Below are 143,640 nucleotides of genomic sequence, written 5' to 3'. Positions count from 1 at the left end.
TCCTGGATTTCTTTCCTTTTCGATGGTAAGCTTTCATCCCCAGGAGAGTCCCCCGGGCATAGTCCTCCCTGCTTTAAGCTGCTCAGCACAGACCCATGGTGGCTCCTACAAGACCACAGGAGCTCCTTGCCCACTGCCCCCTCCCCCCAGCCCCCTGTTGCTCCTTCACGTCACGTGTGCATCCAGGCCTCAGTCCTTGCTGCTCCCTGTCCCTGGACGTCCCCACCCAGGGATCTGCATGGCTGTCACCTCACTTCATTCAGGTCTTGTCCCAATTTCGTCTATCAGAGAGGCCATCCTGGACCGCCCTGTATGGAACAGAAGTTCCAGAGGCCGGGGACTTTGCATAGTTTGCTCTTTTCTGTAACCCCAGTGTCTCATGAGTGGCACACTGAAGGCGCTTAATAATTGCTTGCTGAATAAAAGGACAGACTTGGAAGGAAGACAAGACGGTACTATTACCTGCATTTTACAGACACAAAAAACGAGACACAGCAAGGTTAGGTTGCTCGTCCAGGGCCACTAGCTTGTGACATGCCGGGGCCAGGTGGAGGGTGCACGGGTGTCTAAGGGTGCACACGCCTGGGTGAGAAAGGGGCCCCTCCAAGGCTGCGGGCTCACTGGAGCGTTAGGTGAGGACGGAGGGACAATAGACAAGGTGGAAACCTGGCAAGGCCGCGTAATTTGGACTTTTCAAACAAACCAGGGAACCCGACAGCTACAAGGATTCAAGCAAGTAGGTGAATGTTCATATTCACAACTTTTATAATTGAAAGAGACAGACTGGGGAGTTATTGACAGAGTGTTTTGAAACTAGGAGGAAATGTAAGGAGCAAATTTGCTACATTTCCTCATCGAGGTTTCTCAAGTTTTAACCCAACACCGGCAATCCACTCTTCTATGACAGATGCATAAATTCTTTTTTAAAACTCTTGCTAAGCAAAGTTATACTGATGGTAAATAAATGAAAAGCAATAGGATAGATTGGAGCATATGAGGAAGCCATTTGGTGTAAAACTAATTTGGCCTGACCTTGTTTTTCCAAAAGGGCCTCATGTGGCCTGTTGAGCATGCAGTGTACATCTGCTTTAAACATTTACAGTGTCCCAAAGCCAAGAGTGATGCCCTTAAAAGTAAGGACGTATCTTTCCCTGTATCAACATTTCTTTAAGGGTAAGCATCTTTTCCTAAAAACTAAGGATTAATTACCCACCTGCTGTGCTCGCCTTGTGACTGCTCACCCTCTACGCCAGCAGAGCAATCTCGTGACTACTGTAAAAGGGACATTCCTGTCAAAGATGATGTATGCTCTTTGTGCCAAGATAGTATAGAATCACTCTGTGCACCCCACTTGTTTGATGCCCTTCCCTCCTTGGGGAAGGAAGGCCCTGGGCTATAGTCCTCAATCCTGGCTCGTAATAAACTCACCCCAATTTTAATTTATAGACTGATTATGGATTATTTGCATCAACACTGACTTCTGGGTTTGATCTGCCACAGACTCAGCAGCTTAAAGCAACACACGTTTATTGTCTTGTAGTTGCTGTGAGTGACGGTTGGCGGGGCTCCCTGCTCAGGTCTCCGGGGGCTGGGCTCAGGGTGCGGCTGTAGATGCTGCAGTTTCCTGTCAAAGGCTGGGGGTCCTCTTCCAGCTTCACCGAGTTGTCGGCAGAATCCAGGACCAGGTGGCTGTTGGTCATCCTGAGGCCCCCATCTTCTTCCTGGCTGTCAGTTGGGGGTCACTCTTAGCTCCAAGAGGCCTCCCTCGGGTCCTACCACGTGGCCCCCTTAAGACAGATGTGGTAGCTCAGCTCACAGCCGTCTGCTTCCTCAAGGCCAGTTAGCTGTGACAGAGTTCTGGAGTCCTGGAGAATGTGACATCATTTTGTCACATAATGTCAGCTCATCCAAGGGCAAATATCCCTGCCATTCTCCGTCTCCACACCATCACCAGGAGAGGATTACACATGGGGTCTACACCCCGGGGCTGGAATCTTGGGGCCACCTTAGAATTCTGCTACCACGTGACCTGTGGTGCACCCCTCTTTTCCCATGACATCTCATTGGGATTCTTTTTAGTTCAATTCTTATGTGATTTCTGAGAAAAACTCCGGCACGCAAGTGTGTGAAGGGCTCCAAGCTGGCCCCCAGCTGTTTCACAATCCCTCATGTGGACAGCACGCAGACCCCTCTCTGAACCTGGTTTTACTGAATATATTTACTCTCCACCAGAAACGGTATGTTTGGAATGTGATTTTGTTTCCTATCATCCACATCCCCGGCTGCCAGCCCTGGCGGGGATGCCTCTCGAGGCTGCTCAAAGCTCATATTTTCAAAAACCCTTGTCTACCACATTTGCCTGAGCCGCTGTCCCCAAAATCTCTGATTTGTCCTCCCTGCTTGAGTTGGGGGGGGGCCCTCCCCATGGCTGACCTTTAACCTCCTTCCCTGGTGGATGTCCTGAGGGGGGAGGAAGATGGCTAGAATCAAAGAGCTTCTGGAAAGTTCTTTGTCCACTTTGATGTTTTGGAAATTCCGTGATGAAAGAACACAAAGGTCTTTTTGTTTCTAGAGCGTTTAATTAATGAAGAATCCCCAGGAGGCAGAACTGTGGGGTTAAATCAAAAAATCTCAAATCTAGGAAGCAGATGCAGAAGCCATCTAATTATTTATTCAGCGTGTGTGGCGTTTGGGACTCGGTTCCATGAACGCTCTCATAAGAGGGGAAATCCTTCTGCGAGACATTTTCATGCACGAGAAGGAAAGAAAAGACTACTTTCCTGTTCCCTGGCTTCACGGGCGTTGCTTTGATGCTGATGGCCTGGCTCGAGGCTCCGCAGGTCTCTTGCCCCTCGTGAGGCCAACTGACCTTCAGCTCATGAGCCAACTTGTCACAGCACATTTCTCAAAGAATAACTCAGTTACAAATGACTATAATCTGCTTATGTTTGTGTCCGTCTCTCAGAAGAAACAGTATTTCTCCATTAAAGAAAAATGGCCTCGTGCTAAAGGTGATTCTACCATACACCGTCTCCAGATAAATTATCTTATTAGAATAATAAGTAAGGATTTTAGAAAGTTGAAGGGATGGTGGGGCACAACTACTATAAATCCATAAGAGAATGATTTTTTTACTTGCATAGATCTGGGTTTATAATAAAATAAAACTCTGATTCTCAGAATGTCTGGGCATTTGATGCTCTGGTTAATTTCATTTTCTGGTTACGTGGAAGCCTGTCTGAATGTTTGTTTCAGCTCCTGTGCTTGAAAATCTTTCCAAACTGTGATGGTTGGAAAACATAGAGACTTCTCTTTTGAAAAAGAGAATGTGGTTAATTCCAGGGCTGGAATAAGTTCACTAGGCTGAATAGATGGTGATTTAAGGATGTGCGTGACAGAAACAGTTTGGGATGTCTGCCCAGCTCAGAATGACCCCTTTAGACCGTCACACTCTGCTGAGCTCTGGCCGTGCTTCTGTAAAATGACCCTGCCCTCTGGCCACGGTGGAGAGGGCACCTGGTCCCAAGAGACCCAATCAAAACCTTTTCTCTGGGAATTTGAGACGGGGATGAATAGCAAGGGGTCAGTTTCTCCCAGTGGCTGGAGTTACAACATGTGACCTTGGGAGCTGGGGGCAGCCATTTTGGATACACCTTGTGGACTAAGGAAGAGAGAAAGCCAGGCTGCTAAGGGAAAAGATTGAAACAAAGGTGAAAGATGGCAGGTGTGTTCATGCTCCTCAGGAAGAGGCCCAATTGCATTTCTACCTTTACCTTCAATGGGTCTCCCTTCCAGCCTTAGAGGAGACTGCCCGCTTCTGCCTTAGCTGGCTCCAGCTGCCTGATGTCTCTTGCATCCCAAAGAAACACATGCTTCCGGTCCCTGAAGCCATCATACTGAGCACTAGACCCCTGGTCTGGACCTTTCCTGTCCTCTACTTTGCTCTGGTTCCACCATCTCCCAGCATCCACCTTCAACGTCTCCCTCTGCCCCACAACCAATCAGATGCCAGGACCCATGGATTTCCCCCTCCCTCAGTCTCTCCCTGTACCAACTTTTCCTTTTTTTTTTTACTTTTTAATTTGCCATAACTATATATTCATACACAGTTGTAAGAGATAAAAATCTCATAGACCTTTCATCTAGTTTCCCCAAAGGAGGCATCTTGCATAACCAGAGTACACTATGACAACCAGGAAATGACACTGATCCACACAGAGACAAGGAGGCAGAGGTCAGAGTGAGGCTGCCACAAGCCAAGGAAGGCTGGAGTCACCGGGAGCTGGACGAGGCCAGGATTCTCCTCTCGAGCTTCCAGAAGCATGGCCCTGCGGACACCTTGATTTCAGACTTTTCCCCTCCAGAACTGTGAGAGAACAAATGTCTGCTCTTTAAATCACCTCGTTTGTGGTAATTTGTTACAGCAGTCCTAGGAAACTACCACCAACCTTACTAACATTTGTGGAGCACACGTATCTGTGTGTGTGTTTGGTTTTACACGATTTTATCACATGTGTAGATTCATGTGACCATCACCACAGTCAAGATGCAGAAAAATTCCATGACAAGGATCCCTCATGCTACCCTTTGTATAAAGCCACAGCCACTTCCCATCCTTCACCTGCCTTCATCCCTGGCGACACCAATCTGTTCTCCATCTCTCTCATATTGCAACGTGAAGAATGCAGTGTCAATGGGACCCTACCTTATATAACCTTTTGAAATTGGCTTTCTCCACTCAGCATGATTCTCTTGGTGTTGTGAGTATCAATGGTTTGTTCCTTTTTATTGCTGAGTAAGATTCCACGATATGAATGTGCCACAATTTTTCAACCATTCACCTGCGAGGGTCTCCAGTTTTTTTCCATTACAAATAAATCCACAATGAACATTTATGTAGTTTTTTGTGTGAAAAGAAGTTTTCATTTCTCTGGGATAAATGCCCAAGAGCACACTTGCTGGGTCATACGGGAAGCGCATGGTTAGTTTGTAAGAAACCGCCCCCACTCCTTTCCAGAGTATCTGCACCATTCTACATTCTCACCAGCAACATATGAGTGACCCAGTTTCTTCTCATCCGCATCAGCCTTTGGTGTTATCCTTATTTTTTTTTTAGCCCTTCTGATAGGTGTGCCGCCTCCTGTCTCATTGTGGTTTTGAGTGGCATGTTTCTGGCTGAGGGTGTTGAGCATCTGTACTTGTGAAATGTCTCTTCACGGCTTTCACCCATTTTCTAATCAGATTGTTTATTTTTTTGACTAATGGGTCTTGAGAGTTCTTCATATATTCCAGATGCAAGTCCTTTGTCAGATAGGGGATTTGCAAATACTTTCTCCCAGTCTATAGCTTGTCTTTTCAATCTCTTAGCAGGATCTTTCGCAGAGCAAAAGTTTCCAATTTTGATGCTATCCAGTTTATCAATCTTTCTTTATGGACCATGCTTTTGGTGCTAAGTTTAAGAAGTCTTTGTCTAGAACTAGATCCCAAAGATTTTCTCCTAAGTTTTTTCTAAAAACTGTATAGTTTGACCTTTTACATTTTAGTCCATAATCATTTTGAATTAATTATAGTAGGTGTGAGGTTTAGGTCAAGGATTTTTTTTTTCTTGGTGTGTGTGTGTCTGTGGATGTCCACAGTAGCCCTGTGCTAACTTTTAATAATTGGTCCCCATCCTGCTAATGTTCCTTTTCTATTTTGCTCCCATAGGAGCCCCTTGCTGTGTGTGCGTGTAGGGGGGAGGAGGAGGGGAAAGCAGACGTGATTGACAGGTCAAGGTTAAGGCATTCTCAGATCAAATAACACAACATTTTAACCCTAATTTCTGCCAGCAAGTGCCCTGCGCCCTTACAGTGTCATGTGAGGACAAAGTGAAGGTGTGTAGAAGAAATTCATAACCATCAAGCCCTCGGCAGGTCTGGAGCATTGTTCAATGCTAGCCCCGGGTGTGGCAATGTCATAATGGGATCCCACTGCGTCATTGACAGTCCTCTTGTATTTATAAAGCGTATTTCTCCCAAAGTGCTTTCACATACAGTCTGCTTTGCTCTCATAGGTATTTATTCATTTTCAGTCAGAAATATTGAGGCTATTATTCACCCATCCATTTATTAAATAAATCAGCATCAGCATTTATTGAATATTTTATTTGTGCTTATAGTGAAAATAAAAGGGAAAATAGACACATGAAGCAAAGTCAAAGGACACATATTAACAAAAAGAATCAGACATGCGACCTGTTATTCTTTAACAATGATTCTTCAGTATCCACAGACCTGAGATTCAGGGGCAAATGAGCTGGCCTCAGGTGCACCTGAGCTGGCCACCCAAGCAGGCTCTTGTGAGGGGCCCTGACCTGAGTGAATTCTCTGCAGCTCATTCTGGTTTCCAGAATTCTGATTTTGTTATTACCCTGGGAGTGGTTCTGTCTCACAAGGACAGACGCAAGTTAACTAGACTCACAGTGCCTGATGTATAAACCTGATGCTGATTTGTCCATCAATAATGAGAGATGTGATTGTTGAAGGGATGGGATGGCGTGACTCAGCTGGAGGGGCTCATTCTCTTTCCACAGGCTGGTCGCCAGGGCAGCCATGTGACAGATGCTTCTTGATGCACAAAGGACTGGAACAAGGCTGGTCTCTCGGCTTGGGTACCTAGAAACACTCTCACCCACTCCTGGGGCAGCATATGAAGGATGCTGGACTGCACGAACCTCTGAGAGCTGACACGGCCCTGCCCATGTTTGCATCTAGATTTCCATGTCTCACCACCACCCTTCCTGCTCCGACAAAGCTCAAGACAATTGATCAGGTTTCTGTTGCTTCATTGAAAATCCCTTCTGCCTTGTTTCCTCCATGTCACTTCCAGCTGGCATTTGACACGTCCCCAAGCTCCTCATCCACTCATTTTGGGGGGACCCTCCAAGTTTGCACCCTCGCTGGCTGGTGATGTGCAGTGTCCAGCTGGACTCCAGGTTTTTGGGGAACCATGACCGTGCGGCCCCCAGTTCTGGCTACACGTTGACATCCTGGCTTTCTACTGACGTTGGCATAGGCTTTCTCAAACGAAAAGCTGAGACTTTGGAGGGAGAAAGCTGGGGTTTTTATGACTACTTTCTCTTCCTTTTTTTTTACTGCCGTGTGTGGACCACTGATTCATCCCAATGCCTCGGTCCAAAGCTGCAGCCCGTCAGCAGGAGCAAATATACGGGCTGAGAAGGAATGAGCACCAGGAGGCCAGACAGAGTCGGGAGGGCCAGCCTGCTGGGGAGGCGCCCTATGTCACCTGGAGAACACTTTTCCTTGTTTCTGTCAACTCACCCTGGTGGCTTGAAGGATGACAGCTGAACAATACCTGCTATTATCCCCGAGTCCCTAAGATAGTTCTGAGGAAGTCTCCAGCCTACAAGGACACTCACATCTGCTCAACCGTCCCTCTCTGCCAGGGGTAGCCATTCGTGCCCACCTGGCTGCCATCCCACAGGCAGAGAAGAAAGCAGTTTCAAGCGCTCTTTCACAAGCTTATGATTTCAGTTAGCGCTCAGATTCCCCACAAAGAGCAGATAACAGAGTCCCTCTCAGCTGAGAAAGTCAGGCACCAGTGATTAAATCAAAGATCGCCCAAGGTCACTCTGGAACAGAGACCAGAACCTGAGCTTCTGTCTCTGGGGCCCTCGCTCCTTGTGGTGTCTTGGCGGTCTCCGCATGTCCACGCTGCCTGCTGACCTTGACGCACAGGGACAGCATCAGTAGCGAACATGGCTACTGCTCTCTCTCCTGTTGGTTGGGAAATACTGGCTGGGGTTCCTGGCTGGGGCTCCTGGCTTTGTGAGGAGGAGAAAGGAACATGCGAGTGAGTAGGAGCTGGGGACAGGGTGGGTGTTCGTGGACAGCAAAAAAATCTGTATATTTTTGCAAGATCATTGAACTTGTGAAATTTGCATGGCCTTCAGCAAGTGTATGTTGAGATGTGGCCCCTCTTCTGCCAACACAGAGTCGTAAAAAAAACTTTAAAAATGGGGATGGGGCTTCTAAACAGGCCTAGAGAATGTCTGTGGAGGATCCTCAGCGTGGACTTTTACATCCTGGTCTTCTTGGGCAAATGGGCGGGGGGCTCTGTGGTTGCTCCCTCACTCTCCCTCGCTCCCTGAGTGGAAGTTTAGAGTTGACTAGAGGCTGGGGATTTGCTCTGGAGAGGCCCTCAAGTGGCGCCCCCTGCAGACCACTGGTTCCATGAATTCGAGGGCCGTGCTTCTTGGCCACACGGGTTTCCTGGTGGTGTGTGTGCAAGGAAGGCTGCCGTCTGCCCTGGTCCCCGCCTGCCAGCCAAATACCGGCTAACAGGGGACGTATTTGTTCCAGAAGTCATAATATGACACCAACCCAACAACCTGGTCACTGACCCCACCACACTGTCGAGTTGGGGTGTCAGGAAACGATTCTGAAAACTAATCATTCTACAATTTGGCCCTTACGGCTACAGGTTTGAGGCGTTATGTGTCGAAAAAAATTCCCCCTTTCAGAGCCTCTCAGGATGGGGAAAAGCTGAGATTGTTCTTTCTCACAACAGAGAAATCAGCTATGTCATCCTCCTAACCCTTACCCACACCCCTTCCATCCCCATCCATCCCTTTGAAGTCTTGTGCTTTCTGTGGACCCCCAACTGAACCTTTGCACCTGCGAAGCTCTATAGTGCTCAACAAATCGCACATGTGGGAGGCCATCAGGGTGGCGCCAGGAGGTGTGGGAGGCAGGTTCAGTCCACATCTAGAAACTTCTCTCTGGGCCTTGCAGCCTTTGTCCTTATTCAGCTAGCCTGAGGGGAGGGTGCTAGCCGGCTGCAAATCCGAACCACAGAGAAAGCGCCTCCTCTTGGAACTGTAGGAGGCCGCACCAGGGATAAGAAAGACAAAACAGTTTCAACATTTCCCCAGATTTTTATATTGAAAATTTTCAAACTTACAGCAAAGTTGAAAGAAGAATCTACACGTTGATTCATCAATTAACATTTTCCCCCACTTGTTCTCTCTATATCTGTATGTGTGTATATATAAATACCATACTCATATGTTATATATCTCTGTATGTATATGTATAGTCACACGTGGCATAACAACGTTTCAGTCAACAATGGACCACATATATGATGGTGGTCCCATAAGATTAGTACCATAGAGGCTAGGTGTGTAGCAGGCTGTACCATCTAGGTTTGTGTAAGTGCGCTCTGTGATGTTCGCACGACGATGAAATGACCTAATGACACATTTCTTAGAACGTATCCCCATCATTAACAGACGCATGACTGTAGATACACATACATATGTATATCTCTCTATCTCCCTCGAACTATTTGACTATTTGGGAGGTGAGGGTGTCTGATGCTTCACTCTTAAATACTAAGAATAAGGACATTGTCTTGTATAACCATCCATGCAACTATCACACCCAAGAAATCTAACTTTAATATAATAATATGATGTAATATTCAATCGTTATTCAAATTTTTCCAATTACATCCTTCATAGATTGTTTTAAAATCCAAGATTCAATGAAGAGTCACGAATTGTTTTGGTTGCCATGACTCTTTCATCTTCTCTGCTCTAAAGCAGCCCATCCTTTTATTGTCTTTCACGATCAATATTTTTGAAGAGTCAGGCTGGGCTCTTTTTTTTTTTAATGTCCCATAATTTGGATTGGATTCATCTCGTTGTTTTCTCATGATAGAATTGAAGATAGAGATTTTCGGCAGGATTATCACATGAATAATGTTGTGTGCGGATCAGCACATCCCCTCAGACAACATACATGACAAACATGAGTTTGTCCATTTTTGGTGATGTCATCATTTTTAAATATTCATTTCCTCTTTGTCAACAATCTGTGGAATGATATTTGAGATCATGTGAGTGCCCTGTTCGTCAAAAGCCTTCTACCCAATGGCTTAAGCACCGACTTGATCCTCCCCTGGGTTACGTAATAGATTATCACATCAGCGGCTGCAAAATAGTGATTTTTCTCCTTCTATCACTTCTTCTCCATTGATCAGCTGGCATCTTCTATAAAGAAGACTTGTCCCCTCACCACTTTTTTGAAGTATTATTTTGGATTCAGGAGTACTTTTCTAGAAAATTTAATGTGTTATAATCAATTTTTTAATGCTCAAATCATTTCAAATTTTCCAGTGGGAGGCCCCTCCAGGCAGCTATTTTCACAGGCCCCCACTAGTCCCTGGGCACTTCCTTCTCTCTGACACTGATATTCCGGACTGACCTTGTGCTTTCCCTGCTCAAGGCCTGGAGTCAGTCATTTCTTCCCTTGGGTGGAGAATGGTGCTTAGAAACCAACATCTGGGGACTAGGTGAGCTCATGCCAGCTGAGTGTCCTTATTTCTATATCTCGTCAGTGGAGAGAGATTCATAATGTGTTTTTTTTTGAAGTCATGATTTCTTACTGATGAGGTCTTTACCTCCAGCCCAACATCAGAGGCTTCTTGCTCACATTCCCACACCTCGTATTAGTTCCTCTCCTACAGCAAGAATCCTTGTTTCTACTCTTTATATATTGGCTCATTTGCTCAATCCTAGAACCCGTGAAATAGTTTTGAAATCACTTCACCAATATCACTACTGAAAACAAAGTTATTAAGGAAAGCTCAACATTTCTTTGTGGCTCTTTTGCCCTTAAAATATATCTTCCTGGACGGTGTGCAGTCAGAGTAAACTTTTCAAAGGTTACTTGAATTAACTGCTATTTTTCTACATAGTGGTGATATCAACTATATACATAGTTAGATTCATCTGTTTCTGCTTGTAGTCAATTGTATTTGATCCCAATAACAAAGCCAAGGAAAACAGAAAGATTCGCTTTATACGAGACATGGATAGAGTGCCATGACAATGAAAAATACGACTCAGGAAATTGAAATGCAAGTTTTAATTTCAATTAAGCAGAAGATCTTTCTCGAGAGATGTGGTGATATAAGATTGACTGGACTTAGAGGATGCTGGTGCTTTTCCATCACCGTTCCTTGGAGCCATTTTCAGAGAACTAGGGAGACATCCTCAATCGTCACACAATGAATGAGGACAAAGGAGAAATTGAGAGGTGGGAGATCCTGAGAGATGAGCACAGGCCAAGAAAAGAAAAGTGTCGCCTGCTGAAGAAACGCAAAAGCATCTAGTCATCTCAATGGATGCAAAAACTAAAAAATTAAGAGCCAATATCCATTGGAGAGTCAGACCTGCCAGACATTTTTTGACTGGTAAATAGGGCGGGAGTGACTAGCAAGGGAGAGTCACAGCGAGGACGGTCTGGTGTGAAACATCAAGGGTTTGGGTCATTTTTCACTGAGCCAATTTGTCACTGCACCATTTCTCCTGGGGACACGGCTGCCACTTGATCTACAAACTGTTCTGACCCAAATTTGGCAGCTGAGTTGCTGCTTTAAATCCTTATTTCCCCAAACGTTAAGACATAATATTAATTAAAATTTTGATTCTCCTGGGATTGACAAATTCCGTAATTTTAAAATTTTCTGTAATTTCTTAAATTACGAACCAAATAATATAGACCTCCCCAAGGAGTGAATGTAGAAAGACTGAACTGGCGGTAAAATTAAAATGCCAGATGTGAGTGAAATATACTCTTCTGCCTTAATAAATAGCCGAATACATGCATACTGTGAATTCAAATACGTTTGCCCGTGCCTCTTCTTAAAGTTACCTAGCAAGGCCTCCATTCATCATCCTGGGTTTCCCTGGAAACCATTGATAAGATTTCAAAACACTTCAAAACAATATAACCGCTCTCTTGAGATGTTTCCGCGGTTGCTGAGGAAACCTGTCTCTTATTTTGGCTCAGGAGTGGAAGGAGTGGAGATTCCTCTCCTAGGAGAAAATGGTATCTGAAAATTCTTGAAAGGAGGATGGGCCCTGAATGTGAGAGTTCCCAGATGTTTCCCACCCTCCACCCAGTGGATTTGGTTCACCGCCCTCCTGTTAGGGGTCCTCGCGCCCCAGGATGAGAGGGCTATGAGAAATCTCTGCTCTGAAGGCCACAGCCCTCATTCCTCAACTTCCTCAGGCACAGCTGGAGATGGAAACTTTGGGAAATGTACAGGCAATGTAGTGTGTAGTATTGTGGGTCCCTCACCTCGGATTCTTGCTGACAGCCAGATAATGGACAGAAGCCAAGTGTGCAAAACCAGGGCCCGCCCTGTCCTTTGGCTCCAGCCCACCTCCCTTGTTGTGGGAAAGGGTCTGGGGTGGGAGGCAGGGGGTGGTCAAGGCCGCAGGGAGGAAATGAAAGCTGGCCAGGAGAGGGGAGAAATCAACGAGAGCCTCTCCTAGCCCCTCCAGCCAGGGATGGGTTCCTGCCCCCAGCTCCCCAAGAAGCAGAAGGGAGCGCAACTCCCCGGGTCAGCCTCTTCCTCCAGTCTGGCCAGATGGTGCAGCAGGGCTGCAAGGAACTGGAGGGGCGGAGCAAGTGTACTATGGGAACAGGGACGAGGGGGCAGTAGAGGAAATAGTGTGGCGAACCCCTGGCCATGAGCATCCAGGAGTGGGCATGACGGGGCTGGGGCAGGATGAGACCCGAGGTCAAGTTCTCCACCAGCCCCGCTGGCGGGAGTCTCCACGGGGGACGGAGGAGGGAAGAGGTGCTGGGGAGGGCGGTCCCAGGATGAACCTGGGAGGAACGTTCCAGAAGGAGTTGGAGGTATCCGTTTCCAGCCACAGGGTGAAGAGCCTGCTCACAAAGGAGAAGTCTGCTTTTTAGAGAAAGCACAAGGATTTTCCGGAAAGTAAAACTATGGGTCGCTCAGGCTCAGTTTTGACTGATGGGTTGGTCTTAGGGTTTGGCATGATTCCTGGCTCCCCATCCCCTCTCTAGTGGGGAGTCAGGACCCTCATGCCTGGGAGGGGAGAAGAGGGCTTGGGGAGCATGGCTGTCATGGGGCGCACAAGATGACCGGGACACAACGAGTCCTTGGGAGATGCGGGTGGCAGGGGAGAGGCGGGCAGGCTGGACAGGAGGCTGGAGATGCTTCATGTGGGGAGCAGCATGTGAATAGAGCCTGGAATAACATCTTACAGACCTTCTGGGAGCAGCATGATGGGGAAGTCGAATGCCCAGCTGCCTGGAGCTCAGGGTTTGTGAACTGGGAAGGTGTGGGTGGGTCTGGGCAGAAACAGGGAGCCTCAGGGTCCCTCTGTGGACAAGCAGGGGAGCCCCCAAACCAAGCTGTGGTTAAACAGCTGCTAAATGAGCCCCCTTGGAAAAGTGGGGACTCCTCCTTCTCCCAGGAGAGTCGGGACAGAAGTAGGATTTGGGGGAACTGGGAGCAGGTGGAAGGGGATAGCGGGGGTCTGTGGCTTTTCAAATCCCTGCCAATGAGAAGATGCCTCTTGTGTCAACGTAGGTTGGTTTGTATGCTGAGCTGCGTGGATAGGGGTAGAAGTCTTAGTTAAGACCTGGCACCACGCTCCTGTTGTTGGAGAGGAGATCTTGTCAGGTGGCAATAAGCTCCTTTGCAGATGCATTGGGAAGAAGAAAAATTTGCTCCCAAGGGAGAAACTCGTCTGGCACTGGGTCACCTTCCGTCTTGCCTCCTCAAGGATGTCCGTCCTGAATCTCCTTCTCTCCTGCATCATTAGTCTTTCCGGCTACTGGATCATTGCCGTTAGCAAATAAGCTAACACACACCCACACAAACCACCTTGAGACCTTATCGATGCCCCTGGCTACCGTCCTCCTCTTCTTCTTGAACGAGCATCTCCACCCGCTTTCCACACCTTCTCTCCTCCCATATTCGTGGTCTCTGTCTCTTTACTCTGTTGGGCCTCACGTACCTGGAAGTGAATAAATGGCAATCCTTGCTTCCTGACACGCCCTCGTCATGGATCCATGGGTGACCCACATTTGTTTATTTACTTATTTAGTTGTTTTTAAGCACCTGACAACTCACCACCCAAAACAAAAGCTGGCACTTTGACAATGACCTACATGCAGCCATGTGGTTTCTTCCCCTTCGCATCCTCCTGCCTTCTTCCACGTGAGGCTAACCATCACCCGGAACCCTGGGTCCGGCATTCCCTCACTTTGCTTTCTGTACCGTTTTGTGACATCGCTATGTAATAATGAAGAGTTCATTTGTCTACGCATCCTCTGGCTGGCATGAGGTTGCTTCCACGTCTCTGCTGAGGTCCCAGGGCTGCAGTGAACATTCTTGTACACGTTTCCTGTCCTATGTGAGCACTGTCTCCTGGGGTTGTCTCTCTTCTTTTTAAATTGCTTTATCCAGAACTATTTTCAGTGCACACAAGTCTGTTTTCCTCAGGAAACACATACTACAGTCTCTACTGTTCCCACTGGCATCATTTTGTGTGGTTGCAAACTTATCACACGGACATCGCCATTTACCTGACAGCTTCCTTCTTGCACGACTCACAGCTGATGGGAACTCTTCCACCGAGAGTGCCCTGATGGCGTAACTTCCCTTGTGTTCAGATTCATTTCCCCTTTCCCTCTACATCCTCACAGATCATTGAAAATCAGGGTCAGTGGCGCAAATGGCTAAACGTGGACCTGCCACCCACCTCAGCTGTGTGTGCCTCTGTGGCTTCTCTCTTTGACATATTTCTATAGATCTGTAAAAGAGTGACGAATTATTGTTAATAAACAATTGAAAGATGTTCCTTTGGCTTCTCTAGAAGGGACTGGAAGAGTTCAGGATTTCTCCAGATGTAATAGATGCTGGGTGAAAGAGAAGGAAGACATAAAGAGAAGATAAAAGAGGAAGACTTCCCACACGTGTGTGAAGACCAAGGGGCAGAGCTATCAAGCGGTGCCCAAGTCATTGGTTGCCTCAGAACAAAACTCCCCATACGTCGAGGTGGAAAAGCAGCCACTCTGTTATGCTCATGGATTTTGTGGGTCAGGAACTCAGGTGGGGCTCAGTGGCAATGGTTTCTCTCTGTTCCACTAAGTGAAAGACTGAGTGACTGGAAGCTTCTGGAAGCTTCTTCACTCACCTGTATGGTGCCTGGGCTGGAGTGATTTGAAGCCTGGGCTCAGTTGGGACTGTTGATCAGAGCCCTTCCTCATGGCCTCTGGCCTGGCTTGGGCTTCCTCCGAGCATGGTGGCCTCCAAGTGATTGGACTTCTTACCTGACAGTCAGGACTTCAGGTGCAAACGTACCAGTGAACGAGGCAGAAACTACGTGGTCTCTTTTGTCCTGGCTTCAGACATCACACAGCCTCCCTTTTGCTGTCCTCTACTAGTTAAAGTTAGTCCTTCCAGCTTCCAGAGGAAGTTGCAGAGAATGTGCATCTGAATGGGAGGAGGGTTAAGCGCCATTTTACAAACTACACATAGCAAGAGAAGGAGCCTGAGTCTGAAAGAAAGTGTAGTTCTGCCATTCTGGCAGTCCCAGGAGAGAGCACCGGTGGGATGGAGGTGCGGGTAGTGGTAGCCAATCCTGAGGAATTCTGAAGACTTGGCACCCACAGTCTCGTTCTCCCGGAACTTGACAACTGGGAGGCTGCACAGTGCCCCAGTCCAGCCACATATGGAGAAAGGTCGCTTGTCCAGACACAAAATTGCTAAGTTATCCATGGCTCATACTCTTTAAACATCCCATTGACTGTCATTTGGGCTTGATGGCTCCTCCCTGGGTAAGATGAAACGAGTTGGGATTCAACTGGAATAAATCCATTCTAAGGTGAAAGAAGAGAATCTTTGCCAACTATAGTAAAATAGTGTTAAGAATCTGTTGGCTTTTCAGCTGGAGAGAAGGAAACAGCCCAGGAGCTGGCAGAGGGTAAGTCAGACTGAGGAAGGAGGCGTGCAATGGCCTTGATGAAGCCGTGGGGCCAGGAACATGGCGGGAACTGATGGTTTCTTAATTGTGAAATGGGAGTGAACACCTCGACAATGCTATTCCAAAGAGAAAATAAAAGTGTTATGTGAATGATTAGTGAGAGAATCCTATGTTCTTTATTTTGCTGGCTTTTGAGGTGTGAATGTTTTCCCTTGGGGACCTCTTTGAGAAAGGGATCTGGGATAAAGGGCTGGTGTCAGGGACAACATTCTGCCCTAACAGCATTCTGAACTCATCATTATCCACCCCTGTGCTCCGTGAATGTTTAAAGGTCACTGCTATGGTGGTTGTGGCATCTACCTTGGGTCCATCCCATTCCAACGGTGACTCTGCATTGAAAGTGCCTCAAATCAGTGGGTGACAAAACACTGGTCAAAAAATACAACAAACTCAAAATGTGTCCTTGATCAGGTCCTGTGGCTCGAGGGAGCTTCCCAAGGGAGAGAAACAGAAAAGACTGCCTTGTAAGTGACCTACACAGAGCCCACCCTGGGGGCTGGCTGGGCGACAGTCAAAACAGGGCTTCTTGAGTCTTTTTTTCTTGCAGAATTCTTAGGGGTATTATCAACATTTTTCACAAAGATGCTTGGATTACTAGAAAGATTTTTTTTTACATTGTTTTTCCTTTGGAAAAGCATTCTTTTGGCAGCACACTGCACTCTCTGATGGTACCGACCTCATTGCTCTGTGTTACTGTTTATTTAGGGGCAGGGCTCCCATGGGCCAGACTAACCTGTGTTCATCCTAGGATTCTGACAGGCATGTCTCTGTGGCCTGGGTATATGGCTGACCCCATCAAGGATACATTTGCTGAAATCTTTGGAACTTCCTGGGAAATAACTCATTTTAGGAGGAAAGGGAGTGGAAAAGCACAGAGTGGCCAAAGCCAATGACCCAACTTTGGAAGAAAAGGGCCATTTTGATTCAGGACAGTGTCTGTCCCACAAAGTGTTCTGTGGCCCAGCCCACACAGACTCATGCCGGTGTCTTAGGAAGAGGATCCGCCAATTAAAAAGTGGGCGAGAACGGACAGACTCACTGTTTCACTCAACTTCTCCCATTCTGCAGTGCTGACCACGGTAGGGAAAGGATGTGGGATTGGTGGCTTTGCAGCCTGTCCACAGAGCTTTCGTGGTGACCTCAGCAGCTCTCTTGCCCCACTGGTGGCTTCAAAGACATTGTTGACTTTGACTTGCACAGCAGATGTCCCAGCTCCTGGCCTCTTGTACCTACCTTTGGCCTGGCACGTGGAGACAATTCATAGGAGCTGAGCACAGAGTGCCTTCTGCATCGAGCAATCCAAAAGGCTTGATGAGACGGGTGAGGCAAGGAGTAAACCGGAGATGATGGAGACCCAGGGAGGAGGCCTGGCGAGGAAGAAGGGAGGGAGACGAATCGTGGAGGAATTCCCTGAGCTGAAGAACAAGCAATGCATCAACATTGACCAACTCAGACAGATAGGTCCAATTTCTCGGCTATCAAATTGGCAAAGATATTTTAAAATTATAATTCCAAGGGAATTAGGTGAAAGTCGATGGGAAACTCTCTAATGGATGGATCAGGCCGACAACAGCTGATCCCTCTCATCCATCTTAATGTCGCCAAAGGTGGGACAGCCAGGAATTAGGTGCCTCCTGAAGCTCTGCCATAGGAGGTTCATAGCTCCACCTGTGAAGTATTATTGTCTACAAATTGAACCTGAACCTAATCGAGGGTCTAGATCTAGCCACCCATTTACAGGAAATATGAGGTTTAGGGGAAATTTAAATCACGTCCTAATGATTCAGTCAGCCAAATCCAGAAGTGAGACATTCTGGCGGGCAAATGACCTGGAAAATGATCAGCTTGTTTCCAGCAAATAACTGGCGTGGAAAATCCAGAGGAGGAGGTGAAACTGTTAAGATTACAAAACAATCAAGAGTCCTATCACCTCAAAACACGAATAGAGCAAATGAACCCTAAGGCTAATTCTAATTTCCTGAGACAATCAGGAAAAATCAAAGATAGACTGGTTACTAAGTAACACGAGGGAATTATTGCCAATCTTTTGGGTGTGATCATGGTATTGTGTGTGTGCATTTAAGCTTTGATCACTTAGGGGTTAGAAATAAACACTGGAATATTTCTGAGTGAAATGACACGATATCTGGAATTTGTTTTAATTGCTTCAGGAAAAAAACGTCTTGGGAGGACAAATGAAACACAAAGAATAGAATGTGGATAATTGTTGAAATGGGTGATGGGGGCTGGGAGTTCCTTATACTCTTCTCTAAACTTTTGCGTATGTTTTGAAATTTTTTCATATGAAAAGATTAAAAAAAACCCAGTAATTCCCCCAGATTGGCAAAAATGTGGAGAATTTTTCATTTCGGATATTGTATTATCCAGCTTAGCAGTTTCTGTTAACTGTATCTTCTATTTCCCTCCTCCTTATGCTCTTATTTTCCTTAAAGTTCTCAAGTATATTTGTAGCAGCTGTTTTAAAGTCCGACTCTGCTAGTCCGTGACTTCTCCATCATCTCTATCGTTTCTGGGTCTGTCTCTATGGCTGGTTTTTATCCTGGCTATGTCCCACATTTTCTCCACACCTTCAGATGTCTAGGAAATTTTGATTGGATACTGGACATTGTGAATATTACTTTATTGAGTGTCCAGATTTTCTTGTCTTCCTTTAAATAGTATTGCAGGGCTTTGTCGGCAGGTGGTTAAATTATTTTTGAATCGGATTGGTCTTTTTGAGTCTTGTTTTTATTGTTTTTATGACAGGTTTCCAAGAGCCTTTGCCCTTGGGCTGCTTTGTCTTTGACTAAAGCGTGACCTTTCCGAGTTCTTTTCTGAACGCCCTGCATATTCAATGAGGTCTCTCCACTTGACTGGTTGGAACTATGTGAGCTCTAGAAATTGTTAAGCTTACAAGCCCCCAATAGCTGCTCTTTCCCTGACCTTGGAGAGTTGGTCCTATGTGTGCACAGTATAGTTTTCAGCCAAAGATTCAAGGAGACTGAAGGAGAACTCTCAAAGAACAATTTTTCTGTGTAGCTCATGTCACTCCACTCCTCTGTTCTGCAAATTCTGGCCTCTTTGACCTCCCTGAAGTCCAACCCCTGATGCTCAACGCTATGAGGCCTCTCTGATCTGCTCAGCTTCCCTCTCCCTGTGCTGTGGTCCAGAGGGTGCCTCCCGGTGGACACCTGGGGCAACGATGGGGTCACTTCATTTGCTTTCCTTCTCTCACTGACTTTGGTCTAATGTCTAAAAACTGTTGTTTCCTATATTTTGTCCAGTTTTCTAGTTGTTTCCAGTAGGTGGGCAAGGCCAGTACTGGTTACACCTCATGGCTAGAAGCAAGAGTCCAACTTTACCAATTCTTTAAAAAAAAAAATCATTTAGGGGCCGGCCTGGTGGCGCAGCGGTTAAGTGTACACGTCCCACTTCCACAGCCCGGGGTTCGCCGGTTCAGATCCCGTGTGCCGACATGGCACCGTTTGGCACACCATGCTGTGGTAGGCGTCCCACATAGAAAGTAGAGGAAGATGGGCATGGATGTTAGCTCAGGACCAGTCTTCCTCAGCAAAAAGAGGAGGATTGGCAGCACATGTTAGCTCAGGACTAATCTTCCTCAAAATAAATAAATAAAAATAAAGTCTTAAAAAAAATCATTTAACCAATCTGGAAGCTTCTTCTAGTAAATGAACCACAGCAGAAATGAGGTCTAGACAAAACTCTGATCAGTGTTTCATGGCCAGCATGAGGGACACGGATGGAGGAAGTGAGGCACAGCTCATTATGTTGTGTCATTCCTTCCTTTGTTATCTTTGCAGGAAGAAAAAAAAATGGGTAAATAGAAAAAACAAAATAGCAATAAACCAAAATAGGAAAGAGAATCAGTCCCCATATGCCTGAAAGACTTTGAAAGGAAACTCGATCCTTAGAATGAATAATGAACAAGATAACGGGTAAAAAAATAATGGAAGGATCCTTGTGGCCCCAGCCACTTACCAACAGTAAGCCCAGAGGACATGGTCTGCTTTCCTCATAGAACAGCATCTGGATTCAACACACTGTAAACGTGAGTTGATCCCCAGAGATCCACAGAGGGCTTTGAATTTCCACCGACAGTACTTGAGTGGATAGGTGTTGGTAGAAAAGTACTTTTACCAACAGTGTACATTCAAAACAAATGAGCCTGTTCAAGAGCCGCGAACAAGGGCAGAGAGGAGGGGCAGTAAATCCCATACACTTTCCTTTTAGGAAACTGTTCTCCCTATTTTCTCAGGCCCTCAGGTCCAGGGCAGAGCAGGCTTCCGTATGTGCTGGGGGAGGGGCTGGCCTGGTGGAGATCACATTCGATCTTCCGGGAGGAGGAGGGTATCCTAGAATGCAACTCAGGCCACTCCCGAGAGGATGCCGGCCAGCGGCAGCCACTCACATTCACAGACGCAGCTGTACCGCTAACGTTCTGAGCCAGCCTCCTCCTTCATTTCCACGCGCAACACAGAGGCTCAAATATTTCCCTTTACGTGAGGTTCCGGTGGACTTCGCAGAGGCGAGACATTGTTTGGTCTTTCTCCATTTAGCTCTGCATGTGTATGTATAACTCAGGAAGAAAAAGACGCGATGGAAAATATTTGGTGCAGAACAAAAGGCAGTAAGTGCAGTTAAAGGCCGTAGGCTTTCCCAGAAGACTGAAAGGGACTTCAGCCGAGCTCCTGGCGGTCTACAGCCGCCCTTCATTTTGACAAAGTCGAGCTATAAAGCCGCAGGTAATGATATTAGAGCCGGCCGCCTGCAGGCCATTTCCAGGAACCCACCATACATTTGGATCTCTGGGTATGAATTGGGTTTATAAAATATGATGGCGGTTTTGTTCCTTTGTGCGACTCAAAGCACAACAGAAGATCCTGCTTAAAAGCAGCATTACGAACGGTGAACGAGCAGCAAGGAGTTTGGCCGAGTTCCCCAAACGAAAGAAATTCTCCATCTAGGACTGGCAGTGCCTGGCTGTTTGCATTTGGATGCAATCAAGATACCCAGCAAAATAAACACTGTGCTCAGCGCCCGTTTTGAGCTTAGGGTTGTCAGACCAGACCGTCCATGTAAGAATTTGAGTGACTCAGCAACGTGACCCTCTCGTCCCCATCCTCTCCCCTTCCCTTCCTACCACACATGTTTAATGTGCTGCCCCCGATGCTGCCCACCAGGGATGCGAGATAAGCAGAGCCAGACAAGGCACCAGCCCAGAGTCTCCTGGGAGAGGCAGATGTCAGGGAAATAATCATTCTAAAGATGGTATAATTACAAAGTGAGATTAAACGCTCCGGAGGAAAGGGCCATGGATCTAGTGTTTAACAAAGGAAACCGACCAAGGCCAGGGATTGGAGGGCATCCCTAGGAAGTTCTGGAGAAAAACTTACCCAGGGGAGGGCCAGGAAATCGTGTGACGGAGGGAGCCACCTCCAAGGAGGGGACCCCACTTACGCCACGGAGGAGTCAGAGAACCAAGAGCAGCTCCTGAATGTGATTATTTCAGGTCCCAAATAGGATCCTTCCATTCATCTTGTCCATAAAGAGATCTCTGCTAAGGTAGAGTCTTATCCAGGCTGACAAGATGTTATTTTGGTCCTCCCACGTCTCTCCAGATAAGAGAATTCTGGCTACCTCTTATCAGAGTGCCTGGAGCACCTCAGAGAGGGCTGTGCCAGACACCCAGTAAATGTTTGTGGCCTGACTTCAACAGCCGTGCTTAAAGCTCCCTACATTTTTTATAGGATATCTCTTTAAGTTTTTATACTGCTCCCACAGGGACATTTTAAAGATTCACAAGCTGTCACAGAATGCCTCAAAATACTCTAAAGAATGAGACTACACAAAACCTCTCTCTTTAAAATCTGTTAGAGCTGTGATAAACAAAGGATATTTACGTTCAAGAAACGTGCATTTAAATTTATCCTCAGAAACTGAATGAAAGGACTGATATTTCCCCAAAATTAAAGCTTTTGAATCACCTTGCAGTTATCCCTTTGGGTGTACAGAAAACATAAATCAAAGGTACTTTGGATGATTTTAAAAATACCATCATGTGTAACCAGGAAAAAGAAGCTAGGATCCGAATTCATTCCCTAACAATTTCTCTCAAAGGCTGAGCAAGTATCCACGTATTTTGAGTTTTCCTTTTGGGAAACTAAGAAAATCTTATTCTTTTTCTTAAACGGTGGGACATTTCTGCAAGGATATACGCAATAATGTTTCCTTACGTATTAAATTCTGATTCAGAGAAATCCACCATGTTTAGAACAGCCATTATATTATAATAAACAAGAAGGAAAATTAGAAGACTACAATTTGCAGTAGCATCGCTTTAAAATACAAGGTTTTCAAATCAAAACTTCAGAGTTCATGTAGAGAAAATGGAATTTCCAAAGGAGAGACTGCTTTCAAGTTTATGCGCATACTTAGCTTCTGGTGAAATGTTACTGTCACTTACTGGGTTCTTGGCCTTTGGGAAAATACCACATTACAAAAATTTCTTGGCAAAATGTCCCCCAAACATTCTGCAGAGGGAAGGCAGCTCAACCCAGAAGGTCTCTGGCGGTTTCATGGGTGAGCTTGGACTGTGGGCTGTCCCGGTCGTGTGTGACAGAGATGGGCAGTGGTAGGGGTCATCCCAGGAGCCTGGTTGGCATCCTACATGGAGGATGCTTTTAGTCAAAATTCAAGACAACATCACAGTGATAATAAGTCACTATGACTTCATTAGGCTCATTCTATGCAAATGGGAACCCCTTGCTTCAATGGACGGTCTCTGTGCATTTAAACACCTGTTTGGTCATTTGGTTCGAGACTCTACACCTCGTTCCCTCCAGCTCTCGCTTTCTTCCATCAAACCACTCCACTGGTGAGCAGACTCATTCTCAGGCCCAGGCTTGGAGTCCTTAGTTAGGAGAGATTCATCCATCCTCTTCCGGCATCTGGCGGCGTCTAGGAAAAGAGCTCAGATGAAAGGCATCCTTGTTTTTTTCACATGAAGAATGTGAGCAGAACCTGCATATGCGCGAGGCTCGTGGAATGTTTTGCTGATGATGGAGGTACACTGGGAGATTCTGCTCAGAATCAGGGCTTCGGCTGTGTCTCCAAGTTGCTTGTTTCACATTTTTCTTTTCTTGTATGTCAGTTTTACTTGAATGCATTTTGCATTAAACTTACAAATGTTAACTCATTAAACTCATAAACCTTAAACTCAAACAGTGCTGTATGTCAATAAGATCTCAATAAAATGAAAAAAAAAAAAAAAGGACTTTGCTTTCCTTAGGAATCCTTTACGACGCCCAGCTGTGTCGTGCACTTTTATCGGAATTAAATTTGAATAGTTAAAAATCATGTAATTATAGTCATCTTTGATTCCAGTGACATGAATGGACGCAGGTCTATAAATTATAAGCCCTGGCTGCACTTTCACAATAAGAGTGTCAGGCCAGTTTTTAGGGCCAATTGACTGACTAATCCAAGCTTGCCAGCTTGTGGCGGAAAAATAGATCCAAACACACATGCTCCCACATTTATGTGATGACTTTACTCGGGGCCCACACCATCGCCCTCTGGCCCCTATTCCTCCATCCTGATGAGATTTCTGGTTGGTTTATGGTTACATTGCAACCAACCAGTGTACATAACGCCTCCCACCCCCAGACCCCCTTAGCTGGGAGACCCCATGCCCTTTGCCCTCTCCCTTCTTGCTGCCTGGAAGATGGACCTGGTGCCTAGAGACACGGCAGCTGTCTTGACCATGGGACACAGCCACGCCCTGAGGATGGCCGTGCAGGGAGACAGAGGAGGCTGGTTCCTGAATGAGCGCATCAACCCCAGACCACTCGTCCACCCTGGACAACTTGTCAGGTGAGAAAAATAAACCCTCTTCTCGATGCAGCCGTTCTGGGTCAGGTTTCTGCTGCATTCAGCCAAATGCAGTCCTGGCAGATGGGTAGAAGGATGTACGTCATAGATGTGCTATGCACGATGTGTAGTTGCTGAAAACACCCGGGCGGGCTGTGTTCTGGACACAGGGAGGCTGGCATCTCATCAGGGCCGTGTGTTGGCCCCTCCCACCTCATATTTGTTTAGTGATAAGCCCAGTAAACACTCTTATTCTCATTAACACTCTGAATACTGTAGTCTTTGATATGAACATCATCTCTTTTCACACCTTCTAGGCTAGCAATTGTTAAACTTCTGTGGATCATGAACCTGATGGGAACCTATTGAAAACTCCAGATCTTTTTAGAAGCTGCACAGACTAAAATATACAAAAAAATTAGCGTACCATTTGAGGGTTTTATCGACCCCCCTTCTAAAATCCACCTGTGGCCCTGGCTGAAAACATCCTGTTCTAGGCATACAAATCAGTTTTGATGATCTACCTATATATGCCCAGTTTGCTGATTAACAATATGCAAATTAGGTACTTGTTTGATTTTTAATTTTGCAAATTGGGGTATTCGTTCTGTTCCTTGGATCCTCACAGCCAATGCTAAATTACTCTCATTTCATAAATTATCTGTAGCCAAAAAATATATAGAATAATGAAAACGTCACTGGCACAGACTGAGAAATCAAACAGCACAAAAAGATACACGACAGACACTGAGTCCTTCACCAAATGCAGATCCCCAGGCCCAGCAACCCCGTGACCGAGTTTCTTGGGCGTCATTCCAGAAATGTTTCAGGTATGGCCCTACTTTTTTCTTTTAACATAATTGAGAGAGTTTATACTCACTGTTCTGTCTTTTTTTTTTCCAGTTATTATATCTTGGAGATCCTTTCACACCAATAATTGTAGATCTGCCTATTCTTTCTTTTTTTTTTGAGGAAGATTAACCCTGAGCTAACATCTGCCGCCAATCCTCCTTTTTTTGCTGATGAAGCCTGGCCATGAGCCAACATCTGTGCCCATCTTCCTCTACTTTATATGTGGGACGCCTACCATAGCATGGCTTGATAAGCAGTGCCATGTCCGCACCCAGGATCCGAACCTTTGAACCCTGGGCCGAAGAAGTGGAACGTGTGCCCCCAACCGCTGTGCCACCAGGCCAGCCCCTCTGCCTATTCCTTTTAATGGCTGAACAGTATTCCATTGTGTGAATATAGTGCAATTAATTTAATCACCCCATTGTTGATGGACATTTATGCTGCGGGGGATTTTAAAATCATTCTTGGGTCAGCTGGCCTCTGTGCTGTTTCTGTGTCAGCCATTGAAGTCTGCAGAGAAAATACAAACTAATTATATCTGCTGGACCGAGGGAAATTAAAAATGAAAAGCCAATTGCAAACTCTTCTCACTTTTCAGCATCTCCACGTAAAACATTCCGAAGTCAGAAATACAATTTTTGCTCTACACCACTTTCAATTATGCGAGTCACAGTTTCCTTCTCTTGCTGGGGTTTTTGACTCACAGAAGAACATCCCCCGGGTATGGCAGGAACGGGAAACAGCACAGACCTTAGGCTGCCTGGGTTGGAATCTCAGCTTCATGCTTCGTAGCTGTGTGGACTTGGCAAAGTTACTTAACCCCACTGTGCCTCATTTTCTCATCTGTAAAATGTGGATAATAATTGTACCCATCTTACAGGGATGAAGTGAGGATCAAATGAGTTAAAAGCTCGAGTTCTTCGGACTGTGACAGGCAGAGAAAAAGCGCTAAGTGCTGGCCGTTAATAGTCTAGGTGGCCTTGGAATCAAACCGAGGGGCCAGTTGCTTCTGCCGTGGTGGTGTTGTCCAAGGTAAGGAATGCCGGGAGACCTGTGTCAGAACCCTCCTTGATCTCTGGTGCAGACACACACATGCACACGCTCGCACACTCATGCATACGTGCACACACCCAAGAACACTCACACACACCTCCCAGGTACATCCGGGGCCTATTGAGCTTGACTGACGTTGTGGGAGGGACTTCTGCAAAGTCCTGCCTGGGGCCCCCCATGCGCCAAATGGGAGAAGTCTGCGTCTGCCGCATGGTGCCTCCCCTGGAGACAGGAAGCAGCGGTGGCCATGAGCCCCTGAATACAGAACACTGGGTGAGGCCCAAGCCTTGCCCGGCCCCTGGAGTAACTCGTCTCCAACTGGGGATAAAAATTGCTGCCTCTGACGAACGGGAAGCCTGTTGCTAAGCGCCAGCCGGCCCATTTATCCCTCTCAGCAGGGACAATCCAACAAGTCCCACTGACACAGTTTGTGTCAGAGGCGACTCCCCAGAAACAATTGCTTGGATTTTAATTAAAGTTCAGCGGGGGGTGACTGAAAGTGGGACAGCGAGTGGAAGGCAGGCAGCCCAGGACAGGAGTCTGGAGCTGTGGCTGCTGAAATATTTAGAAATCACAAAACAGAATCCATGCCCATCCCCTCCTACCCAGAAATGGATATCATGTCCGTTTCCCTTCTGTTGAGCGTTTTGCCGTAAGATTAAACATTGAGCTTGTCCTCACACCTAAGGGCACCTAAGAATCAGACAGAAAGCCTGGTAAAATGCACATTCCTGGGGCCCCCACAAGCATCTGATTCTAAAGGCATGAATCTTTTTTTTTTTTTTTTTTTTGCTGAGGAAGATTGTCCCTGAGTTAACAACTGTGCCAATCTTCCTCTATTTTGTGTATAGGTCACCACCACAGCATGGCTGATGAGTGGTGTAGGTCTGTGGCCGGGATCTGAACCTGTGAACCCTGGGCCACTGAAGCAGAATGCACCAAACTTAACCACGATGCCATGGGGCCAGCCCCGAGAATCTGCATTTTTAATGTGATGAATCTCAGTCAGGTGGTTGTGGACTATGCTTAAAAAAACAGGCAAGTGGTCATGGCAATTACATTTTTAAAAATGATCTTCAATAGCTGGATTCTTTCATTTTCTCCAGATTACCAGGCTGGTACCTACTTCACTTCCTCCCAGAGCTGTGGGTAGAAGAAATATATGGGAATCCAAAATAATGATATTTCAACTAGAGCTCTGTTGTGATCTGATACTTGCAAAATACCCTAATAAAAGCAAATATTACAGACATTTGAATAATGCAAAGTAAAGTATATTTTGAAGATGTTTTGAAAATAATGATGCTAATACGCTGCCTTGTTTGAAGTGAAGTATGAGTGCTATGCAAAGCTCTTTTGTTTAGGGAGACAATGCTGCACGATGACATCAGAGGTACCCAATAATATTTTCAGCAGAATTTTGGAATGTGTCACACGTCACAAACACAAAAGTGGAGTTGTTTTTACTTGAGTATGATGCAAAACAAATTTATTCTGGGTTTGATAGCTTGAGATGCCCTGTGTGTGGCACAGTGACACTAGCCATCAGCACATCTCTATATATTTTGCACAAATCTAATATTTGAAAAATGATCACTATCTCCCACATCCTGGGAAAAATACAGAAATCTCCAAGGTCTGCGTAAATTATTTCTAACTAGCTCAAGTGCCCTCAGTCCCTCCATTCATTTTCATCCCCTTTTCCATCTTTAGCTTCTCAACTCATCTGTCGCATGGAAAATGTGATAATTAGGAATACAAAAAGGTGTTTTGCAAAATGCCTTGGAGAACCGGAATCTGATTTTCCAATGAGATTTTTAACACGCGATTGTATTCTTTTGAATTCACCAGTTGCACAGAGAACACACATTCACACAGCACTTCCGTACACACACACACACACACGGTTGCGTTTATATATTTCAACGTTACAAGTGGTTAAGCTGACTCGTCAGTGTGGGTTTTCCTATAAATTCTTCATTCTGTTGATTCTAACCAGGCTCAGAGTCAAAAATGAAAGCGACTTGACTCTAGAGATCCTTTCTCTTCTAGACAAGAAGGATGGCCCTGCGACCCCGGAGTCGCCAGGCAACCACTGTGCCTGCTGGTCCTCCTGCCTCCTGCTTCCCCCAGGCGTCAGGGCCACGGTCCAGGGAGGCCTGTGACACCAAGACAGCTCACCTGAGGCTACAGATGTTCGCCAAATGTACCCACGTCTGCTATTCTCACCCAGGTGCCATTATCCACACCCTGGGTGTGAACTGATTTTGCTTTTGGAGTGTAGAAAAATATGTGGATGTGTGAAAAGTAAAGCAAACACTTGTTATTCCAAAGTGTGAGCTTCAGCTGAGCTAAACATATGTAAAGTTATAGTGGGAAGACCAGTGAACTAAAATGAGTAGAGATAGAACTTTCTAGAAAAAGATCCTGGATGGACTCCCTATGAAACTTATATTTGTTTGATTAAAAAAAAAAAAAACGACTGCAATTACGCACAAAGCTTTCAGGCCCTTGTACCTGGCCTCCGTTCCCCTAAATGAATTGGTTTGCAGTGATCATTGGGAAGTCGTTCATTCAACCAGCTATTCATCCAAGAATTTACTGAGTGTGAGTTTGAATTTATTGAGTGTGAGTCAGGCACTGTGGCATCCTCCTTGCTCAGTTTACAGTCTGTGGGGCACAAGCAAATGCACACTTCTAATAGAAGGATTCGGATTATACTTGTGGTAAGGGCAGAGAGCCGACAAAAACAAAGGAAGGGCCTTCAGCCCAGGTGGCACATCCAAGAAGACTTCCCAGGGCAGTCTGATTATCAGAGCAGAATCCTGAAGGGATAAAAATAGTCAGAAGTCACGGCGCTTATCTGCATGCAACAGAAATCAGCAATGGCTGATTCTCCCGAAAAGGGACTCATTAAAGGATAACTGAGTAATTCACCAGAGGGCTGGGAGAGAGGAGGAACCACGCCCAATGCTGAGTGTCCAGAAGTGGCCTGATGAGGCATGTGCCACCGCACTGGGCTCACCAACCACCGGGGGAACTGCCACGGCCCTATGTGCCCAGTGATGCCACAGCTCGCCCTGTGACCACTGCTGCCCTGAGTGCTGGCTGCTTCTGCCACCATTCTCGCCGCCTTCTGCAAGTTGCTGATGTCTGAATCAGAGAGCCACACGGTGGCAGCTAGTCACACATCTGCATTCAGCTGCAAGGGAAGTTTTGAGTTTGCTGGGCACCCAGAAAATGTAAAAAAGCCACAGACACAGTGAGGAGGGTGGCCTGGATAGAAACAGCCCCCCGTGCAAAGAGCCAGGGAAACAGTTTCATCTTCTATCTCCCTTATTCGTCCAACAACCCAAGTCTTGAGAAACGCACAGATGTTTGTCATTGGCCAACCTTTTACTTTGCCAAAAAAGGCATGAAAATGACAACTACTGCTGCAATTTATTATCATTATCAGTTGCCAAAATAAAGGATACTTAATGCCAAAAAGGGATGAAGGGCTTAATTCCAGGATCAGGAACAGTAATTTGACGTGCATGAATTAGGCTTAACGAAAACCTGCAGTGCAGTGTCCTGTATCTCTTTTTTTGTATGTACCGGTGGAAGCTTCATCGAGGCCAGCGATGCCCCATGCACTGGCATTTGGAAGTCATTCATTCATCTGCTCTAAACATGGGGACCACGGAAGGTGGGGAGTTAGGCAGAAAGAGCCATGGGTTTATATTTTAGAAAGGCCATTCTGGTGGCCGTGTGGAGGATGAGTTGAGGCGCCAAGACTGGTTCTGCAGGTACGGGGCAGAGATGATGGTGACCAGGACTAAGTTAGTGAGTAGTCCCAGGGAGAGAGGAGAAGAAATGAGCGGTGGCTGAATCAGAAGCCTTAATGGCCAATATGATGGGAGTGGGGGAGAGGGGGAAAAAGGACCAAGGATGCCGTCCAGGTTTCTACAGTATTTTCTGCCTCTACTTCTCACTGGCTTTCTTGGTCCAGAATCTTTCAGCTACGCCTAACGTCTTTCTATTTAGAGCCGAAGTCCCAGAACTGCCCACTCCCTCACCACGCTCCCTCCCACACTGTGTCTGACTCTGCTTCCCCTCCCCAACCACGCTTCTAACCATCCTCTCCCCACTTCCCGGGAAAGCCGTTCATCGACGCCTGGGCTCCCCCTCCACGTCCTGACCCAGCCGTGTTCTCAGAGGCCGCACTGTCGGCCCCACTGCCTCCTGACTCCTGCCGCATCAAATGCCACACTAAGCTGAGTCTCTTCCTCTGCCTCCCACATCCTCCTGGCCCTGATATCTGGGTCGGTCCATGGCTTTGGGACTCCAGGCTTCTCCTCAGCTAATCCTACCCAGCACTACCTGTTCGGATCTGTCACCCCCTCCAGTTCCCATCCCCCAAAGCCTTCTACCCACTCTGAGCAAACTCCAGGAGCCTTGGTCTGGCACTCAAGGCTGCTTGCCCCCGTCCCCATCTTCCCATCCCACTCTCCCTCCCCAGCCCTTCTTACAGCAGTGCACACTCCAACTTCTTTGAACTACTCATTGCTCCCACACTTCGCCTCATCAGAGAGGCCTTCCCAGAATGCCCTGCTCTATACCGATGCCCTCCCCACCAACCCAAGGTCATAGTACATCACTTATTTTTCTTCATAGCACTTACGTGACCTTTCACTAAATATTGATCTAGTCTATCGTCTGTTTCCCAGTGGCACGTGGACTCCATGGGGACAGGGATTACCCCCCTGGGTCTAGAACAGCCCTGGGCATATAGAAGGTGCTCAATCAATATCTATGAATGAACACCTCCCCCTGCCCTTTCAGTATCCTCCTGGATTTCCCCTGGAAAATACCTTGGGTGTCTCTTCTCATAGCCTCCGAAGACTCAACCACGCTCTCACTGGAAACCCCAGCACCCAACAGGCTCCCCTCTTTCTCAAATCCTTCCTTGGTCCACTCTGACCACAGTGCTCGTCTCCCTGAGTTTCAGGTATCTGCTCCTGGGTCTGGACCTTCCTTGTCGGAATACAAACTCCTGCAGGGCCAGAAGCTGGCTCTTCTCTCCCTTGACGGGTCTCCCTTCACCCTCTGTGCGCAGGACCGGCAACCAGACAACAGGCACGGGATGAGCAGCTCATCGGCCCTTCCGCCAAGCTGCCCGCACGCATTTCACGGAAGTTGATGCTGACCCAGTTTGGGTAACTTTTGCTGCCCCCTCAAGGTGACAATTACCCTGAATGTACAGTAGATATTCTTTTCAAAAGTAAACCAATTGAAATGGAAAATTAAGAAAAATGACTTTAGATATTTCAAAAGTCATAGACAAAACCAATTAATCTCTTCACGTTTCCTTCTCTTCCACTAAGAACATTGGGTCAGAGAAGCAAAGCTTTAAAAATACCATTCTTGCCAACCTGAACTTGGAGCAGAAAGTAATAATATGAGCAATTCAGAACAACAGGTATAGCAAATCTGGGTGATTCAGTTTCCTTAGGATGAGCGCTTTTTTTTTTTTAAGGGAAAAAATTTACATCCTTATTTTCATTAACCTCTAAGCGAACATTAGCATTTCCTCCAAGGATGTGTACAGGCAAGGAACCTCTGTAATAATAGAAATCCCTCTGATTTTGTCAACAGTTTCTAAATCTCAGATTATTTTTCTATCTGTTAACATTTCTGTAGCCAAGGCAATGCTCGCCACTGTGTTGAGCTTATGATGGGTAGACAGACATCGACCGTTCGATCGTCTTATTTAACACATATAGAAGCATACCTACTACCACGCCACGATTTTTAAAAATCGTTTGGCAACTGTATGTAAATATAATTGCTTTCACTTGTGATCTCAGATTACTTTATTCATTTATGTAATTCTGAGGCATCTACAGGCTCCATCAAACTGCCAGCGGGGTCCAGGCATGAGCAGAATTAAGACTTGAACTTCACTTCGTATCTGACTCCATTCCCTATTTTTCCCTTTTTTTTTTTTGAGGAAGACTAGCCCTGAGCTAACTGCTGCCAATCCTCCTCTTTTTGCTGAGGAAGACTGGCCCTTACCTAACATCCGTGGCCATCTTCCTCTACTTTATATGTTTACATGTCAATTGTCCCTCAATAAAGTGGAAATTAAGGAAAAAAAAGGAAAACTGGTTAAGTGAAAATATTTTAAATATTTAGGATTTTAGGGAAAGGGGTACAAAATAGTAATGCCTATCCTGCACATACGTTCCAGAAGAGATCTGTGAGGGCAGGGGTGGGGGGATAACAGCCCACCTCCCCTGGTCCCAAAGCACACTTGTTAATGGGACAGCCCCAGTTCTGGCTTTGGGCATTTGTTACTCGTGCAATGGCTGTCATGCTGCTTTCCGTTTCTGATGTGCCACGAAGGGGCAGCTGGGGGTGGACAGAGCTTGGGCCTGGCTACTGTGCCAGCTGGGCCTGTTGGCCCTCCCTGAGCCTCAGTTTCCTCATCTTTGAAACCAAAATCATCACAAAGGTTAAACAGGACAAACCTTGGGTAGACCACAGGTGCTTAGCAAAGCCTGGGCATCTGGCGGCACGTCCTTTCCCCCCAGAAATCAGATTACTTGACCGTTTAGGACAAGGCCACTTCAATCTATCTTACATAAAACCGAATTTTATTACAGCACAAATCATGGCCCAAACTGAGAGTTTCCCTCGTGCCGGGAAATGAATCATTAGGACACGGAATTGATTTGGTGTACACTTCATTGAGTTCCATCCCCGTGATGCGCTTCTCTTTGAACCCCTCTTAAAATCAAGCTAGTTTTGATGCCTTCCTTGCCGGACAAGTTCTCACTGATTGTTTGCATGGGTTGTGAACACAGCACGAAGCCCGTTCTCTCCACTCCAATAGCCAAGAGGTTCTCAGATGCATTTCTATCCCAGAACTACGGTTAATTCCTTCACGCAACAAACACTTAAGGTGCCCGGCTCTGCGGGTTCAAGTGATGAGTTTAGACACGCTCGCTGCCCTCAAAGAGCTCTGTGTCGCTGATGGGGAAGGAAGAGAAGGTGTTTGAGCTTGGAGGAACAGCTTGGACAAAGACAGGGAAGTTTGCAAAGGGGAGGTGGTCAAGGGAGTTGAGTTGGTGTGTGACAGGCACAGCCAAGGGTGTGGGTAGCCCAGAGCTGACCACATGGCAGGAAGGAGGCGGTCTCTGGGTCTCCCTCTTGTATCCCATGGATGTGGGAGCAGAAGCACAGTGGGGAAGTGGACCAGGTGGGAGGATGTCCGAGTAGTTTGGCCAAAAAAAGGAGTGGGAGCAAAGGGACAAGGAAAAGATCCTAAGTCCAGTCACGGCAGTAGGAGACCTATGGGCCACTGGGATCTGGTGACTGCTGGTGGGGAAGGTGACAGGACTAAGGTGGGCTTGGCTGCTGCAGCCAGGTCCATGAGAACTTGGAGGTGGTGGGGGCTGGGTGATCGATCACCACGTAAATGATTTGGTGCATGCCCCATTTGGTATGACCGCACCACGGTCACGTAAAGAACCAAGGCAGCAATTTACCAAGGACAAAATTGCCCTTTTATGTGAATTATTACCAATAATATTAACATCAAAATCAACATCAATAAAGGACTGGAGGTTTTAACTGAGCTTCTTGGACTGACCTGGAGAATATTCTGTAAAAAGATAAAAGCTCTTTCTATTCAGACTGGCACGGACCAATTCTGGACTTGCAGAGGCCGAGAAAAGTAGTACAAGCGAGTTCTTCTATCTTTACCTGAAATAATCCAGATGTGGCAGGGGTGTTTCCCTTTTAAGAGCAACCCCCTCTCCCCTCCAGCTTTTAGATTACAGTAATAATCTGGGTCTGCTGCCCCTGAGATTAAAGACACACTGGCTGCCATAATAGCCCTCACAGCCTCAGTGGCCTGACGTAAACTCTAGTCACAATGTGATAAAGATGTCACCAGACAGAAAGCCTTCCAGGGGTCATTCAGGGGCCTGGAATCCCGCTGTGTGACTCTTCCTCATCTTTAGGTCCCTGGGGTTCTTTCTGTTCAATGAGAGAACAGGAGTGCGCCCAGAAGGTTCTACTGGCTGGGCTCAATGGCGGCCTCTATCACTTTTGCTCACAGTTCCACTGCCCAGACACTCAGATGGCAACACCTCCTTGTAAGGGAGCTTGGGAAATAGTCCCAGTGTTTGCTTAGGAAGAAAGTAGGTTTTGCTGAATATGGCCCGTCCTGTCAGAAGTGGACCTTTTCACTTTTATTTCTTCTTTTTCTCCCCAAAGCCCCCTGGTACAAAGTGCTGTATTTTTAATTGTGGGTCCTTCTAGATGTGGCATGTGGGACGCCGCCTCAGCATGGCTTGATGAGCAGTGCCATGTCTGTGCCCAGGATTTGAACTAGTGAGGCCCTGGGCCACTGAAGCAGACGGCATGAATTTAACCACTTGGCCACAGGGCCAGCCCCAGACGTGGACCTTTTAAGAATTACCTCCTCCACCCCTCTCGCTTTTGCATTAAATTGGGCAGAGAATGCCGTGATGGATGAAGCTGGGTTCCTTCACCATTCTCCCATGCAAGCCACATTCAAAGGCTGGGTCGCTGGAGGCCGGGTTGTGGGTCCCTCAGAGGAATGTGCTGAAGTTCCAATTCAACACGCCCCCAACCTGTGAATGCAGCCTCATTTGGAAATAGGGTCTTTACAGATGTAATCAAGATAAGATGAGGTCACACTCAATTCAGGCGGGCCCTCAGCCATGACTGGTGTCCTTCTAAGGGGAGGGAGGTTTGGAGACAGACAGGGGGACGATGCCTTGATTTCAGACTTCTGGCCTTCAGAACCGTGAGAATAAATTTGTTTAAGCCACCTGGTTTGTGGCCCTTTGTGACGGTAGCCTTGGCTTAAAATCTCTGCCTCTGCTATTAGCTGTGTAAGTTATGGGACCACGTTGAACCCTTGCCTCAACTGGGTGGGTGCACTTAGCTGGCAGGACTAGAATTAACACGCACGGAGGGTACAGGACGTACACAGACGTCCTTGCTCACTGGACACGCCCCAGCCCCGTGGGAAGGGTCAGCCTCTTGTGGTCCCATGCACCCTATCAATGCTGCAGACCCTCTGTTCCCCAGGTCTGGCCTGGACTGGGGCTAGCTGGTCCCTACTCAGCCTTTGGTCCTTGGACTAAAGTCACTTCTCAAGGAGACTCTCCTTAGCCCCACTCTTCCCCACCACCTCCAGGCAGGGCTGCTGTCCACCCTATTCTCCGCCTTGACAACAGGATATTCCCAGGGCACAGTGAGGGCAGCGCCCGTGGGAGTCCTGCTTGTTGCAGCTGGCACCCAATGGACGATGGCCGACCCACAGAAATGGTTCAGTGCTAAACCGTGAGTCGGAGGATTGGATTGCCAGTTCCAGGTTCACGGGGCCAAGAAAAAGGGAAGCCATCCACTCGCATTGTTTGGGCGCTCTGGGCAACACCAGTTCCCACTGGTCAGTGATGACTGAGCCCCCTGTTCCTAGAGCAATTAAATTAATAGCAAGAAAACAGATCATCTGACGTCACACTGTCAGCCAGGGGTGACCGTTTCGGGAGGGAGCCATTGTTCTATGCACAGCTATTAACACTAGTTTTACTTTTGATTTATTTAAAGCCTGGTTGGGTATAGAAAAACAAACACACACACTCAATAGTTTAAAATATCCAAATAAAATTTACTGCAACTTTTGTAGAATTTCACTTGTGCTACAAGACACGTTGCATAGGAAACTATGTAAAGCCCCTGAGGAAAAATATCCATGGTTTTAAGGTGCAACTGGTTTTGTTTCTTCTTTGGGGAAAAGGTAGGAGATGATCTCTGGGAAGAATGAAGACGGAGGGTTGAGAAGCAGAATTTAAGGTTACTTCGTGTCGTGATGGGGAGTTGTGTGTCTTGGTTCTTGCAGCATAAAATATGTAGTGTTTTTGTTGTTTTTTTCTAGCCAGTTGGTCTCCAGTCTCTGAATCAATAGATACATTAAGAATGTTTTAGCCCCATCAGGGATTAGACATTGATTAGACTAAGTAATTAACATGTTTCAAGAAAGCAGATTTAGAGAAGATTCAGGAATCCCACATGGTCCAACATCACTCGGTACAAGCACAGCGCGTGTCCCGGCACATCCCCGGGGATCAACTCTTGACTTGCCAGATCTTTCTTCCACTCTGCCCCTCACTCCCTTCTGGGATGCCACAACTACAATGCAATCACAGTATTTAACACCGCAAGCTGACCCACAACTGTAAAGATTATTAATACAACTCTGTCAAGTCCGGCAAGTTGTGTGGGAAACATTTCATTTTCAGAAAACATTCACCCTGCTCAGATAATCTCTATATTGAAGAAAGAAAGAAAAAAAGAAAGGTTTCCCTATACTATTTATTTCCAAGGAGACATGGGTATCCCAGGAAGGGAGGGGGGTTAAATTTTGGATGGAATAGGGGCTGGCCCGGTGGCGCAGTGGTTAAGTGCGCACGTTCCGCTTCAGCGGCCCGGGGTTCACCGGTTTGGATCCCAGGTACAGACATGGCACTGCTTGGCAAGTCATGCTGTGGTAGGCATCCCACATATACAGTAGAGGAAGAGGGGCATGGATGTTAGCTCAGGACTAATCTTCCTCAAAAAAAGAAAATTTCTTTTTGGATGGAAGGAAGTGGAGAGTTTGGCAAATGGCAGCAGGCCCCTTTGCACATCAGCATGGGGTGACCCTTGCGGTGAAGATTCCTTCATGCCTATAGAGATGGGGTCAGCTCTGCAGGAAGTGCTCCCCTGCCCCGAGGGAGAAACAGGACAGTGGTCTATTGGAGATGCAGGGCCACCTCACTCCAATGGCACTGCTCTTCTGAATGACTAGCCACACACAGGCAGGGGCCATAAAGAATGCCAACGCCCAGCTGCCCTCTCCTCTCAAGGACACCTAACTGCTCCTGTTGGATTTAACTCTGCCCACAGCTGCTGTGTCTAACCATTTCCTGCAATATGGGGCAAAGGTACGGAAGAGAATAAAAATAAGAGGGGAGAGCAGGACCCAGACATCCTCAGAAAGAATGGGCGTGAACTACACTCATTTCCTGCAAAACCAAGTTTCCTATTGGATCCACTTTTTTTTTACCAAGTCTGGAGCAAAAAGGCCCAACACTTGAATAAGTGTGTTTCCTTGCTAAGTGTTGAAATGCAAAGTATGTCTGGGAATCAGAAATGCCCCCGATGACCCTTAAATACATATATACATCTGTAACATAATTTAAAAAGGTCTTTCTATCACATAAAAACCTCCACAGCATCTGCTCCTATTAAGTGGATTTTTTTTTTTTACCTTTATGGTCCATTAAAAAATTAGATACTGCTTTTCTCATAGGCCCCCTCCCCCCATAGTTTAAAAAAAGTGATTTTAAATTTAAATTTATACTTAACAAATAGAAAGCTATTTGATTGGCAACAACCTGCAGTAGAAATTCCCTTCAGGCCTCCCCTCCGCGATGGAGGAGGCAGGTGGAGCATCGTGTGTGCTTGGTCCTTGGGCGTGGGTCCAGCTGGAGGGACCCGGGGTCTGTCTAAGCAGCTGACCCTCCCTCCCTCCCCAGTTCCATGTGACTGCACGGCCAGACGAGGCCAGGCAAGGGCGCGTGCCCCAGATCCGCAGCGGAGGGGAGGGAACCCATTCAAATCACGAAGTCGTCATGGTCCGCAGGACTGAAGGCAGCCGCTCTTAGAATGTCCAGGCAGTTCACCAGGATCAGAGCCCCTGTGAGGTGCTTCCAGCGCTTGGTGATGGGGTTCTTCATCTTGTCCAGGCCTATGTGCAGCTCCTGGATGATATCCCGGTAGCTGTCCCCGATCTGGTGGCTCCAGGTTAGTAAAAAGTCATACGCGGGTTTCCACATGGCCTGGAGAGTGGAGTCGTCCAAAACCAAAGGAGGAAGAAGGGAAGAAGAGTAGGGGACAGTGAGAGTTTTGATCTCATCATCTGCTCCAGGTCCTTTGCTCATATTTATGCTACTCTTTCACCCGTGAAACAAACCCAAAGAAACAGGTGGAACCTTCTGTGCCCCGGGCCAGCACAGTTTCAGAGAGAAGAACACGTTTTGTGCCGAGAGCAGTTATATAGCAAATGGTGTCTGGACAAACCGAAAGGTGATTTCTCCCCTTACAGTCCCTGCGGCCCTATCTAGCTGTGCCATTTACTCAGAAATGCACGTGTTAATAAAGGACACCCTTATTCTTGGGACTTCCTGCTTCCTCGGTCTCCTAAGCCTGAACTGTCTTTCCAGAAGCTTAAAGTGACCTCCACAAACAAGAGAGAAATACAAACGACTCTCTGAGCAGGAATCTGACCACTGCCGGACAACGTCGCCCGACATGCCAGGTGCTCACCCAACACAGCGACAGGCAGACACCCGCCCAGCACCCATCACAAAGGGCTCCCTTCATGCATTATTCACTCTGACTGAAGGTGATTTAAGAGCAGGATTAGCAAGGGCGGGCAGGGCAGCTCCTCTGACGCTGTTCCAACTGCCCATTTCCAGGTGCAGCGGCCTGGCCACCAGCAGAGCCAGGACTCACAATGATCTAAGAAGGATGAGACCGGCCCCACCTGGAGAGAGCCCACCGTGTGCTGGGCACCCGCTCTCAAGGCGACTCGCTTTATCCCCATCCAAACGCTACCAAGTGGTACTTGTTGCGATTGCATCCTCCAGGTGGAGGGGAGGCGGCCCCGCTCACCTCGCTGTCCACGACCCCGTTCCTGTCCCGGTGTGGAGATTCGTACGCGTCCATCTGCTGCTTGGAAACCTTGGCGAGCTTCTCCGCCAGCTCCCTCCAGCGCTGCGCCACCTCGACTGCGGTAGTCAGCAGCACAAAGTCCTGGATGAGTCTGACCACCAGGCCCTGGCAGTCCAATTTCAGTAAGGCCTGAGGAGGAAGGAGCAGACCGTGAGGCAGAGCAGAGGGCAGGCTCCGGTTTCATGCAGGGTCCCAACGCTGGGGCAATGTGCTCTGTACCCGCTGAGTGCTAAGGCCTATAAAACGTCCCCTGAGCTCCAGCACCGCAGGGCCCACAGGACGGAGGAAAAGCGATGGTCTGCAGGCTGTACCGGGTTTGACAGTGTCCTCCCTCCACCTGGGACCTCAGAATGTGACCGGATTGGGAAGTAGCATCTTTGCAGATACAATTAGTTAAAATGAGGTCCCACTGGATGAGGGTGGACCCCTCATCCAATGACTAGTGTCCTTATAAGGAAAGAAACAGACATATAGAGAGAGAGGAAGGAGTCCACGCAAGGATGGAGGCAGAGATGGTGGTGATGCAGCCACAAGGATTGCCGAGCAACCAGGAGCTGGAGGAGAGGCCTGGACCACATTCCCCTCTCAGAACCTCCGGAAGCAGCCAACCCTGCAGACACCTCCAGAACTGTGGGAGAATACATTTCTGTTTGGGGCCACCCAGTTTGTGCTACTTTGTCATGGCAGCCCCAGGACATTAACACACAGGGTGAGTGGAGATGATGATGGTTTATTTATTTATTTTATTTTTGAGGAAGATTAGCCCTGAGCTAGCATCTGCTGCCAATCCTCCTCTTTTTGCTGAGGAAGACTGGCCCTGAGCTAACATCCACGCCCATCTTCCTCTACTTTATAGATGGGATACCTGCCACAGCATGGCTTGACAAGCGGTGCCATGTCTGCACCCGGGATTCGAACCAGTGAACCCTGGGCTGCCAAAGTGGAACGTGAGCACTTAACCACTGCGTCACCGGGCCAGCCTCGATGATGGTTCATCTTGTTCCCACTCCCAGTGGGGCAACTGGAGACAGAGTGGGCCCTTCGCCTAGACAGACAGCAGGGCCTGGGCCTCGGAGGAGGACCGGATGAAGAGCTGGACAGCTGAGGGTGAAGTGCTGCTGACACTGGCCAGATGGGGACTTCCAACGGGCAGAAGAGATGTGAGCGTGTGCTCAGGCTGGGGCTGGGAGCTCAGACTGAGATCTGGGACTCAGGTTTCGGAGGTAAACTGAGGCTGTATGTGGAGCAGAGGATAAAGAGAACAGAGAAGGCCAAGGATGACGCTGAGGGCAGGCCATCAAGAAACACTTTCCGGAAACAAAAGGATTGCTCCCTCGTCAATGCTGCAAGAACTTTCTAGTGTGTCTTTAGGACAGGGATTACTAACTATGGGGGGACCCAGGAGAGAAACGAATGCCTGTCACCCTGGGAAGGAAGCAATGGGACAGACAGCCGTGCCCAAGGCCCTGCTTGGCCCCGACAAGCACGTGGCCACCTTGGGACTCAATTACCCATCGCGAAAAACAGGCTGGATCAGACAGGCTTCCAACACAGGACTTAACAGCCCAAAGTATTCTGTGCGACCCCAGGCTGGGGTCACACTAACCTGCTTAAAGAAAGGAAATCAAATCAGCGGGCCCACTGCTCTGCACACGGTGAGATGTCAACGCTCGCCACCCCAGGTTACATGACTGTTCCAAGTGGGTCTGGCACGATCCTAATTACAAATGAGGTCAGCATGGTGGGCGTGTGGCTTCGAGCCGGCCAGGAGGATATCACCCAGTGGGAGCCCCAGGGAGGCGGGAGAGCGGGTGTGGTGAAAATCAGACTCTCCTGGGCCACAGAAGGCGTGTGTCACCCCCCAATCTCATCCACAAAGCCCCTGCCGTCCAGCACACTCTCCGGTTACACCCCAACCACGGGAAAAGACTCGGCTTCCCGGGAAAGGTGAGGACCCCTAGGGACAGTGTCTGAAACTCCTTTGGGCCCTGGGACAGGTGAGGATGAGACCAAAGAGATGCTAGGAGCAGAAAACGTCATCAGGCCTGGGTTCTTTCTGTCCCTTTGCCCTCTGTCCGGGTACCTGATGTTGTCACTTCAAGTGTCATTCCAAAGTGTTAAAAACAAACCAACCAAACCACCCCCAACTGAGCCAAACATGCAGCTTCTGTAAGAATCTGTCGAACACTCTGTGAAGATGGCGGGCAGCCCTGAGTCAGAGCTCGTGCAGTTACAATCTGCCACGTTGCTTATTTTAAAGGGCACAGCTATTTCAGGCTGAGGATTCTAATCTACATTTGATACTTATTTAATAAAACGAAGGAATGGTGAGTCTCTGAATGCACTTAGGCAGATGTCCCGGCAGGTCAATCTCTGCAACTTAAAACATGAGTGATGGTGACAGATCGATCAGACGCTGTCCTGGATCCGAGAGGTTGCAACCAGCTACAAACGTGGTTAGCCAGAAGGGAGTCTGAGGACCACGTGGTCCTTTCCTGTTCTGTTTGTTTGAATAAGCTACTATTACCTGGTGCTCCCTGTGAGCAGGGCCCGGGGCCCATCCACGCCTCGGAAGCCCTATGAAGCAGGTATTGAGCTCACCCCATTTTGCAGATGAAGCCCAGAGAAGGTGAAGTGAGGGGCTCCCACACCTAGCAAGTGGCGGAGCCAGCTCTGCCTCCAGGCAGCCAGCCCCCAGCTCAAAGCCACTGTGTGGGCCCCGCGGTGTCTGTTTCAAAGCGACAGTGGCGGACGCAGATCCAGATTTCTCGGCGCCCAGGCCCATGGCCTTTCCAATCCTGTGGGCACCACAGGACGCCAGGAAGTGAACCAAACAAAATACTAGTCTGGATTATGCTCAGTTCAACTTTACATATTTCAGAAAATGATCTGTTTCAATGTGCATTGTGATATATTCGAATGAAATTGTTTTAAAAAAATTAAGCGTCTACTAGATTTGTGCTTCAGAAGACATAAAGAGTGTACATGTATGTGTTTACGTGTATGGGGAGGGGCGTGTACAAAACTGGTAGAATTTCGGATTTAAATTCTTTTGGTGCGGGTGAAGCGCCAGACACACTGAGGCAGACAGGGTTCCTCCAGCCACGCCAGCTGTCCTGACAAGCGTACTGGACGACCACAGGGCTCGACAATAAGTCACTCAGTGTCCACTCAGTGTCTGCTCATGGCTTCCCAGCACACAAGGCCAACGGGTGCCTGCGTCTCAGCTGCCCAGCTCTGGAGGAGGCCTCGATTTCTCACAGAACACACCAGAGTCACCTGCTTCTGATCCAGCTCATTCCTGGCAGGAGCGATGAACATGGCTCTCTCCCCAAGGGCACTGGGCGCAGGACCCAAAGGTCCTGAGAAAAGCAAACCACTTTCTCTGGCCCTGAACTGCTAGAATGGAGAGCACAGATGGATGAGGGATGAAGGCGTCTTTCATCGACAACTTCGGCTCTGCTTACACAATTTATTGAGCCATCACTGGTTTCGTTTGTCACAAAGCTGCCCACACCGTTGCCAAGGGGCACTTTATGCATCTTTTAGGGTACATTCTGGGTGCCCACCAACTCTTAGCAGTAGAAAATTTCACAGCAGGAGGTTCTGGCTCTGGGAATGTCTTCCCCGTAGCTAGCTCCCCTTTTGATTTTTGCATGCACACAAGTACACAGAAAATACCCAACGAAATAAGGCACAATTGTGGCTGACTCTGGCTGGAATTTCACTAACTTGAATGGACTATGACTTCAGTCAGGGCGACCAAACTTGTTCTATAAAGGGCTAGACAGGAAATATTTTTGGCTTTGTGGGCCATATGGTCTCTGTGGCAACTGCCCGACTTTGCCGGTGCGGCGTGAAAACAGCACAGACAAGACAGACACCAGTGCCCACGGCTGCGTTCCAGTAAAACTTCATTTATAAAAGCAGGCGGCCCACGGGCCAGAGTCTGCCAGCCCCTGTTTTAAGAGATACTCTTAAATACAGTAAGGTATAATTCTGGTTTTGCTGTATGTTCATTCCACCCACGCTTCTGTTCCTGAGATGTTCGAACATTGGAAAGGCAAGCCTCTCATATTAGCAGCAGAGCGTCCTGCTTTGGGGCTACCTAGCAGGAACCCCCAGGAAGCTAGTTAAACGCAGAGCGTTTAGCTAACTGCCCCCTCTTTTGGGGAATAAGGTGGTTTTTCTCCTGATTCGCAGAGAATCCCTCCACACCATTCTCTCCAGCTGTCAGCTCTCCCTGATCTGCTTTCAAGGCTCTTGGTGTTTATTTCACACCCTCCCCTCCCAAAAACAACCACCCTCCCTTGATTTGCATCCTACGATAACTTTCCCTACTCAGAGAAACTTCTCCCAAGAGCCCAGAGCACTCTGGTTTCCCTCCCCCGACTACGTGACTCTAACCTGGCCACGGCCATCACCAATGACTCCTGGCCGCCAATGGCTTCGTCCTTGGTGGTGGTCCCAGGACCAGTTCTGACAGCTGGCCTCCAACCTTCAGGAAAGTCTGCCCACACCCCTGACTGCTCCTTCTCCAACTCCAGCTGACTCTGCTTCCCTCCACACCACGAGAACGAAGACTGTGCGTCTCGTTCCAGACGTAATCCCCAAAATCGGGAATAATCTCTTCCATGGAAAGCATGTTGCTGAATGAAAACAATTCCAGTTCTTAGAAAACTGGTTTTTTTGGGGTTCGGTCTGCCACCCTCCGAAGACACACACTCTCACAAGACGGTGACACTCAAATCTACACAGTTCGACAGCTTGAGCCAAATCCTTTTTCTCCCCTCGGTGTTGTCATCATTCACGGTACAAACACACACCAATCTGTTTTCGACAAAGTAGATCAGAAGAAGCATTAAAGGAGTGAAATGCCTAAAACCAAAGGAGATACTCTGTGATCTCTCTCCTTCATTAAACAAAACGAAAACCCCGACATCGAAACCCAAGGCTAGCTAACAACAGCGAGGAGGTTGGACACACACCAACGGGGGACCTTGAGTCCAGTCACCGCAGTAACAGCGTTGACACCTGCAGGACTCTGCAATGCTTCTGTCCTTCTCGGGCCTTGCTCTCCCCAAAGGGGCACTGGATACCAAGTAGCCAACAGATGGCTTCTCAAATCTCCACAGTGGGCCTACAGTTTGCAGAGGACTGTCACGGAGCAAACGTGGACAAGCAGGCAGAGACACAAGAGCAAGGAGAGCATCTGGAATGGTGAGACAGAAGCACGTTCCCACACTGCAGACCCACAGGCCTCCACGGCAGGCACAGAAAGCTCCGGACACTCACCCTCCAGTAGACAAAGCACGGGACAGCCCGTGTGGCAAAACCCCATGGAACCGAACCATAGCTGCAGCGTCTACACCCTGCACTGCTGGCAGGTTACCCCTGGGAGGTGGGGCTGGGGGCCTCTGCCTTCTGCTTTCGCTCTTCAGGATGCTCAGATACCAACGCAGAAAGCGTACGCTGTCTTTACAAATAGAAACATCAAGGAGGATGACTGTCATTCTGGAAAAAACAAAACCTGGAGAAGCCAAGGCAGATGGGACAATCCGAAGACCCCTGAAGGTCGAAACGGCAACACAGATGTGCACACGGCTAGAAAACAAACAGAGAGCCTCTGTCCAACGAGCCAGGCAACGCCTACTGCCCAGGAGTGGGGAAGAACATGCTGCCCACCAGGAACGGAAGGGCTGGCTGCAGAGTGCGCCCGGCTTCAAATCACGTGGGAGGCAAACGGCCAGAGGACCTATGCTCAAGCTTGTAGGGTGTTCCTAATCCGGCAGCCCTTCGATTTGACCTCTCACCTCTGACCTCTGCTAAAAAACGAACTGCCCACTTGTTGCCTTAACAACAGTAAATTCACGAGTGAGTATGGAAATTAGGTCGTCCATTCCCAGGGGTCCTGAGGGACGTATTCTGAGGGAACGACACTCAGGGGGGGCACTCCACTGACTGCCACCTGGTGGGTCAGAGACTGGGAGGCAGCAAGGAGCAGGGACACACCTGGACCCCCCAAGGAGCAGGGACACACCTGGATCCCCAAGGAGCAGAGACACACCTGGACCCCCAGGGAGCAGGTCACAGATGGACCCCCAGGAAGCAGGGACACACCTGGATCCACCCTGATTCCCCCTCACCCCCTATAAAACATGGACCCCCAGTGCCCATGGAACAAAGTGCAAGCATCATCTGGCCAGGGGGCTCCATGCCACTATCCCGCCACCCATGTACCGTCATCCCATATCACCAAGCCCTTGGACTCAGGCAGCCTCCAGCCTCCGGGCCTCTGGTTCTGCCCCATCCCATGCCCCTCCACACCCTCGGCCCTTGCCCACACCGTCCTTTAACCTGACAGCCCCTCTGCAGGGGGCGAGCTTCTGCACATCCCTCTGGCATCAGCCCCTATGTGCCTTTCCCTAGGGCACCCACACCCAGGAGGCCCTTCTCCTTGGGCCCATTGCAAGTCCGGCCTGCACTCCTGTGACTGTCCACGCAGAGTCTTCCTCAAGTGAAAGGCCCGTGTTCTTCGAAAGCCGGGCACCCAGCCTCGCCCCGAAGCACACAGCAGGACCGAAGAAGCGGTTAATGAGGATCGAGTACGGACACCGTTCCTGGCTGTGGCGGCGCTTCCTTGCTCTGTGTTAGAAGCTGCGGCCATGTACTTGCCATCCAGTCATCCCCATTCAAATATGTGGGGCCCATTCCATCATCTCTCCCACACACAACACCCACCAGCTCATCAGAGACCCCCAGGGGCCCTGCCCTGTCCACCCTACACTCCTCGGGGTCAGCCCAGCACCACCCCTCCCCCAACTTTCAACATGGTCCAGGGGGTGTCACTGGTGTTGGACGGCTGTCCTCCTTCACTGGAGAGCAAGGAGGCCTGGGGACAGAAGGACATTCTCTGACTGCGGTCACACACCGTGGGTGAGAAAGGGCGGGCAGAGGCCCAGGGAGCCCGTATGGTTACATAAGATGCCTCCAGGACGAGCTCTGATGCTGAAAATATGCACTCAAATGATGCAAGAGGGACTGGAGCCAAAGGACAGAAGCATGGTCTGACCACGGGGGCCTGCGTCCAGGCCAGGGTTAGCCTGCATCCATCGCTCATTCGTTCCTCAAATAGCTGAGTGTTTCCTAAGTGTCAGGGTCCTTCTGTTGTGGAGCGTGCACCATTTAGGGTAATAACAAGAAACATGAGTACAAGTAAACGAGACCATTTCGGATGCGAGAAAGCACCATGAAGACAACAGTATGCATGACGAGGTGCAGTGACCCAGAGGCACGAGGCTGCTTGATCGAGGGCTGTAGGAAAGGTCTGACAAGATGACATTGGAGCTGGTACCTGAAGGAGATGAAAAGCCAGCCAACAGAAACTGGGGAGAAGAGAGCTCCAGGCAGAGGGAACAGCACGTGCAAAGACTGGAGGCAGCGACAAGCTGGGTGTGCTCAAGACACAGAGATACGGCCGGAAGAGCTAGTGTGCAGGGAGCACATGTGGGCCCCCAGGGGTGTGAGATGGGCGGGACAGGTCTTGCAGTGCCTGTGGGGCAGAGAAAGGGGCCAGACCCCATTCTGATGGCAGTGGAGAGACAAATGACTCAGCTTTTATTCCTTGTCCATTCCCATCTCCCTGCAAATTTACTGTCCTAAACCTTCACCCCTTCTCATTCATTGAATCACTGTCTCCAAACCAAGGAAACAGAAACTTCTCTTCAAAATGAGAGGGGTGGGAAGGGCTGGTCTGGAGGTCTGGCTGTGACAGGGCTGGAGAGGGAGCGGTTAAACCAATGGGAGAGAGAGAGAGAGAGAAAACATTGCAAAAGCAGTTTCACTCTGTTACCGCAAACCAAACCCTGTCTCAGGGCAATGTTCTGCCAAGGTCAAGTTTCATTTCCTCCTCCTGGGAATCGGGGAGTCATGGGTGGGCGTGGGGCTCGCAGGGGAGGCGGGGAGAGGGTCCCAGACACAGACCCCCATTGTCACACCAACTAACCCAAGAAAGCCAACGGAAAAACGTGCTCTCAGAGGAAGCTCGCCAAGTTGAATAAAAAGAGCCATTACTTAAGTCTTCTGAAAAGAATGAGGAAGAAATGGAAATCAAAGCCACCCGCTGGGTCATTATTTTTCCACGGCTGGGAAGGAGCTGCTGTTTCATTTTTCACCTCTGCCCATTCAAGGTGAGCGTGTTTTTAGCTGTAACGGAGGAACAATCGATATCGCTTATGTTCCATAAAAAGCACTGAATTCCAAAATCGATGGAGAACCCCAGCTTGGGGGAAGCGCACCCCGTGCCCGCCGTTCGGGGTCCCTCCACGGAGCAGAGGGGGCCACCACCGCGGGCTGGACACAAGCTTCCAGGAATTGATTTTACAGGCAGGCCAGGAAGTCAAGTCCTGAAGGGAGGGACATGAGTCATCACCATGGGGGACCACACCTAAGGCCCAGGGCAGGTTCCCCGCTAGCTCCCTCGGTCTCTGCTTACCCTCTGGCCAGGACGATCCCACTTCTTCCCGCTGAAGCTGCCATCATCAATGCCCCAAAGACCTCCTGGTGGCCAAGGTCACCCCTCAACTCGCCCCTTTCAGTTCCACTCTCCCTCCTCTGGGCAATGTCAGGCTCTCACTCTGCTCCCTGCGCCTGGCACTTCATATATTATTAAGAGTCATTGTCAAGGGGTCTTTCTTCATGCTCTGCTCCCTACAGGTTGCAAAGCATGCTTCTTGCAACAGTGGACTGTGTGTCTCTTCTGTCCCCCGGCTCCAGGGAGGGGCCGAGAAGCGTGTGTGTGACGAATGAACCTCAGCTGCACACCTGTGTCAACACGTGCATCCAGACTCCCATGGATTCACACCTGGCTCCTCCGTTCCCAGAGGAGGCACACGGGACGGCAGGTGTTGGGTGGAGGGATGGGAGCAGAAGAGGCAGAAAGACCGGGGGTGCTGAGGGTCACACATCTCAAAAGTCAGCAGGTGACCAGGGCTGTCTGGAGTCAGTGGAACAAGGAAGAAAAACCTACAGCACGTCACAAAGGTTTTCCCACAGGAACAAACACTGGTGCCGTGTCCCTCTCAGGAGGACAGGAAAGGGGACTGAGCCAGCTGCTATCACAGCAACAAGTCGACGGAGGGAGTCTAGCACAGACTCAACGCGGGGTGCCAAGAGAAGGACATGAGTGAGCTTCCCCAAGGGAACCAGGACTCCAGGGTGGCTACAGAACCTAACTGATGAGGATCAAGGCTGCCCCAGGGAGAAGCCCAAGGCGTCCTGCCCCACAGACCGAGCTTCGTCATCCTCCGGGAAGCACAGGACACCCTGACCTGATTCCCATCCAAAGTTAGAGGACCACCGATAACCAGACCCCACCTGCACTGCCACCAATTTAGTGACTTTTTAACATGATCTTTCCTTTGTCTTGTAAAGAAATAACTTACAGAACTACGCCTTATAAATTTAGCCCTACCCTCAACCCATTGCAACTCTTACTGCCCATGGGTCCTGTCCCCATGCCTGCAGCTCTTACTGCCCGTGGGTCCTGTCCCCATGCCTGCAGCTCTTACTGCCCGTGGGTCCTGTCCCCATGCCTGCAGCTCTTACTGCCCGTGGGTCCTGTCCCCATGCCTGCAGCTCTTACTGCCCGTGGGTCCTGTCCCCATGCCTGCAGCTCTTACTGCCCGTGGGTCCTGTCCCCATGCCTGCAGCTCTTACTGCCCGTGGGTCCTGTCCCCATGCCTGCAGCTCTTACTGCCCGTGGGTCCTGTCCCCATGCCTGCAGCTCTTCCCTGCCCGTGGGTGCTGTCCCCATGCTATTCTCTAAATAAAAGAGCACTACTACCAGACCTTGAGAGTCCAAGAAATCTTTCTTTTGACTCCTCGGCTGGCTGAGCCCACATCATAACTAACAGGTAAAAGTGGTGTTGTCCCAGGGGCCTGTTGGAGGCCCTCAAACGGTCCAGGAAATGCTTCCTCGATGGTTTGTGGGCCAGGGTGTATCTGTGTCAGGACACCAACCCCCCCCCCCCAACCTTTAGCTTCTCAGGATTCCAATTCCCAGTTGTGCTGGCAAACAAAGGCTGTTGTCGCCCCCAAGCAAACACACCCAAGAAGGAAGAAGAGAAAACAACAGTACAGAGAGATGGCGGAACCTGCAAGCAGACACGGAGAGAGAAACCACAAAAGTAAGACAGACTTTGGGGCAGCGGTTCTTAAAACTTCTGAATCGTCCATCCCATTAGGAATCTGATGAAAGCAGGGATCTTTTCCCAAGAGATCTAAACAGAGGCGGCCGGAGCACCAGGCCCCCTTGCTCCCCCTCCCTCACTGGGCATGCAGAGATCCATTCTGAGACCTCGGAGGGACTCCTAAATTCAGAGGGAAGAGACCTGAACCATGCTCGCTCCTGATCTGTCTGGGGGGCCATCTGGGTCCCACATAAACACCAATCTCCAGGGCACCCTTAAACCCCCGCTCATGCCTTTCAGGGAGCGGAGATGAGCCTGGACACCGGTCCTAGGGCTTGCTACACCACGTGTACCCGGGAAAGGCTGGAAGACCGGATGGAGCACCAGCCCCCTGGAATCCAAAGCCCGCGGGCACTCACCATCATGAGCTCCTTCTGGAAGGACTTGCGGTCTTTGTTCTCCGTGTTGTTACAGTCCTCCTTCAGCTTTTCCAGGACGGACGCCACCCGCTCGGGCTCACTGTCCAGCTCGGCCCGGCAGAAGAAAGTGAGCGGCTGGCTGCCGTAGCCCAGGGCGTCGGCGAAGGCGCGCCAGCTGCTAATGTTCTCCATGAGCAGAGTCCTGACGGACGCATAGATGTAGGTCAGGAACTTGCAGGGCCGCAGAATCTGCTCCAGCAGCACCGAGGTGCTCAGCTCGGGCCCGGGGAGGAAGCTGGGCCTGGCCCTGCCCACCACCAGCACGTTCTTGGCGTGCACGAGGCCGACCTTGCCCTGGTGGTAGCCGATGTACCACTCCTTGGTCCACAGCTGCCCCTTCAGCCGGATCTTCTCCTCGCTGAGCAGGGCGACGGCATCGCCCTTCTTGTACTCCAGCAGGTAGTGGTTCTTGCTCTGCCGTACCACAGTCTTGAGCAACTTGCCGAACTTGAGGCTGGACACGGGGCGGTCCTGAAAAGTCGGGTACTTGGTGGTGGCCGCGAACGGGGACAGGATGATTTTCCCGACCTCGTTCTTCTTGAGAAACCGTCTCTGCCCAGACGGTTTGATGGCACTTTTGGGCGGGGGCTGAGGGGTCTGGACGCAAAACTGGGTCAGGATGGCCTCCTGGTCGTCTTTCACCTGGACCCTCAAGGTGAAGTCGGAGAGGTCGCCGGGGTTCTGGCAGGCGATGGGGAAGATGAGGCGGCTCACCTTGCCCAGCTTCATCTGGAACCCTCTTACCACCTTGGCCTGCTCACTTGCTTTGACCTCATAATTTGTCATGTTGGAAAACATGCAGACTTGGAGATCCTGGGGCCTGGACAAAACAAACTGGTGCTTACCCCAGAGCTGCAGTGCCACTGGGGCGGGGCTAGGGGCCTGGCGGGTGACCTCGCTGACCAACAGAGTCTTTGGGGCACAATCATGCCCAAAAATGGTCACCACTGTCTTGAAGGATGGGTGAATGTGTTTGGGACCATAGAGACCCACCGTGACTTTCTTATTGATGAAGTCCCATACCGTGGAAGGGTAGAGAATGTTCGGGCCATGGGCAACAATGGCCAGGTACATACAAGGCTCCAGGTTGTCCAGCTGGACCTGGACCGTGTCCCCATAGCTGTAGCTGAGTGGGATGGGGACATATGACCCTTCCTTTGAGTCACTCCTCAGGCACTGGAGGCCCACTGTGCTTTTGCTAAAAATGTCGTTTTTCACCTCGGCTGAAACTTTCATCTCTAAGATGATACAAGTTTTTACTTCCAGGGTGCTCAGCTTCACCTCCAACACGGGGCTGACAGTGCTGCACCTGTCGCTGTTGAGTTCCAACGGGGGGTCCAGCAGAGCTTTCATGGAGATCTGCTGTGTTTCCCCGGGTGCCACATGGCCTTCGGGGACGTGGATGCTGATGTTGGTGTCCGGAAGCTGCACAGCGCCCCCGGAACTATCCAGCTTGCACACGATGTTTGTCTCCACCGCTTGGGTCTGGCCCCACCCGGGGTTTTGGCCCAGCAAGTCCAGGTCATGGCAAGACCGGGCCAGCTTCCGGTGGCTCAGCCAGGCGGCTCGGAAGTCCTCCCGGCTCTGGAATTGCTCAGGGGCTGGTGATTTCAAGCCAGTGAAAAACCCCGAGGACTCGGGAGCATCGGACTTGGCTTGGAGCACGGAGAGTTCTGACAGACTGTAGGACCGTTTGCTCCTGAAGAACGGGTTGTCTCGCTTGACCACTGGCTCCGCGTGGAGCGGATTTGCGGTCGGCAGCTCCTCAAAGATGTTGCCCGTGCTGTTTGTGGTGGCCGAGCTGGACTCAGTGAAGGAAGACGTGCCTGTATCGAAGAGCAGCAGATCCACAGTACTTTTGGGAGTCAGCTCATCCAAGCTGGGCGTCACTGGCACGTTCCCATTCAAAAACGGGTTTGTTTGGACCCCATTCCAGAAAGGGTTATTGCTACCGTAGGTTTTGCTCGATCCCTTCTTGTCATCCGTCCATCCTCCGAGCAAATCTAACTCCTTGGCTACCTCATCCGGGCTGTCCGGAAGATTGTCGATCATCCCGCTGTCACTCAACGTTGAGTTCCGGTAGTTTAAGGGCTGCACGTAGGAGGAGGGAATGTAGCCCATTTCTGTGGTGTTGTGTGCATACCACCACTCCCCGCCCGACGTGTCCAAGACGTAGAGATGGTCCCCCTTGGAGAACTTCAGGGTGGTGAAGTTGGTTGGGCAGTAGTCCTTGATTGCGATCACTTCCTTTGCATTTCCGAAGGGCGTGGGATTGTCCACTAGCAAGGCACTGGGAGAAGGCACTGCGCGAGACACAGAGAAACAGAGGGTGAGGGCGAGGCCGACGGGGGACAGCAGAGCATCGTCCGAGACCGAGGAGAAGGGTATCTACTGAAACACCACCGAGGTGTGGACCACGGGCCAGCCAGGTAACTAAAAGAAACCGACCAGAGTGAAATTTGGGTGTGATTCACCTGCTGATGACCTGACTGCGAGAGCATTGTTGTTTTACCACACTCAATCCCAAGTCGGGAGAACGGCCATGAAGACAGTCTCTCCATCACCCACACACATGCGAATCAGCATAATGGAAGGGTTAACACGCCCCTGTGTTTCTAATCATCTCATTTTGACCCAAGTTTTCTTTATCTAACTAACTTACTGGATAGAAAAGATGCTGAATGTGATTTACTCAGAAAACACAGTGACATTCTGAGTTTAAGTGATCCCACTGCCCATAACCAGGGACTGGACATGAAGAGCCCCCAAAATAATCTCGGTGATTTCATGTTCTGCCTTCAACATGAAATATCTAAATGGAGAGGAGGGTTCCCTTGATGATCAGGGCTGTTTCTTACATTTCTGAGTTGACCCCAGTCTTCAAACTGTTTATGTCAAATAAGATTTTTGAGGTCAGTCTCTTTTGACCTCTTTTATTTATTTTTTTTGCTGAGGAAGATTCACCCTGAGCTAACAGCTGGTGCCAATCTTCCTCTTTTTCTGTGTGAGCTGCCACCACAGCATGGCCAACAACGAGTGGTGTAGGTCTGCACCTGGGAACTGAACCCAGGCCACCCAAGTGGAGCATGCTGAACTTAACCACTCGGCCACTGGGGCTGGCCCTTGACCTCTTTTAAACAGTCATTCAAAACAACAACATGGAGGGGCCAGCCCGGTGGTGCAGCAGTTAAGTTCGCACGTTCCACTTCTAAGTGGCCCCGGGTTTGCCAGTTCTGATCCTGGGTGCAGACATGGCACCGCTTGGCAAGCCATGCTGTGGTAGGCGTCCTATAAATAAAATAGAGGAAAATGGGCATGGATGTTAGCTCAGGGCCAGTCTTCCTCAGCAAAAAGAAGAGGATTGGCAGCAGTTAGCTCAGGGCTAATCTTCCTCAAAAAAAAAAAAGAAAACAACAACAAAAAAACAAGAACAACACGGAACTAGTTTCTCCCACAAACCTTCAAAATCAAAGGTTTACGCCTGGGCGTAGTTCACATTATTTCTGAACAACCGCTGAAGCGGTCTGAAAAGTCCCAACACTGTAAACAGTGAGTCAAGCTAATTTATGGTTCTTGGCGTTCAACTATGTGTGTTACCAAGCCAGACAGCAACTGGCACAGCAAAAATAAGTCATCTGAAGAAGTGGTTTGAAAAATGATGGATATTTAAATACCTGTGTGTCCTCTCCCTCCCATACACGACACAGTAGGTTCAGAGGCCGAAGAAAGTTGTTCCTGACGGAAATAAGCCCTTAGACCCCCCACACTGTGCCTGGTTTTACAGTTTGCCGATATTCTGCCTTCCTGTAACAAACAATTTAAAAGTAAACTTTTTTAGTTGCCTATGTAAACAAGCCAAGAAAGGACTGTATTTTTGGTTGGGTTACACCCACATCTTCTCTGATATATTAAGTCAAAAGGTATCCTATTTGATCAAATCAGCCCTCTAAAAAAATCAGCAGCCAGTTCCTCTTTCCTCTGAAAGGAAATAATGAAAATTAAATTGCATTTCCTTGGCAAAGGCAAGAAAATAGAGCAGGAAATTTCTATTAACGTGAACTGGTGACCGAGACGGGCTTGGTAGAAGGCACTACCTGGGCCTCGAAGGCCGTTACCTCCCACCCTCCATCAGGGGTGTTGGGGAGATTCTGGCTCCGGGATCACGAGATCTCGACTTTTAATCCAGGCCCTGAGAAGCTGTGTGATCTTGGGAGCCCGACACGCTTCATGATGGGGAAAAACCATCTTTCCTCACTGGGCCCTGGTGAGGATTAAACAAAATGATGCTGACAAAGTGCTCAGCATAATGATGCTCAGCCCAAGAAAACAACTCACAAAATGTGATGTTAAAATGGACATCCCCCCTCCCCTCCTCTCTTCATTTAATTTTTCTCCATAGCACTTACCATCAACCAATATATCATGGACCTGACATTATTTCTTTTGGTTTTTTTTGGGGGGGAGAGGGCTCTATGGCCCCATGAGGGTGTGACCTCCATTAGAATCGGTTCTGCTCACAGGGGTACCCCTGGAGGAGGGCCTGGCACAGGGTACGTGCTCAACAAATATTCATAGAATGAATGCTCATCTTGCACGCTTACCACAGAGAGGCCACAGCCGTGTTACTGGGACAAGGTGTTGGCCAAAGGCAAAGTGAGAAGGCCCCCTGGCTGTGCCCTGCTATAAAATCACAGCAAAGAGAAATCACTTGACGCTGAAGGGAGGGGAGTGAACAAAAACAGCCAAGTACAGTTGGCCCTCTGTATTCACCGGCTCTGTATCTGTGGATTCAGCCAAACTCGGACCAAAAGGCCTATGATGGTTGTCTCTGTACATTTTTATCTTGTCATTATTCCCTAAACACAGTATAATGACTACTTACGTTGTGTTAGGTATTGTAAGTAATCTAGAGATGATTTAAATTAGACGAGAGGATGCGCGTAGGTTATATGCAAATACTAAGCCTTTTTATCTAAGGGACTGGAGCATCCGTGGTACCCAAATCCCCCACGGATACCACCTTCGAGGGGGACAGGGGCCAGGCTGGGGTCAGGGGATAATATGAGACCTTCCCTCCCACTTTGTCGTCCAGCCACAGTCTCTAGCAACATAACCACATTTGTTTCCTTGACACATCTAATGAAAACGTCAGGTGAAAATTAAAATCAAACCAAAATTAAAGAAAGCTTGCCAGCTATTAAAATCTCGTTAGAATCCATCAAAAGTTATTATGTCACCCCAGAATAATTCCCTTCCAGTATTATTTTTTAAAATTAAAAACCAAAGCTATGAAGCAGGCTTTGTACCTAACCTAAGAAATCGCATCAACGCAAATCATCACTTTAGTCTTTCCCAGACTGAAGAATAAAAACGGTTTTACTTGAAAGTCCAAGGACTTTCCTTAGAAGGGAAGCGGTAACCGACCTCACTCAGGATCAGTCCCGTCCAGTGTGAAATGACTCTCCTTCCCACTGGCTCCCCCTGGAAGTGGACAGTGGTGTGAACTCCCTTCTAGAAGGGGCCTCCATCAGTCCAGGGCCACAGAGCGCCCGGGGACCCCAGGCTGGGGCTTCCATTCAATCCAATGCAGGAAAATCTCTACTGAATTCCATCTTAATGAATTCTGGGGAGAGTTGCCCAGAATCACAGCCACCTTGATTTTAATACAAAAAACCTCCCTAGGTGTCAGGAGGTTCAGTGCCTCAGTTCTTATGCAGGCAAAACATTAATCAGGGGCAGAGGATTTCACAGGAGATCTTCTGGCCGGAATAAATTCCCACCTTGAAGTCTGTTTACCATTGGGAAGCCTGTGACGCTGCTGGGCTGGAATGCCACCTGGGCCACATGCTGCCCCTTGAGAGCACAGTCCCGGGGTGGTCTCTGGTCACATCGTACCCCACTAAGCCAACCAGCCCCCATTACATCCCAGGATGTCTTGCGGTATTCTTCCGGGAATTACCCTCCTCGTACATCAGTATTGTTATTTTAAAAAATCTAGCTCTCTGTCACTTATCTCAAGCTCTCCACCCCAATCCACAATTTATGCTCCCATCTTCCAGCTTTAACCATGATTAGCTGGGCTACACACCAAGAAAACAAAGCCCGTTACCAGACTATGAAAAATAAATGGTTCAATTTTTTATAGCGACACCTGATAATTCTGCTGCTCTTATTAATAAAATCTCACGATTCCCTTGGCGGTCTCTTTTCTTTTGAAGAATATTTAAAGCCCTGCTCAGAGCCCAAGGGAGAAAGCACAGACAGGAAGAAGAAGAAGTTGAGGACAGAGTGGAAGGGAGAAGAGAGCAGAGAGAGACCAACATGGACATAGGATTTCCAGTACCTCAGGGTAGAGGGACAGGATTTTATCTGGGAGCTAGCAGTTTAGTTCAAGAAATATTTATTTAGGGGGCTGGCCCCGTGGCCGAGTGGTTAAGTTCACGTGCTCCACTTCAGCAGCCCGTGGTTCACCAGTTCGGATCCTGGGTGTGGACTGACACACCACTGGTCAAGCCACACTGTGGCAGTGTCCCACATAGAACTAGAATGACCTACGACTAGGATATACAACTAAGTACTGGGGTTTGGGGGAGAAAAAAAAAAGGAAGATTGGCAATAGATAGTATTAGCTCAGGGCCAATCTTCTTCACAGACAAAAAAGAAAGAAATATTTAGCACTGACTCTGTGCTAAGGATATAAAGGTAAGATAAAGCTCACACTGGTCAGCTGTTCACCCAGCAGCACAATGGGAATTTCAACAGAATATGGTAAACACTGTGAGACAGTCAGTTGATGATGAGGAGGATGATGATATGATGATGATGGGGCCCACAGCACTAGGGGAGCACCCACGAGATAAGGACCATGGCCAGGTGAGGGCAGGGTGGAGCTCCAGGAAGAAGATGACCCAGTGGTATCCACTTCAGTGTCCAAAAGATAGGTTTCCTCCAAACAGTTTATGTGGCTGTTAGACAGACCCAGAGACCAGGCCGATTACACGCTGGGAGCCACCTCTAAACCAGGTCTGCAAACTACGGCCCTTGGGCCAAATCTGCTGGCTGTTTTTGTAAATAAAGCTTTAAAATATTTCCTATCTGACCCTTCCCAGAAAAAGCTTGCTGACCCCCGTCCTAGACCACCCCCTTTCTTCACTAGTGCTTTTCACTCTTGCCTCTTACCACACTCTCCTTTCCCCTAGTTTTCTGTACTGCCAGGCTCCCTCAACGTATTCTGTATGAAGAAGTTTCATTCCTAAGGGGTTAATTCAAAACAACCTCCCAACACACCAACAAAACCAAACAAGACAAGTGGTAATGGTTCCAGGGCTGACTCTGTAATGCGACGAAGTTTGCAGAGCTCAGATTTAATTATCTGAACAGGAACTTGGCAGCCTTGAAGCAGCAAAGTCCTTGGGTCTCGGAGCCCTTGGCAAATGCCCGTCTTCTCCCTCAGCCACAGTCCTGTGCCCAGGAGCTCACCTTTGACATCATTAAAGCTCGTTTCTGAAAACCCTTCGCTGAGGTCAATCAAGGTCCCCTCGGACTTGCACCGGGGGAGGCCGCTGGAGTTGGCAGCTCGGATCCGTTGAGCTGCCATCTTGAATCTCTCTTTCTGAGTGAACTGCTAGGGTTTCATAGCTCTTCCTCCAGTTATTCCAGCAATTGCTGAAGCTTCTGTCTCAAGCAACCGCGCCACACTGCGGCGGCAACTTGGCAACGTGCTTCTTCCTGAAAGGGCGGGGGGGAGGAAAAAAGAAAAGAATTTCCTTTAAGCAAGTGAAACGTGGGTTAAACACTAATTTTACAGGAAGCGGGAATCCTTTTTCTTCCAGAGGCCATTCCGATACACACAGACCCGTGTGGTTCCTCCCGGTCCTAGAGAGTAGAGCAGGGCTCACTCCCCAGGTGCTATGGCCATCGCATCAGTTCTCTGGGTGCGCACAGCCCAAGCAGTGTTTCCCGGCCTGCTGTCTGCACTCTCTTCCTGGGGGACAGTGGGGTTCATGTAATTTGTTCTAGCACCTGGCCAGCCCATTCATTACGGTCATGAGAAGGACAAAACAGGATCTGGACAGTCCACACTGCAAGCCCCTGGGTTCAGGAAAGGGTAAATAAACCTCCGTCTGTTCAGAGAGTGGCTGGTCCCATTCTAGGAACAGCCAAGGCTGTGACTCGGGCCCCCAGGCCAGCCACACTCAACGCAGTGCTTCTCAGGGCCTCATTGCAGCGGGTTTGAGGGGATGGCTCCCTAACAACACCCTCCTTAAGCCACCCCTGAACCCCAAGTAAACAAGCAAATAAAATACACATGGCCTTCCTGTATATAAGGTATTTCTGTGTGACTTATGCAGATGAAGCCCTTGAATATCTACTGAGCTGCTGTGTTGTTAAGAAGCCAGAAGAGAAAGTTTCCGTGGGAAAGAGCACAAGAATTGCTCCCAAGGCCTCAGTTTCTTCCTGGGGAGGGGGCACGAGGCATTTGAGGGGTCCTGGAGATGGACGAGGTGACTGGCTTTGAGCAGACCTTCATCAGGGCCCGTGGACAAGAAAAGGCACAGCTAGGGGCCAACTCCAGAGCAGTGAATCTCACACACTCTCCAACAGAGACGGGCAGGCCCCGCCACAGCTGGCCCGCAGTGCTCAGAGCAGAGGGCGACCGGCGGGCAGGTGAATTTCACCCCAGTATAACTGGGTTCATGTGACCTGGCCCGAGGTCTCCTGTTGCTCAATTGCTCCATCCAAAGACAGCTGGAAATGCGGCTTTTGATCCAGGTATGTCACTTTTATTAATCAGAGGGACCCGGAGGGCCCTCTGTGGCGCATCTGCACTGGGGATGATACAGCCCGTCCACTCCCATCCTTGTCCCCAGGCTTGCGTGCAGCGTCCGTGGCTAACAGGGCCAGCCGTGCAGCGAGTAAACTGGGGTTTGCTTCTGCACTCCACCGTTCACGGGAGTGACCGTGTGTTCAACATTTAACACAAGATCAGTTTCCGTATTTGTAACGTGGGGTAATGACGGTGGTCCTGATGCGATCTGTGTGAAGAATAAATAAGGTAATAATCTAGGTGAGGGGCTTGGAACAAGGAGCAGAGGCTCAGTGACAGTTGGCCCCCATGCCTTGGCCACCATCACCACAGCCAGGACACCAGCAGCCCCAGTCCTTCCTGGCCCGGAGTGGCCCACTGGCAGTGGCTGCAGGGCGGATTCTGTTTCATCCCAAGGCCACAGGAGGCAGCATTCCCGCACCCGACGCTCTTGGAGAGAAGGCCTATGTTATGGACGGAACATATCCCCCCTCCAAACTCATACTCCTACCTGCCACGGGATGGCATTTGAAGATGGGGCCTTGGGGGCGTGGTTAGGGTTGGATAAGGTTAGACCAGATCTGGGCCCTTCCAAGAGACACCAGAAAGCTGGCTCCTCTCTCTGCTCTAGACCATGTGATGAGGACACAGTGAGAAAGCGGCTGTCTGCAAGCCAGGAATCGGGCCCTCCCCAATAGCCAAATCAGCCAGCACCTTGATCTTGGACTTCCCAGTCTCCAGAACTGCGAGAAAAAGAACTCCCACTGTGTAAGGCCCCTAGTCTGCAGCGTTTTGTCACGGCAGCCTGAGCTGACTGAGACAGTGTGTGAGAAGCAGGCAGAAAAGGGAGAGCAGGGCCCTGACGTCCTGAACGCTGGGCCAGGCTGGACGCATGTGCACAGGGAGCAGGACAGCAGCGGCTGCCCCTCTGGGGAGGGAGCAAAGCCACCATCCTGGGGGGTGACATTTCCCTTAAAAAACACCCAACCTGAGCCCAGCACCACTGTCCCTCCCAGCCTGCCTCCCACCCTGGACTCCTCCAGTCAGTCTGCAGCCCAAGCCAGAACCGTAAGGAGAGAATCGAGCCTGCACCAACACACAGTTTTATTTATGACTCATGCATCAACACTCACATGCATGTGAGTTATCTGAAGGACGGGCTGAAGCACCTGGAGGTTCCCAATCACATGAGATCACACACTGCCTCCCTTCTCTTCCTATACAGTGACAACTGGTGTGACCGTGTGCTCCTACTCCCTTTGCCTGCCCGGCTCTTCTCTGCAGAGAACTGTGCACCGGGAGATGATGCAACCTCCTTGATAAGACAGACAGCCTGGGACCAGAAAGGGCAGCACAATGAAGCCTTGCCTCCTGGTCCTGATGGAGTTACTCACGTCTCCTCCCCACCCAGAGCCCACTCTCCAGGCGGGGGACGGGGCACTTACGGGGCCTGGGACGGGGCACTTACGGGGCCTGGGACACCGCACTCCATCAGCAGCGGTGGTCGCGCAGCTCTATCTACACAGGTGGCGGAGCTGGGCACAGAGGCCTGGTGACTACGCCCCAGGTGGCTCTACCCCACCAGGCGTGTGGGTGCCCCAAGGGCACCGGGACACAGGCAAAAGCCACCTGGGGGCAGCCTGGCTTTACAAGGGAAGCACGACAATAGGCTACGCTATTGAGGTGAGAGGACGTGAAAAGCCTCTGGATCCAAAAGACTAAGTCTCGTTTACTGGAGAAAATCAACACAGGGAGAGAATGGGATGCGTCTGTGGATGGGTGGGAGGGAGAGCGGAACTTTAGGACGGTTTTGAGCCTATGACCTGTTATTGCCAGGTGGACCGTCAAATTTAATGACAGTTCCTACCTAAGACTCCCGGTCTGCCCGTGTCTTTTCGGGAGACAGCAGATGGGCACAGCAAAAGCAGTTGGGCAGCAGGGTAAAGCGAGGAGATGCCGCTTAGCTGTGAAACATGACAGGTGCACACTCTGCTCAGGCCCTGGGGGTTTCCCTACCCGGCCCAGAGCTGCTGCGAGGACTCACAAGAACACTCTTCCTTCTGCACGTACCCACGTCCCTGCAGCCCCCAACACACGCTCCTCCTTCTGGCCTTCCTCTTAAGGACACCCCGGCACCCCAGCAGAGGCGTGCTTTAGGAGGAAGGATCCCAGGAGTTTTCCCAGACAGTCCACTCCAACCACGCTTCCAGGGAGAGCCAGAGTAAAAGCGGGGGCTGCTTCTGCCAGGCCTGGCGGCCCAGTGGTCAAGATGCAGGGCTCACACCACTGCAGCCCGGGTTCATTTCCTGGTCAGGGAACCACACCGCCTGTCTGTCGGTTGTCACACAGTGGTGGCTGCATGTTGCTGTGATGCTGAAAGCTATGCCATCGATATATTCAAACACCAGCAGGGTCAGCCATGGTGGACAGGTTTCAGTGGAGCTTCCAGACTAAGACAGACTAGGAAGAAGGACCTGGCCACCCACTTTCGAAAAAACTGGCCATGAAAGCCCTATGAATCGCAGCGGGGCCCTGTCTGATACAGCGCCGGAAGGGGAGAGGACGGCTCGGAAAGACCGGGCAGGGTTCCACTCTGCTGTCCACAGGGTGGCTGGGAGTCAGAATCCCCCTGAGGGCACTAACAACAAAACTCTGCCATCCCACCTCCCTTTGTGAATGTGCACTACCTGACTTCCCACTCACAACCGGGAGAAATTATTTCATGGAGGATTTTTTTTAAAAAAAGGTCAAAAGGGGCACAATCACAAGGCCTTAGTGGAAGGAAGTGCCTTCGCTCCCATGCATCCCCACCCTCAACCCCGCCCCCCACCTGGGCACAGGCCTGCTTCTGAGGGTCCCAAGCCCTGCTGGGTGGGAGCCGGGAGCTGCAACAGCGAGGGTCCCCGAGAGCCTGACCAGCTGCCTGGCGGAGGCCCAGAAAGCTGCCTGGAGGAGGTGAAATGCCAAGTTCTAAAGTGTGACGGAGTCTCGGGACAGAGCGGGGCGGCTGTGATGGCGCACAGGACACCGGTGTGGCCAGAAGCGGAAAGACGGCTGGCAGAGTCAGTAGGAGCCAGAACACAGATGGGGAAGGGTCTTTGCCCTGAAGACCGGGGAGCCACAGAAGGTTTCTGCGGGAGAAAGATAATGATGGCTGCAGATGACAACAAAGGAAGCAGCAATGCCATTATCTCTGAAAACTACTGACTCCGTTTGGGAGAGGCTCCTGAGAGAGCTGGTGGTGGGGCGGGATGCAGGCGGATGTGGTAATGGAGAGGCGACATCAGGACAAGCCCCATGCACCTCAAAGCCCTGTGCAGACAGCCACGTCCTCGATAGACGAGCTGGGTGGAGTCCAGGAGCTGATTTGATCCAGGAGCTGATTTGATCCAGGGCTGGCAGCACAGTAGCCGACAGCTCACTGGGGCACCCACAGGACACAGAGATAGCTTTCCAGCGAGCACGAGAAGAGTCTGGAGGTCAGCAGATAAAACTGGAGATAAATATTTAAGAGTGATGGGACTTTTGCATCCCCTATCACTACCCGGAAGGCAGCCTGGGGGAGCACCAGGGTCTTGGGGGTGGCAGAGGAGACAGAACCATGGAACACCACTGGAATTGCTGGAGACGCATCATCGCTTTTGTTTATTCTTCATGGGGAATGTAGTTATGGCCCTGAGCCAGTGAGAGACAAGAAGCGTGTTAGCAGTTATATAAAGAGATCTGCAGTCCTTTTAAAAACACCAGGATGCCCTCACAGAAGTCACCATTCAAGGAACAGACGAGCCACCAACTGTGTAGTCCCCACAACCTCGCCACTTATGAGCCAGAGCGAAGTGGAGGTGCTGAAGTCCAATTCCTCGACGACCAGAAGCCTCGTGTTCACACTGAGCGCCAACACGCTCATTCACATGGTCTCGTTGCCAGGATGGGGGATGTTCTGTCCGGTGGTGCTCAATGCCCTGTGTAAAGCCCCAGAACGGCTACTTTTTCTCCTGGGGCAGAGGGAGACCTTGCATGGACAGATCCTGACACCAGCAACACATTCGCGGTCAGTGCAAACGACGACACCAACCACGGCCTCTTGGAGATGTTCCTTTATAGCAAAGAAGGTGGGCGGCCAGTCCCCGCTGGCCCAAGCCTGGAGGGCTCCCTCTTCCTGGAACCTCCCCAGATCGCAGAGCATGAGGGTGAGGGTTCGAAGGGAAGCTGTGCACCCCACGGACTCCAGAGTGGGGCACGGAGAGATCCCTGGAGCAACCCACCCAGCGTGATGCTCCTGGAGGCGGCGGCTGACAAGCCACTCTCTGCTCTATTGCCTTGCTAACCATTTCTTTCCAAACCACAGAGCTCACCAGGCATTCCCTGCCAGCGGCTGTCGCGCCCTGATTCCTCCCGACTCCCTGATGCCTCCTTGATTTCTCCACCGTCTGTGCCAAACGGGCCCTTAACTTTCTCAAAGCTGTCCTTCCCGGTCAGGTCACTCCGCCAGCTCAAGACCCTCTGGGTGCTGCCTGCTGCTTCTAAACCAGCGACATCCGACTTCCCGCCTGGCACTCAGAGCCTGGGCTCCTGAGTTTTCACCCGTCCTTCCAGGTTTATCACTTACCTCCACCCCTGCTTCTCTGTGGCGCCCAGCACTCTCCAGCTCCTGCTCCTGGAATGCGCTCCCCTCACCTGCGCCTCCAGGAAAACTCTCTCTTCTCTCTCTCCACCTTCTTTCTGGTCCACCCTCCTCCCCGCAGCCCTGCAAGCTCCCAGACTGACTCATGTGCTGTCCTCAGACCTGCAGTCAATGTCCTCCAGCCTAAAGTTCAAGTTCAAGTCCCTGAGCTCAAGGGCCACGCCCCTGGAGTCAGTCCCTGCTTTATTAGAAAAGTAATTTTGGGGTAAATGACGAGATGCTCTGATTGGCTTTGTAATGATTTCATGAAGGTTCCTGATCCTCTGTGTTACTGTATGTTACACTATTACTAGACATCAGTGTATTTACTGTACATTAGACTATTTTCCGTATTTATTCTTCGCCATTTCCCTATTTATTCTTTGCCATTTCCCTATGTATTGTTGATTTTTTATTATTATTTTTTATTGTTATATTACTTTTACTATCTTCCTATTTACGTACATGTTTCATAAGGCCTTCCATAAAACATTAAAAAAATTAGGAAAGTTGGGGGCTGGCCTGGTGACGCAGCGGTTAAGTTCGCACGTTCCGCTTCTCAGCGGCCTGGGGTTCGCCGGTTCGGATCCTGGGTGCGGACATGGCACCGCTTGGCAAAAGCCATGCTGTGGTAGGTGTCCCGCGTATAAAGGAGAGGAAGATGGGCACGGATGTTAGCTCAGGGCCAGTCTTCCTCAGCAAAAAGAGGAGGATTGGCAGATGTTAGCTCAGGGCTAATCTTCCTCAAAAAAAAAAAAAAAATTAGGAAGTAACATTCGGACTAGTGTCAGGAATGAGAGTATGAGTGAGTGAGTGTGTGTGTGTGTGTGTGTATGTGTGCGTGTGCATCTCCCTTTCACTACGAAAAACTCTAAGGAGCCATCAACTCAGATGCCCAGCAGCCTGAGCCCCTCATGGAACACGTGGACATGGCCGGGTTCCCAATGAGGTGACAACAGAGCCCTGAACCTCAGACTCAGCTCACCGAGGGCTCCCCTTCAGGGCCGGTGGGCATCTCGCCCCCTCCAGGTGCAAACCCACCTGTGGGGTTTGCCCCCACCTCCTCCCGAGCCTTCACCATCATCAGCTGCAGAGCCCGTTGTCCCTCCTCATCGGCCCCCTCCCCCCTTTCCCCCGAATCTGCTGGGCCTGCACGGGAGCGAATGTGTGCACACCCATCCGCCTCAGGCAGCTCTACCCGCAGAACACAACCTCTGTCGGACCTCTGCTCAGCAGCACTTCCACACCATCCAGCTCTGCCCTCCCACAGTCCACCCCTCAATTAGCCGCCAGGACGTTTTTAAAAGTCAGTCAGGACCCTGTTCAAAACCCTCCAAAGGCTTCTTAGCTCTTAGTGTGCTCGCCGTGCCCTCAAGGCCCTACATTATGGGTCCTTGCTAGCTCTCTGACCCCGTTTCCTGAAGTTCTCTCCCTCCCACCACAGGGCCTTTGCACATGCTGTTCCTGCAGCCTGGGAGGCCCCTGTCTAGAGAGTCAGCAGACTTGATCTCTCACTTCCTTACCAACACTAGGCAGGTCATGTGCTTTTGTTTCCAGCCTGATTTCTCCACGAGACTATAAGCACCCTGAGGCCACGGGACTCAGTCTGTTTCTGTTTCCACTCTGTTGTGATGGACCTGAACAGAGCGAATGAATGAATTCTATTTAAGCAAAGACTAAGGCCTCAGAGACATCTTGGTTGGTACCCCTGGGACAGACTCCTTTAAAGAGCCCAAACCCCCAACAAGCATCAAGTGCCGGCTCCCATGGTCGATGTGACGTCGTTACAGACACCAGCCTGAATTTAGGAATCCTAGCCCATTCTGGAAATCAAAGTTATATTTTCCTAAAACACTGAGGGGTTACCTGGATGGGCACCTCGGACATACCTGGATGGCCTGGCATACAAGGGGGGCCACCCTCCACAGGGTCTGGATTCACCCACAGGCCCTGGGGGTCGGTCACCTCTCCAGGACAGCCCGCCGCTACACACAGCCTGTCAGGGTGGCCAGCGTTGGGCCTCAGGACATCAGAGAACGGCAGGCTGAAGCAGCCATGCCAACCCGCCAGGCTCTCCAGACCACATCTGGATGGGGAGGCCAGGCCGCCCTCTGCCCCCGCCGGGGGGAGTCAGGTCTAAGAAGATGGGAAGCAGCCTGAAAGCTATTCCTCGTATCTGACTCGTAACTACTGAGTTTTTCTTTTCTTGTATAAAGGCCGATTCATTTAGAGAGAAAAGAGCCTGCTTCTACCTCCTCCCCAGAAACTGGGAGGTTGGCCTCTGAACAGACGACATCGTTGTGCCCAGACAGAATTATTTACAGATTCTGGTGGCAAACTCGGCAACCTGCACACAGCCCCTCGGCTACACTGGCTGACTTGCCACTCCTCAGATTCCAGACTCACAGAGAATTCCTGTGCGGGCCTATCTGCCAATGCTCTGCCCGAGGAACCATTAAAACACAAACCAAGAAAAACAACAGAACACGGGCATGGCTGGGGTGGAAGAGGCCCTGTGCCGGTCCACAGAGTGTGCACAGCGCCGTGCTGGGTTCTCCCGGTGGCCCTGGCCCAGGAGGGTGCCCCGGGGCCTGCACCCTGCCCGCAGGAGGGACCGGGCATCAAGCCCGCCCTTTGGTTTCCTCCCGAGCGAATTCTGCTCCTGCCTCGTCTCGGATGACTCATTCTCCACATTTGATTTTAATTTCTGGAGTGTATCGTGTTGATTTCATCAGATTTCCCCCAGGGTCAAAAAGAACGCCTGAGTTTCGACCCACTCTGAGTGATTCTAGTCACCAGGCTCTGTCAACAGAAACTCCATCAGGCCTGCCTGCCTCAGTCGCTCCCCAGACAACGGTGTGCTCTGAAGGACCAAAATCATCCTGAGACCCTTCCCCGGCAGACCTGTCTTCCTGTAAGCAAGTGCCCCAAACCCAACGCCCGGGGCTCCAACCCTTCGGGCCAGCGGCAGAGAAGGCGACACACATGCCCGGCCTGGGGACCCCTGGTTTTCAGGGAGTGACACTGAGGAGACCATAAGGAAGGCGAGTTGGTGCTGACCCAGCAAGGCAAGCATGACACTCGCTAAATACCTCTAACACACTTTTCCCCCTGATGCAAACAGCCTGGGAGGCCGATGGATTGTGCAGCCTCCAAACCAGGAGCCCAGCTCCCTTTGAGGCTTGACCCTTGACCTGACCGCCTGGGCAGTAACCCAGGTGGACAGCAAACTACACATGACTGGTGTCCCCATTCCAGGCTCTCCCTTTCCTGGCAGAGAATGCACAGGCTCCAGTTCCCAGAAGGGACCAGCCACGCACAGTGAAACTGGAACCCTCCCCGCCACCTTGGCAGGACTGCTCCTCCCAGGTACAGGGGTCTGAACTCGAGAACCTTTCTCTACCCTCCTGGAGCAGGAGAGAGAAATGCCGCACGGGCACGGGCAAGGCACCCTGGGGGACCAGCTTCATTTATGGGTATCTGCAGTGTATGCCGCTTCGGTTCAACAGCTGAGCTCAGATTGGGGGCGGCAGCAGCCATTGTTCAGGGCTCCCCACAGGCCGTCGGGGTAGAATAATGACATCATTTGTGGGCAGAATCGTGCATCCCAGTCCTCGAGTCTGAGAAAACTGGGCATCTCCCCCAAGGGTGATGGCTGGAGGGAGCCGGCACAATGACTCAGGATGTTTTCACCGGCCAGTGACAAACTTAGAAAATCTGAATCTGGGGAATCATAGTGCTGTGAGCAGGGGTCAGGGAGGGCGGAGTCCCTCTCTGTGGCCTCCGTGGCCTGAGCTTCTTGCTACTGGACCTGGCCGCCTCCCTCCAGGCACCTTGATGCCCAGCGGCGGGATGGTCCAGCGTGCTGCACTGACCCCACCATTTCCTTGGGCAAGAACGACGATCTCAAGCTCTTCAGAGGCTCCACCGTGTGCAGAAGACAATCTCAGCTTCTGGCTTGTCTTCCCAGACCCTCAATGCACTAACCCACTTTCCATCCCTGAGTCACGCCTTCCTTTGGATGCCCTGCGCTCTTGCCAAACACAGCTACTGCTTCTTTCAGTTGGCTCCAGAAGGTCTCCCAGGCATCTCCCGGACTTCTGCCTCCATCTCTCTCACTACTCTACCTGCCTGAAGACTCAACAGGGCTCCCAACTTCTACTGCATTAAAACCCATCCATTTGAGAGGGACCCCATCAAACAGTACCTTTGCAAGTGGCACTCCATCTCTTTTCTGAGCTCTCCTGGGATTCATCTGTCGCCTCTCCGGCCGTGTATGGCTTTAATCCTGATTCCTCGAGAATCGACAGATTCCTGAGCATCACAGCTGTTACTCTGCATGTGATTTTTAGTTCCCAGCAACTACACTCATTTCCTTGAAAGCTGGATACCTGGCTTCTCCATCTTTATAACTCGCTAGCACTAAACACAGTGCCTGGCCCAAGTTGGTGCCTGGTGTCATGTGTCGAATGGACACACGTTTCATTTAAACATCTATTCAGCACCACAAGACACTGGGCACCACCAAAGACACAAGCAAATGCAGGACCTGGCCCCTTCCCTCTGCTGCCTATCCTTTAGCTGGGACGACAACATACACGAAACCGACACCAAGAGGAGAGAAAGGGCTGGGGTTTCCACCATGTCTCTGGGGCATGCACGAGACTGGAGGCCCAGGGACATCCCGGTCTGTGTGTTACACCATGTGTATGATGGTGGATGCTGTGCACCTGTCCCAGCCCCCTGCTGCTGAAAACGGCAAGGAGTTCAAAGACTGAGCAACATGTGGCAGGTCAAAGTGCCCCTGGAGCTTGAGATGTGGGAGGATGCTCATCACGATGGAGGCTTGTGGTCCGCACCACCGAGTCACGCGGAAGGCCAGCCCACCCGTGTGATCGAGCTGGCGGCAGATGCCCTGTGAGGTAGGATCTTGTGATCAGCCCGGACTAGAAATACTTCGCAACTGCGGTCCCAGCCAGTGGCTAGAAAGAAAAAGCCTCATTATCTGCGAAAATGTTCTAAGGGTGATGAGAAGAGAGGCCCATTCACTTGACTCAAGGGGCGGGCCAGGGGGTAGACTCGCCCGATGCCTGACTCCCGTCTGCCATGTTAACCAAGACTGCAAAACATCAGAACTGGAAGCATTTGTGATTTCCACACGTTAGTCATTGATTGCCCGTCTTCCTTAAAAAAAAAAAAAAAAGCTATTTAATACTTCTCTTAAAATCAATCTACGTTTTAAAACTTAAGTTTATTCGAGGAAGTTATTTTAATGGCAGCTTTCTATGACTTTAAAGAGGAAGCTAGTCTATCCTTTAAAAAGAAAGGTCTTCCTTACACAGACTGATCTCTCTCTTCCTGTATACAGTAACTTAAAACACCTCTTTTGAAGTTCATCTTAGACACCACGCTGGAAAGTGGAGATCTGACCGGTGCCACCCATTTTTGCAGGTGAGGAAACTGAGGCTGGTTCGGTTTTTCTTGAAAGGGCTCTGCCCCGAGCTTTGTTTCCGAGACTCAGATTAAAATGCCAGCTGCAAACAAGCTAGACACGGCAGGTAACATCCGGGGTTGATGCTGCCACTGATTCTGTTGACAGTTCCCCTTAATGACACACACATGCCATGCCTGAGGCTCAAGTTCAAGAGAGGAATTTAACACAGTGAAGACAGGGCAGCGGCTGCCGTAACCAAATGGGGACATCCATGGGGATGAGCCAGGGCTCTTGCAAAACTCCACAGGCAGAGAGGGGAGCCAAGCCCCCCAGTGGCACAGCTGGAAATCACCAACAAACACACGTGGAGGCCTCATATGTTGATCCACGTTGATTGTCAGTGGGCCCTCAGTGCCTTGCTTAGGAGAGGAGACCCTGCAAGGACAGGATTCCTGAGGCGTCACTTGAGTTTCCCGGTTTAGCACTGCTTCTCAGCCAGACCCTCAGCCCATCAGTTTTACCCATCAGTTCACCGAGAATCTGGCATCTAGCACAGTAAGGAACCAACGAAATTCATGGAAGAAGTGAATGAACTTCTTTACTAGAGATCTACCATGTCTATGAATTACTAATCGAGATATCTAGAGCAACAAACCAATCACAAATCTCTACAGCTCATCAATATTTATCAAGGGATTGACAGAAGACAGGATCCTTTCCCCTCCTCCCATCCCTCCGCCCTTCGGATACAGCTGTCCTTAGGAAATCAAAGGGGTAGAAAAAGTGACTTGTTTACAGACATATAGAAATGGGAACACCTAATTCTCCAACACATGGGCCTGAGTTTTCTACCTCTGCGAAGGGTTATATAGCCGCTAACATTCATTTCCTAATATTTAACAGAATGGAAAGCCCATGTGACATGAATATTGAGAAAAACTAAATCCACAATTTTACAATAAAATCTCATTCCGCTTTGTTTTTAAAAACGTATACTTAATTGAAAAAAGAGTAAATTTCACATTCAACGCTGACATTGATTACGTCTAGGCGGCAAGCGGATGGGTAATTTTGTTATCGTTATCTTAATTTTACTAAGTTTTCTATTTTTTGTGAGAATAAAAAAATGCACTTTATAAAAGGAACTCCTATTCTTATTCCCAAACACCAGGCCACGATTCCAGCAAGTTCCTTCCAATCTCGCAAGGCCATTTCAATGATGGATTAATCCCAGAGGATCTGAAGCGGGTACCTGAGGGGCACTGTCGATATTAAACCAATGTGCTGTTTTCCTGTTTAAGTCGAGGGGTGCCTCCCGGGTCTCGAGGATTTATAAGCTTGTTTTGCAGAAGGAAGAGAACGTCTTTGGGGAGGCTCGAAGCCCAGAAGTCAGACTGCCCAGGGGCTTATGGGGAGTGAGCCCTTTGTTTCCCAGAGGCCCCTCCTGCCAAGCCCCTTAGCTCCATAAACCCCGCTGCTTTCTGTTCTGAGGGAGGTGGATTTGAGCAGACCCACGCTCCTGCCTTCTCCTTTTGGCCAATTCAAATAAACCCTCCTCCATCTCCAAGCAGGGATGTCTCTGTCTTTGGCTTCCTGCGCATCGGGCATGTGAACTTGAGGTTAGAGATCTTCCGTATCAGATCCAAATCCAGGAGTCCCAGTTCCAGGTCTGGGATTTTGGGAGAGTCATTTTGCCATTAAATGAAAATGGAAGGTGTTCCTATTCTGCCCGGCCTTTTGATTCTGCTAACTAGGAAACACAGGCTACTTGACTGTGATATTCTGATTTATAATGGGAAATATTTGTGGTCTTCAGGCCTATTTCTGGCACGGAGCTCCTAAAACCCTTGGAATTTCCTAAAGGAGGAGGGCAGAAAAGATGTCTTTTGTTATGTAAATGAGCGACTGCTGGCCGCACCCAAGGATGGGGGTTGGGCGAGGTGGGAGGGAAGTGAAGCTGGAGGTGAAATCAACTGCCAACAGCCAATGATTGAATGAATCATGACTATGTAATGAAACTTCCAGAAAAAACCACAAGGACGGGATCGGAGAGCTTCTGGGTTGGTGAATAGGTGGTGACTGGGGGACAGTGGCATGCTAGAAGAGAGTGCGGAAGCTCTGCACCCTTTCCCCGTACCGTGCCCTCTGAATCTCTTCCGTCTGGCTATTCCTGAGTTACATCCTTTCCTAATAAACCTGTAATCTAGCAAGTAAAACGTTTCTCTGAGTTTTTCCAGCCACCCGAGCAAATTAATCAGACTCCAGGAGGGGGTCGTGGGAATCGCCCACCTGCAGCCGGGTTCGTCAGATGCAAAGGTGACGACCTGGGCTTGCAAATGGCGTCTGAAGAGGGGTGGGGGGGCACTGGAGGGGGAATAATCTTAGAGGACTGAGCCCTCAACCTGTGGGATCTGATCCAGGCAGACAGCACCAGGATTGAATTAAATGGTAGCACGCCCATTAAACTGGTGGAGAATTGGTGGCGTGGGGGAAAACCCCACACGAATTGGAACGGGGTGCAGAACCATTACTGACAGACAGAAGATTCAAGAAGGGACAAAGTTAGCACCAAAAAAGGTTTAGAAATGAGCTGGATCTGACCAGACCAGACAACAGCAGAGGGAGAACACACCGACTCTGCTTCTCCCAGCAGGCTTCCATTTCCTGCTGCTATAAATGATAGGGTGGCGCTCATCTTTGTACCTCATCTTCCCCAGCATCTTAGACTATTTTCTTAGGACTACTTTCTAGGAGAGGACGAAGCCTTGCCAAACACTTTCCTGGAAAGTCGTAGCAATTTATACTCCCGACAGTAGTGGGTGTCCGTTTCCCGCCCTTTCGCCAGCAGTTCGAGAAGAGCTTTGCTAATCTGACAAGTGGGGAACGGAATAGCAAAGTCTAAATCCACATTCCTTTGACCACTAGTCAGAAATTTTTCAAATATCTACTACTTCTCATTTCCTGCTTCATGGCGATCATTTTGTATCCTTTCCTTAATTGTGGTCTAAAATTTCATCATGTCAGTTGCAAATATCTTTCCCACTCTGTTGCCTGCTCTCCTCCACTCCCTAACTTGATAAAATCTCAATTATGCAACCATACCCATCTTTCATGATTGCACCTCGAAGCCCAAAAAGCCGCCCCGCAATGAAAACTTTGATAAACATTCACATCTATTTTCCTTAAAAAAATGGTTTGTGTACTGACATTAACGGACAGAGAATTATTTTGCTGCTTACTGCGCAACTTCACAAAATTAATTAGGAAACAGCTGAGCAATGACTCCTGCATCGGTCCTGAACAACTTGTCCCCTCCTGACTCAGGTGATGTCATCTTGATGCGTTTCAATGCACTGGGGTTTGAAGCTGGCCTGTTCTCGGTCATCAGTGTGCCTATTTTTATAACATCAGCCCTTATGTAACCATGGTTAGTTTACCACGTTTGGCTATCTGGAAAGACTAGTTTCCAGGCATCATTCTATTTCAGTCTCCTACCAGTTATTTGAACCTATTTTTTCTTCCAAGGGAACTTGAGAATATTTAATAAAATGCCTTCCCATCTCTTCATGCCTTCAAAAAAGTAGTGCCACTGGCATTTTTTTGGCATGGCATTAGTAAGAATTGACTGCTCTATCCTATTCCATCTTTTCTCCAGAAATATGACGGGTCTGTCTTTACTTCAAAATAAGCCCCAGGGCAATGCAGAACAGGGACTGGCAAATCCTTTCTGTAAAAGGAGCAGGGAGGGAATTAAGCTTTGGGGGCTATACGTTCTCTGTCAAAACCCCTCAACTCTGCCCTCAAATCCAGTAAATGCTACCTCCAAAGTAGGTCCACCAGACGGCACCTCGCATGGTCCACTCCTAGCCAAGCACCTCATCTGTCCCCTGGATTCACCTCATCTCCTTGGTTCCACTCCCTTCACTCTCCACTCCCAAACATACACAACTAAACTATTCTTTTTGCAGCAGCCGAGGGCTCTTAACAACTTAAGTCTCTCCAGTGGCATCTCCCTGCATTCGGAATAAAATCTAACCTGTTTCCTGGGACTGCATGACTGGCCCTGTCTGGCCTTCCATGACCTTGTTTTCTTTGGCTGCATTCACATTCTGAGTTTAACCCATTTCTGCCCCAGAACCTCTGCACGGGCAGCTCCCTTTGGTTGGCAAGCTCTGCCCCCCAAAATTCACTTGGCTGACAAAACTTTCACCACTCAGGTCTCAGGTCAATGTCACTGCTTCAGAAAGGCCCCATCTGATCACTCACCAACGCGACCTCACTAATCCTGACGTCTCTGTGCCTCACTGTCCCCATCTACAAGAGGAAGGGACCACAGTGGCGAGGGCTCGAACATGAGATCATGTACACGCACTGGGGCATGATAAACGTTCCAGAGAGGATAGGATTAGGCTGTTTGCCAGGACCCAGCTCACGCACAGGCCCCGTCCTTTTCCTCACCAAGTGTTCAGATCTCTGGGAGACACGCTCCCTTTTTACACAGCCTTGTGTCCCCACTGCACCATGCGGTCTGGAATGCAGTGATATTTGCTGCCCCGTAGTGTTAAACCGAGTTGGGTTTACAGGCGCTTTATTAAACGAGGAAGTATCATTTCTTTAGAAACCACTAATCACTCCATAAATTCCGCCTCCATCGCTAGTTATTGCAAATGTGGGTTTAACAGGTTCAAGAACAGTCACGGCACCTTATTTCCCTTTGTGGGAGCTTTAAGGCCCGACCAAGGGGTCCAGGTTTCAGGCTAAAACAGCAAGGCACGCTCGTGCGAAAGCCATCTTTCGAGTAAAACCTCAATGCCACCAGGCCAGGGAGAGGACACTCCACAGGAGTCACGTACGTTCACATTTTCCTAATACCCTCTGTTACGAGTTTAGTTACTGTATCCGCCCCCCAGAAAAGATGCTGATGCCCTAATGTCTACCACCTGTGAATACGACCTTATTGGGAAACTGCGCCCTTGCAGATGTAATTAGTTAAGATGAGGTCATCCCGGAGTAGGGGCGGCCCCTCATCCAATGACTAGTGTCCTTACAAAAAGGGGAAATTTGGGCTCAGAGGGAAGACAAGTGAAGACACAGGGAGAAGACAGCTGTCCACATGCCAAGGAGAGAGGCCTGGAACAGATCCTTGCTCACAGCCTCAGAAGGACCCAGTCCTGCTGGCCCCAGAACGGAGAGAGAATGGATTTCTGTTGTTTTAAGGCGCCCTGCGCGTGGGACTCTGTTCTGGCAGCCCCAGGACGCAAATACACCCGCCCCAGAGGCTCAGCTGGAAAGGGTTTGGACACAGATGTGTCATCTCAGAACCTTGGTCTCCTCCTCTGGGCTAGAGCAGCCTCCTGCTTCCCAGCCCCCTCTCCCCGTCGCTGTCGCTCTCTCCTCCCTCCACATCGAATACAACTGGAACCCCAAGAACCACACCCAAGTCAAGCTCCCAACACAGAGGGTCACGGCCTCTAACGCAAATGTGGTCTTGCCTCCACAAGTGCCTTCTGGAACATTCTTTCCTGAGATTCCAGACGACCAGGCCATCGCCCAACTACTGCTCACCGCACATTCCTGCAAGATGAGGCTGGTGTGGGCGGGCAACGGGTAATTATACCTCTGTGTCCGGAGTGTTATTGTAAAACTCTTGCAAAGTCACCTCAAGAGCCCTGCAAAGGCATTTATTTCTTAGTGGCAACCAAATGCTGGGAGCTTTGAAACAAGCTGCTTTCACTAAGACACTGGAGCCAAGTGAACATCGTGATTCACTGAGAACACACTGGAACCATCCGAAAGTGGGAGGGGAGGTGAACAGCAGGACAAGGCAGAACGGGGCCCCCCTGGCTGCGGGCAGGACCGGAGGCTCTTGTCCCCACAGGGCTCACCCCAGAGCCCCAACATCAAGTTTCTCCTAGTGGGGCCCAGCCCCTGCAGCAGTATCTGCACCCAGTAAAAAAAATACTTAGTAATACAAAGAGACACCCTACAGAGCCACAGTGCTGAAACCTAATGCAGAGGCAAAACCCCAAATAGAAATTTCCAGCAGCTGAGTGGAAAAGCAGCTGAGGGCGAGAGATAAGACTGCGGGGCACTCGGGCTCCCCAGAGACCCAGAGATGGCCAGGCGCGGGACACAGCTCCAGACACAGGGCTCTCTCGCTGATGGCAGTGAAGATACAATGAGACCTGCTGCTGGGGAGGGAGAAAGGGGTGGACCCGCAAGAGGGATGAGCAGAGGCCTGGAGGCTGGGCAGCCCCTGCTAACCGGCATTTAGCATTTTAATGTCTTCTGGCACAAAGTGGATCTCACCTTTACTGATTCATCCAGAGATAATAATTTTAGAAAGACCACGGTGAAAAGGCTGTTCTGGAAACAAATGTTGTTATAGTGAGTCGATGCGCTTGGTCTTCTCTGCAGAGGCTGGCCCTCCCTGCAGCCTGCGAGATAACCAGGTCATTTCATCCCCGGTGCTGACGAAGGCACTGCGGGTCGGCGGCTCAGCATCCTGCCGCCGGCCCCACGGCCGAGACGGAGAGGCCCAGCTCTGCTCCCCGAGCCCCTGCTGCTCTTCTGGCATGGTCCCCGGTGTCTTCATCTGATCTTTAGTAAATTATTAAAATATCACCAGTGTCTTCCTCCTCCTCCTCCTCCTTGCCGGCAGTGGGGACTGAGTGGGGGGAGACGGCACGGCACCAAGAAGGAACATGGGTTATTTGAGTCAGAGCTGAGTCTCACCACAGCTCCAGCTGCGTGCCCTTGGACAAACTACTTAACCTCTCTGAGCCTCTGTTTCTATCATCTGCAGCAGGAGGATAATAAAATCTGCCTGCGGGGTGAGCGCATAGTAGGCACTCAATGATTATCATTCATCGTCTTCCCTGGAGAATGAAGATGACTCGGAACGGCACTGGTGTCCCCCAACAGCCAGGTGCCAGGGACTCCAAAGCACTCATGGTCTCCCACAAACCACAGATTCTCTGTAATTCCACTCGGAGGCGATGGCGTTTATTCAAAACTAAAGCCACACCCTTCACCTTTGGTGGCCTCCCCTTGGATCAACGCTGTCCCTCTCTTCCAAGCTTGAAACTTCTCAGATGTGCAAGACGCTTAACTTCTTGGTGTCTCCACTTCTCATCCATAAGATGGGGATGCTGAGACTGTCTCCCTGTTCCAGGTGTATGACAATCTGCTCGCGTACACTAGTGCTCAGGGAGGCACCAGCACACAGTCAGCTCTCCCTGAGTCAGGGCCGCCACGCGGCACCACTGACATTCTGCACGGGATCATTCTTTGTTAGGGGCCACCCTGTGCAGCGCAGGATGTTTAGGAGTGTCCCCGGCCTCTGCCCACTAGAAGCCTGGACTATTCCCTCCCCCAGACATTGCCAAATGTCCCCTGGGGGCAAAATCGCTCCTCTTGAGAACACCGGCCCTCAGTGCGAACTATTATTGATGCTGTTATTTAATCTGAGCCACTGGCTGGTGTGTGGCCCCCTGGTCTCTCCAGCTCCCCTCCCTTTCATGTCCCAGTCCAGGGCAGGCACAGGTCTCCCAGGCTCCACCCTGCTGCCATGCCCCGCAGGCTCCACCCCACTGCCACTCCCCGCACGCCTGTGCCCCAAAGGGCTCCTGTTTCTCAACCCTGGATGCTGCTGACAGCCACCTGGCGAGGCTTTTGCAATTCAGATCCTAAGGCAGACATTCATCAGGACTTTTAAAAAGCTCCCATGTCACTCTGAGGCGCAGACAGCAGAGAGAATCACTGTGCAGTCTGGACCCACCGACCCACTGAAGAATCTACAACAGTCCTTCCTTCGAGAACCCAGATCCCATTCCCTTAGCTTCAACTGCAAATGGTGGTCCGTGGTGTTCCCCCGTCTGGCCTCCTCTAGGCCCAACCAGACTCTCTCTACAGGTTAGGACTTGGCCGTGCCCCAAGGCTCCCTAAGTCCCCTACCGTCTGCATGGCCTCGTTACTTGGAAAAACTCCACTTGTTCAACCCCCAAGACACCATCTGCTTCATCCCCACCATCTCGCCCCAACCTCCCAACTTCAGAATCCTTATGATGGGCGGTGCCCGCAGTGGCCTAAGCCTGACCAGCTCCTAGGGCCCCTTCTGTCGAAAACCCTAACATGGCACGCTCAGCGGGGCATGCTGCTCACCTAGCCTGGAAGGTTCTCTCTGCCTCTTTAAGCCTGGCCAAACCCACCTATCCTTCCACCAATTCACCCTGCACTGCTCTGCTGTCCCAACCCCGACCCGGACCCCACCCCAAGGGCAGCGGCACTTTCTGGGGGTCACACACAAGCCCCAGAGTCAACGCCCCCACAGCACGAAACTCTTGCAGGCGAAGTTCTTTTGCAGACGCGTACAAGGCCCAGACAGAAGGGCTCTGGAAATGAGGAGCCCTCCAGAGGCCGCGGGTGACGCGAGCTCTACTACTCAACGGGCAGCTTCGTCCTCAAGGACATTTTGACCTTGAAGAGATCAACATGCGACTTAACAGATAAGTGACAGCCGAGCCCACATAGTGGGCCTTCTGAAGAGCAGCTCGATGCGGCCTCAGGAATTCTGGGAGCTCTGCATGGCCTGGAAGGCCTTCGACCCCAATTCCTGGTGCGCTTCCTGCTGGGTGCAGTGGAGCCCCAGCATCCTGCCTGCAGAACAGATCCAGCCAAGCTTCGCTGGGGGCGAGTCTGCACTGAACCAGACCACATAAATACACAGCCCAGCAAACACTTGGGAAAACTCTCTGTATCCTGAAAGGCCCCGGAGCATGCAATGTTTTATTTTTAGAAGCAGAACGCATTCTTCAAAGGAAGGCTTTGCAGAAACCCCGAGCAAAAACTAGGTAAATACGAAGCAGCTCTGCTTGAAGGGTAGAACGGGGAGGCAAGGAACAGGTCTGGGGGAAGAGCCAGACCCCACCCATTTGCCCATGCCTGGTGCCACCCACTGCTACCCCAGATGGAGCACCCATTTAAGATCTGCCTGACTCGAAGTATAAAGCAGAACCACCCCTTTGGAACACGTCACACGCCCCAGACGCAGCCATTCCACCCTTAGGCACACATACCCAAGAGAAAAGGAAGTGGATGCCCATAGACAGGCTGGTATACGGATGTTTGTACTGGTTTTATTCCTAATGGCTCCCAACTGGAAACGACCCCAAGCTCCACCACCAGAAGAATGAATAAACAAATGGTGGCACATTCATACGAGACCGACACGAATGAAATACTCATTCGTGCAACAACACAGGGGAATCCCATGGGCATCGTGTTGAACAAACAAGGTGAACACAAGAGAGCACGTGTCACATGAGATGTACAACAAGACAACAAACGGACCTCCAGGAAGCAGAAGATTGGTTGAGGGGAGAAGACAGGATCAGCCGGGAAGAGGCCCAGTGAGTGTTCCGGGTGATGGGAACACAGCCTCACGGGGACGTGGGTTATGCAGGCGTGAGCACGTGTCAAAACTCAGGCATTCAGACCTATGCAGGACAACAATAAGATGCCTCTCTCATAGTACAGATGAAGCAACCGGAGCAGAAATGTGGAGATTCTGCCCCAGTTCAGAGAGCTACTCAAGCAGAGCTGGGCTGAGACTCAAGGCAGATCGTCGGGTGCCAGCGCGAGGCTTTTTCAGAGGGAAATAAATCCTGCCGTGACACCTCCACGGACTGGAGGGTTTTGTCTGCACCAGATGGAACCATCTGGAATGACCTATAGCTGATGCCTCAAGCCTGGCCCCGACTGGAACACACGCACCAGGGCACTCGGTGACCGGCTTCCCTCTTGGTTAAGTTTGAGGGGAGACGACCTCTCAACCATGAAGACAAAGGCTCACTGGACCCCGCCCCCATCACCGCTCCATACCCACACCACCCCCAAGTCCCCAGGGGCCACAGGCTGTGCTGCACGGTGCCACTCCACGGGGCCCTGGCTCCCAGCTCAGCGAGGCTGGAACACAGATGGATGCATTAGCTCCCTGGGCTGCTCTAACGAATCACCACAAATGTGGCTTAAAACAAAGAGACCATTCTCTCCCAGTTCTGGACGCTAGAAGCCTGAATCCAAGGTTTCAGCAGGCCACGCGCTCTCAAAGACTCCAGGCAGGAATGCACTCCAGGCCTCCCTCAGCTTGTGGTGTCACAGGCAATCCATGTCCTTCCTTGGCTTCTAGCCGCTCTGAAATCTGCCTCTGTCTCCATGTGGCCTTCTTCCTTGTGTCTCACATGGCTGTTTTCTTAGAAGGACAACCGTCATGGGATTAGGGCCCACTCTGCTCCAGCAGGACCTCCTCTTAACCAAACCAATTACATCAGAGAGAACTTATTCGCAAATAAGGTCCTATTCTGAGGTTCTGGGTGGACGTGACTTTTGGGGGACACTACTGCACCTTGGACATCAAGGAATAAAGGAACAAGGCAGGGACAAGGGGCTGCGCACGAGAGAGGCCACGGGCTGGCTCCCGGCTGGAGCAGCCCCATGGGAACCTTGCACTGGTCATAAAAGGAAAGACCTCTTTTCCAGTGAAGTGGGTCACATGCCCCACCAGACACAAGACGTGTAAACACATTTTGGAGCTTTCCTTGTACATATATGAGAATACACTGAGGGGGAAAACTCGGCAGGGGTTCTTCCCTCAGGCCCCGTTACAAGAAGTTTCCGGCGCACATTCCTCACTACCTCCTTTCTCAACCAGCACAAACTGAGCCATTTCCTGTGACCTGCCTGTCTGGGGAAGACCCCGAACCATTCACTGTGGCTGTCCACCACTGAACTGCCCTGGAAGCAGTGGGGACCCATCAGCAGAGGCCCAGGGATTTCCCCATCTCACTTACTGTTCTCACCGTCTCCTCTCGGCCAGCTGTCCCTCAGGGTGCTCTGCGCAGCTGCCGGCTCCCTGTGACGCCATGTAGGACAGAAGGGAAGCTGCCAGAGCCCACGGGATGTCCAGAGTCCTTAAACCAGTAAGTTTCCCTCCGAGTCAAAGCCATGTCTGTGGTCACCAGCCCTGGCGCCGTGGGCTCCCCTGCAACAGGACCCAATCACTTGACAGTAACTGCTTATTTAATTGTCTCTCCAGCGAGGCTGTAAGCTCTGGGTCAACAAGGACGGTGCCTTTCAGCATCCCCAGCACCTCCTCCAATACCCTGCACCCAGTACCGATCACTCAATAAATACTTAAACCAATAACGGGCTGCGAGGTTGCTCCAGTCGCACCGTTGAAGAACGTGGCTGCGTCCCCAAAGCCGGACTTCTTATGTTCATAGCCTTTTTCGTGTCTGTCTAGTGCAGATTTCTGTTCTCAAAACCTAAAGCTTATCAGAGGTGGCATCTTCTTTAATTTAAATCTTTAATGACATAGGCATTGAGCATTCCCAGGCACTGCTGGCTGCTGAAGAACACAAAGACCCTTCCTGCTCTTTGCAGGCCCACGGAAAGGCTGAAGACACAGACACAATCTAGGATGGAAATCAGAATACACGGAATACAAACAACCACAGTCACTGCTGTCAGCTGAACGGCGTCCCCCACTGATGCCCAGTGCCTGTCAAGCTCACATTTGGAAACAGGGTGTTTGCAGATGTGATCAAGGTAAGACGGGGTCATCCTGGATTAGGGTGGGCCCTAAATCTAATCACTGCGGTCCCTACAAGAAGAGGGAACTTCGGACACAGAGACACAGATGCACAGCGGGAAGATGGCCACGTGAAGACGGAGGCAGAGACGGGCGTGATGCAGCTGCAGGCAACGGTGGCCAGGATGGAGGGTAAGCCAACAGAAGCCGGGAAGAGGCAAGGAGGGATCCTTCGTAGCCTTTGGAGGGAACAGGTCCCACAGACGTCTTGATTTCAGACTTGTAGCCTCCAGACCGTGAGAGAACCAATGTCCGGTGTTTCCAGCCATGCAGTTTGTGGTCATCTGTTATGCAGCCCTGGGAAACCAGTGCACCCAACAACATTGGCTGGACATTGAGTGTGGGTCAGGGACCTTTTTAGTGCTTTCTGAGTGCTCGTTCACTTAAACATCCCAGCCAACCCAGGAGATGGACGATGATCGCCTCCATTTTACAGTCGAGGAAACTGAGGCACAGAGAAGCTAGGTCACTTGTCCAAAGTCTTCCAGCTACTGAGTGGTTCCAGGGTGTACTGCGTGTGCCTGCCCGCCCTCCTCTGAGGCTGGCACGAGCCCAGCACAAGGACCAGATGGATCAGCACATTTCTAGATGGGAACACAAGCTGTTCCTCCACCTGCCCGCTGGGCAAACATCAGCCCGGCTCCTGGAGACCAGCACAGGATCCCCAACCTTGCGCTGTGCGGCAGAGCTAACAGGACGGTCAGACGTCTGCTCTCATTTTTCTTTTTTTTTTTTTTTAATTAACACACAAATTAACAAACCTTGTATGAATCATCCTGTTTTGCCATAGAGCTTCTGCTACAAGTCTGTACCGGGCAGAGAGAAAACGGAATTCAACCAATCTGGACAGGTTTCCTACGGGGAAAGCAAGTTCACCAGAGGCTCTGAGCTCCAGGCCTGGGGGCTTTGGATAATGCATAGCTTGTTTTCTCTACAGTTCTGACGGTGATGCAGGAGAGGCGCTTGGAAAGGGAGCAGGTGTGACCTGGAGCTGGAGGATGAGCTAGAACCCAGGGCAGCTTGCAGAAGCTTTTCCTTTGCCTCCAACTAAAAAGCACCCTGAGCAAGAGTGTTTGCTACAGGGAGGAAGAAAGAGAGGCTCTAGAAGAGAATGATTACCCACAGGCAAAACGGGGCACCACCTGGACCGTTTCTCTGTCCTCTACTTTATCTGCTTCATGCCCAGACTTCTAGCTGATTCTTAGTGGCATCTTCACCCGGGCCCGCTCCTAGACTCCTCCTCGCCTCCCAACCAGTCAGTTCTCTAGCTGAAACTGAGAACGTTTCCTGGAAAGCAGCATTTCTCAACCTTGGCGCTCCTGCCATTTGGGGCCAGATCGTTTGTTGCCGTGGGGCCATCCTGTGTACCGCAGGCTCAGCAGCAGCCCAGCCTCTCCCCCATGAGATGCCAGTAGCACCCCCCAACCTCAGCTGTGACCACCAAAAATGTCTCCAGACATTGCCAAATGTCCCCTGGTGGCACCACTGCTGGAAAGGGCCAGACAGTGACTATTTCAGGCTTTGTGGGCCATTTGGCTTCTATTGCAACCACTCAGCTCTGCCTCTGAAAGGCAGAGACAGCCACAGACAATGAGTGGACACAGCTGGGTTCCAATAAAACCTTAGTTACAAAACCAGGGTCCACGCAGGATGTGGTCCACTGGGGTCCCAGGCCACGCTTTGCTGGCCCCTGCATGGGACTCCATCTGCTCTCCGGGCAGCTCCCTCCCCATCCTCGCCTCTGCCTTCCTTCAGGTGTTCCGCACGTCTCACCTGGACCCTCCACCCCGAAACTGCCTGCAATCTGGCCCCCTATTCAATTTCTCAGGTACAGGTCCCACCCTGACCCTAGAAAACCCAAAATCATTTCAACTCTAACTAGGATGATAACACCCGTCCCATGGGCCAGGCCCCGTGCCAAAAGCCGTATCCACTAATTTAAACCTCCAAAGCAGCTTCAATTAGTAGAGATAATAGAACAGATCTGAAGACCCAACTTATCCCAAGACATACAGATGCTGTGTGGTACCCCAACCTTCATCTTAACCTCAGCACCACATGGGCCAGTTTGCTGCTGTCACTGCGACCCCCTCACCCCTGGCCCCTTCCTCCATGACCTCCCTCTATCAGCCCCTCTTTGAACCCATGGGCAAAGCCACAGGATGGAGGGGTGGCGTTGGAGGCCACGGCAGCCCAGACCAACACTCCCACATCTGGACGTTGGCCCAGCAGCCCCAGGTGGCAACGTGGAGTGAAGTGGGCCCCAAGTCCAGATATGGTGGATCTGAGCACCCTGTAGTCCTGGCTGCCTACCTCCAGCTGGTTTCCCTTCTGGGATGCTTTTGTATCACGGTTAAAAATCCACTAAAAATAAAAGGGCATATGCTTTGTTTCCCATAAAAATGCTACTCCCCAGATTTCTGATGAATCCATTCTCTGCCAAAACCCAGGAAGGTTAGGTACAATACCCCTGAAACAGTAAGGAGCCCTTCTGAGATTTCCTGAACATGCCCATCCCAAAGGAAAAAAAACAAAGAAGGAGAAAAAACGCTGTTGGAACAAAGCAGGAGGACAAAGAGATGAAGCCCGCCTCCCCGTCTCCCACCTGTTGTCTCCTCCCCATTCTGCAGGGTGGCTGGAAGAGCAGGTGCCCAGCACGTGCCCCGAGTACAGACATGCCTTTCTCAGGTTTCCGCCACTCCGGCTAGCCCAGGACAGCATTAGTGGCTGGAGCCAGAGGGCTGGCGCTGGACAGCTGCAGGGGTTCAGCCGGCTCCGCACCCACCCAGAGGTCAACACCCCACCGCAGGGACAAGGACGGGGACGCAACCTCGGGACCCCAAGTGCAGTCGCTAAAAGGAAGCTGAGTGCTCGGGCGCGAGGGGATCCTGGGGTGGGTCATCCTTCCCAAAGCCACTGGGCTCCAGCTCACTCTTCTCCCTTGCCCCCCACTTGCCACGTTTTGCCTTGAAGAAGGTGTGTGTTAAACCTGCAAAATCTGGACATCAGGAAAGGCTCCGTGAACATTTGCTTCTCTGACGGATGCTTCCAAAAGGTGGAGACAGGACAACAGCAGTCCATTGGGGTCTGGACACAAGGAAGCCAAGAATGTGAGCGACTGACAGGGCTGATGGTCTGGGAAGCACAGATCTCTGGGCCCCGGCATGGTGGTTTCACTGGGGAGGGTCAGGCTGAGCTGTTACTCAGAGTCCCAACAGGAAAAGGACGGTGCACACAGATTAGCATCATTTGAGGCGAGTTTAATAAAGGGACGATTAATGGCAGTGTGTGTGGGTGCAGGAATGACCTGGGGGTAGTGATGGCAGGGGAGAGGGGAAGGAGGCAGCAGTTACTAAACCTGGGGAGACAGGGACCCTCAGTGAAGGGAATGGGAGTGAGTTCCAGGCTACACTGCAGGGAGGGGCAGCCCTGACATCCATCCTTCCCTCCCTCCATCCCTCTCCAGCCCGGCCTCACTACAACCCCACAGCAGGTGCAGAAAGGCTTTGAGGGGCAGAGCTCCGGCAGCCAGCACAGAAGAGGTCAGAAGGCTGCCTTCTCACAACAAGCCTCTATGTGATCCTGAGGCAGGTGATCAAGGGACCACACCTGCAGAGACACCTGGCCTAGGTCTGCTGCAGACACCCCCTCAGTGAGCAGCACTTCTCCGTGACTCACCACTTCCTGGCGTGGCCGTGTTAACACACAGGTGAGTGAATCCACAGGGGACAGCACCCAACCGGCCTCCGGGTGACAGTGACCCAAGCTGGTCCACGCCAAGGGGGATTTCAACACCAGGTCAGGCCCTGGCTCTTGGAGATTTATAAAATACTGCAGACAGGCATGGGAGAGGGAGGGAGCTGGGATCGAAAGCTAAGCTAGGGGTCTCTCCAAGAACTTCAAAATGAGAGAAGAGAGCTCTTCGAATTAAGTTAGAACATCAAAATATAACGAATCCTAGCAACACTATTCAAATAGCCAAAAGACAGAAACGACCCAACGTCCACTGACGGACGAATGGACCAACAAAACACGGGCTACCCATACAACGGGATATAACTCACCAAAAAGGAAGGAAATTCTGACACAAGCTACAACGTCAATGACCCTTGAAAACATTATGATAAGTGGAAGAAGACAGTCACAGAAAGTCACACAGTGCATGGTTCCATTTATCGGAAATATCCAGAAGAGGCGAATCCAGCGGCTGGAGGGAGGGAGGGATGCCGAGCGATGGCCCACAGGTCTCCTTTTGGGTTGGTAAAACGTTTTGGAACTCGACAGAAGTCGTGGTTGCACAACTTTGTAAATACACTAAATAGCACTGAATTGGGACATTTTAAAATGTGCCCATCAGAAACCCATCTGGGACTACAATGCGATGTACAAGTTTCTCCTGCTAGCCAAAAGGAACACATTTCCTATGAAATCTTTTGTAAGCAGAAAGGGCATAAAGCAAAGAAGTCATGACCTTAGGACACATCTTGCTAACAGGTGCACAAAATAAACGGAGATAGAGCACCGATGCTCAGACGGCTCAAAGCGGTGGCAACCTGATGCTCGGGTGAACTGATGCTCGGGTGAACTGATGCTCAGGTCCCAGGGAAGGAGGCTGGCGGTGCCATGCTGGCCCCTCGGGGTGCGCGCTGCCTCTGTAACGCGCTGCAAAGCATACGCTGAATGTGATTTTCACTAAAACGAAAATCCTCTGCGGATTTTCAGTGAAAACAGGCACTAACGCAGGTCTTTTGCAAAAGCGAAGGGGGGTAAAGCGAACTTTCGAAACGTTGGCACACCTGTCTGTGCACAGAGAGCAGTCTGAAAAGGTACCTTGATGTAAAAAATTGTATACACTGAGATAGACTTTTGTTATAATCCGGAATAAACTACTAAAGGAAAGAAAAAGAAACCTGTGTGCTGTCAGGAGGGGCTGGTCTGGCAGGGGGAAGAAGCCATGAAGAGGATAAGTCGGGGCAAAGTACACCCCAGAAACAGCTGGGAGGCAGTGGATGGTCAGAGATGCTGACCCAGAGCCTCAGAGCACCACGGTCCCACTGGAGCAATGCAGCCCGAACAGGACAGGTGCAGGGCCATCTTGGGGGCACCTAGGATCAAGCTGAGGGCAGGACAGGGTGGACCTGGCCCTGGAGCCACCTGGACCCACCTCCCAGCCCCTCATTCCCATCCCTGAGGGTTCAGCTTCATCACAGCAGATCGACTTCTCCACAAGCTGGGAGCACAACTGCAGCTTCTCACGCCCATTTTACAGCTGAGCAAACTAAGGTACAGCAGGCTCAGCCGCGCAACTCTGAGTCACCAAGATTCGCACCCAATCACGTTCGCTCAGAGTCCTGGCCACGCTCCATGAGAACCACACAGGTGAAGTGCGAGGAGAAGCCTCCCCAAGAAAAGGAGGTCATCTTCTCAACAGATAAACCAACACAGAGCTGCTCCGTCCCACTGACGACCCGCATCCTGTGCTCATTCCTCCCTCCCATCCAGCCAGCCAGGAGGCACCACTGGCATAGCGTCAAATTGACAAACTAGCAGCCTGGCTTCCGTGGCCTGGGTTGGCAGGAACTAAGCCCACCCGAGTCTGGCGTTTGAGGGCCAGAATCCAGCCAGGAGAGAGTTCCTCTGGGCCATGCTTCGTGGACCAGTCTCACCGAAGGGCTGCAAGGGCAGGGCCGATGCTAGCTCCTGCTGCCCGGCCAGCCCTGTCCACAGGAGCCTCACGCAGGCTTATCACGATTCACTCTGAAGCCCACCCATGTGTGGTACCCTGAAGAATTTCTACAGAAACTTAGCGTCCCAAGGTGGGCCAACTATTTCTTGCTGACTTATAGGCCAACTTGCCTCCAGACGAATATCTAGGCCCCAGAAGATGGAGGCCCGGCTCTCAAGTTACATTAAGTCCCTTTGAAATCAAGAGACCCAAGCAAAGGGGGCAATCCGGTGTGCAGCATTGCTGTCAGAGATGCAGCGAGGCCCCACCTGGACTCATTCTGCTCATGGACCATTCTAGAACCTTGCCTGCCCTTCCACCATGCGATCCCAGGTCTTTGGCTACGGGGACCCTGAGTGAGGGTGTCGAGTCCAGCAGATTCTATCTGACCTCACTTTAATCACTGTTTAGCTTCTCCGAGGCACAAGCTCCCTCATCTGCAAAACGAGGCTACTAATTAATATCTGGCTCGACTCCCCGTCTGAGAAGATCAAGAACAAATCTAAGAGAGCTTTGCAAACTGTCCACCACTGTGCGAAACTTAAATACAGAGCAAACCTACAGAGGAGCTCTTCCGACACTGTACCGTAGCTTTCCTCTCTCTGAACCCCCTCTGTGCCAACTCACTATGTCCCCAGAACCACCGGCATCATTCATCTAAAACCCCACCCTCCACTGAGAGCCCCTTAATAATTCCTCTTCAAACGCCGCATCGAGACGTCCACGCCGTGCAGCCTGAACAATTCAGGAGGACCGACCGCTCCCTCCAGTCACCTCCCCTGGGTGGCCTGTGGTAACCCAGACGCTGCCCCTTGACCTGCCTGGATCCTGGGTTTCCATTAACCACCTGCAGGCACCTCCAATTTTCGGTGTTGTCCGGAGGAAGCCCAAGTTCAACTCAAATCCAAAGATAATTTTCCTAAGCTGGAAAATTCAGTAAAAAAAAGTAAGCTTTCCATTCAGTAAATGAGCAAATAATATCTGGACTTAACCGAAAGCAAAAGAAACAATAAACAGATAAAGGAAAGAAGCGTTTTCACTGGTTTCAGTCAAGTTCCACCTTGGCTCTGCTGAGCCCTGCAGGCAAGGGGAGATGCTCAGTCCTCGAGTCAGACCTGAGCTCGGCGGGGTGGATAGCCAGCCTTCCTGAGTCAGGTACTGTGACCTTTCTCGAGGGTGCAAATCCTCCAAGGAAGCTGATAAGGGCTACAGGCTTTCTCTTTAGAAAATCTCCTAAACCTCTGAGGTTCTGCTGCAGACCCTGTAAGAGGACCATGCCGGGAACCCAGGGCCCCAGGTTAAACACACCTGTGCCGTTATTGATAAAAATCTTGTTCAACAGACCACAGACCAGGCCACTGTTCTCCAGAGGAGGACACCCCGGGCCAGCCTGGAGCATCGATCAGTGATACTGATTTCACCAAAAACTGAAGGCAGAGATGAGGCGTACACTCCAGCTCATATATAGAAGGGACAAGTGTAAAAAGGATTTACGGGCAATGACAAAGAAGGAACGAAAAAGAATCAAGTTGTTTTTATTAAGCGCCAAGTCCAGGGCTGCCCAGAGATGGATGGGGGATTGGGGAGGAAAAGGGGTACCTGTTCACAAGGAGCCAGAGCAATGGGCACACAGCACAGGTACAGGGCAAGGCAGACCCTACCAGGGCTGATGGCAGACTGGGCTGACCCCTGATCCTGAGGGCAGTGGACAGCCAGTCTTAATGAGAAGATAGCATGTGACCTCAGACAGACACCGGCCTTTCAAGTCTCTGCTTCCTCTTCGGCCAAATGCAAAGCTTAGCTCAATGGCCTTTCAAGTCCCTTCCTACTCTTGAACAGAGTAGAAAGGAGATACATGTGCCACACATGGGACTCCAGGCCCCGTGTCCACCCAACGGGGATGGGAGCATCTCAGCTTGATGTCCTCGAAACACCATCAGAGCACACCAGGCAGATCCAGCTTTGTCCCTTGGCTCAGGCTTCTCTGAGGCCAGCTGCTTACTTCTTGGAAAGAAGGGTCCCAAATTATTCACTCTGGCCAATGGGTCGTGTTAATCCCTTTTCTGACCTTTAGGACCCCTGCGGCAGCCTGAAGTCAGGAGGGCAATACACTTGAGAAACAGCATGAACTGACATGTCAAGGGCACAGCCACCCCCTTGGCCACATCAACGATGTGTTCACGGAGAAGCCGCGTGACTGATGCTCGGGTTCCTCAACTAAGACACTTGAGGAAAGGGAGGCCCACAGAGGCTCAGTGGCTAGCCCAAAGAGATGGGGCGGTGGCAAATTCAGAAGAAAGGAAGGAAGAGGGGACGGAGGGAAGGAGGAATGGCAAGTCTGCCTACGAGCCCAGGTGAGGATGGATGCATGCTACCCCTCACTCCCCTGGGAGTACCACTGCCTGGCCCAGGCGCGGCCCCAGCCTGGAGGCCCCCGTGGCCCTGCCCCCTCCCCACTATGGATCAGTAGTGGACACCTTGTCCAGGTGAGCCAAACCACAGCCTGCCTGCTGACCCAGGAATTGAGGACTCGCTCAAAAGGATGAGCTGGCCCAACTCACTCCTCCTGAGAGGTGGGAGCTGGGAAATGGCAGAAGTGGCCCAGGGCAGGTCCCATCAGGACTGCTGGGCACTGGCTGGTGGCCGGCAGCCACGCCTGGGCTAGGTGCACGCTGGGCAGAGCAGCAGAGGCCAGGTGTCAGGGGGAGAAGCACATGTGGGTGGGGAGGGGGGCACAATTCTTGAAAAGCAGCTTCATTTCTCAAAACCTGGTTCCCAGGTCCCCTGCGACCTGCTTGGTCTCTGGATCTTTCCAATAATCTGTTTTTTCCCTTGAGCAAGTCTGAGCGCATATCTGATTCCTTTTCATCTTTAAGAACCTCTGAGACCCTGGCTCCATTTTACAGCTGTGGAAACTGAGGTTGAAGGAAATTAATTTATGCAAGATGCTTATATGCTCCTAACTGAAATTCATCTATCCTTGGAAAAGGCGAAAGCTCGAAGCTCTCTGCATAGACATTTTTCTGACCCAAGAATGAAATACTTTCACTCTGCCTGTCCTAAAACGCAGTCTGCCCAGTCAACTTCAAATAATCAACTAACAAAGGGGGAAAACTCCAGCCGGAGAGATGGAGAGTGGGAGGTCCTCTGATCACACTGGGAAGTTCTTTGTAGTCTGTGCAGGTTCCAGTAAGGCACCGGAAGGCTCTTGAAAGAAAAACAATGGTGGAATCCTTCTTGACTCACACCTTTTATCTCGGAAGGCTCAAGTATGTTAAAAATCTCCCATCTGTCCTTGCAACATGCCCGCTTTGAGAGGAGTGAAAAGGCAGGCTCGTCAGGAGGCGAGAACACAAGGCTTTTAGGAACGCGGAGGCCCGTTTTCAGTTGAACAGGTTGCCGGAGTGCAGCTCAGGTTTCTCATCTGTCCACATTCCCCAGGCTTCACTGGGGCGGCTCCTGACCTCACTCACATTCAAGCGCAGCCCCTGCCTGAACGAGGCAGCTCCAGTGGGAGGCATTCTAGTGAAGAGCTTCTGAAGGAGGCTGAGCAAGGTCTCAGAGAGGGGGATGCCTGGCTCGGGGCTCCCCTCCCTGTTACTTCATCATGTGCTGACAACTACGACGTCAGAACCCACCCCAAGAGGGGCCCAGGCAGACTTGGGCGGGTGCAGAATCGGTGCTTCTGGGTCACCTGGCTAGTGACAGTCCAGGCAGGCCTGGGGGTCATGCTGCCAAGGATGCTGGCCTCAGCTGCTCCATCTCAAGGACATCTGAAGGCCAGGATCTCCCTTACACACAGACAGACAGGAGCCCAAAGGAAAACTCAAAAGTAAAGTCATCAATGGGGGCTGGGGCTGGGGCACTGGGAGTAAGGACTCCAGTATGGGAGTCAGGGGTGTTCTTCTGGGGGGATGAAAAAGTTTGAAACCAGAGAGCGGTGCTGGTCACACAACATTGTGAATGCACTCAATACCAAAGAACTACATGCTTTAAAACGGGTAATTGGATATTATGTGAGTTTCATGTCAAAAGCACAAAAGAACAACAAAACCCACAGAATCAGAAAAGTCTGGAGACCCCCCCGGTCTGAAAAGCAGCCCCTGAAGAGAAGAATTTGTCAGTGATTCTCCACGTGGTCCAGGCAGAGGATGCCCAGCCAGAGTCCCCCCTACAGAGAGAGTGGACGAGTCCAGGGGGCTGAAAGGTACATCCTTAAAGGTCATCCAACTCACTTCTTAGATGTATCCTTGATTTTCAAGTAAATTTACAGGTCTAAGAGAAAAATTCTAATTTCACCTGTTAATTAGTTACGTGGCTCATGTTTGTGGCTTGAAATTGATTTCTATCGGCCACCACTGGACTTTGGGGACACCTGCCCACAAAGCTCGTGTGCCCTCCCAGGCGCCAGGTACGGGCAGGTGAGTATGGAAGGAATGGCCTGGGGCTCACAAACAGGAGCTCTGTGCCTCAGTTCTGCTACTTATTAATAACCCTTTGAACTTGAACTTGAACACCATCCTCTCTGAGCCTCATTTCTTATCTGTAAAACGGGCAGGATGCCCAGTGTTCCAGGGCTCCAGTAGATGCAACATGCAGAGGGTGGTTAGCGGAAGCCCGTGAGCTGGAGCTCCAGCCGTCACATCCGCGAACGGTGGGAAACGAGCCTTGGTCTCCCCAGCCGAGCGCCGTCCTTGGCTGCCACAGTCCCCGAGGAGCTGTCGGGCCAAGCTCTGTTATTTGTGGGTTACATCAGTCATCCACACTGGTCTTAAAGTGAAGGGAGCTGAAGTCAGCATCATTTCTGCTCCCTCACTTGGTCCCACATCTTGAACAGCAGCATCCACGGGCACATAATAAACTATCCCTCCCGGTGATAACAGTGGGGTCAGTATAGGTTAAGATCCTGACCCTGAGGTGCTGGAAGTACACGCAAATCACAACAATTGCAAATCCCAGTGAATTTAAGATATCAGATCTTGAGTATTAAGAATCACAGAGAAAACACTGCATTTCTGTTTCTGGGGAAGAAAGCCACAAAAATTGGCCAAATGTGTCAAGACTCCATTTCTCCACAGCCAGTGATGGTTTCTTTTAAACGCTGTGAGACAGACATCCACTCTGCCATCTCCAAGGCAAGCACTGGTGAGCCTGCCTCTGCAGGCTCCCAGGAGCCCTTCATGCCCAAGATGGAGACAGTGGGTACCGCTTTGGCTCATCTCAAGACGGCCAGACCCTGTCCCTTCCTCCTGTTTCCTCTTCCCAGGTCAGGCTGCCCTAGAAACTCTGGCTCAGTGCCAGAAAAAGCAAACCACATAAATGATACCCAGGGAGCTGGTGCGGCCAGAGAGGAGTCCCAGGCAGGGCCCTTCATCAACCTCCTCCTGCCTTGCTCAGGAGAGAGCCTTCACTGGCCAAGCTACACCCCACATCCAAAGGTGAGACCAAGTGGGAGTCAGACCCAGAGTCAAGTTGCCCACCCCACTGGTATCCAGAAAGTCTATCTGGAGAAAAGCACGGGGCTGCATACTGCTCTTTGATTTGGGAATCCCCAGCATTCCACCAGTGCCATGCGAGAGGAATGCGAGGAATGTGGATATGCATCCCAAGCAGACCACAGCCTCCCGGGCAGGGGCTGTACTTATAAGGTAGGGCCTGCTGGTGGCCGCTTCCTGGGCACAAGTATTTTAAGTCCCTGAGACCTCAGCGCCTGCCTATGAGGATTGACCCGGGACCAGGACTCCAGAATTCATCACTTCACTATTAAAAACCCCCAGGTCGTAAACCGGCAGACTCGCCCCAACATTCTTTCTATCCTAAAGCCACGCAGATACTGGAAAACAGAGATGTGATAGCAAAGGCGGGGAGAGAAGAAAACTGCAACAAATTCCATCGACTTCCCTCAGCGGAACAGAGGATATACGGGATTGAAAGAAAAACCTGGAATCATTCACGCAGCTGCCCACTCTATTTGGCACGACGGCTTGTATTATTCACACGTGGCCCTGAGAGGAAGCAGCCTCTGAGCTGCTCCTCTCGGACTCTCCTCTTCTGCCCAGTGTATGCAAGGGATTCGCTTTAATTAGGTCCAGTCCTTTCACCTGGCAAGGAGTGACATTTGTTGTTGTTTTAAACACACGAAGCCTGCACCATGATGCAGATGATCTTAGCCCACTGATTGTACATTGTACAAAAGATGGTTTCCTTTACTGCCAGCCAAGAGAATAAAGATCAGGAAAAGCCAAGAAAACATCCGAGAACATTCTACCAGGATATCATTTACTCTTCCCTTTCCGCTGGGAATTACTGAATGCCTCCAATTCTTCCCCACGAACACCAGCTAATGCATCCTTTTAACACCTTCTGACGTTCTATTCCAAGGACAAATGCTCACCCTGAGCCCCAGAGGGGGTGACCCATAACCCTGCAGCTCTCTCCACTTGCATCTCATCACTGGTGGCCATTGTGTGGGAACTCATAACATCTTATGTTATAAGAATAACTCCTTTGTGCAAACACAGCAGGACAGCCAACCTGGGCTCTGTCCCATGGCTGTCAGGGTGGAGAATAAGCTGCCCTTCTGGTTTCTGGGTAGAGAGAGAACGTTCCGTTGGCGGCAACAGAAAGGGAAGTCATCGAAAGTACACAGAAACAAGTTCTGGGAACTCGCCAGTACCAGGCACAAGGGTGAGATCTGACCTTCCCAGGTTGGGGACACTGAGAGCTGACAAGGATGTGAAGACAGAGCCATGAGGGAGATGTCTCCAAGGGCCGTAAAAGGCCAAGAAGTGTCACAGGAAGATTCCGGAAGCTACTCCTCCCTCTTGAGCTGTTCTGCACACCTGTGGGCATCTCCCCACAGGGGTCTGTGCATCTTGGTGGTGACATTGCTGCCTCCACGCAGTGGACCCAGGTATGGCTGCTCATTCCAACAGCCCATCTGCATCGCTTACCTATAACAGGCCACCAGCTTCCCGACGTCAGAGGACACGTCGCAGGACCTGGCCTTCCATCCAGAAAAGAAGGGAGATGCTACAAGACAAAAAAGGAGCCATGACTGAGATTCGGAGTCTCGTTCAGCTGAAAACCTCATTTCTCCACTTTCCCTCCCAGACTCTTCCACATCCAGAGTGGACCAAGTTGTAAACCCCATTGACACAGTAAGGTGACGACGGTGGCGGACACTGATGCCCTTTCCCTTCCCAACTGCCGGGAGTGTGGCGGCAGAAGGACCCTGTCCTAGAACCACCTTGCCCCCCACCCTGGTCACATCCCTTCCCTGGGGCAGCCATATGGATGGGGGCGGGGCGGAAGGCAGGCCCTCACCCTACTCCCAACTCCTGACAACTCCGAGGGGCCCCCTGGGGCCGGAGCTCCTGTGGGGTCTCGAAGGGATTCGCTGAGAATGCCCTGCTTTCCCTCTGTCTGCTCCAGCTGCCCTCCCTTCCCTTCCCCTCCATGGAGGTTGACCCCAAGCATGTCCTCCAATAAACCTCCTGCATAATAAGCTGCATCTGAGCTGGCTTCCCGGGGGGCCCAGCCTGCCACAAGGGCTTTTGGTGCTTCCCCCCCACCAACGCTGTGTCTTCCCTCCCTTGCTCTTATTTCTGCTGCAAAGACGGACAGTGTTAGTGCAATACAATAACCTTATCAGCTAAACCCTAAAGACGCAGTCCAAACGCCCTGCCGACAGTGGGGCTTCCTCCTCACCCACCAGGTCACTTGGAGGTGGTTCAGGTCCCGGGGCACTAACGTAACAACTACAGAGCCTTTGTTACAGAGCCCACGGCTGTGAAAGATTCCTTAAACAAGGATGACGACAAGATGGCAGGACTAAAGGTCACCACTGCACGACCCCCCTTCTCAGCCACCTGCAGTCTTGCCATTCTGGACAGTAACTGAGCTGCCGGGGGATCTGGAAGAATCCTGGACCTCATCGGGTTGTGAAAGAGGAGGTGGAAATTTCATTCTGCAATGGTCCTGCCCGGAAGAGACAGCAGGACGGACCTCCTGCGTGTAAATATTTCACGTGCAATTCCAATGAGCATCGCAAGGAGGCGAGAAGTATCCCATGCGACGCTGGGCCAGCTGGTTCGTCTTCAGGACACTGTTCCCTCCTTGGGGCTTCAGCGGTAAAATGAATGCCAGATGCAGAGAAAGGCCGGGGGGAGGAAACCAACCAGAAGGAAAGAGAAAACCTAGTCTGTACACAGTTAATCTCCAGGTAGAGAAGGACTTTCTAAACACACCAGCAATGCACGAGATCACAAAGGAGAAAGGAACATTGAAGTGAGCGAACACTATGAAAAAGGCAACAACGTGAGAGCACCTACTCAAACACGACAGAAGATTTAGATCCCAAAGGAGACAGAAAAATGCGGGGTGAGGAGAGGATGCTCAGGACACAGGAAACAAGAGGCCGTTGTCCACTCTCCCATTTATTTTGGATGTGTCTACCATGCTGCTCCCCGGTCCACGGAAGACTCGGGATATTTCAGAAGACTCCTCCACGGGCTGGCAGTACAGCGAAGACTGACGTCAGGACAAAACAGCTGAGAACCTTGTCATGCTAAAAGCGGGGAAAGGTAGTAAAGAAGGAGCAGAGGAAGCGAAAACACTAACTGAACAGACCTCTCACAAGTGGGTAATACAGGGTGTTTCCCTTTCTTTCTGAGTTTTAAAAGTCACTATCCCAGCCGATCTAAGCACTTGGGTGCCTCCTTTCCGTCTAGACCCCAACCTCCCAAATCTAGGCTTGGGTAACGGGAATCTTTAACCTGCGTTCCGACCAGGTGCCAACACCACTGGCCTCTTACCTCCGCACTGGTCCATGTGCTGGCCCCCCAATGAAAGGCAAGAGGTGGTTAGGGGGCTGGCAAGGCCACGGGGTTCCCTGGAAAGAGCATGTCCGTGTGGTCAACGGCCTTGGCCTCCCGCATCCCCGTTACTGCTCTCACTCTCAACCCCGGCTTCCCAAAGCCCATCTCCTAGGCACAAAGTAAGCATTTGCTCAACAACTCCACACGCTACCCAATCTTAACTCTGATAAGCAGCCAGGTTTCCTTCTTTACGAGGAGAGAAGTATGTTCATTTACCACATCCCTACTCACTGCTGCTTTAGGCACTGCTGTCCTCAGCATTTTTGGGTAAAGGTCTTGTGAGCCCTCCGGGGCTTTTTGCTCACTCATTCCGGAAGATTCTTTAGGTAGACCGCTTTCACTTACGGCTCCACAGCCCTGAGCTGAGTTGTATTTCATCACAGGAATCCCTGGCAGGTTCCCCGGACAGGAGGGTGATTAGGTAAACTCAGCCCTCATTCCCAATATGGGAGGACGCAGTGTTGCCCAACCAGCTGACTCAGAGACGTCCCTGCTGGACTTTGGGCAAGCACAGGGGCACACAGGGAGCCCCCGCCAACTCGGTGCTGGAGTGTGGGGAGGGACGAGGTGTGGCTGTGAACTCCCATTGGTGAGGTCCAGGGTGGGTGGATTAAGTAGACAGGACCAGCTGGCCTCTTTCGACTTCTCCAGCTCCACGCTCTCCTTCTCGGGAAGCCCCAGGTTTCTGCATAAACACCAGCTTCCCTGAGAGGAGAGGAGAGGTGATCTTTTGGCCAAACACTGTTCCCCCTAAGGAGCTGCCATACACTGGTGTGTGCCCATCAGTCCCCGCGGCCCCCAAGAGAAAACGACAGGATTCAGTGTGGGTTCAAGTCAGCAGAAAGCCCCGAAGGCTAGAAGATGCCTAAGCCCCTGATTCTGTTTGTTTGTTTCAAGAAACATCAATGCTGTTACTAGGCAAAATTAAGGGGAAATTTCCAAGAACCACAGAGCTGTCAAAAAGCAATGCCAAGAAGACAAGATGCCATTGTCTTCCGGAGTCTCCAAACATGAGTGTCTCCTACAGTCCAATGAGTGCTGCATTTACGTCCTCTTCGTGCATCTCTTAGTAGCTGCTTTAACAATAGCTTACAATCTCAGCTGATGATACAACGCAGGGTTTATCCTACCTGAGGAGGTCTGGAAAGCTCAGTGGACAAACGATAAGAGACTCATGAAATTCAGACAGGAAACTATATTCATACACAAAGAGATGACAACTTTGTCCTAAATTCTCACCCTAGGACAGTCTCCAACAAGACACTCAGCCATTCCTTCCACTTCCCATGTGATGGATGGAATTGTGTGCCCTCCCCAAATTCCTAAGTTGGAGTCCTAACCCCCATTACCCCAAAATGCGGCCTTATTTGGAGATAGAATCTTTACAGAGGAAATCACGTTAAAATGGGGTCATTAGGGTGGGTTCCAAATCCAATATGACTGGTGTCTTTACAAAGAAGAACATTCGGAGGCAGACGCACACAGAGAGAAGGCCATGTGAAGATGAAAGCAGAGAGCAGGGGGTGCTTCTACAGGGCGAGGAACACCACGGATTTCCAGCAAACAACCAGAAGCTAGGAGAGAGGCTTGGAACCGACTCTCCTTCGCAGCCTCAGAAGGAACCAACCTTGCTGATCCTGGGTCTTAGATTTCTAGCCTCCAGAACTGTGAGACAGTAAGTTTCTGTTGTGGAAGGCACCCAAATTGTGGTACTGTGACGGCAGCCCCAGCAAACTAATACACCGAATGTGCAAAACAGGAGAAGGAATTCTGACGACTCTGCCAATCCAGGGAGCTGCTGCAGGAGTGACAGATTCCAAAATGCTCTCTAAGCTGTTCACTCACCTTGACCGACAGGTTGGCCTGTGATAACCCTCCAAGAGCGGGTCCATGCTGCCGAACCAGGACTCTCAGGCCAGGACCTAGGTGGCTTCCCGATGACACCAACAGTCTAAACTTCACACTTTGTTCCAAAACCTCAGTATGTGCTCAATGGCCCAATCCACTCATACGCCCAGCACATAGTTCTTCAAAGGTGGAGGAGAAGCAATTTTAGGGTGGCTTTGGGGAAACTGGAAAACTCCTGTATCTACTCCCTAGGTTTCCAAGCCACCATGATGGACCCGTACGGATTGATCTCCAGCCAAAGGATCCTTCATATCCTGCATCTGCCAATATCTACACTGGAATCTCTCCATGGCAGGAATTGCTTCTCCCCAATCCTTACCCCTCCCATACCTGAAAATAGCCACAGGAGTAGATCCAGACCACAGAGTAGGGCCAAATAAATTCTTGTCCTACACCAGAGGCAAACTGTGGCCCCCAGGCCAAATCCAGCCTGTCACCTGTCTTTGTATGGCCCATGAACAAAGAATGTTTTTATATTTTTAAATAGTTAAGGGAAAAAATAATCAAAAAAGAGTAATATTTCATGATGTGAAAATTAAGTGAAATTGGCATCACAGCGTCTGTAAATAAGTTTTACTGAACACAGCCACACCCATTCATTTACATTTTGCTTATAGTTCTTTTGTGCAGCAAGGGCACAGAGTAGCTGCAACAGAGACCATATGGCCACGAAAGCTCAAACTATTTACTGTCTGGCCTTTGACAGAAAAAGTTTGCCGACCCCAGTTCTACGGCAGCCCTACGGTGCTAGGGGGCAAAGGGCCAGCCTCTGTGGGCTCAAGCCAAAGGGAAGTGGGCATGCACCCATGGCCCGTGACTGAATGCCTGAAGTGCCAGCCAAGACAGCAAGTAGAATAAGAGACAGCAAGAGGGAAGGAAAGAAAAACAACGGGAAGCTGTGGCTAGAAAGGGAGACAAGAATGGCTCCAAAGATAAACTTCATCAATTCAAGACTGTTACCCAGAGTTGGCTCCGACCTGAAGAGGGGAGCGTTCCTGGCCTCCTGCAGCAGCACAGGGACCCCCACCCCATGTGCAGGTCAGCTGGACCAGTGCTTATGCAAGTGAGGGTCAGGACAAACCTGGGGCTCATGGCTCAGCCACAGACTTCACCTTAGGCGTTTCATTGCTATGGAAGAAACTCTAAGACGACCGATTTACACAGCTGAGAACATCACACCTCAGTAGACTGGCCACGGCCTTTATATTTAACGCTATCAAATGAACACTAAAAACTGTTAACTAAAAAAAGCATTTAGGCACGTGGTGGATGAAACCACCAAGTGATGGTGTCTGAAATCTCACCTGATTTAGGTGGTAAAATTTTCTTACCCAGAATATAGAGCAGGTTCACGTACCTTTCCTGTAATTACACAATACTGCAAGTTTTACAGAGAGAACGTGATAAGGAATATCCTTTCCTGTCTCCTGTATTCAACCTCTTTTGAATATTAAGCACAAAAGGGTGGGGTTATTGAGACAAACAACCAGACACCACAATGGTTTATTTACCCGTCCATCCTTCCGCTCTATCCATTTGTGGGTTCCTCGCTGGTACCTGACACGGTGTCAGTTGTTTAGGTGACTGTGTGCAGCTGGAGTTTCTGAAGGTCCTTTCTCCCTGGCAGAGCGGGGAGGGGGGTGGAGGCATCTATTTGTCCGTGTGAAGACGGGAGGCATCTGTGTTACCTGCACCCTCGCTCTCTCTGAGGACTCCCACACCTGTGACACAAGGCTGCCCTCCCCTCCTCCTCTTGGAGCTTCTGCTCCCTCTGGTTGCAGCTGGCAGTCCTTGTTACGGAAATTTTATGTATTTAATTATTACATAAATGAATGGTCATGAGTAACACAAAGCAGCTTCCATGACAGTTCCAGTGGAATATTTCAGAAGACTTGATCAAAGTGAATCTCTGGAAAACGGGCTGGCAAACGAGACCATGCTAAACATTCGAGGAAAAGCTAATAAACTCTCAAAGAACTCTGGATGCAGACTGCTTCACCAGTATCTTTGTGTTGTTGCTTGATTTTAAACTGGAAATCAAGAGGATGCATCAGGCTTGTGGCTCATGGAAGATACTGCTGTCAAACCCACACTCAGAAGACACCTCCACCCAATGTTACAAAGACTGGAAGATCCATGTACATTGGCTTTTTCGTTTCTGGAAAAAAAAAAAATTCTTCCAGGCTCTAACTTTTCCAATTCACTGACCAGTTACCCACGTGCCTTCACAGTCTGACTGGCTCACAATTCTGGGCCCCTCCAGTGGGGCTGGAGGTTTAAGTCCAGCGTCTTGACAATCACTACTTAAAAGCTGAGGAAGGAGTGTCCCATGGGACGGGTCCATCACCATAGATAACTCTGGGTATCAGCAAACCGTGAGGGTCCTTGCTAAGCCCACTTATATCAAAAGATCTCTTTTGGGTCCCATTGTCTACAGAGGCCCAGCAAACATTTGTTTAACAAACATTTGCTTTTCCATCTCCATGCAAATTGCCTTCCTCTCCTTTGAAGCCCAAAACCACTACCCCCAACACCCTCCTTTGTTTTTAGCTGAAAATGGTATTTAAGGTGGCAGCTTCGGCCATTCCAGCGAGTTGCTCGGTTTTCCTGAGTGTCTCCCACGTATACATGTTATAAAGCTTGTTTGGTTTTCTCCTGTTATTCTGTCTCGTGTCCATTTAATTCGTAGCCCAGCCAGAAGGAGCCAGAGGGTAGAGGAATTGTCTTCCTCCCCTTCACAGGGCTCTCCATATCATGCCAGAGTATACCCAATTTGTGTGGCTTTTTCTCTTGTCTTTTCTACCAGCCTGTGGACCAAACTGAGGGCAGGCAGGGACTCTGCCTTTTTCTTCTTTGTGATAAACAAATGGCAAGCAATAGGATATACTGGAGTATATGAAGAAGCCATTTGGTATAAACTTAATTTGGCCTCACCTTCAGCACTCATTGTTGATCTGCTCTAAGCATTTGCTATTACGTCCCAAAGACAAGAAACAATGGCCTTAAGGTAAAGATGCAACTTCCCCCACACTGGCATTTCCTTAAGGATAAGCATCTCTCCCTAGGATGGGAACTGATTGCTGTGCTCACCCTGTGACCACCCAGCTCAAGACAACAGACCTGCCACCCTGCTGTGTCCACCAAGACAGCAGACCTACTACCTGCTGTGTCCATCCATCACTGTGCCCACAGGGCAATCTTGTGACTATTGTAAAAGGGACATTTCAATCATATGTGAAACATGCTCTTTAATGGTATATAACCACTCCGTACACCCCACTTCTTTGGTGGCCTTCCTTCCTTGGAGAAGAAAGCCCCGGGTTAAGCTAGTCCTCAGATCTGGTTCATTATAAACTCAACCCAATTTTCATTTATAGAACATTTGAAACATAAAAGACCAGATACTTAGTGTCAAACACCCAGTAGAAAGCTCACAGAACGCTGTGGAATAAACAATCAACGGCCGAGAACTCAACTTCTTACGTTTGAACATGGCAGTGTTTCTCAACATTAGCACGATCAGACGCACCTGGAGAGCTTACGAAAACAGATGGCTGCCTCTGCCCCGAGGGCTGCGGCGGCCTGTGAGGGGCATTTCGAACTTGCTCCCAGGGCAAGTCGATGCTGCTGGTCCCTGGACCACACTTCGAAAACCGCTGATACAAGGCACGATCACTGAAAACGTGCTTTTCCACTTGGCCTCTTGGTTGTTTTCACAACAATGCTAGGAGGTGGGCAAGGCTGGTATTATCATGCCCATCGTAGCAGATGGGTCTGAAACCCTCAACAGGCTTTCAATGACTTACCCAAGGTCAAGAAGCGGGAAGCTGGGATCACAACCCACTGGTGCAAAGCAGCATCAGCGACTTTGATCAAGAGAATAAGGGTCAAATGCAAAGAAAACAAAGGAAGGCAAAGCAGGGCCCGGTGAGACAGGATGTCTCCGAACGAGGGCGTAAAATGCTGGACTGGGTTCCAGTGTCGCACTTCCTTCCTCCTTTCCTTCTTCCAGGACAGAAATTACAAACCCTCCCAAGTCTGCTAAAGGGAGGGAGGGAGTTTATGTGTGTGTCTTGGGAGAGGGCATCAACCATGGCGAGGAGGCTGAGGATATGCCAGACAAGTTCGCGGGGGGAAGCTCAGACTCCGTTTGGACATGGACTCAAATCCTGGCCAGGCAACTGAAAGCTGTGACCCCTGGGAAATCTTGTCCTATTTCCTCAGCCCTGGGTGAGATGGGGAATCACCCAATGCTGCCTCGATGGTCCCTGCACACGTGGTGTTCAAGTGCTGGTTCCTTTCTTCCAGAATCCCAACAACTAACTTTGCCAGGAGTCGCCCTTGCTGACGAGGACCACCAGGACCACCAGCGGTCTGACCTCTTGGATTCTTCTTCTTGGGGGTCAGATCTTCACCCCGGCAACCTCCTACCTTAGCAACAGTGAAAGAGGCGGGAGAGGGAGATACGTGGCGTGGAGCTCTGCCCCTCATGAAACCCCTCCCTATTCAGCTTTGCAAGGGGGTCCAGGGGGCCTCCGCCTGCCTTGCTGTTGGACTGTGTAACGTTCACAATTTCGAAAACCTAGCCAAAGCTTGGAGCGAAGGGCGGAGTGCTTATTTTATAAGAGCACTGAATGATTCATAATTCGTTAATCTGATTACGTATCACAGGACACTTCCGCTTCAGTCAACAAGCCATACCCTCAAAGCATCTGTAGACACTAGGTCAGAAACAGAATCGCTGCAATGAACGTTTTCTGAAGCCCAAGACCTGGGTAAAGTGGTAGGAAGACCATTCTGTGTTTTTAAATATTTCCCATTAAAATGAATCCTCAGTTTTCAATCTCCTCCTTGAGATCAGCACAATGTTATCCAAAAAACGCAAGGCAGTCCCCAACCTTGGGGGATATGCTACTTGTTAAACAAGGCTTTTTAAAAAATGCAATCTTCAAAAAATTTTGTTTATTTTTTTAAAAATGCAAACTTGAAGATGCCCATCCAAGGGCCAGCTGTCCTGGAGTGGCATGCATCTTGGGGACCTCTGCATCGGTGCTCTTAGGGTTGGGTGACCACCACCCCCCCACCAGCATGGGTGGGCAAAGGGCACAGCTCCACAGGGTCATTTCTCTCACAATCCCCCAAGCTCCTAACTACAGGGTGAAACAACGGTGGGAGCGGGTCAGAACCCCGCGCCCAGCTAGTTATCTGGGGACATGAAAGGTAGGTTCTATCTACCATCCTTCACTCCCCAACAGAGCTATCCAAACCTCTGTGATCAGTCTCTCCACCCAGTGACTGTTCCAGATTATTTACCTATTCTTACCTTCCTCATAAGCAAGCATCAATTAGGCATGAAAGGTTAACCGACTATAAACACAGTTCACGCTCTCGTGGCTGGCGCTCACTCAGCTTTCAGGGACGTGAGGTTAGAGATCACTGTCATCTCACAAACTTTGCCTGGACTCTGCGCCTTGTAAGCCAGAGAGGGACTGGAAGGTACATAAAAAATGTGGGTCCTGCCCTCGAGAATGGAAGTAAGAGAAAGCACGTGCCTAAACATAAGACGTGGCTGAACACGGAAGACAGACACCAAGATAGAAAGTTGCTCGTGTGCGTGCAGAACAAGATGGAGAGAGAACTCCTAGGTGGAGGAGGGACATGAGGAAGGTACCACCTGGCTGACTGGGCTCTGAACAGGTATCAAGAGAAGATGCTACACACAGGAATCAAGGGTCCCTCTGCAGGTGGGACACAGGCCATCTCTGTGCTCCACTCCCTCGCCACACACATCTGAACTTTCTCCATGATCTGAACACCTTCCACCACACTGATGACGGGTCGTCATTAAGACAAGAGCTTGGTAGCTGTCTCAGCTCTTGTTGGATGGAGCCGAAATATCTGCCTTTCTCATGACCCACAGGAAGGCCACTCTGTACTGGATCTGTGTACAACCAGTTACCCCTTCACTGTGCTGTCAAGACACTCTCCAAATGGGTGGGTGCAATCCACTGAGGGTCCCCCCCATCCCAGCACCCCGCAGCCTGCAGGAGCACACTCCCCAGGGCAGCCCTGGGGTCAGTGCCCTCGCCTCCCGTCCTCCAGCCTACAATTCTAAGGCATATTCTCATGGTTCCTCAGGAGGGTCCCCAGCACGGAGGAGCCCCAGCAGTCACGCTGACCAGGAACTCGATAACTGCCCTTCATCATCTCACTCTCCCAGTTCCCCAGGCCTGCTTCCAGGGACCACCTCCCCCCAGATCATCAGCCCCAAGTCCCTCCCTCAGGCTCTACATTCAGGAGTCCCAAACCAGAACAGATGACAACCATGACACTAGCATGAGACCACCGGGCCTTTTGGCCAAGACACAAAAACAGCTGGGTAATATAAATGAACATTCCTGGTCAGTTCTGGTCAAAGCCAATGAGCTACTTTAGTGTTAGAAAAAGCCAACAAAACACTTTGTTCCATTAATAAAATACATGCATACTCAGCTAAACCTGGAGAAAAGCAAAGGGCATTTACACCCCAAGTGACATTTTCACATTAAAAATATATACATTCACTGTAGCTCGTGCCCAGGCTGGAGACGGCGAGGGCTCATGCCTCCTAAGGAATTTGTGCCTCTAAGCTGGGCCTGGATCCCAGTTCAGGGTCCCTGGTCCCAGCCTCCAGGTCAGCAGAAAGTCCATCCCAATCTTTTCAACGTCCCACGAATTATGACCTCGAGTCACTTACACTTAGGGCTCTGCTCAATTGCCACCTCAAATCCCCAGACCTCTGTGTTACTTTCCTAGGGGCTGCTGTCACAAACTGCCCCAAACCTGGTGGCTTCAAACACAAATTTATTCTCCTCCGGTCTGCGGGCCAGAAATCTGAAACCAGTTTCACTGGGCAAAAGCCAAGGTATTTCCAGGTCTGGTTCCTTCTGGAGGCTCCAAGGGGGAGAATCCGCTTTCCTACCTTTTCCAGCTTCTAGTGGCCACCTGGATCCCTGGCTTGTGGCCCCTTTCTCCATCTTCAAAGCTCACGGCGCTAATCTCTGTCTCCATCGTCCCATGGTCTTCTCTTCGCAGTCAGATCTCCCCTCGCTTCTCTCTCAAAATGACACTTGTCGTTACATTACATTTAGGGCCCATCCAGATAATTCAGGGTGATCACCCCATCTCAAGATCCTTGTATTATTCACAGTGGCAAAGTCCTCTTCGCCATGTAAAGAAGCACTCACAGGTTCTAGGGGTTGGCATGTGAATATCTTTGGGGGGCCATTCTTCAGCCTTCCACACACTTTATCACAGCACCCTGTTCACTCTCCATTCCCTTTATCACTCGACATTCTGTCTATCATTTGTTTATTTCCTTTCTCTTCCACCAGAGTGAATGCTCCGCGAAGGCAGGTCCTGTGCAGCTGGAACACACCTGGCACTCAGTAAACTGCCTTAGACTCCCTCACGGAATCGGCATCCACATCTTCAACATGCTCGCCTGTAAGGTCCGTGGAGCAGGAATCCACCTGTCTCACTCACGGTGGGGTCCGCAGCCCCTGGGCCTGCACCCAGCACGCAGTAAGACGCTCCATTAGTAGCACCTGGTGCCTGAATGCAGAACACAGTTCCCCGGTTCCTGTGACCTGCAGCTCAGTTTTGCAGCAACTGATCAACTGCCTCCCAGGCGGTCCCAGGAGCATCTCTACGCCAAACCCATCACCCCGTGACCTCGCCTTCAGCACATTATCCCCTGCTCATGAGCACACAGGGCCTGCGTTCTCCTGCCACCTGCCCACCTGGGAGCCAGGCTTCCCTGCCCCATTGCAAGGCTCTCTCCAATTTCGCTCTATTCTACCTCCAGCCTCCCACTGCCAAGTTCCTTCATTCTGCCAGGTCAGTCACCCCACCCTAAAACTCCTACCCACACATCCTGCCTCCTCACGCAGGGATGTCTCCCGGGTTCCCTCCCTACACAAAAGCAACCGCTCCTTCAAGGCCCGGCTCCTACCCACGGCTCCCACAAATCCTGTGACTCCTGGTCTCAGCGACAGCCCTTCCCACCCCGACTTGAAGGGCAGCACTTGCGGGCAATCCAGGTAGGTGAGTGTCGATGGCTCGGTCCTCTGGGGGTGAGTCTCAGAGGAGCACTTAGGCTCTCAAGGGAAGACAATGTGACATTTCTCCAGTGCCCTCCAGCTCCTGGGATTTGGATCCAACAGACCAGGAGGTCAAACCCTGAGTCTGCCCTTTACGAGCTCCGTGCTGCTGCACAGCCTGTGAGCCCCCCAGCACGCTCTCCCGCCCTCATCCCCAAAATGGGCCAGCACGGTCCATGACTGCACTGCTGCAAGCTCTACCTCTGCAGGCGTGAGCAGCCCCCCAGCGACGGCATGAGGCGGCGTCCAAACGGAAAGTGGGCAAACCCAGTGAAGCCACAGGTGCCACCAGTCAGCCAACAGCACCTGGGAGAGACCCAGGCGCCACGAGAGACCAGAACCAAGGACGTTAGAGTACAGCTTGTGGCGGGCAGGGTATTAGGGTCTCCAGAGAAAATCCAGGATGTCCAGTTAAATGTGAATTTCAAATACATAACAAATAATTTGATTCGTGTAAGTATGTCCCGGAGTGAAATGTACATGGGTGTCATGCAGTTTTATTTGCTAAATCTGACACCCCTATGGGGAAGGGGGGTGCAGGGGTGGCCCCCAAGGACGTGCCAGAGGGGGCTTCCCAAGAAGTCCAGCCTCAAGGGGAGAGATGAGAGGTGGCCTCCCAAAGAGGAGGAGGGACGACCAGCGGCCACCACCTCGCCGTGGTGCAATCCTTCCAGAGTCCACTGACAAGGAGGTGGACTCTGGCATTTACTTCCCATTAAACAGCTTTCGTAAAAACAAAATAATTCTTAGGAACTATAAAAAGGAGTTGTTTCAAGAACATTTTTCCATTCCGGTCTAATTCGGCAAGAATTCACAAACAAAACAGGGACTCGGACAACAAAGACTGCCATGGAAACGGAGCACCTCCATCCAGAAAAGCATGACTTCACCTCGCATTCCTACAGTCACCGGCTCCGGATTGTTCGCAGAAGGATCCTTGTGCAAACAAACACGAGCCAACTGCCACTGAATGGCAGGAAATGTAGCAGCTTTTTCTAATTTTAACTTTCTCCAGGAATGCATTCCTCTGAAAGCGCTGGGCACATTCTCCCCGGACCCCGCATTCCTTCAGTAAAGCAGTCACCTCCAGAATCCACAACAAAATGCAGATTTAAAGCGGCTGGCCGGGAGGGGTGCACAGAGAGCCCAGGGTCCAGGGCTGACTCACTGGTTTTCCCCCAAAATGACTGAGAGACTAAAGGAGCTATTTGAACAGGAAAGCACTTCCAGACTAGAGGGGGATCTGCAGAGGGGGCCGAGGGGGAGGCGACTCAGGAAGGCAGACAAATAATGACAACACGCAAGAGCTAATTTCACAGGAGTGATGCCATGGCCAGAAGACCAGGACACACAGGCCAGGACCGGGAACACTCGAAAACAATTCTGCAAGTTGTCCCCCTGGGATGGGGTTCAGCATGTGCCTCGTTTGATTTGAAAGCCCATGTGGGGCAGGTGGCAAACTGGGAGGCAGAATATGCAACGCTAACACAGCCCAGAAAGGCCTATTTTCCAGAAAATTCAAAGAACTACAATTCAATAAGAAAAATGGGTCGAAACCATGAAAAAGATCTTCACGTCAGAAAAAAACAGAATAAAGGACAACATGGCTTAATGGGAAGAGCCCAGGACTGGAAACCAGAAACCAGACAGCCAATAAATATTAGTTTACGGTTAATAATAAGGAAAGCATAAATTAAAAACAAATCAGATACTCTCTCCCATCCAACAGACCTCCCACAGCAGAATGAAAAGTCAGACAACACGGAGCAATGGTGGGGGAGGACGTGGAGCAACGTGGATGAACCGGAACACTGCCTGTGGGATGTGACACTGGGGGACACCCACCCCCCCACTGCTAGGCTCACCTCCTAGATAAGCTTTTGCACACCGTGCTGAAAGCGTGGTTTGTGACAGCAAACGACTGGAAACAACGTACAATCCTGGAGAGAAGGAGGAAACTGAGGTGTTAACACCCAAAGGAAAACAACATGGTAGTGAAAAGCCAATGTATAATATCTACATATCAACCCAGATAAACTTCAGAAATGAAGGTTTATCCAAAAAAGGAACTCGCAGGAGAACACTGTATGAGTTACCTAGCGCTGAATAACAAATCAGCACAAACAACACAGATTTATTTTTTCACAGTTTCTGTAGCTCGAGAATCCAGGGGTGGCTGAGCTGGGTCCTCTGGTTCGGGCTATAATCAAGGCCTTGGCCAGGGCTGAGGTCTCATGGGAAGGCTGGACGGGGGAAGGGTCTCTGTCCACACACACACTTTTTGGCAGCATTCAGTTCCTTGCTGGCTACTGGACTCAGGACCTCAGCTCCCTGCCATGTGGGCCTCTCTATCTGGCTGCTTGCTTCATCAACACCAGCAGGAGAGAAAGTCTGTTACCAGAAGAAAGTTATCATCTTATGTAACCTAATCAGGGAAAGCGGCATCCATCACTTTGGATGAGTTCTATCGGTCAGGTGCAGGTCGCGAAGCCAGCTACATTGAGGCGAGGGATTACGCATGCAGAGTGTGAATACCAGGAGGTGGGGATCACTGGGGGCCATATGAGAGTTGGCCGGCCACAAACCGTGAGAGCATAGTGCCATCCATATAAAAGTTAAAAGCATGAAAAACAAATGGCATTGCTTAGGGACACAATGTTCATTGACTACAGGGTAAAACTGTAAATAGCAAGGGAATGACAACCACAAAATTCAGGATAGGGACTGCCTTAAACCCTTAATTTATTAGATTTAAACACGTTGTGGGAGGGCAAGTGAGAGGGCACTGCGCCGGGCGGGGGGGCGGGGGGGGGCACACCAGGGCTTCAGAGTTAAGGGTAAAGCTCCATTTCTCAGCCTGCATAGTGCTTGTACAAGTCTATACGAATGGTCATTGTTTTGATGACTTCCTATTCATGCCAAATATTTTCAAGTACTGTTTATATCTACACAAGAAGGAGGGGCCTGTGGCCTGGCCCCCTGGTACCCCGTGGAATAGTGAGGACAGGGGCCCTGCACCCTGCAGGGCCATGGAAAATGCCGCCACTGCCGCGATCACCTTTGCTCTGCAGACACAGACCAGCTGCGACCTAGAAGTGGGGCCCCACCTGAAATTCGTCCAAACCAAATTCAAAGGCCTCCACCTTTACCGGGAAGCCTTCTCCTCCTGGGCTGATTATGACTCTCAGAATTCGCCCCGCCTCTTTCCCTTCCCTTCCTCTAAAGGAGCAGGTCCCAGATGCTGCAGAACTTGGACCCTGTCTTCATCAGTCCAGGGCTCCCTTCCAGGGCCTCGAAGCACCTTGAGGCTGGGTAGGGGGTGGGGGTGGGGAGAGGTTGTCCTTCTCAGGGCAACTGAAAACAAGCTTCCACTGCTCCAAGTTGGGAGTCACCCAGACCACATCCTGTTTGGCTGTGGCGTTGATTGCAATCATGCCAATATCACTCCACAAAAGAACTTTCTACACAGGCTTCTGGGGGAGACGGGATGCCCGCAGCAGGCAAGGAGCCCAACCAGAGGCCGCTGCACCGGTCAGCACTGGTCAGCAAGCCCAAACCGCCCAAGCGCACGCCAGCTCAGCCTCGGGGGTTTACGGAGAAAGATTATCTGGGCTGCAAGTGGGGACAGTGCCCGGGACCCTGCATTTTTGCCCAGCCCTCTACACCCCGACGTAGCAGGCTCTAAAATACTTGAGTAAGTGACGATGTGCTTCTCCAGCTGGAGTGAGTTAATGCAACATGTAAATGATCATCTGAGCGAGATGGAACTGCCGTTGGCAGCACACAGCAAAACCCCATGAGGCCCACGGCCCCAGCAGCCACCCTGCTCTCTGGGCTCCTGTCCCATGGCCAGGAGGGACACAGAGAACAAAGACCCCCTGGAAGTCAAGTACTCCCAAAACCAGGTCTTCTCTAGAAAAATCCTCTGCAAAGTGCATAGCTTGTTCCTAGTGAAGAGTTAAGGAAGGGAGCAGAAAATGCGTTTTCTCTAACATACGTTAAGCATGTAAGGAATCTGGACGGGGAATGCCGTGGTTTTTTTTTTTTAACTGAAATGTACTGTGAGTCTCAGTCCAGGACAAGATCTGAAGCAAAGAGAGGCAAGAAGAACCTTCCAGAAAGCACAGACAGCAGCGAGGGGACCCCTGGTGTGGTCAGGACACCAAAGAGGCCATCCCGTTTCTGTGTCATGTCACGGGAGCCCTTAGGGCCCCAGCGCTCGTCTCTGAGTGAAGGGGCACACGGGATGTTCACAGGCCTCTGGCGCTCACCCAGGGCAGGGATGGTAAGATACGGTGGGTGCTCATCGGTGTAAACACGTCAGCAAGGAAACACCACCTGTGCTACCTGAGGAGCTGCAGGAGCTCAGGAGCCCAGCTCCCACCCTCTCCTACGGTGGGGCCCTGAGCAGGCAGCAGACGGGCCCTCATCTCTAAAGAGGGGCGAAAACAACATCTATCCTGCAGGGCTGCTGTGAGGAGTGAATATGATGAAGTGCCTGGAGCAGCACCAGGTCCACAGTTGGCACTACATAAGTGCTCAAATTTATTCTCTGGTGACAGAACCACGCGAGCACACAGGCCACCTGGGACCACTCCCAACTCAACTGCTCCTCTCACCTGCCACTCCCTCGTTTCTTTCCAGTCAAGTCTCCTCCCTTTGCTCACATCCAGGCTTACCTCCCAAGTTATCCACCTGACAACACTTCAGCCTCAGCCCCCAAGGATAGAAGCACGAGCCCCAGTCCTGCCAGAGGTCACCCCACCACCAGCCCAGACTGAACCTTCGCTGACCAGAGAGTCCCGGGCTAGTCAAAGTGCGGTCCCCGGGCCAGCAGCCTCCTCCTGTGTCACCAGGTGGGGCTCAGAAATGCACCCACCCCAGAACTACTCCTGGGTCGGAACCTGCATTTGAACAAGCTCCCAGGCGATTCCTGTGCACAGAGGACTTGAGACGCGCTGGGCCGGCACACGGCAGGTCTAGCCGGAGACCTGCGTCTGCCCACAAGCTCTCCGGGAGCTGGGTCCTAAACAAAAGCCTTCTCCCCTAAGAAGATTGCAAACTGCAGTGCAGGGCCCGCTGCCTGTGTACGAACGAGCATGTGCACTTAGTGACTTTCCAGCGCCAGGCGTGGAACAGTGCTCGCTCCCTGTGTCCTGACTCATTGCGTAAGCAGAAACATCCGAAAGAGCAGGTGGCTCAATGCGGCCGTGTGAATCCCGTACACAAGTTTATCAGCCATCTTTGGGGAAGGGACAATGTCATCCTGTATTCCACGCTATTCCACGCATCAGGCCCCAACCTCCAGTCAACAGCAGGATTAGTGGGACCCTCGGCCACAGCCCTGAACACCGGACGCACCCCTCCCGCTCAAGCCTACTGCTCCGGGGACTCCGAATTTCAGAGCAGTGTACAAATGGACCCATTGTCCCCACTGCTCGGCTGCCTTTCTCAAGTTCACCTGGCAAAGAGATGATCCGTGTCTGTGTCTGCAAGCCAGCTTCCTCAGCGGCCGGCAGAGCAGCTCGCCTCTCAATGTCTGATCCGGGAGAGGACAAAGAACATGCTGACGAGAAGAGCGAGACCCAGAGGGGGCTGGGCCCACTGCCCTTGGCCTTGTAGAACAGGGTGGCTAGGGGCCAGGGTGTGGAGGCCCCGGGCTTCTCTCTGAAAGCGGGCACCCAGTACCCCTGGCCGGCACTGGCAGGGCCCCCAGATCCAGCTGTGGTGGAGCCGCGTGACGCAGACGTGGGGTGCAGAGGGATGTGCCCGGCGAGAGCCCTGCCATGGAACCCCCACCACCCACAGGCCTTCCCGGCTACTCTCTCATCTATTTTTAAATAAACTCTTTCTTTCAAAGTAGACTTAGATTTATAGAAAAGTTGTGAAGGGAACACAGGGAGTTCCCATATACTCCCCAACACCCAGCTTCTCTTTATTATTAACATCCTATATCAGGATGGCACATTTGTCACAATCGACAAACCGATGTTGATACCTTATTACTAATTAAAGCCCATTCTTTATTCAGATTTCTCATTCTTTATTCAGTTTTTTCTCCAATGTCCTTTTTCTGTTCTGGGATCCCATCCAGGACACCACATGACACTGAGTCTGCCTCCTGAGGCTCCTCCTGGCTGTGACAGTTCCTCAGACACTCCTTGTTTTGGATGACCTTGCCAGTTTGGAGCAGGAGCGGTGGGGTGTTTTGTCCGTGCCCCTCCGTCGGGATGTGTCTGACACTTTTCCCACGGTTAGACTGTGTTGTGGATTTCTGGAGACCACAGAGACGAAGAGCCCTTCTCCTCGCTTCCTATCAAGGGCCACGCTGTGAACAGGTCTTACCATGGGTGGGGGTGACCCTGCTCACCTGGTCTGGCCTCTATTAATCCCTTCTCCAGGTCCTTCTCTCCTTCTCTACTGAAGATCCCCCTGTGTCTGTTCCCCTGCCAGCCAGAGGGCATAAATACAAGCTCTTCTATTTATTACGGAACAAGCAAAGAAAAGTGCCCAGCACAGACCCAGACGATGGAGCCCCGGCTTAGAGGCAGGCGGCTCTATGTAAAACAGAAGAGCAACCTTTTAACCACACACGCACTGCCCTGTGCCTCACAAGGACTTAAGGTAGCGACTCAGAACTTCCAGTTGACTGTAAGGTCAACAGGAGCTGAAACTCGGAGCGGCTGAACGAATAAATAAAGTGATACCCTGGCCCGTATTTATAAAAAGCCTATTTCCAGACAAGCACAGATACCACCTGCCCTGCTCGGCCCGTTACGCAAACCAGGCCCAGTGAGCCGGTGCCGGGGTGAAGGCGGCCACCCTGCATGGGTGGATGGGTTGCCTGATGAGGTCCCTCAAGTCTGTGGGCGCCCTTCAGAGGGGTCACCGGATGAGAGCCAAGCCCCTAATCCTAGGAGTCGCAGGCACATATGGAGGACACACAACAGCCCAGGCACTGAACTCAGTCGCCGACCCCTGAGCTCCCGGGCTGTCCTTCAATGTGGAGAGATGGGCGTCCGTGGGGGACGTGGAAACACTGGACTGGAAGAGACCCAAGAATGAGGCGGAGGAGGCAGGAGAAAAGAACCACATCCTCTTCTAGGTGCCTTTGGGGAAGAGAGGCAGGGAAGCAGCTGGGGGGAGGGGGTGTGATGAAATGCTCCTGCTTTTGACCCTCAAAGCTTGGCTGAACTGCTCCGTGCCTCGGTCTCCCCACACGCTAAAGGAAGATGCCCACAGTGGCGCCTCAAAGGCAGGATTCTAGAATTAGGGGACAGTTCTCTGGGCAAGGGTGGAAGGAAGATGGTTACACGTGTAATTCAGACGCTGGATGTAAGGGGGCCAGGCTTGGGTGCAGCCGGGTGTCTGGGTTCAGGTCCTGCTGCTGTGACCTCAGCACGAGGCTGGACTTCCCTAGGGACGTTTTTCCACCTGCAAAAGGAGGAAGGGCAGAGCTCCAGGCCGAGCGCTCAGTACTGCCTCGCACTCCCTCACTGAGCGCTGAGCTCCCACTAGGGAACTGCTGTCGGTGCTGCCATCACTCAGAGGCCGGAAGGATGCCATTTGGGGAAAAAACTCAACCAAAACCAAACTCTTTGTCTCCCAAGGAGCTCTCCACCTCAAAGCTACCGGATTCTACCAGGAACAGTCAAATCCTGACCTGCACCAGTTCAGAGATCCACCGCACCCCCAGCCATCATTTTTCCGGTCCCCGAACCCCGTGAAGCGCGAGGCAGTTGCTTGCGGGACTCCACCCGTGCCCGTACTCAGGGTAAGTTTTATGGTTATCGCATTACAAGCTGCCATGTGTCGCAGACGGGCAGGCCTGCGGTGGCTGACGATGAACCACATCCCCCCCAGTGTGGACAGGCTGAGCGGCTCAGATCCACCTAGTTCCTTCCCCTCCTCCCACTCGTTGGCCAAAAAGCACCCCAACACCAGCCAGGGAACAGCCAGGCCGCGGACAGGAGGGAGGAAGTGGAGGGAAGCCAGAGAAGTGGTGCCGGCAATGAATCCCGTGTTTTTCCTGACTTAAGAAAGCTCGTCCATGCGACACAGAAATGGACTCCCCAGTCTCCCTGAGCACCCAGCCCATCACTAAGGCAGGAGCCCCAGGGCCGAGTCCAGCTAACGATTCCACATGCTCCCGGGCTCCAAGTGGGCCCAGCACATCCCACTGGCAATTCAGGACATCCCTGTTAGCCCAGAGCTGTGTGTCCACAGGGCAATCCAGCACCGCAGCCTCTCAGGGGGCAGCAGAGTGGGAGCGCGTTCACAGCTCTCATGAATCTCTAAATGAGTGTTCCCAAGGCTGCTGAGGCGCTGACCCCCTGAGGATAAGTGAAAACACATCCTTTCTCGAAGGTGCCGGTGAACTTCCCAAACCACACCTATCGAAGTAGCCCCAGAAAAACACTTCAAGATGGGCTCACACTCCAGCCCCCCAAAACCCAGACTTCACAAAGGGAGAAGGGGTCCGGGAAGCCGACGGCGGAGGGAAGTGAGAGGAAGCATTCACTGTCTGTTCAAGAGGGCCAGGAGCGTGCGTTTCTTCCCCTGAAACTGGAATCGTGTGTAGACAGGCGCCTGCCACGTCAAAGACGGTCACTAATTCCTCGCTGGCTTGATTTCGCGACAGAGAGCTGGAACTGCTTCTGCCAAGTGAAGCTGTTTATCTTGCCCAGAGACGCTGGCTAAAATTCCAAGCAAGATAGGGAGGGAAATGTTAAAACAGGGAGTGCCCAGGAGTGGGTGAACCGCTGCTTTAAATCCAGCAGGGGTCACGAAGAAGCACAGAAAACGATTCTCCCAGAACTTGGCATTCCAGCTCGTGCCAGGGATGGCTAAGAAGCCGGATGGTGTATTGGGGACCTCAGCGTGGCCGGCGAATGCTGTTCCCCACAACTGCTGAGGCAAGAACTCAGGACGCAAGAGTGAGCATGAAGAACCCCATTTCTGAAATGATGCCCCTGGGATTTACCTCCCAGTAATGGATTTATAGGTAGTCAGAGGACTTTGAATTTCTTCTACAGGCCGTGTTTTCTAAATCTATGATAAGCAAGGCTCAGTCATTAAAAAAAAACCCGAAAGGACAACCAATGGCCCATCTTCTGTCACTGGGGGCTTCTATCCTCAGACTTCAAGTCTACAGGGCTTGTGTGTTTTACATGTGTTACCCATCACCATGCACTTTAACTCTATCCACCCTCTGAACAATTTGCAAGGGGGAAGGCACTTTCTGGGAGCCATGCCACGGTGGGGTGGGGAGGGGGCTTGTTCCCAATTTCTCGGAAAGAACTCCTCCTTCTGAACGGTCTGTCCAGAAGTAAGTTCCCCAAGCAAACAGGCAGTGGGAGAAAACTCACAACATCTAGAACAATTGTCTCGAGTCTGCCTTTTTGCCACAAGTAGTTTTCATACCGATGCAGGAAAGAAAAGGGCTCGTCAAAAAAACTTTATAGAAAAACTAAGTAAATAAACGCTGTTTGGAAAGACCAAGCCAGCCAACAAGCACATGAAAAGATGCTCAACATCACTAATCATTAGGGAAATGCAAATCAAACCACAGTGAGATAGACACCACCTCACACCCATCAGGATGGCTACTATCAAAAAAACCCCCAGAAAATAACAATTGGTGAGAATGTGGAAAATCTGGAACCCTTGTGCACTGTTGGTGGGAATGCAAAATGCTGCAACTGCCGCGGAAAACAGGATGGAGGTTCCTCAAAAAATTAAAAATAGGGGCCAGCCCTGTGACGTAGTGGTAAGTTCGCACGCTCCCCTATCAGTGTCCCAGGGTTTGTAGGTTCGGATCCCAGGTGTGGACCTAGCACCACTGGTCAAGCCACGCCGTGGCGGCATCCCACGTACAAAATGGAGGAAGACTGGCACAGATGTTAGCTCAGGGCCAATCTTCCTCACCAAGATAAACAAAAAAAATAAATAATAATTAAAAAAGAAAGTAGAATGGTGGTTGCCAAGGGCTGGGAGGAGGGGGAATGGGGAATTGTCATTTCACGGGAAAGTTTCAGTTTGTAAGATGAAAAAGTTGTGGAGGTCTGTTGCACAATGACGTAAATATACTTTACCGAACTGTATGCTTAAACACTGTTAAAATGCTAAATTGATATTGTGTGTTTTTTACCACAATTGGAAATAAACAAAATTTTTAAAAAGAGAGAGAGGTCATATGCAGTAGTTTATTTTGTTTTCTTCATGCAGTTTCTCAAGAAATCTGTGTGTGGCAAGGCCCGGCGGCAGCATGCATAGCTAACTCCTGAATTTCGATTTGGGCCTGGGACCCCACGAGACAAGTCTAAAGCAGTTTGAAAAAGAGAAAACCAAAAAGCATAAAACTCTCACCAACTGCTTTACGAGGCAAAAAGTGATCCTGATCCCCAAAGCAAATAAACGGAAAAGGAAACTATGCCTAAACCCCCCTGGGAGTAGAGATGCGGAAGCCTGAGTGATGCAGGTCGCAGAAGAACCCCTCACAACCCAGTGGAGTCAGCCTGAGAGGTCAAGGCCAGCTCACCCGAGGAAAGCTCAGAGCCCGGAGACAGCCCACCCCAGAGGGGGAAGAGCGAGCCACTTTTCACTCTCTATGTGTCTGTAATATTTGGAATTCTTACAAAAGCACTTATTCTTACAAAAGATTTGAAGTACACCTCAAGTGTAGAAAAACCATCATCACAGGAATGACACCAGTGAAGACATGTATTCCAATGGGGTTACTCCAAGCTGGGGATTTTCAGTCTCGGCTGAGCAGTCACTCAGGATGCTTTTAAAATTAGGGGTGCCGGGGCCCTGGCCCCAGGCCAACTGACTCTCTCGGGGAGGGACCTGTTTGTAACCCTGGCCGACGATTCTGACGCAGAGAGAACGAGGAGATGCCCTGCAGAGGTTCAGAGATATGCCAAGACTTCTTCGAGTTCAGGAGCAAAGCAAGGATGCTGCCCCCGCCAGTGCTGGGTACCAATACTTGCAACTGTTTTGAATTCTGACCAAGATAGCTGGAACTAAAAATAAAGATGATAGCGGTTAGCAGGGGGTGTGTGTGTGTGCGTGTGTGTGCACTCGTGTGCGTGTGTAACACTGAGACTTAAGGCCTGAGGAGGAAGGTTCCACCAGGTAGGAGGTGGCAGGAGGAAGGCCCAGGATGCAAATGGGCATCTCACAGGGGGACCATCACAGCATCTTAGGGATGTCCTGGAGGATGCAGGGAGGGGCAGGCTGGAGACAAAACGCTCAAAGGCCAGCCTGCCAGACCTCACGAGCCATGCTGAAAACTCTGGACTTATCCTGTGGAACCAGGAAGGCCTCAGATGTCTGCAGCCAGGAAACAACACGATCAGGAAGAAACACGACCAGATCGTGTTTTCAGCTTTCGGAAAAAGGCAAAGGCCACAAGTGAACCGTGGCCAGCCCACCAAAGGCCCCAGCACCTGTCTGCTGAAACAATCAATGAACGAATGAGCGGGAAGAATAAGGGCAGTAGGGGGGGCCGGGGTCACAGAGCCACACCACTCACAGTGAAGTCGGCACATATGGGGCAACCCGTGACTGTGGGTCCCACGGAAACCTACGAGCAGAGGTGCTAACGCACACATACAGAGAAGGGGACTCTGAGCACTGGGTGGGGGATGGGCCCTAGAGGCTCATCGTACCCCAGGGTCGCCCCAGATCGAGGCATTAAACATACAAAATCAAAACCACATCATAATGCAAAAAACCCCACTAATTAGATATCCTACGCAACAAAGAATGTGTAATAGGATTGGCAGACTCAACTCAGCAATTAAAACTTCTCAGTGGAGACTGCGCCCGTGGATACTGGGGAGGAGGTGGAGGCAGTCACCCCTGCTGGGCCCACCCTGCCCGGGGAGCACGAACACCATGCTCAACACGGGTCACTCATTGAGTAACTGCAGCCAAAATGTCCTCCTTTTAACGTAAAGGTGCCAGCTAAACAGGCCAGAGCCGCGGTACTTGGTCCCATTTCCGTGTCATACAGGACGAGAGAGCTCACCAAGAGGCCTGAGAGCTAACTCTTCAAATAGAGGGCAGCCCTAAGTGCAATCGGATGCGTTACGACACCAAGTATGAAAAATCTAGAAAACGGGGCTGTAACCCAGCACAAAGAACCACTTACACACTACCTGAAATAAATCTGAACAAAATGACCCAGAAAGGGTGACAATAAAGGAGCATCAGAAAAAGAAAAACTCAGGGCTAGAAACATTGAATATGCACAAAAGAGGATCTTTAGATAGATTTTTTTAGATTTAAATTGCAAAGCAAGAAAAAGACCTCATGAGAGGCCGGCCTGGTGGGGCATCGGTTAAGTGTGCATGTTCCGCTTCGGTGGCCCGGGGTTCACTGGTTCAGATCCCGGGTGCAGACACAGCACCGCTTGGCAAGCCATGCTATGGTAGGCGTCCCACATATCAAGTAGAGGAAGATGGGCACAGATGTTAGCTCAGGGCCAGTTTTCCTCAGCAAAAAAAAAAAAAAGAAAGAAAGACAGAGAAGGATTGGCAGCAGTTAGCTCAGGGCTAATCTTCCTCAAAAAAAAAAAACCCAAAAGACCCCGTGATTGTGCTGAAAGAACTAAGACACACAAAAACCGTTTTCAGGTCTCCTGGTGGACTACAGCCTAGAGGGCCCCACCCACCATGCATTGCACCAGCGGCAGGCAGACACGTCCTGGAGGACCAGGTGGCTCTGTGCACGGCCACCCTCATCTGATGGAAGGAAGGCCTTTGGGGCTTTGGCACAGGCGGCAGGTGCCTGGGATGGGGAGCTTCCCACACTGCACTAACTCTTAGTTGAACATGCAATAGCTAACGAGAAAAGCACCACAAAACAGACATATTTGAGGGCAGGCTTCTTGGGTTTTATCTCTAGGACATCTGCCACTCAGGGCCGTGAGGATCCATGATTCTAGATAATCCCAACCAAGTGTCCTGTATGGTGCTTGATGTGGTGAAATCTTGACAAATGACAGTTTTGAGGGAGATGACGGGAGGACATGGCCACAGTGCCACACATCACACCAAGAGGGCTCATGTGTGCCTGCCAAGTGTGAGGGTACAGTGGGGCCAGAAGACGGAGAACCCTCTCCTGCCCAGCTCCCCAACTCCCAGCACTAGGGTCTGTCTCCTGTCCTCAAGCCGCAGCTCATGCTGGTGGACTAGAATCGTCCCCACAGACTATGCACCTGGCTATCACCTGCCCATCCTCATCTCTCACCTTCCCTGCCTCCCCGCAGCACCACCCTACACTGCTCCCCGGTCTGGTCCCAGTAAGTACCTTGTCTGCCCCGGGATTCCCCTACACGGGGGGAGACCTGTAGTGGTTGGCGCTCAAATCCTGGCTTCTGTACTCACAGCTCAGACAAGTCCCTTGTCCCTCTGGTGCCTTCATTTCCCCGTCTGTTAAACAGAGATGGTGAGAGCCCCTCTCCTCACGTGAGCTATAAGGATGAAGCGTTTATAGGTGCAGTGCGGAGACACTGGATGGCACATAGCAAATACTACCGACGAGCGAAGTCTTACCATCCTTAGGAGCATAACAGCCCTGTGCTGTGCAGGACGCCCAGTAAGATTGGAAGGAAAGAGGAAGCACGAAACCACCATTTGTTAGCAAAGCAGCATTACATATTTTTTAACGCTTCCATTATCAGGTGTAACATTAGCTCAATGAGACCGTGTTTTTATCCTTTCTCTGCCAGACAGGCAATGTTCCCATTAGTTAGATACCAGGACTAATCGTCATCAATGAAAATGACTTTATTTCTGAAGTTTCTGGGTCACTTTATAATTCAAAAGAAGATAAGGGAGTCGAAGGGACGGACACTCCCAAATGCAGGATGCGAAATAAATAGCATAAAACTAAAAACACTATGCTGGTGTGGAGAACACGCTTCACAGGGCAGGGAAGTGGATGGTGCGTAGCAGGTGGTCAAAACTGAGTTATCTGACTGCAGGACAGACTGGAGAAATGCTCATGGACGGATGCCCTTCCGTGAAACGCCTGGTTCTGTGTCATTTTCAATCTTCGTCCTTTCACTCCAACAGTCTACGTATCCACAATGACACTGGTGCACGTGGAAGCCTGGTACTCAAGTTTTTGGGTCAATAACCCCCTCGGTTAATATGCAGTTATAAGCACCACGACAAACAGTTTACTCCCTGGTATTTACGGATACCCACTGTGTCCACAGACATGCTAATTATCCTCTTGGCTTCAAATTCATCATCGGCAAGAGGGGAGCAATGCCACTTACCCACTGGGTTTTCCTGAGGGTCAAGTGAAAGGACCCAGCACAGCGACCGCCTGCAGATGCTTTACAAATATTAGCTACCACTTTTCTTTCTCGTCTTTTCTCCCAAATCATTAGGTTTGTAGTTTCCTATGTTTTGTTAAAGACAATGGAAGGGGCTGGATGGGTAGATGACCATCCCAAACCTTGCCCACCAGTTTTCACATGAAGACAACTATTATTTCTGCACACCCTCTTCCAGCCTGGCGTGCAAGCTCCACAGACCTGACAATTTGCAATTCCCAGCCGTAAACTCTGAATTCAAAGGACAACCACACACAACCTGACATATTCAAAGTCACACATGCTCAAGTTTTTCCCATAATGCCTAATTTACAATCATCTGCTAAGCCATAAATCGGCCTTTCGTCCTCACTCACCTGTTACAGCCGTGCAACACTCGATTCCCACAGGAATCGCTGCTCGTCTCTTCTTTTTCCTGCTCATCAAAAGAACCCCGCTTCTTCCCAGAATAACAATCAGACTCCCAACTTAGCAAGCAGCCAATTTCTTGACAATTTCACTGATGACAAAAAAAGCAGTGTTTATGACAACTTTTTCCAGCTTTCAGCTACATCCTTTTAACCTTGGAAAACTAATGGTTTTACTGCGATCGTGCTGAGGACAGCTGGCTGTGTGGCCGCAGCAGAAGGCTGTAGTGAAGTTGCCCCAAGAGCAGAAGCGGGATTAGCCGGGTTAACGTGGGTTAGACACAAGCCCGCCGGATGGCCACAAAGCCGCACCTTCCTAGGGGCTCCCATGGAGCGGGGAAGGGGGCTCTCAGAGGGGAAGGGCTGCCCAGCCTGGAGTTTCGGAGCCTGACAAGGAAAGCCAGGACTCATCCTGCCTGCTGCCCCGCGAGCGGTGGCCTCGAGGGGAGAGCCACATTCAGAGATGGCAAGCGACTCAAGTGGCCAAGCGAGGCTCTCCATCCATCTCACGCCCACACTTTGACTGAAAAACCTCCGCTTCTGCATCAGTCCCTTTTTCTTTCTGGAATACAAAGATGCTGTGACTCTCAATCATGTGACAGCCAGCTTAGTTTCCAAAAGAGGTAACTCTTACAAGTGTAGGGAGTGTTCATCGAATCGGATGACTTTACAAGACCCTCATAAAAGGCCGGGAGAGAGAAGTACCATGTGTGGTCAGAGCAGGAGCCCCGGGAAGGGGGGCTACCCAACGCGGCTTCATGGAGTGTCAGGGCAGTGAGGACGGGGTCCAGGATGAGGTGTGGCCTGCCAGGTCACCCCTTGCCCCGGCCCCTTTCAAGTCATGCTCATACACTTAATCAACTCTTCCCAGGCCCCTGAGATAGAAGTTCAAAGCAGACTGAAGCCCAGGAGGACCTGTCTGGTCCAGCCACTGGCTTCGCGCATGGCCCCTGCCACGTGCTCCCAGAAAGCTGTCACCTCTTTTAGTTCCTGGCACTAACCCAACCACCCACTGCCCCCTAAACCACCTGTGGGGTCCACCCCATTCCTTTCAGTGCCCCCAATGAGTGGGGCTTCTTTGGGGAGCCTGTCTGACCCCCCCAGTACATCTCGTGAACTCTGACCCCTTCTCTTTGTGCACAGGAGTCCCTATATCGAGTCCGTCTTGGGTGGTCTCTCCAGCCCCCTTCCTGGCACACTGCTGTGCATCATGTGAGGGAATGAATGAGTTCGAGTCAAGCTAGAGCTAACAAGGAGAGGTAGAGGGCCAGGACAACATCCCAGAGAGTTACGAAAGGGCTCAGCTCTCAGGCCCGATCGAGGGGCTCCCCGGCCCCCGAAGTCTGTGAGGTGTCCCTGGCACCCAGGACTAATAACCAGAGCGAACGAGCAGTCCTCCTGCCTTCCCAGAAGCCCCCGAAGTGCTGCCTCATGTCACAATAGGTGGACGATGACTCACGGACCAGCAAAACCAAGCTCAGGAGACAGGCCAAAAAATTATTCCACCCATAATTTAGTTTTCCTCTCTTGCCAGAATGAAGAAGTCCTGTGACACCAGACCGCAGTTAGAAATCAAAATTACGGCCTTACCACCAGTGGAAGGTATTAAGCACTTTCGCCTCTTAATGAACCCAGAGGTCCCAAAAATCAAGTCTGTGCCACTACCGTGTGCCAGATCCAACTGCAGTCCATCTTGTCACGGCTGATCAAGGGACACAGGCCCGCGAATCACTCTTGCCACCCACGACACGACCCTGGGGAGGCTGCAGCTGGGGAGCATGCAATGACAGTTCTTGAAGCTGAATGCGTGGAAACAGCTCATCCCCTTCCAGGAGGGAGTCAGCCCTGAAGACTCTCAACAGAATTATCTCCCGGGTTCTAACACACATGGTTCCCCCCAAATGTTCATGCTTCTGAAACTGGCATGTATGCGTGCCTCCTAAAATCAAGGTGTGCCCTTCCAACCCCCCACCCCAAAGCTCACCAGGCAGAGTGCCTTAGGGTTCGGACAATAAGAAATCAATCCCCCCAAAAAGGGGTGTCGGTGAGTTTAAGGAAGGCTCAAAGTTCACCAAGTCTTACACGAGAGATGGAGAAACTCTGGCGAATGTCACTCCCTTCGGAGGTGATTTTCCAAGGATCAATGACACATTCATCCACCAATTAATATAATTAGAAGTTCTTTATAGATTTTAAGCACAACAAAAGAAATCATTCGATGGAGAAATTTACATGGTTTGAAAGATGTGGGTATGAAGATGTTCACTGTAGTGCTGTTTATAATTTCAAAGAAGCCGGAAACTCCACGAAGGACTTGTGAAATGAACAGGGGGTAACCCTTGCACAAATCAGACAGTGAAACTGAGGATGCAAATCTGCACTTACATCTGAAAATATGTCAACGATTTTAGATAAAAAGCAGGTCTTTAAAAGCATCGTATTCATTCAACAAACACTAATTGAAGAATTACCATGTGGCAGGTGCACAGTGAACAAGTCACCACTCCAGCATCCTCCAGCACCAACGTCTGAAAATATCTGAAAGACTCACAAAAACGTCCAGGCTGGTCATCGTAGGTGGCAGAGTTCCACTGATGTGAACTTTGTTCCCCTTTTGCATTTTCTGAAGTTTCTAAAACAAACATGTAATTACTTGACTAATTAAAGAATAAGTGGAAAGGGATTTTTAAAGAAAAGAAAAGAAAAATATTGGGGCCAGTGCGGTGGCATAGCAGTTAAGTTCACACGTTCCGCTTTGGCAGGCCGGGGTTCACCAGTTTGGATCCTGGGCGTGGACCTACACACCACTGTTAAGCCACGCTGTGGCAGGTGTCCCACATATAAAGTAGAGGAAGATAGGCATGAATGTTAGCTCAGGGCCAGTCTTCCTCAACAAAAAGGAGGAAGATTGGCAGCAGATATTAGCTCAAGGCTAATCTTCCTCAAAAAAAAAAAAAGAAAAGAAAAGGAAAAAAACTATCACAACAAACTCGTCCCCAAACAATTCATTTATCTAGAAAGTCCATATATGGAACACAAGATGCTTCTCACCTCCCTCCTCCACCCCCAGGGGAACTCAGGCTTCTCCTTGCAAGCGGAGGCACCAAGACTCCAGCACCTGGCTGCTGGTCCCCCCAGGGGTCCAGCCAGAGCCACGCTGGATCTCCAGGTCTGGGACTGGGGCAAAACTCATTGACTTCATCCCACACACATCTCCTGCTCCCAGGAATTTGAGGAAAGGGGGAACGACTTGGGGTCCTAATCCTTATTTAGACACTTACAACACATCAAGCCGTTAGTCCACACCCGGAACACTTGTTTTAAAGTCAAACTGACCTTTTTTTAAAGGTCAAACTGAACACCTAAAAATATCAAACCCCTGCGCTCCTCTTTAATTCAGATGAAGAAACATCACCAAAGGCCCTCTATTTACTCAATATTTAAGAATAATCTACAGAGCAAATAAGACTCAAAAGAGGCCACCTGCATGAAGAACTTTCTGGAATAGATAAGCAGTTCGGTCCAAGCCTTGGGGGGGTGGGGGGGAGGGGTGTGTGCAGTGAAAATCAACACCTCCCAGCTCCAGCCGGGGAGGGGGTCCTACCATCACCACCTTGGAGCTAAGGAAGCAGAGCCTCAGAGAAGCCCAGAAACCTGCCCAAGGTCAAAACTAGAAGTAAACAGAAGCCAAAGATTCAAACACAGAGAGGTGTGTGGGCTTGAGAAGCCCGCAATGTGCCCCGAAATAAAGCAGGTCCCAAGGAAGAGCGCCCCTGGAGACACCATTAAAAAAAGGGACTTCTTGCATTCAGCCTGTGAAAACTTAATTTCAGCCGTCTCTGCTCCCCGACAACGGCCTGGGTACAAAAACCAATGTTAGAAGAACATGATGGATGGTTAGTCACTTAATTCTTAATAAAGATTTTCCTTGAATCACATATGATGACTTTCACTTCTACAAATCATGCTGATTCATATTTGATTGACGGCAGAGAGCGAGCCGTTGACAGACAACTCCAACACAGTGACCGACACAGAGGAAAAGCCCAATAAATATGTGAAACCACAGAAAAATCCCTATGTTAAAAGGTGATATGAGTATTTCGTGTGTGTGTATGTGTGTGTCCCCAAATAGTAGCCATAGTTCTGAGAGATTAGCATCTGAATGTCAAATTACTTGATACCTGGATTCCTCAGGCTCTAAAAATACTTGAAAATAAAATATTAATGAAGAGACTGACAAACCGCGGGTTGCCGCTCGGAGCAAATGAACTCCTGGCAGCCCATTTGTCAGCTTTGTCAACCGCAGCCTTGATCCTGGAGCCTAGAAGGTTCTTCATTAAACAGATGCCCGGATCTGTCTCTGTGAACATCCACTTTCCCCTAACTCCACAGTCTGGAAATCACAGGCGGTTCTAACAAAATATAATAACCAAAAAACGTGCCATTCCAGGGAATTCATTTTTGATGGCCAGCCAGCAACCAGTCTCCTGTGACATCATCGGGAGTCGGCACCCCCTGGCGTGGACCTGAAATGGGACCACAATTCACAATCTGGGTTTCCTGGTCCAGCACTATAGTGAAATAGCGAATGGACGCCAACCAGTGCAAACCAGAAGAGAGCTTTCCTCCTGTTATCATCCTAAATGATTTCTGAAACCACAAGAGGGGCGGAAGGAAATATAACTTCTGCAAGGAGACATTTGAGGCAGGGATAAGGAGGAAGAAAAGCGAGACCAGCCCACAGCCGATGACTGTGTTTTTCCTAGCCCACTAGCCTCAACACCATCCACTGAGCCACTCTGATCATCGGCTCTGGGTCCAGCACTTTACATGAATTTTTTATATGCATTACATCAGCTCCAATTATTATTTCCAGTTACATTTAAACACAGTATCTTTCCTATCGATTTACTCGCGGCACACATGCAAATACTTGATGCCATTTGTCAAAGCTACGATTCTAAGGGTAATTTAAAAACGTTTAAATGTCCAAGCATTTTTAGGATATCCCACTTACTGCTTTGTATCCGAAACCTATTAAAAATTCAAATCCTTTCAAAATAGGCCAGAGTGTGAGATGGGTAAACAAGGCAGAGTCAGCCTCGTGGAAGGACAAATTAAACAGCAGAGAAGTCCAGGTCTGCCACTTGACAGCATTTCTAAGTAAGCTGATTATTATTCAGGGGCCAGATTTCTTAAAGCCAGAAATTACTTCTTTACTTATTACCATTACGTATTATGCATATATTGTCAGGTTTAGACTCTTAAGATGTCTAAGAAGACAACACTAGCACTGTCACTATGTGGTTACACGGTAAATCGCCACCCCAAGTTTTCACCTGGGCCAGCCCCTCTCTGACCTGCCCCTTCCTTCATTCACGGGACATGCTGTCCGTGTACCGAGGATGCAGAGAGAAAGAACACGCAACCCCGTGCCCGGCAGCATCCTGCCTAGGCGGACACAGACTGGTAAGGAAGCAGTGGTCAGCTCCTGACCTTGGGGAATCAGGGAAGGCTTCTGAGAGAAGGGAGCCTTAGGGAACTGGGTCTTATGGACAAATGAGGTCCCCAGGCATCCCCCCCACAACGGCTGGTGAAAGCAAGTTGCAGACGTCCAACCATTTGGGGAAGTCTTTTAACCAGCTGCTCCCGATGACAGCCCTTCACACCCACCTCTTTCCCTCCCGGGGCCTGGGGCCACTCACCCACTCACTGGAGCCTCCATCACTGGTCCCTCCATGTCAGCCCCCAGCCCGGCCTCCCCGGCCCCCAGCATTCCAGCCCCTCCGACCCAACCCTGGGTCCCTGCGGTCTTGACACCCTCCAGTGACAGCCCTATTTCTTTTATCACTAACATTCTTCTTTCTCAGTGGCTTACGCTCCATGTTCTCTGTTTTCTAGAAGCGTCCCCACTACGGCAATCACGCTGTTCTAACAAGTCTTCCAGTTGCCACTTCTTTGATCATTTGTAACCCAGAACTGTCCTGTTTGCGTCGGGCTCCCAACCCCCTTCCTCCACATCCCCTCCTCCTGGTCCTTGGCTTCAGAGACACACACAGGACAAGTTCCCGCAGCTCCAGCTGCTTCTTCACGCCTCCCCCTTGGCCGTCCTGCTGCCTCTCCGTGGGCTGGCCCACGAGTGTGCTCCCAGGCCCCACGGTTCACACCCAGGTCTCCGGTGAGCTCTGCCGTGCTCACGGGTTCCACTCTACGGAAATGCGCCCAAGTCTGCATTCCCTCAAATGGTCCTGCCCGGACCAGGAGGGCAGCCCCTACGTGCACAAGGCCCAAGTGACGCCTCCTGAAATCCTGCACCCTAGAGCCCCGGCTGGCCTCTTCCCAGCCCCAGACCTGCTAACAAGACTGGCTCAGAAGGTCAATGACACTCATTTCCCGCATGCTCAGTACCTCCCAAGGTAGCGCTAAGATGTTAAAATAATTTGATTGCTAATTATGATGGAGAAAAAATAATCAGCTTATGTGTGCGACCAAGCTCAGCCTCTCACAGAGCCCTCAGCCATGGAGTTTCTCCTTCCTTCCCTTGGGTGGCCCCTGGGCAGCTCCTCTAGACTCTGGCTCTCTGCTTTAACATCCGAGATCGGCTTGCCAGACCCACCCAAGGAGCCATCTCCTCACCTCATCGGGACCCCTTGGTCCATGAAGACACTTCTCCATTCTAGACCAGCAGACACAACCAAGGCAGAACAAGTATGTCGACCACCACCCATGGAGGGAAGGGGCCACTGGAATAAGACTGACATTGGCAGCTGGGGAGATCTGGGCCTCGTCTTGCCTTTTCCAAGAAGCCGATGCTCCTCATACTCGGAGCCTTCTGCTGAAACACCTTCCCTGGCCCCACAAGGCCAAGTTCCAACTCCTTGACCTCCAGCATAGGGTCTGCCACGCCTAGTCCCAAACCACGTCTCCAGCTTTCTTCTCACACAAATTCCCTACATCAGTAGAGTTTGACCCCGGAAGAATGGGGATAGAATGGGGGTTCTACTGGGAAGTGTTTGAAAACCACTCATGTCTGGGCGCCACCCTCAGAGATTCTGTCTCACCAGGGGAGCGGGCCTGCACGGTTTATTTTTTTTTAATCTCCCAGGTGATTTTAACGTGGAGTCTGAGTTCCGAAGCACTCCGCTCTTGCTGGCCAAATTAGGCTACTCAGTGACATCCCTATGCTCTTTCGGCACAGCTCCTAGGCAGATGAGGTCCAAGCAGAAGCCAGGCAACCATGCCACCCATTACATAAGGGGGCTCGGCCCGTAGGCTCAGTGCCATCAAAAGTGAGCTGGAGCCGCTCTTATGGGCTCACGCTGATTTTAAAACATTTAATACCTTTGCCAGCCCCAACTCTGGGAGCCTGAAACCAGCCATGGCGGGAATCTTGACACCCCAGTAATCGGCAGATGCGACAATCAAGGCTCCTTGTTTTTTCTTCTCAGAGAGCAGGTTTACAGGCACACTACAGGCTCAGGGACCTCCTACGTTGGAGAAGCCAGGAAAAGGAACATTTGTATTCCTTTCAGGCCTGCAGACTTTAGTCCTAAGAACGGGCCAGGGTTTTCCTCATTTACGCAGACTATGGGAAGGGGAAAGAGAGAGAAGGGAGGATGATGGAAAAAGAATGTGAAATCACAAAATCCTTTCAAACAAAGGATTTTTTTCAATTTGTTCAGAAGACTTGGGCTGAGAGGTATGGTAAAGAGAGTTCTCCGGAGACAAGCTTTCATGGAGCAGATAAGAATAATCTCATTAGTATGTCATTTCTTTGATTGTCAAGTGGAAGGTGGAACTCTTATCTTACATTGACTTAACAGCCTTTCCATAATCTTAATCTTATTCCAGTGACCTCATCTGCCCAGAACACCCTCTTTTCATGGCACAAGGACAGACTTCACAGTCAATCCTGTCTGATTTATCTCAACTTCAAAATCACAATCTTCCAAATAAATCAAGCTTTCCCCTGCAGACAAGGCGATGGCACTGGCCCGCGAGAACAGAGGTGCAAACTGGCTGCCTTCCACTTAGGCTGAAAAGATTTCACGGATTTTAAAGATTTCATCACCTTCCGAGTAGCAGCTTTTTTATAATTGTGTAAAGGAGGCAGGGACTCTGCTATTTTCATGCCTGTGTCTTAATGCAACCAAACTGCGTGATTGAGAGCCATTTGTTTCTTTAATTTTAGCACACCAGGAGATGTGATTAAGAGCTCTGGGCTCAGGCAGACCCAGCTTCAAATCCCGGCTCACGCGCCTTATTGGACTATTACGTCGATGAGCCACTTACATTCTCAGTGCTGGTGAGAATTTTAAAGTGTGCACACAGGGCCTGGGACATCACAAGCCCTCAGCAAACGATACCTATTTCTACCCCTTAACACACCCCAAATCTCGATTTAAATCAGGTGAACTCAGTACACCACTCCACTCGCTCAAATCCACATTTGCCTACTGATGGCTCAGGAAGGTATCAGTTCACACGGCAGTGATGCACTATATGGGATTTCGCCCTTCCCCCCTTGAAACACACACACCCTTCCTTTCTAAAACACCTTCTGCATTCCCTTGCCACCTAAAGTTGGATGTTGACATCCTGGTCCCCTAAGCCGCTGTCCTGAGGGCATCAGGTGCTGTTATGAAACACATGGATGCCCTCAGGGCCCGCTGAGAAGCAGTGGAAGATCCTGAATAAGTCGCTGGGTGTTTGGGGGCTGGCTGAATTATTTTTCTGTCACTCCTCCGCAGGGTGATGGCAGAACGTGAGGCTTCTATTGTGCCAACAGCTGGGGAGCCAGGAGACCCAGCTCCGGAAACAGAGTGTACACTCTGGATGGCCCCGGACTCCCCTCCCGGCCAGGGCACTCTCTGTGAAGTCTATTTAGCTGCTCGGTGACCTTTCCCTGGTTGTCAGGCGGCGACCTCGGGACAAAGAACTCCTACTGCCCATCTCCAGAGCCTTAGGAAATAAAATATCCCGGGGGCCTGACTCCAATTCTCAGAAGAAAAATTGCAACACGACCCCATTCAGGTGCCGAATTGGAAAACCACCAAGCTAAGGGAAACCCACATGGCTGGCCCGAGGCCCACTTGCTAAATAGCAGCTTCCACTCAGTCAAAACAAGGCTGGTACCTCCAACAGGGAGCCATGGAGGTTTGCCCGGGGCCAGGGATGAGGTCAGGAAGGGCTGTACTTGGTGGCTCTTAACCTTGTTTGGGTCAAGGGCTCGCCTAAGAAGCTGATGGAACCCAGGCTGCCTTAACTGGCCCGAATCGAGGCTTTAAATGCAGGAGCCACCTCCCAGGACCCAAAGGCATAAACCCCATTCACCATTAGCATATCTTATTATCAGACTGGAAACCCACATTAGAATAAGAAAAAAGTCTGTTCCAGCAGCCTGAAGGAAAACAATTCCAGGCAGACCAGTAACCAGAAATCAAGTTAGCAAGTAGCAAAGGAGAAAACTCAGGAAGACGCCCCCTTGTTCCCTACACTGAGAAAATGAAGAGCATATTAACAGACAATTAGCTCGGTTAAAGTCACTCATCAGCAACTTGTCCAGCCCACTTTCTGGATCCTTCCGGAAACCCCCCTGTGTCTGGGCTGTGATCAGCTCCCAGACCTCGGGCAGATCAAAGCGCTGGTGGGAGCAAGAATAAAAAAAATGAAACTATCAAATGACAAACTGGAGCCCAAGAGACCTGCTACAGAAAGAGGATCTCTCATCACGGTTTCTTTGCGAGGGGAACAAAAGGCAATCCTGGGCGACACCTCTCCCCATTCCTGCTTTTCCTACCTGAAATTAACAAACGGTAGGCGACCCGACTAATTGTTTTAAACCACCACGGAAGTAGTGTCTGAGTCTTGGGACAACAGGAAAAAAATTAAAGCTCACAGAAGCTCCTTGGGCACCGCAGATCCACTGTTCATTTAGTAAACAAGTGAGCCATACAAAGATTCCTAGGAAGCCAGGTTTGTTCACTTTCTGAGGCCCGCTCCCAGAACTAAGTTCTCTGCGGGATCAGCGTGGCCTTGGCATTCCACAGACGGGCAAGCATCACGCCTGTGCAACTTGGGGCCCATCTTAAACATCAATGCCCCCTTACGCTCTCCACCCCCCGCCTCCATGTGGACAGCAGAGTGCGGAGGGGGAACTGGGAGCGCTGTCTCCTTCCAAGCCCCGCGTTTTCTGAGGGATTTACACTGTCCTGCGCAGGAACCAGGAACGTTCTCCAGGCTCCATCAGACATTCCTGGAGGCTGTTTCCCAGATCAGGACGGCCAGGTGGGAAACAGAACTGTTTTATCTGATGACCACAGCAAGGGAGAACAGGAGACCGCTCCCTAGCCCCTTTAAAGTACAGTCGCCGTCCATCAGAGGATGTCAAATGCTTTGCCAACCACCCATTAGTTTTTATGGTGACCTGAGAAGCAGATTGAGAATCATTACCTTCATTTTTACAAGGCAAGGAACCAAAACCACAAGGGAGACTCGAGAGGCACCAGGCCAATCCAGTCTCAGCCTGTGTTCTACGCTGACCAACCTCTTCTATCTCCATCTCTGGCCTACAGAGGCACGGAGAACACCACGACTGGAAAGGGGATTCAGGCCAGCTGAGAAGGGAGCCAGGCCAGTAAACCCAAACTTTGGTGTTCAGAGACAACCGCATTTAGAAGGAGGAAGAGTTGCCTAAAGGAATTGCTTTGATTCAGGCAGGAGAGGTTCCAGCTGTAACAATGATTAGATCTGCAAGCTGTGTGACCTCAAGAATGTAAATATCAAAGGCCGGTAGGAATTGTGGGATCACGAATCATTTCTGTTTTACTGTTTCTATTTCTCTTTATTTCCACGTTTCTATCCGGAGCGTTTTATGATCAGAACAAAAGTTATGCGAACTTATTTCTACTGATACAGCACATAGTACTATTCTGCTGCACCAACTTGGAAAGAATAAGCACGAATAAAACCTTTTTTAAATCTCACTGATCTGTGAGGCTCCATCACCCTTCCCGCACGTAGAACCCGGCCGCTCTCCCGCTGCCCAATACGCCGGAGAAGGGCCAGCGCGGGCCGCTGCTGCACGGCCAGCCCCGGGCTGGGAGCCGCCCGGACTCCAAGGCTGGGATCCTAATAGACCACCAATCCGCGCCGAGGAGCGGGCTTCCCGGGGAACATCACTTAGGGAACAACGTGCCTCTCTCCCAGCCGTCCTCAACCGCGGGCCGCCGGGGCTGTCACTTCCCGGCTGCTCGGTCACCGGACGGCCAAGCCAGAAAACGGGGTTTTTTTCATTTCCACCCCAGAACGAGACATCTCCGAAGTTGAAATATGCATTGTCACCAACAAGTTTAATCCAGGACCGCGAGCCCTTCCCTTCTCCCCAGAGTCGCGCGAGGGGGCGCTCCGGCCCCTCCAGACCTCGGAGCGCCCCAGGACCCCGCGAGCCGAGCGGGAAGGGCCAGGGCCGGGGAACCGGGATCTGCCGGGCGCACGCGGGGGCTCCCAGGGCGGCTCGGCGCAGGAATCCCGGCCCGCCCGCCTGCGCCGGGGTGATTGGGGCGCCCAGGGGAGCGGCGAGGGGCGCGCGAGGCTTTCCGAAGCCGCTCGGCGCCAGCCGCGCCCGAGCCCCCCGGAGCCCCGAACTCAGGCGGCGGGGAACGATCGGCGCCCGCGAGGTGCGCAAAGCCGCGGAGCCTCATCTGGCCCCGGGGGAGCGAGGCCGGGCGCGGGGCTGGAGCGCCCGTGGGGGGCGGCCGGGGTGCCGCCAGCCTACCTGGCTCGCATTGCGTCCCCGGGTTCCTGCGGCTCTCCTCGCGGTCTGGGAGCTCGACCGGCCGGGGCGCGCGCGGCTCCGCAGAAATCACCGCGCGACGGCGGCTAGGGGCCGGGACCGCCGAGAGTGGCCGGAGCGCTCAGCCCCTACCTCCGCGGGCGGAGGGTGGTCCCCCGCCGGGGCGGGGCCGCGGGGACGGGGGCGGGGCGCGCGAGGCGGGGACCAGGGCACGGGCGGAGGGTGGTCCCCGCGCCGGGGCGGAGCCTCGGGGGCGTGGCCGCAGGCGGCGGAGGAGGGGTCTCCGCTCCCGGCTGAGTATCGGGGCGGGGCTACTGGCGGTGGGGGCGGAGCCTGAGTGAGGCCACTCGGGAAGCGGGAAAGGAATACGGGGAGGGGGCGTGGCCGAGCGCGGCTGCCAGGAGGCAGGGGGCGGGGCCGAGCCGTTAGCGCCGGAGGCGAGGGGCGGGGTGTGGCCGCCAGGGGGCGGGGCTAGCGTGGAGGGGCGGGGCCGACCCTGGGCCGCGCGGAGGCCTGTCCAGCCAGCGCGCGCACGCGGGCGGGGGTTGGCGTGGCGTCTCCCCGAGCCCCGGCGGTGATCCCGCCTCGGCGCCTCCTCCTCTTCCTCATCCGGCCGCTGGTGGGCGAACGGATTTAGTACCGAGCGCATCTAGATGCTGCTGGTTAGTTGCGACCTTTTGGCCGCGCTCCGTGCCCCCGGCACCCCCATCCTCTCACCCCTTCTCGGGGAACCGCAGTCGGCATCCCCTGGGTGAGGTTCGGATCCGTAAGAGGGCGTCGGCCAGGCCGCGGAGGGCAGCCCCTGATTCTGGAACCCTTCTTACAACACACTTGTTGAGAGCCGTGGGAGGCGTGCGGGCAGGCGCGAGGCTGGGGGGCCAGCGCAAAGTTAAAAAGCAAGAACAGGAGAAAAGCAGGCACACTGCAAATCACAAAGAAAGAAAACTTCCTGCTAAGCAGAATGCAGACGGAGTCCATAGCATCAGATAGCTGTCATTTACACTTCGTCTGGTCCGTGCGCCGCCCGGTCCCCAGCGCCTAGGACATGTGTGGTACTCAGTAGGCACTCAATAAATGCTCCGTAAATGAATGCACCACTCACCGTGTGCCAAGCCCTTTCCGTAGGCTGCACACTGAATCCTCAAAAAATCCCACACTTGGTTACTCTCATCAGTGCATTTCACAGTTGGGTAAACTGGAGCTTGGAGGGTTAATCTGACAGCAAGAAAGTGGTAGAACCAGAATTTGACCTGAGGCCACTGCCGAGGCTGGGCTGTAACCACTGTGGCGGACTGCCCCCAGCCTCCCTGCACGCCTGGAGCCCCCCTGCAAGGCCAGGGCTCCTGCAATGAGCAACTAGCATGAAGCACAGGTCTTGGGGGAGAAAAGCTGACATTTTGTTTCAGGTGGAGAGCTAGACACACCTTGAGTGATTCCGGACGGTCGCCTGGGGAGGCAGAGAATATTCTTCCCCTTTAATAGGTGACTGCAGACCTTGTGCCCCATGTCACGATCCCCTGCGACCTGTGAGCCTGAATTCAAACCGAGGCTTTTCAGGCTCGCAGGCCCTTGCTACTCCATCTGGCTTGGAGACCTCCATTTACCCAAGGAAACTGGCCTCCCACCTCTAGGTTTGAAGCCCCAGTTGAGCTTTCAGAAGGAAACACAGGAAGACAGATACATGAATCTAGAAGGGTGGAGATGGGGGTTCTGATTTTGGTGTCATCTATGTGTAGACAATTGAATTCCTGAAAATGGGTACAATTCACCCTAAAATGTATGCTGCCCATTTTGAAAGGAGGCAGGCACCCTGCAGGAGTGGGCAGAGAAGGCTCAGAGAGGAGGAGGGCTTCCAGGGGCCGTGTGGAGGCCCAGGGAGTCCTCAGTGGCACAGGGACACATTAGGACCACTGACTCGGGAGCCAGCCTGCTGGACTTGAACCTCTGGCAAATTATTTTGCCTCTGTGTGACTCAGTTTCCTGAATGCATATGAAAATAAAACACGGCATGTAAAGTGCTTAGCAGAATACCTGGCACAGAACAGCATTTGATAAGTTTTAGCTACTATTATTACTGCTATCTCAAATGACCAATACCCTCGCTGTGTTAAAAATGCCTATAAAGCATGGCAAAGTCAAGCCAGTAGAAAATGGACAAAGGGTATGAAAAGACAATTCCCAGAGGCACCACAAATGGCCCAAAGCATGAAAAGCTTTGCAGCCACACTGATGAAGGGAGAAGGAGAAAAACACAAAAGGCAATCAAATGAGAAAGGCAGAGTCCAGGTTGGGAAAAGCTGAGTTCGCTGAGCAGCGAGGGAGGGAGAAAGGTGCATGAACAATCACAGAGAACAGAGTGCTGTAGAAATACAGCTGACCGCGTGAAGAAGTGAAACCCTTGGTCGTTTCGCCTGGGGGAGCAGAGAGTATGTCTATGGTGTCCACAGTTGTACCAACAGTACTTGGTATTGTTCTGCCCTGAGCTTCATCCTAGGAGAGGAATTTACGAGGTCGGAATGATTAAAGAGAGCTGCGACGAAGGCATGAACAGCTATCTTATACCCTTTCTGCAAGAGCTCAGGTTCCCCTGGAGGCTGGCTTGAGCAAAGGAGGCAGCATTACATGTTTAGGTATCAGCCATCTGTGGAACGTTCTGTCTTTTGTGTTCTGGAAGGCAAGGAAGTCTCAAGGTGTTGCTCCCTGTCGCATTTACGCTTTCTAGTTCCACCAGTTTTTATTACTTGCCTTTCCAAAGCCAAAAGGAAAGAGAACACAGGAGCTGTTCATAACATTCATGACATTCAATTACTCAATAAGCGTTTCTAGGCGGAACATGTACAGCAAAATCAATAACTTGGTTTTTTTAAGTACAAAAATGACTCGTGCTTGTTTCGAAGGATTCAAATGATTAGAGAAGTGTGTAAAGTAACAAGTAAGCATCAATTGCCAATTTCGTACCCTCTCTCAAGATTCCATGGTTAACAGTGTATTGTTATATGTCCATCCAGAAATTTCTTCTAGGCATTTATGTATATGTTAATGTGTGTGTGCATGTATATACAATATATGTGTGTGTGATGTGTGTGTATGCATACACATATATGCGTACACATGCACAGATAAATAGAGAAAGACAGACTAAGTGTGGTAGGTTCTGAAGTCGGGCTTCCTGGGGTTGAATGCCAGCCCCACCACTTAATGGCTAGGTGTTTTCTCATCTTAAATGGGTGCAATACTTGCAAGGATTAAATGAGGTAATGCATGCAGACTGATCAGCATAGTGCTTGCACACAGTGCATACATCATCTATAAATGCAAGCTATTACCATTATTATTTATATATACACATACTCACACAACCCAAGAGAACAATCCTATTTTATATCAGCTGTACACAGAAATATCTTTTTCCAAGCCACTGTAGTTATCAAGAGGCTGGCCACATTGCTTTGAGGGAAAAGGGGTGACGAGATAGTCCAAGAAAGTGAACTTCAGAGCTCACAAAAGGATTTCATTTGCCAAATCTCGCCATGAGTGTGGGCTTCTCTTTAATGGTGTCTACTCAATGTGTAGGAAGGATGCCATTTTAGGAAGTCTCCTGTGTGTAGGAAAAGAAAATGCACAAGGAAGTTAGGTGAAGGACTGGGGTGGGTTTGCACTGTCCACATGGCACCTCTGTTATTAAAATTAGCAATAGTTTAAGGTGAATCCACACCAACCGCCACCACCAAAGATTCAGTCTAGAGGCTTCTCAAAATAGATACAGTGCTCCCAGAGAGAGCAGCTCAGACAAGAATAACTTACAAGGCACGTATACTGCCCTGAACTCTCCCAAAGCGTGCTAAAATGTTATAGCATTCTGGCCACCTATAAAATACACTTCACATTAGGAAGTAACTGCTCAGAAATCACAGGTGGGCCCATCTTGAAAGTCCCTCTCTGTGTACGTACAAGGGCATTCTCAACAAGGAGATAAAAAGAATAATGTTGCTTTGGTGAAATGAAATCAATAATGGCCAAAATGCCCATGTCAAGGGGAAAATGGAATAAAATGATACAAAACACAGCTAGGGGAGAAAGGAAGAAGAGCCTAAGGCATAAGGTATTTTTCCAGTGTAATCTATAACAATAGAAATGGGATCATCAATGTGGCCGAAAGGAATTTCCAATCTGTGACCTCTGACCCGGAATGGGAAGAGGGGACTGCTGTGAAAACCGTGGATAAATACGCTCTGTGGGTTTGAGGGGGAATGGGTTCCTTGCATGATTCACAGGCCTCAAGCATGACATTGCTGCACTTGAGCAGTATCTATTGGACACTGACTGTGTGCCAGGCCCTGGGCACGGCCCTGAGACTATGAGGTTGGGCTAGACTGAATCAGCTGTGCGCTCGTGATGCTGGAGGTCCAGTCTGGTTTGAGCCAGAAAGAGAGGGCCAGGCTTGCAGGTGGTGAGCGCTCTAAAGGAAAGCACCAGCCGCTGAGAAAGGAGATAACAGGAGACCCCTGCCTTAGGTAGGACTGCTAGAGAGGGCCCTCGGGGGAGGTGACATCAGATCCAAAGTGAAAGGAGTCTGGGAGGAGCGTGCCAGGCAGAGGGAACAGCATGTGCAAAGACCCTGAGGCTAGAAAGAGCGTCACATATTTATGGAACTGAAATGACACAAGGGTGGTTGGAATGAAGAATGACAGGGAGAATGGTGACAGGTAAGGATGGAGAGATTCGCAGATGCCGGGCCCCCAAAGCCCAGTGACTGTGCAGGGACATGGAGAATCATGGGGTGTTCAGATGCTTCTCTGTCCTCTGCCACTGCCCCAGCAGCTCAGAGAAAGTTGCTTTGCCAAGAATTCCGTAAGACAGTAGCTGAAAGAGAGAGAGACTCTGTTTTAGCCAGGAAACATTGTGTGACTTGTTGCTGTCCTGGGAAGTCTCTATCCTTCCGACCCTAAAATGCTGTGACGCCCAGCCCCCCCATCCCGCGGGTTGTCCTTAATTACTTCATACACACAGGGGCATAACTAGGGCATTACGGGAGGCTGTGATTCTCTCCTGCAGAATCCAGAAGGGACGCGGACGAAATAGTCGGCCGAAAGGAGTTCCGTGGCTTTCAGGAAACTTCTGGCAATACCTCTAAATAAATATTCATTTCCTTGCACATTTATTCAATTATTCATTTAACAGATAGGTCTAGAATGCTTACTGTATGCCAGGCAGTGCGCTAGGAGCTGGGGATGGGAAGATAAGTACATTCTAGATCCTTCCGTCTAAGAAGCACATGGCCGTGGGAACAAACAATTACTCTAGAGAGCGATAAGCAGTCAAATAGGTGTCTGGGCGCACACAGGGCACCTCCTGACGCAGCCTGGACGCGGGAGGGGGTGGGCATCCTCAGGGCTGGATGGCCAGGGGTGAGTATGATTTGTTATTGGCTTAGAAACAGGGAGGGGAGTGGCGTTCCGAGCAGAATCTGCACGTACAAAGCATGGAGGGTTGAGGGGCTCTGAGGAGGGGCGAGGGGCTTGCTGTGTGTGGTGCAGGGTGGGGCGGGATGTGTGTGTGGAAGACGTGGCTGGACACACAGGCTGGCTCCAACCCTGGGGAGACCTGCATAGCACAGAACCGCAACTGAGCACAGCCAGGCCTCCCCACAGAGAATATTTCAATGTCAATCTGCGAGAATTTAATAAAAGTGTTTCGATGAGCTGGGGAATTTAAGGGAGAGGTGACAGCTTGCAACCTGTGGTCAATTCTGTGCTGAGGAAACAGCACGAACAGCAGAAAAGTCTGCCCGGAGGTCCGAGGTTTCCCCGAACTTGCTCTTATTGTGTGCACACAGTTTTCCCACACAGAGAAGCACCAGGGCCAGTCAGAGGCAGAGGGAGCAGGGGGATGTGGGCAGGAGCCTCTGTTGCTATTTCCAAGGAAAGGAGCAGACCAGGCAAGGTAAGCAGGTGTGAGATTGGCTAGTCTGAATAATGGCAGCAGGCTTTGGGCCATAAGGGATGTCCCTAGGTGTCTGGTTCCTGGCCCTGGGTGATTAGGGAAGGTGGATAGTGGCTTGGAGTGTGATAGCCCCTAAGGGAGGTGGTTGGGTGTGAGTTCTGGATTGGTTGGTTTGCATGGTTTGAAAAGCATGGTTGCGGGCAAGCTGTTTGCTATCTCTAGGAATTGGGCCCATATGTCAATGCATCAGAACACGGAATACAGAAAATAAAAGATGTGGTTAATATGGAAACTGAGGCTCAGAGAATCTGAATCACTCAGCTGAGCTCACAGCTGGAACAGAGATAGAACTTGATTCTAGATCTGCCCCACTCCAAAATCGAAGGCTCTAGCCACTGTTTGGCGCCCAGAAACTCATTTCTCTAGTCGCCTTGGCGTCAAAGGGAGGTCCTGCTTGCTGGGACTCTAAGACAGTCTCGGTGTCGACCTTATAATTTCTTCTTTCCCGGCCGCCGGCAGACCCCACTGCCTGTCTGAGAGCAGACAGCTCAGTCCTGGACATAAATCCTGAAGCTGTCAGGCAGCCCTTTGGCTCTGGTCAGCAGAGAGCCAAACATTTGCTGGAACCATCATGCAGGAGGAGGGGGCGGTGCTGGGAATAGCCCACCAGGGGTTGGTGTTAGAGTGGTCCCTCTCCAGTGGCATCCCTTTGAGCCGATTGTTCAGTGTATCAGCCAGAAAGGCTCCAGCCATCTCCCTAGATGAGGCCACATTTGGGTGGGGCAGAGGGCAGGTGGCAGTTGGCCTGCGGAGGTAACCCTGCTCCCTTTCCAGATAACTGGGCATGTTCAGAGAGGGCCGCCATCAGACAGACTCTGTGCAGACACACCTGGGAAGAGGGTCGAGTGGGCTTCCTTGTTTACCCCTCTAAACTCTCATAGATGGGGAGCAGGGAAAGTGGTTTGTTTGTGGAGTCCAACATGGGAGAGATTCTTTAAGACAGCAACAAAAGCACTCGTTCTCCAAGCAGAGATCCAGAACCGCAACACGTAAAAATGTATCACTATATATCACAATTTCCGTTTCCTCCTTACAGAGGCCGTGATGTGGAACTGAAGAAGTGGGTGCCAGTTTCTGGGTCACTTCTCAGTCCTTTGCCAACCTGATCTATTTCATCTGCACAAGGGACCCATGACGGGGTCCTTGTCACCCACATCTCTCAGATGAGGACTCGCAGGCCTGGTTGATTGGCACTCCGTTTACACACTTGCTCAAAATGTGATCTTTGAATTGCAAGAGTTTTTCAGTTGTTTCCATGGGGAGCTCTTCCTGACGTTTATTCTGCTCTGCACCTTATAGGTAGACCCCCCCCCCTTCTTGAGCTTGGGGACTCTTTGATCCCCTCACCTTTGGGTCTAGTTTCTGGGCAGTTGCAGCAGTCAGTCAAAGGCACAGGCCATCTCCATCATCTCAGGATCCTGCACACACTTTCCAGGGTAGCATATTCCCCAAGAATCATGGAGTCAACCTTAACTAACAGGTCGTGAGTACTTCTAGTGTGCCCAGATGATATGCTATGTATGTTACCTCATATTATTATCACTCCATGATTAAATAGGTTTGTTCAAGACCACACATATCTAGGAAGTGGCACATCAGAGACTTGAACCCGAGTCTCTAACATCAGGTGTATGTTGCCAGCAACTCTTGTACCTGCTCCAGCTTCTGAACAAGTGAGGCCTTTATAGTCCCAGGTGTGCCCACTGCTGCCTCTGTGACCCTGAATAGGTCACTTCTCTCCTTTCATATAGAGAGTCCAGGACAGAGATGGAACAAAACTGATAATTAAAGAGATAGTGGAATAGGGGCTGGCCCTGTCGTGTAGTGGTTAAGTTCAGCACACTCCGCTTAGGTGGCTTGGGTTTGCGGGTTTGGATCCTAGGCATGGACCTACACCACTGGTCAGCCATGCTGTGGTGGCGACCCACATATAAAGTGGAGGAGGACTGGCACAGATATCAGCTCAGGGCTAATCTTCCTCAGCAAAAAAAATTAAATAAATAAATAATGAAAAATGGTTTTAAAGCTCTTAAAAAAAGAAATAATGGAATAAAATATAAATCAACCCTAAAATAGAACTCAAAACGGAAGAAATTATGGCTGGAAAGATCAGGCAGTGAGAAGAGCCAAACATACTGAGATGAAGTTACATAATTTTTTAAACAAACCCACACTGTCTTCCTCAAAGGATATTACAATGCCTGCTTTCTTGCTGATTTTGCTGGCTAGTTTCCCTTAAGTTTAAGAATGCATTTTCAATGCATTTTTAAAATCTATTGTGTAACAGTCAATAGAATTAAAAAGTTATTTGTCCTACAAATCGCTAAGACCTCTATACAGCAAAAAAAAAAAGAGGAAAAAAAATCCCAATCCAAATAAAATAGTATAGAAAACAAACAAAAGAGCATAAGACAAGATGGTAGAAGCAAGAATGTAAATAAGGACAATGAGTATAAATGGGTTAATTCTCTAAGTAAAAGGAAAAAGAATTAAAAGAACAAAAATGCAGTGATATGCTCCTTACAAAAGTCAGGCCTAAAATGTACACTCAAAGGAAGAGATAAATAGAGGCAAACATGTCAGGGAATGAGACTAAAAACGGAGGAGGTAGGACGTGTTAGTACCAGTCAAAGAGCTCAAAGTGAAAAGCATCCCCAGGGAAGTGGAGGTCAGCTCACTTTGAAAAGAGAGGCATCAACACTCTCTTTGATCATAAGAGGGCATCAACCCTCTTATGAGGGTTCTCATCCTGCTCCCCAGGTGAGTTATCATAGATATGCGGCTGTGGAAATTAATGAAAGAACCTTCAACCAAACAGGAGTTGGGAAGGCCTGTAGGGGGAGCTCTCGAGCCCTATACACATCCTGAATTACACCAATCAGGAAGAGACTGACTCCAGCATCTCCGACAGGAAGGACAACTACTTTACTACTGAAGGAAGATTTCTCTCCCCACCAGCAACAGCCCAGCCAATGAGAAACACTGCAGCTCAGCCAGTGAGAAGCTGTTGCTGCCCTGAACTGTTATTTCCACCAATTTCCACTTTCCTTTGAACAGTCCCTCCCTACTCCCCCTTTTTGTCCATAAAAGCAGCTCCTCTCCTTTCTTTTCCAGATTTGCCTATGGCTTGCGTGGCATGCACATCTTGAATTATAATTCTCTTGACTATTACTGAATAAACTCGTTTTGAGATAAAGTAACAGGCAAATTTGCTTTTAAGTTGACGTTAACAATCCCCAATCTACATCTCAGGCTCAGATCCACTCTATTATCTCCATAAGCCCTGCTGTTGTCTGCTCACCACCCCGTCCCAGCAGCCACCACTCCTACCTGATGCAAGTACCTGCTAGGTGACCAGCTGCTCCAGTTGGTCCAAGACTGGGTGGTTTCCAGGGACTTTGGGTACTAAACTGGGACAGTCCCAGGCAAACTAGGATGGTTGGTCAGCTTGAGTCCCTCTGTCACAGAGAAGGGAAATGCCCTGTCGCTTTCCTCCTTGACGCTCATCCTAGATTTTAGTCCCCGGCTTCTTTCTGTTTCCTTTGCCTCTAGGTACAAGAGGACAAGGACCATGCTTGCGTTTGTTAACCTTTTTATCCCACTTTACCCCATTATTATGACATAATAATCAAGAACCTTCATGTGCTACATAACAGGACCAGAATATGCAAGCCCACTTCCAAATAATTTGCTCATTTAAGTACATTTTTTGAAACAGCAGTATAAAATGACCAAACATGACTGCATACGTGTGTGTCTGTGTGTTTGTCTGTGTTCCATTCGGCCATCTTCTCTTACAGAAATCATTCGGGAACACCTCTGTCTCTTTAAAACCCTTCCACCATCTTTCAATTGTCTGTATCCCTTTGTTTTGCTTCACAAAGATTTAACTTTTGCACACATTTCAGTTTTCTAAGATTTTGGAATTTCCTCAACTTTGTTGAGTACGTTCGGATTCCCAAAATAAAGAATTAAAATAGATCCACCGCTTATTACTAACTAAAGATGTTTCTCCTCTTGACGCAAGAGTTGCTCTTCCTGCTATCATTTACAGAAACACTTCATTTTCTTAAATATTTATTAATGAAATATTTTTATGGTCAAACATGCCTTCCAAATATTTACTTCTTAGAAATCCTCTTGCGAAGTTCTGTTTATAAAATTGCTAGGAGAAAGTGAGAGCAACTATTACTCCACAGGACTAGAGTGATTTTTAACAACAGTGGTGAAAGTTTGTTTGGCTCTTGGCTGTGGTGCTACTTTACGAATAGATTTGGTTCTGTCATGTTTTGGGCAGTGTATTTCTAATGTTTGGAAATACTTATCCAAGAATAGATGCTTGCAAATTATCTGCAGGAGGGGCTTTTCTCGTAGTCCCAAAGAGAAAGGTGAAACCTCAGAATCAAGAGTGGGGATTCCTAGTTTTGGTTCATAAGAGTCGACGCTGATGGACACAACCCAGCGCCACTTCATGGGGTACCAGGACTCATGCAACACACCCGCCTCATTCTCATATGGATAGGGCAGCTCCTTGATTCCTCTCTGCCTTTCCAGAACTTCTTCCATTCCTAACTGTCTACCTTTGTCCCCATTTTGGATGAGCAGCACAGCTGTTCCCTTGTCTGACTTCATGGCATGTCTTAGATCTTACAGGACTGTCTAGAATTTAAAAATTTAGTCTGTTTTCTGACTGCATGTAGCAGATTTGTTCTAGTTTTTGGTTTAGAAAATGTGATCGTCCATAACTGTGTGCCTCTCAGCACTTTACTTGGTAAGAGAGAATGGGTTTTTTTTTAAGCATGTCTACCCCTGATTCTTGTAGGAGAGTTTGGGCTTAAATTTTGTGTATGCAGTTGCTTGCAAAATGAATGCCACTCTTTTCTGCAGGGGGGAGGGGGGAAAATGTCACTTAAAATGATGGGGGTTGTTTTATTCTCTGTCAGCTGTTTTCATCTGGGGTGCCGCAATACACAGGGATCTCCTATATACTTGTGACCGGCAATATGTAAAGGACCAAAGTTGATGAATAATTTACTTTAAAATAAATTGGAGCTATTACCTCCATGATGGCTTCTTCACTCACTGACATCTGTTCTTTTTTATCGGAAGGGGAGAAGGGTTGGAGTGACAGCAAGCAGCCAGGCCTTGCTCCTATGTCCCGGCAAAGCCCAGGGAGTGTGTCACGCCTCTGAGCATCATCTGGTCAAGGGTAACTTGAGGAAGGGAAGCTTAAGGATGCCTGCATTATGTCACTTGTTTTCCAAGAATGCTTCCAGCTCTTTTCTTTCTCTCTAAGGTGAAAGAGGCAGTTCTGGGAAAGGCGCTCAGTGTCTGATTGGAAATGGAAACCTTTAAGCAGAGTGAAGGAAATAGTTTATGACGAGATTCATACTTACATAATAGTTTCTGTGTACTTTATAAAACTAAATTATTAGTGCTAATGGAGGAGGTGATGAGAAGATAATGCAAAATGGGCACAAAACCTAATGGTCTTTACTTTTAGCTTGAGAGTGTGTCTTCAACCAATTGTCCCACCCGCTTCTATTTTCTTAGGTCAGTGTTATGAGCACGCATTCCTCTTTGTGGAGAACAAGCCCAAGCTAATCACAGGAAATGTCTCCAAAATAGCTATAGAAGAAAACGTGGAACTTAATATTTATTAACAAAATCCAAAAATTGGATAATCTACAATCCCTGAGTTGAGGGTTGGTTAAAAACAAACAAACAAACTGAAACTAATACTGTGTCCAAGTAAACAGAAATGTCATAATTTACCTTGGTGATGTCACCAAGATTTAGTGAAACCGACCACTTAGTGAATTGCTCATAATTACTCATCCTGCTGAAAAATGTGTTCTCTAGATGTCTTGTGGGAGTTTGTCTAAAATCTGATATTCTTCAAATAGCCATTTTATGTTTAGTCACCTAGCAATTATTCTCAACCCCATATATGACATCGACCCAATTGTTACCTTGAGCTGCTATTTCGAATTTTAGTTATTCAACTTTTTGCATGCTTTTTTTTTCATCTTTTCAATTATAGGGACTATGTCTTTACTCACCGGAGCTCTCTGCTGAGCCAAGAACTGTGTCCACACAGAGTAGAGTTCCAGTCCATTTTCAGTTGATTTGCTACCCTCCTCTCAGTGCGACAGAACAGATTTTAAGGTCAGGGGTTCACAGAACTGTTGGGGGTCACCCTCACTTTCTGAGGTACTGGTTATAGCACCTCAACAGGTGAATTTTGAGGGGCCCCATAACAAATATGGAGAGTATGACATAGCGCCAGATGCGCTGAGAGCATTCAGTCAGCGTTAAATACCATCAGGACCCTTTATACAGGCAGGACTTGTCCCCGGACTAGGGGTTGAGAAAGCATCATGTGACTCGAGAACCGACCACAGGTGTGCTGGGTGGATGGAGACGGGCTGTTGCTGCCATTGGTTTTAGCTTCGGCCACTTGGATGATGTTGCTGAGGAATCTGGATGCGTTCAGGTCTCACAGACCAGCGCGAGCTTGAGCCCCACCAAGCTGCCCTCCTTTGCTTGGTTCTAGAGCTTGGTTCCTAGCTAGCTCCCTGCTAGCAGCTCAGTTCCCTTTCTTCACTGGTTTGTCTCTCAACAATGGTGAGCCACGCATGTAAAACGCATCGTTGCAATGATGGGCTCTTCACCCAGCTGCGCATCCAGATTTGACGCGGCCAGGCCAGGCAGGCAGGCCAACTTTTAGCCACG

General features: G+C 50.3%; 1 protein-coding gene and 1 long non-coding RNA gene across 3 annotated transcripts; both read right to left on the bottom strand.

Annotated features, from left to right (window-relative positions):
* Window positions 1-10,912: 10,912 nt before the first annotated feature.
* Window positions 10,913-21,596, bottom strand: LOC139083276 (uncharacterized). Its single transcript, XR_011539872.1, has 3 exons — window positions 21,292-21,596; window positions 17,111-17,244; window positions 10,913-15,933 (listed from the first exon to the last, which is right to left on the bottom strand). It is a non-coding gene; the product is annotated as an uncharacterized lncRNA (long non-coding RNA).
* A 13,746-nt stretch (window positions 21,597-35,342) lies between these two features.
* SH3BP4 (SH3 domain binding protein 4) lies at window positions 35,343-131,087 on the bottom strand. Of its 2 annotated transcripts, XM_070618648.1 has the most exons (6): window positions 130,885-131,087; window positions 92,371-92,449; window positions 56,619-56,867; window positions 49,080-51,442; window positions 38,411-38,599; window positions 35,343-37,575 (listed from the first exon to the last, which is right to left on the bottom strand). In XM_070618648.1, the coding sequence occupies exons 3-6, from the start codon at window positions 56,734-56,736 to the stop codon at window positions 37,351-37,353; spliced, it is 2,895 nt and encodes a 964-aa protein (XP_070474749.1). In that variant the 5' UTR covers window positions 56,737-56,867; window positions 92,371-92,449; window positions 130,885-131,087; the 3' UTR covers window positions 35,343-37,350. The 2 variants fall into 2 exon arrangements, with proteins under 2 accessions (XP_070474749.1, XP_070474750.1); XM_070618649.1 differs by lacking the exon at window positions 92,371-92,449 and having other exon boundaries at window positions 130,885-131,079.
* Window positions 131,088-143,640: the final 12,553 nt, after the last annotated feature.

The sequence above is a fragment of the Equus przewalskii genome, chromosome 5, assembly GCF_037783145.1.
Source record: "Equus przewalskii isolate Varuska chromosome 5, EquPr2, whole genome shotgun sequence".
NCBI classification, from domain to species: domain Eukaryota; kingdom Metazoa; phylum Chordata; class Mammalia; order Perissodactyla; family Equidae; genus Equus; species Equus przewalskii.
The sequence above is the reverse complement of the archived record's forward strand: the minus strand, read 5'-3'. Positions and strand labels throughout refer to the sequence as shown.

Bases quoted from the DNA above. Each gene is read 5' to 3' on its own strand.
- SH3BP4 (XM_070618648.1), bottom strand. From the start codon at position 56,736: ATGGCAGCTCAACGGATCCGAGCTGCCAACTCCAGCGGCCTCCCCCGG. The intron at 51,443-56,618 runs GTGAGCTCCTGG...TGTCTCGCGCAG, and splicing joins GAGCTTTAATGATGTCAAAG to TGCCTTCTCCCAGTGCCTTG. The intron at 38,600-49,079 runs GTGAGTGCCCGC...CTTCCTCCTCAG, and splicing joins TCCAGAAGGAGCTCATGATG to GCCTTACTGAAATTGGACTG.